Source organism: Muntiacus reevesi, chromosome 12 (genome assembly GCF_963930625.1).
Source record: "Muntiacus reevesi chromosome 12, mMunRee1.1, whole genome shotgun sequence".
Classification (NCBI taxonomy): Eukaryota; Metazoa; Chordata; class Mammalia; order Artiodactyla; family Cervidae; genus Muntiacus; species Muntiacus reevesi.
Window position 1 is genome coordinate 74,093,339 of NC_089260.1, and position 121,896 is coordinate 74,215,234.

The 121,896-nt window shown below is 53.8% G+C and overlaps 1 protein-coding gene across 1 annotated transcript; it reads right to left on the minus strand.

The window, feature by feature from the left end:
* Nucleotides 1–26,223: 26,223 nt before the first annotated feature.
* On the minus strand, nucleotides 26,224–118,904 carry KCNK9 (potassium two pore domain channel subfamily K member 9). Its single transcript, XM_065903451.1, has 2 exons — nucleotides 118,622–118,904; nucleotides 26,224–27,065 (listed from the first exon to the last, which is right to left on the minus strand). Exons 1-2 carry the CDS (start codon nucleotides 118,902–118,904, stop codon nucleotides 26,224–26,226), a joined length of 1,125 nt encoding a protein of 374 aa, XP_065759523.1.
* Nucleotides 118,905–121,896: the final 2,992 nt, after the last annotated feature.

Genomic DNA, 121,896 nt, shown 5'->3' on the forward strand with positions numbered 1-121,896 from the left:
TCCAGTATTCTTGTCTGGAGAATCCTATGGACAGAGGAACTTGGTGGATTATAGTCCATGGGGTTGCAAAGAGTCAGATAAGACTGAAGTGACTTAGCACATATATACAATGGAATATTACCCATAAAGAACAAAATCGGGTCATTTGCAGAGATGTGGATGGACCCAGAGTGTCATACAGAATGAGGCAAGTTGGGAAGTTGTTTTTATATTATTTAGTACTATTATTTTTATAAAGTTTTAAATTACTGTTGCACCAAAGTTATTTTCCTATCCACATGTAGAGAGAGTTCTTCGTAGATTTTGAATGGAAAAATGCATCCAGTTACACACCAAAAAATGCATGGTGACTTTTTCCTGGGGTAGGATTATGGATAATTTTATTCTCTTGGGTTCTGTTTGCTTATCCTCATTAAACAAGCAATACATGTTCATTATAAAACACACACACACACACACATAAGAAGTTTTTTTTCCTAAGAAAATTTAAATGCCTTATCTTTAGAACGGTGTATATATTTAAAAAAAAAAAAAAAATAGGCTAAATTGGTTGTCTGTGTGGCCGGGGACTAGATAGATGGGGACAGGAGTGAGAAAGAAACTTTTCACTGAGTCCTCTTTTGTGCTTCTTGAATTTTGAACTATGTAAATGAATTGTCTATTCAAAAAATTAAAATTATGGTTCGCCGGTCTCAAGGGAAACCCCCTCCCTCCACACATGGTTTCAGTTACCAGGTTGCCTGCCATGTATCTCCCCAGCAGCAGCATCTTCACGGCAGGGCACGAGTACAGCCCACCCCGCATCTCTGCAGTCAGGTCTGGGTACCAAAGGCCTGGGCCCGAAGCCCTGAGCGACAGGAGCCCAGGAGGAACCTGCTTTCCTCAGCTCGTTTCCTTGTCTCCAGGGTTGAAGGTATGAACCTCAACAAGCCTCCAAGTCTGGAGTCGAGATATTCCCGTATCTCAACTGGAACGTCAAATACCTCATTGCAATAGATGCTACTAGGTGTCTTCCAGAGCAGGGTTCCACATACAGCATTACTGATGTTTCATATGAAATTCTTTTTCTTTTTTGGTGGGGCAAGGGGGGTGGTCTGTCCTGCACATAGTAGGGTGTTTAGCTGCATCCCTGGCCTCTACCCACTAGATTCCAGTAGCACTCCCACCCCCCAGGAGCTGCGGCGACAAAATCTGTCTCCAAACTTAGCCAAACACCCCTCGAAGGTTAAACCAGCCCCAGTCGAGAGCCACTGACCTAGATGGTCCAGAAAAGTCCTCAGATGAGCTGACCACTTCTAAGTTTTCACACACAGACTGGTTCATCCTGAGCTTTGGGCAGCCTGGCTTCTGCAGAGTTCAAGGTCTCTCAGATTGGCCGTCGCTGAACTTAGCCTCATAAGGAGGCTTTTATTCAGAAAGCTTTACTCATTGTGTGTGCTGACACCATATCACTGGCTTTAGTACTCCAGGACAACTCCAACCCTCAGGCACAAACTGTCCCTGTTGTTTTTCTCTCTTTGACACATTTTTAAAGCCCCTCCGTTGGCTGTTCTCTTCCTCCACAAGCTTCCATGGTCTTCGTTCCCACCCAGGGTCACGACCTGTATCAACACAGATTTATGAGAAGCTCAGTGTCCTCTTCAGGACAAAGAGAGCAGAGACTGCCTGGAGACCAAGTCACACAGCGACCTGTGGGCAGAGATGGGCAACAGACGTGTCTTCTGAGGGTCTTGGACCTGAAACGTTCTGTCTGCCCTAAAGATGCCATATGGTGCAAATATATCTGTTTCCATTTTCTCCTAAGTCTTCACGAAAACTGCAGGGAAGAGAATTTTTCATCTCTGCATCTAGAAGGACAGGAAGAAAATAGTGGTGGACAGCAAGGGAAAAGCAGATGGGGTTTTCGTACGTAGCTCAGCCTCTCTGAGAAATCCAAGAACTAACTGGGCAATGGGAAAGCCAACAGACACAAGTTGGAGGTACCGTGTCCTCAGAAGGCTCAGCAATCAACGTGCCAGGTACCTGCAGAGGTGGACGGTGAGGCGGGAGCTTAGAAAGAGAAGGACTCAATGATAGTGATTTAGAAACATCCTGAGAAACCCCTTTGGCCCTACCTCCCTTCAGGGCTTCCCCTCCCCTATCCTGGCAGAAGACTGGAAATTTACTCACTGCAGTGACTAAAACAGAGCATGTCTAACCTAGAAGATCCTTGGATACTTAGGGACAGAAGTATTAATGTAGAAAACCAGGGCATTAAATGGTCACGTGCACATTGAACAATGAGACATTCCAATTCCTTTTCTTTCTCGGCTTCTAACCACTGGCAGCCTCTAACCTCAGTCCTTCAGACAGGAGTTGGAAAGAGTGCTCTTTGCAAACCTCTGCCCACCATCAGGGGCTCTTCCCCAAAATACCTTGTTTGATCACCCTACATTGAGGTTCACAGTCAGTAAGTCCCACCCTGTGCTCATAGACCCCATCCACTTCATTGTTCCCCACTCTTAAACATAACGGCCAGCTGAAGAATACCAGAAATATGAGGGAAAGTCTATAACATAAAAAGCAGAAGCCAAAATAAGCAGGAAGGAGAAACAGCGTTGAAATGAGACAGAGCAGGAAGAAAAGTGGAGGAAATACACTTATATCCTCAGAGCCACTGCATCCGTGATGTAAAACAGGAAGTCATACTTTATTGATTTAAATCAGCAAGCACTTATTGAGTGCCTGCTGTTTGATAAGTACCCTGAGGACACAGCAATGACAATGTTACAGATTCTGCTCTCAGAGTTGGGAGACATATGCAGGTGTCCAATTCTTTGGTTACTGTCTTCTAACAAGTTGTCACAAGTGCTGTGAATGAGAACATCTGCCTGCCAACGCAAGAGATGCAGAAGACACGAGTCTGATCCCTGGGTCAGGAAGATCCCCTGGAGGAGGGCATGGCAACCGACTCCAGTATTCTTGCCTGGAGAATCACGTGAACAGAGAAGCCTGGTGGGCTATGGTCCATGGGGCCACAAAGAGTCAGACAGGACTGAGGGAGAAAGCATGCACACATGAAAGAGGTCTGGGGCATCAGGAGATGGTACAAGAGAAAACTAGAGTTTACAATGAGGGGACCTGGGGGGCATGGCCAAGAAAGCCGCCTCTGAGACCCAGAGGGTGAGTAGGGATTGGCCAGGCCCCAAGAGGGGGCACCCTCCATGCAGACCTAAGAGCAGGGCCCAGGCCCTGAGTTGGGAGAACACAAGGTGACCTAAGGATACCAGGAAGAAAACGATTGTAGCTGGAGGGCAGGGAGCCAGGAGGAGTGTGTTGGAGGCTGGGCAGGACTTGCAGGGTCGTTTCAGTTCAGTTCAGTCACTCAGTCATGTCCAACTCTTTGCGACCCCATGAATCGCAGCACGCCAGGCCTTTCTGTCCATCACAAACTCCCGGAGTTTACTCAAACTCATGTCCATTGAGTCAGTGATGCCATCCAACCAACTCATCCTCTGTTGTCCCCTTCTCCTCCTGCCCCCAATCCCTCCCAGCACCAGGGTCTTTTCCAATGAGTCAACTCTTTGCATGAGGTGGCCAAAGTACTGGAGTTTCAGCTTCAGCATCAGTCCTTCCAATGAACACCCAGGACTGATCTCCTTTAGGATGGACTGGTTGGATCTCCTTGCAGTCCAAGGGACTCTCAAGAGTCTTCTCCTACAACACAGTTCAAAAGCATCAATTTTTCAGCACTCAGCTTTCTTCACAGTCCAACTCTCACATCCATATAAGACCACTGGAAAAACCATAGCCTTGACTAGATGGACCTTTGTTGGCAAAGTAATGTCTCTGCTTTTTAATATGCCATCTAGTTTCGTCATAACTTTCCTTCCAAGGAGTAAGCGTCTTTTAATTTCATGGCTGCAATCACCATCTGCAGTGATTTTGGAGCCCCCCCCAAAAAAAAATCTGACACTGTTTCCACTGTTTCCCCATCTATTTCCCATGAAGTGATGGGACCAGATGCCATAATCTTAGTTTTCTGAATGTTGAGCTTTAAGCCAACTTTTTCACTCTCCTCTTTCACTTTCATCAAGAGGCTTTTTAGTTCCTCTTCACTTTCTGCCATAAGGGTGGTGTCATCTGCAGGGTTGTATAGTCTGTGGCAAATAATTCAGACAGTGGCCTTTCTCTGCCCAGAACCTGTTCCTGGCTTCTCAGGGCTTCGGACAACAGCAGCCTGCTGGTGGGGCCTAGTCATCAACCAGAGAAGGTGCTGAGAGGCTCTGCTTTGATTCAGAGCAGACAATGATCACTGGCTGCCTTCTGAGATTTGACATAACAGTGATGGGTGGGATCAGAGTTTCACAAATGCCTCAAAGTCACCCTCGGGGCTCAGGGTATGGACCTCGAGGAGGGCTCTCTCCACCTGACACTGTTTTGATTGCCCTGGTCTGCCTAGAAACACTAGAAGGGTGACTTGCCCACAGCAAGCCCTGAAACCACTTACCGCTCTGTGTCACTGGTCTGGTTCATTGCCATCTGCCCACCTCCCGAGGAGGCCTGGCGCAGAGTGAGCACTCAGTGGGTTGTTTGCTGAGCCAGTGAGGGAGAGCACTAGGCTGATCATCCATGGGGTGAGGGAACAGTGTGTAAACGAGGGTGATGTAGCCCCATCCCTTGCCTGGCATCACGGACCCAGCACATACCTCTGCTCATCCTTCCCTGTCAAGGCTGTAAGAGGCGGTGACTTGTAAGTCAACAGTGTCCTTACAGCAATTAAGTGTGCCTAGGGAAGTACAGACCCTCCAGAGAGATTGCAGAGGAGGAGCGCTTATCTCATTGTCTTTTTTTTTTTTTTTTTTCATTGTCTTTTAATTATTACTAAATACTCGGTCATTGTGCCAGGCCCTGGGGTACAATCTGCCAAGCAGTTAGACCCAGCCATGCCTCAAAGAGAAGGGAGGAAGTGGCACTTCCAGGCTGTGGGGTCCGCGGGGAGGCAGGATGACAGGGTGGACTCCTGCCCCTTTCCCTCTGGGCCTCCGTCTCTGCAGGTTGAGATGCTCTCATCTCCTCCGTGGAGCCAAGACCAGCCTCCTGGGCGTGAGTTTAGCCATCGCCCTGTTGCTAGAACCTTGGCTCCCTGTCCACTGATGCCAAGTAGAAACATGGAGACAGAGTCTAGAGGAAATAGGAAAGAGTGGCTTTATTTTTGCCAGGCAAAAGGGAAACACAGCAGGCTAGCACCTCAAGAACTGTGCCCCGCCCCCTTTCTCGGGAACGGGGGGACGTTTTACATCCTCATGTAGGTCTTGCGCTTTTTTTTTCTTTTGAAAATTTCAAAACGGCCGCAGCTGACATCAGGCAACTCAACAACGGGTCTGGTGTCCCTGAAGTTACCGGCCTGTGACCTTCTTTCTGAAACACAGAATGTTACGAGAGAACGTAGGAGGAGAAGAATGCCAGGTACAGAGCACGATGTGTATGGAATGAGAGTAACTAGCTTTGCGAAGGACAAGTCCAGCTACAAGTGTTTGCTGGGAGTAACAACTAAAGAGGAACCAAGATGGTTTAACTCTTGTAGGCCTGTGAGGCTGGTTGAGCCAAAGGCTATTCACTATTTTTCTTGCAGCATCCCTGAGCAGCAAGGGCAGTGAGAGTCATGCACAGCAAAAGAGGGGTAACTTCACTCTGGGGGTGACCACCTGTCCCCATCTACCTGGGACTGGGGGACCCGAGAAGGCAGGGACACAATGTTAAAACCTGTAGTGTCCCCAGAAAATCATAATGACTTTGATACCCTGCTTCTCCCTCTCACTTCCAGGGAACCAGACTCCACTGATCCTATCAAAGGCTCATAAAGCATGTTGTCCTTTTGCAGAGGTTGGAACAGCCCTGCACCCCCAACTCCCTGCAGACTTTCCATCACCCAAGGTGGGCAGCCACCTCACAGTTCCCAGACCTAACTTCTCTCGGGGCTCCAGCAGGAGACGATGGGGTGTGCAGAGGGTTTCCTCTGAAGGGGTGTAGTGAAGAGAACTTCAGTAGAGATGACAGCAGAGTCAAGGGGACAAGAAGGGAGGGTGAGGCGCCAGAGGTCTGAGAACCATGGGAAACCTTTGCCTCTCTGGGGCCCAGCACAGCCTGGGAGAAAGGACGTGAGGTGTGTTACCAAACCCAGAGAAAGACAGGCCACTCCTGTTCCACGTCAAGGCAGGGAGGGGCCAAGGTCAGCTTATATGCTAATATCTCTCTTCTCCAGCTTCTGTCTCCTAGCAGTGTCTCCTCTTGACCAGCTCCAGTGAGAAGCCAGACGGAGCCTGGGTGATGAAGTTCACAGGGTCAGCCTCCCGGGGCACAGAGCAGGAAAGGGGTAGGCAGAGACCAGGTCTGGAGAGTGACCAGCACACACATCCTTAGGGAAGTTATCCCAGATCCGAGCCCAGGAGCCTGAGTTAAAGGGCCCCGGGGCCAAACCAGGCACTTCCTCCAACAAGGCCAAGTACCAAGAGGCACAGACCATGGGTCGACTCCTCCCCTGACCTACGGCCTCTGTGTGTTCAGTGACGATGCAAGGACAACAACGTCCACCGCACGGGCAGGCGCTGAGGACAGGTGAGGGGGGAGGGGAAGCAGGCAGGTAACACCGGCTGTTCACAGAATGAGCCAAGGAGTGAGCACATAAAGGGTATTTCTTTGCTCTGATCAGATGGAATTTAACCCTCTCAGCACTCTCATATGTAAAATATCCAGCATACTGTTAGTTGCTCAGTCGTGGCTGACTTGTAGCGACCCATGGAGTGCAGCCCACCAGGCTCCTCTATCCATGAGATTTTCCAGACAAGGATACTGGAGTGGGTGGCTATTTTCTTCTCCAAGGAAAGGAATAGCATAGGAAAAGGTCCAGCATAGCACCTGGTTTAAAATGCTCCTTTATTTGACTTCTGGATCCTATAAATCTTAGACTCAGGTTAAATAACCTCTTTGGTCCATGAAGATCAAAGTGATACCTTCCAGACAGGCTCACAGCAAGGATGAAACAGGCTCTTAGAATGTGCCGAGCACACAGTGAGTTTCCACAATTGTTGACTATGGTTATCACTTGTCTTTATTGGTAGCATTAGGCTTAAATGAGATGCCACATATAAATCACGCAGTAAGCTCCCGCCAAAGTCCACGGGCACTGGCCCCAGTTTATAGTGGAGCCACCAGTCCTGGCCTTCTTGTGTATCAAACAGTCCCCAGCTTCTCAACCAAGCACTCATCTAGGTGTTGCTGGAAAGGTATCTTTGTAGATATGATTAAAGGCCACTCTCAGTTGACTTCCAGCAAGAAGGATCATCCTAGATAGTCTGGATGGGCCTTGTGCAGTCCACTGAAAGGCCTTGAAGGCAGAGCTGAGACCTCCCTGACAGGAGAACTCTACCTGTGGACAGCAGCTTGAGACTGCACTGGAGGAGTCCAGTCTGCCCTTCCTGGCGCTCTCCAGACTCAGCTGAGCCAGACCCCACAGTCATGTAAACCAACTCCTTGCAATAAGCCTCCTAAAACCTCATCTCCTCCTGCTTCTGCTTCTCTGGGTGATCCCAGAAGATTGCAGCACTGAGCCTTTGAGAGGTTAGGGCACTTGCCTGGGGCTTGCTCAGCAAGAAGACGAGGACCCAGGATAAAGACTCAGGCCCATGTGACCCCAGGCTTTGAGCTTGGCCTTTAACTGCGGAAGGCCATGTGGTCGGGGTGGGCCCTGGCCTCCAGGGCTCAGAGATGAATGGGTCTTGATTAACCCCGTCTTTCCCTAGGGGTTCACACCTCACTATTGTGCCCAGACTGTCACCAGCGCTCCATGAAAGTAGCTGATGTTTGTCTCGAGGATGTGAGGAACGGCTGCTTGTTGGCGGGACGGGGTGGAAGGGGGCAGCTCTGCACCCGGTGGGCAGCCCAGGCCCCTGTGCCCACTCAGCCCCTCCCTCCCCCGCAGTTGCTAATATTTCTCACAAGATGCCAGCCCCCCCCTTTTTAAAAACCATCTATTCCTGGTGCTGCACTGGGGCGTTGCCATGGCAACAGGGCAACGCGGGCGGCCTGGTAAGCGGGCTTGCTTCTCTGATGGTTCTGTGGGGACCTCACGGTTCGCAGAGTGGCTCTACAAGCCCACACCATCTGCTCCGCGCAGTGAATGCACACCCTCCCCGCCAACCCCCACCTCACTGAACTTACCTCACGGCTCACCCAGCGCCCGGGGTCTGAGGACCCCATCAGAGGGGCCGCAGAAGAAGGGTCAGCTGAGAAATGCAGAAAACCAAGGTCCTGATTCCAGTGCTGGAGCTAGGAGCGGGGTGGGCTGTATAGCTCAGGAGTGGGAGGTTTGTATCTCCAGGGAGGAATCGGCCCTGTTACCCCCTGAAGGGGAACATGGGGCGGGTGGCGCTTCCTAAGAGGAGAGTGGGGGCAAGCACCCACATAAGCTGCGTCCTGTCCCTTAAGTCCAGAGCCGTACTGGGGCCAGCCACCCTGAACCCTGGGAGGTCAGGGAACGGCTGGACCTTGGGGGTGGAAATAAGCCTGAGTCTCACTGAGCTGTGCTTTTGTGTCCAAACAAAAGGATAGGTTCTGTCTTCCATGTCCCTCTGCGTCCACCGGGCCGCATCACAGGTCAGCAGACGTGTCCCGTGGACTGGGTCAGCACGGCTCCCGTCTTGCAGGTGAGCATTGAGGTGACTGCTGGGGAACCCCAGGTCCTCTCCATTGTCCTCCCCACTCCCCTGTCCATTCCTCCACTCCCAGTCTCAGCCCACTCGCCTTTCTCCCAGAAGATAATGGGTTCTGGTTTTGCAGGAGACATGGCCATATAATCCTGGGGATGATCAATCACAGCCCTCATGTCCTAATCACTCATATACTAAGCAATTGCTCTCCTTTCTTGGACAGCCGAAGTTGACTGCTCCAAGATCAGTGCCTCAGCAGAGATGCACACCAGCTCTCAGGATGAGATGATAACATGGTAACATTTTGCCCACTTAGGCTGAGTTGTCTGAGTGTAGCGGTCATGACTCCTTGGAAAAGACCCTGATGCTGTGAAAGATTGAGGGAAGGGGGAGAAGAGGGAGACAGGACAAGATGCTTGGAAGGCATCACAACTCGATGGACATGAGTTTGAGCAAGCTGCAGGAGATAGGGACAGGGAAGCCTGGCGTGCTGCAGTCCACAGGGTTTCAAAGAGTCGGACACAACTGAGAGACTGAACACCAACAAGAAGCTGCCAGGCAGTGTATGTAGCTGACAGGGTCTGCCAGCAGATAGATCGCAAGCTCACACTGGGTGGACCATTTTTAAGTCTTTATTGAATGTGTTACAGTATTGCTTCTGTTTTATATTTTGGGTTTTCTGGGCCGTGAGGCACATGGGATCTTAGCCCCCCAACCAGGGATCAAACCCATACCTGCTGCTCTGGAAGGCGAAGTCTTAACCACTGGACCTCCAGGCAAGTCCTGAGAACAGTGTAATGAAGGGATTATTTTCAAAAGCTTAAGAGTACAAGGAAGCCATAAAGGACAGTGCAGTACCAGGAGCTAATAATGTCAGGCCACTGCTGCCCCCTGAGTCAGAGAAAGAGGGGCAGTTCTGGACCTGGGAGCAGAGGCTGTGTGGAGAAGGCCACCCGGGAGAGGAGGGGACCCTTGCCGTAGGAAACACCCAGACCCCAAGGTGTCTACAAGGTGAGCAAAGGGAACAAATGCTGCCCCCACCCCCACCCCACCCTGCTGCTTCCAACCTCCTGACTTCCTGACGGAGCTCCCCATTGGCTGAATCTAAATGGAAGCCACACAGGTTCGTTTCCATGGACACAGACCAGACTGGATAAAGGTGGAGGGAGATTTGGAGGAGAGAACAGGAGCATTCCAGCAAGCGCTTGACATGGGACAGTCGAGTCCAGGCCAAGTTCGCACGGGCTTGTTGAAATTGATTAGCTTACATCATCAGCAGAAAGGGCAGGGGAAGATGTGGCCTCGGGTATAACTTGATTCAAGACTTGAATACTCTCAGGCTCTGTGTCTGAATGCCAGCTTCACCCTCTCAGCCCGCCTGCTTCGAGAGGCCCCAGCAGGTAGCAGACACAGTTCTTCCACCAAGTCCTGCTGCGGAAGAAAAGAGGGGGCTCGTACTGACCGCTTTAGGATCACGTGTCCATCCCTGGAGTGATCGCCATGGTGGCCCAGGTGACACAGTGCTGTCAGCAGCCCAGCCTGGGTGGCAGAGCACGCCTGTGGCTGGGAGCGGGAACCAGTGCAGGGAACTCGCCAGTACTGAGTGCCCCTGCCCGTCGCTGCAGTCCAGAACTTGAAGCAGCCCACGCTGGGTGACTCGGGGACCCACTGGACCCACTGCGAGACAGACCCGACCTCATTGATCACCTGACCTGCATAAGCGCCTACTCTGACAGTGGGACCACAGTGATGTTTTGGGGTCTCTTGGAATTAGTGTCAGCTCAGAGCCAGTGTCTAGCAATCCAAAAAAAAAAAGTCTATTTCCCTTTCCCCACTGCACGGTCACCCTGGTAAATGGCCACAGGTCCCTTCAGGGAAGGCTGGGAGGAAGATCAATAGTATACACTGTTGGCCATGGACTTGTCTACTTCCTCAAGGGCACCCGGCCTCCCCTTCCTTAGAAGGGTTCTGGGTCAGTAATTTGGCTCAAGTCTGGACTATTGCTAGAAGAAGGAGCACAAGAGGGCAGGCACCAGACGAATAAACACACTGGAAGCCACTTTTCATAGTAGACACACAGCCCACGGCAGACACACAGTCAAAGGGAATGTGTGTGGAATGCATACAGTGGAACTTAAAATAACTGCAAGCACAGGGTCTCAGAAGAGCACTGGCATACAGCTAGCATTTATTGTGAGCATCGCATGTATTATCTCAGTAGGTACCCTGACTCATGGGGTGATGTCAACAAAAATAATGCCTCAAAAGAGGCCTGCTTTACACATGGGGAACCTGCGGTGTAGCAAGGTTAAGCAGCATTGCCACGGAAGACTGTGGGCGCTGAGCTGGGAGGCTGACCCAGAGCTCCCCACTCCCCACCCCCCAAATGTGTCCAAACCTGCAGGCGGGCCCAGTAAGAAAGTCTTACTTCCTTGGGCTCTTTGGGTTTGGTTGAGGCTGAGCTGATCGGAGCTGCTAACACAGTGGACTCAAGGTTCTCAGACAGTTTAATAGCTGAGTCTATATAGACTGTCTAACTCCTCAGGGGGAGGGGACTTGGAAAGGACGCCCAGGCTGTGTCACTGACCCTCGCCTACAGCTCCCCACAAACATCTCATGTTCTCTCTTTGGGTGAATGATCTGAGCTCTCAGGAGGGCTTGGTGGGGCTGGGATCATGGCCAGGCTGAGGTTTGTTCCCTGTTGCTACCAGCGCTAGACACATTATGGAAAGCAAGATCTGGATTTTATCCACAGCCAGCGCTGCTGGTCCCTCTTCTGACGCTGCTGACTGAAGGATATTGAGGAGCCTGGAAAGGAAGTGGCTTTCTCAACATCCTCATTTGTAGAGGGTGTCACTACCCCTAGTGTGGGCTCTGCATGTAGGGGAGACGCTGGACATGCCAAAAGTGGGACTGGGGCTGGAGTAGCTTGTGCTTAACCCAGATAAGTAAGACCCTGATGTGGAACTGATTTCACTGCATGCAGCTGTCTCCAGGAAGATGCTGCAGATGGGCTGCGAACTCAACTCATAGATAATCATGATTGTTACACAACCAGAATTGGGTCCACTTGCCCACAGGCAGTAAAGTCAATCTACTGACACTGGGCTGTGCTGGAGAAAAGTATAGCACTTATTTCAGGGTGCCAAGCAAGGAGAATGGACAGCTTGGGCTTAACTCCCCAATGCCTTTCAAGGAAGGGGCTTCAAAGGCAGGGTGTGGGAGGAGTTGCAAGGTGCATGATCAGCTCAAGGACAATTCTCAGATGGGTTGGCATCAGGGTGAAGTTTCAAGCATTGTCAACCTTCTAGTTTCAACGCTCTAGGGTATAGGTGGTGTGGTCAACAGTTTTCCCTTGCAGGGCGTCTGCTTCCCAGAAAAACAACCTAGGAATGTGTATCAGGCCTTTATGTTTCAGGGAACTGGGGGTTCAGTAACTCTGCCCCGTGGGGGATTTATAGTCTAAATTGCCACCTGGCAGCAGTTGGATTTGGTTTCTACTTCTTCACATCTCTAACCCTCCAGCCAGGCTTTTGAGACTCGTAGGAGGCCTGAGAGACAAAAACAAAGGCCATTTACTTCCAAGGACAGGGACACAAGGTTTGTATACGGCTTCAATGGTGAACTCGGCAGAGAAGCCTGGTTTCTTTATGAACCAAACACATGCCAGGCACCACCCACCCGAGAAACCAGTGTCCTGAGGCATGTGGCTCAGTCAGGAAATAGGTCGTGGACAGCCCCTGACATCTCATTGAACATTAAAGGTATTTTTCTCCCTCACTTTCTGTGCCCACATGGGCCAAGCGGGTCTCGATGCCCCACCTCTTCATTTCAGGACATGGAATTAACAGCCACCACCTTGAAAGCTGTCAGCATGGTGTTCTGGAGGGTCTCACACCAACAGTTCTGCAGCTGAGAAGGGACAAAGGCCACCGCTCATAATTTGTCGGCCAGAGCTAGTCACATGATTCCATCCACCCAGTGGCCCAGGAGGTGCCAGCTGTCTGTGCCTGAAGAGCAGGGCACTGGGAAGAACTGATGCACCAGGGTGTGCTGGGTGCAGTCATGATGCTTATAAAGAGGTGCCCTGGGGAGGGAGGCCTCCTTTACCCATTACGCTTGGGAGTCACTGGGTGAACAAAGTTCTGAGGTTCTTCATATAGTAAAGGCTTGGAGGAGCTGTTATGTAGTGAGTTGCCAGCCTCCAGGAAAGGGGCTTGACCTTAGTTACACACTAGAAGGATTGCTGTAAGTTTCTGCATGTTGTCAGAATTTGGAAAACTCTATATTCAGAAAGGGTGATTTGTTCTGTGTGTGTTATGTCTCATTAAGCCTGAGTTTAAAATGCAAAGACATTCTTTGGCTTCTATAATAAAAACAGGGGGTTGGGGAGGAGAAGGGGATGACAGAGAATGAGATGGTTGGATGCCATCACTGACTTGATGGACATGAGTTTGAGCAAGCTCCAGGAGTTGGTGACGGACAGGGAAACCTGGCGTGCCACAATCCATGGGGTCACAGAGGGTCTGATATGACTGAGTGACTGAACTAGGGGATCGGGGGAAGGGGGAGGGCTGACACAATAATTCAGGGAGACATGGTCACGGGGACCAGGGGGATTGGTAGAGGTGAGGAGGGAGGGGTCAGATTCCAGAAAAAGGTTGAAGGTAGAACTGACAGGACTTTGGGTTGAATTTTGGGTAGAAAAGAGAGGAGTCAAGGATAATTCCAAAGTTCTTTGGCCTGAACAACCAGAAGGATGGTGCTGACTTAGATGAGATGCCCTTCAAGAGAAGCAGGAATCTGGGGAGATGGGTGGAGGGGATGAGCAAGGGTTCATGTTGGGCCCACGAAGTTGGAGATGCCTAATGGAAACCCAGGTGGACACATGCAACAGGCAGCTGGATACATAGACTGGAGATTTTTATGCGTTTGTTGAATGCGAGAGAAGGGAGAGTGAGGGGGAGGGGAGGGAGGGAGAGAGAGCAGGAGGACTGTTGTCCCATCCGGGGCCACCTGGGTCCCCAGCAGCCCAGCCGGGCTGACACAGGATGGAGGCCCATCACCGCACCCTGAGGCTCGTGGAGCAGGGAGAGACCGTCATCTCTGAAATGTCGACACACGCTGTAGAACCCTCTGCCAGGTGCTGCCTGGTATCTTCTGGGAAACCTCCCAGAGGCAGGACAAGGAGACCAGACTGAGCAGGTTTTCTCTGAGGCAGCATCACTGGGAACAATGGCCTGGGCTCCCTGACCTCACCTGGGGGTGGGGGCGGGGAGGCTGCATCGGGCCCTTACGTGACCTGATGCGTTTCTGCAGCATCTTCGCTGATGCTTGAGTTCAGGTGGGGGTGGGGTGGTACAGAGCAGGGAACAGAACCACGGGGGTGAGGGTCAGGGAAGGCTGGCCTGAGCCGGCCAGGCTGGTCATCTTTCTGAACCCTGCCAAAGGCAGAAGTCCCTGTAGGAGGAGGAAAACAAAAGCTCCTCTGACCCGTGAGCTGATTTCTGGTCCTTGCTGCTGCTGTGAGAACACTGGGTGGTGATAATATTGTCAGGCTCGGACTTGTGGGAAGATAAAATGAGTCTGCATCTGGAGAAGAGCTAAGGGAAGGGGTCTGCAAACTGAGGCCCCCAGATCTCAAACATCCGGCCCACAGTCTCCCTGTTGCGCACTAAGAATGAATTTGACGTGATTAAATGGTGATGGTGGCAGAGGGGTGGTATGAGTCACTCAGTCGTCCAACTCTTTGTGACCCCATGGACTGTAAGCTCGCCAGGCTCCTCTGTCCATGGAATTTTCCAGGCAAGAATACTGCAGTGGGTTGCATTTCCTCTTCCAGGGGATCTTCCCAACCTAGGGATCGAAGCCAGGTCTCCTGCATTGCAGGCAGATTCTTTACCATCTGAACCCCAGGGATGGGAAGGGCCGGGGCAGGGCAGGGTGGGGGTGATACCAAAGATGAAGAATATTTGTGACCCATGAAAATGCGTGTGAAATTCACATCTCAGTCTCCATAAAGGCAGGTGTACTGCACACTGGCCTGTGCATATCTATGTATCATCTCTGGATGACTTCCTGCTATAGCAGCAGAGCTAGGGGATTGTATTAAGTCTAAAATACATACTATCCGGCTCTTTACAGTCAAAGGTGCCCAGCCTCTGGCCTAGAAGACCCTGCCCCCAAAACAAGGTGTTCTATCAGGGGACAAACTGGTGATGCGATGTCAATCATTAAGAATCAAGATTCTCACCACGGACAGGCATGTTCCCTGCATGAGCCTCTGTTACGGGGAAGCAGAGCAGAGCAGGCAGCAGGTACCCCAAGAATGAGTGCACTTCCCACCAGACAGGTAGAAAGACAGGTCACACCGGTGGCCACGAAGTGCTTTGGTCCAGAATCTCTCCTTTATCTTGGAGCTGGGACCGTATGGAGAAGATCAGGTTCCTTAAGGTGTGGGCCCCCATCCAGCTGCATCAGGACCGCTGAGACCTTGTTAGAAATGCACAGTCGTGGCCCCATCCTGGACCACGAGGGTGGTCCTGGCAATCTGTGTTTTCCAGGGGCCTTCCGAATGAGGGCAAAATCAGAGAACTACCACCCCTGATGCAAAGAGTCGACTCATTGGAAAAGACTCTGATGCTGGGAAAGATTGAAGGCAGGAGGAGAAGGGGATGACAGAGGATGAGATGGTTGGATGGCATCACTGACTTGATGGCATGGGTTTGAGCAAGCTCCTGGAGTTGGTGATGGACAGGGAAGGCTGCTGTGCTGCAGTCCATGGGGTCACAAAGAGTCAGACATGACTGAGCAACTAAACAGCACGACCACCACCCCTCTGGGAATCTCTGGCCCTGCCCTCCCTCCCCTCACCAGACAGAGGTCCACAACACCCAGGCCTCTGCAACATGAGTGAAGTCAGAAGACTCTAATGATTCAGCAGCTACTGAAGGTTGCCAGGAGCAGAGTTTTCCTTTGATGGAGAGATGATTTGAGCATCTTTATCTGCCTGGTTTTTCCTCTTTCTTCCATACACACAGAGGCAGGTAGAAAAAGGACCAAAGGAGTCGTCTCATGTTTTGCAGCCAAATTCCTCAGCCCGAAAAACAAAAAGTGACAGATCAGATCTCAGTCAACTTTATTTGAAGTCCTCGCTGGGGTTTTTAGCAGCAAGGCTTCTCAGCCGGCCTGCCTGCCGTGAGGAAGACCAGTGACAAGATGGATGCCCAGTTTTGTTTGAGAGTTTTCCAGATGTGAGATCAAAGCAGGAAAAAGCTGGATGAAAACAGCTCCTAGCTCCCCATTCTCAGTGAAGGAAGACCAAGACACATATGCAAACGTGCCATAGAGATTTTAATGAAAAAATTAGAAAAGTGCATTATTTTACAACACTACAGTAAATGATTCTTCCTTTTTTTCTGTAAAGACATTGTAAAATATATACAGGGTTGCTTAGTGCATTCGTTACAAAAGAAAGATGCAATCCCTTGCATAAATTACATATTTTACATGGGCTGGATGTCTACTCGGACTTGTAAACATTGGTGATACAGTTTTGTTTTTGTTTTTCATTCTTCAGATAAGCTGCAATAGTAAATACCTCTGATATTCATTGGATGGTTGTCTCATTCTGTTAAACTTCAGAACGGCATTCTAAGGCCATTTGTGAAGGCACCCTCTCCACAGGCGGAGAAGGCCAGAGAAGAGAAACAAAAGGAAAACAAACAGGAACAGGAACAGTAGGCTTCTCTGAATTTGGTTCACTGTGGTCCACTGGGGATCACTGGCTTTGCCAAATCTGGTGCGGCTTCCCACCCAAGGTCTGATGCCTTGACCATACTCGGGCCTGTGGTCCAAATCCCAGATGCCCACCAATGTGGGAAGGGAGGTCCCTGCTAGGGGGTGCGGGACAAACCATTCCATCCTCTGGGAGCGTGGCCAGGCTGACCCAGCTTCTGGTCGAAACTTCCTAATTGTCATCACTCCCAGGGAGCGAGTTCTGGAGGCCTTCCAGACAGCAGCAGCATCACCATCAGAAAACACCAGGTCCTTTTACCAACGCAATCATGAGAATGTCCAGCAATGCCCCCAAAACAGACAAAATCCAGAGACCCAAAGACACCCAGTTGGTGCATATGCGCGCGCACTCAAAGGAATCAGTGACGGTCACACCTCCATGCCCCCACCCCCCAGAATGAATCCCCTGTGCATACGGGCTGATCATTTTAACCAGTGTGAGTTTGGATTTAATTCAAGCTTAACTTCTTCTACGCCTAGGGTCACAAATGATGCTTTCGTAATGTTTAATGTTTTGAGGTACAAGAATACACAGTTGGTTGAAGTTTAAAAAGTATAGAGGGAGTATCAGCAATTTCTTGGCCTGCTGGGAATAGACTAGGAATTCTTCCTCCTTGTTAAGCAGTTCAGTGGCGTAAAACCTCCTCATCCTCTGGCATCTTTGCCTGTGGGTCCCGTGTTTGATAAACCTTCTGACCTGCAAACCTTCTGACCAACATTTACGGACACACGAGAGAGCCTCAGCCTCTCAGTTGGGGTCAGACTGTTCTCCTATTTCGATTTCACTCGATAAGGCCAATAGCTTCACCTAACCCAATGCATTTTCTATTCCGTGGAGGTTTCTGATAAAGCACAGGGTGGACTCAGATGGCCCCTGGAGGTCCCTTCCAGCCCCAAACGACTGTCAAAATGCTATTCGTGAGGCTGAATAAGCAAAATATATAATTAGCCTTTTTCGGGACTGTGTTCTTCTCTGAGGAGCCATCAAATTATAGAGAAATCTTGTTAATTGTGGGTTCTGCTTCATTGGGTTCCCACTAATCGTGTTTTGCCTTTCACTGGATTATTTTTATTTTTCTAAAATTCAGCTCAAGAAAATGCAGCAAGAGCCGAACCACATTCTGCTTCCAAGAACAGCTCATCCAACTTTGTTTGGAGGCCTCGTGCATCTTGGGAGCGTACAGTCCATTGGAAGTTTAGCCTTATGAGGCCAGGGAGCATGACCACCCAGCTGACCACAATGGCCTCCTGCTTGGCGTTGGCTTATGGCAGATGCCCAACGGCTCTGTGAATAATCGCTGGATAAGGGAATCAATCAGTAGGGAACACTGCTCAGAGGGGCCCTGCGGAGCCACCAGGCCCCTGGGGCCGCAGCTCAGAGGTCGCTGCAGTGGTCTCTCGGGTTAAGGAAGGGTGGGACACTCCCCAAGGTTTGTCAGGGAAAGGTGGGCTTTGGTTTACTGGGAAATGTCCCCCTCAACACCATCACCGAGCATCCGGCCCACTAGGGACTGAGCAGGGCTGCAAAGAGAACCTATCAAAAGAAGAGCCAGAGGAGCTGGTTAAGACATGATTCTTTGGTGCAAGGAAGGTTCTAGACTACCTGGAAAAGGTGATGTCCCCAGAGGGGAGAGAGCCCAGCTTAGGAACCCTGTGTTGGGAGGACTTGGTCATCTCCCCTCCAAAGCCGCCCCTCAAGGAAATGTCAACCAAGAGCCTGGTACATGGCGACCTCTATCTCCTTTCATCTCCGCCAATATCTGTCTGGGGATGCTAGCCCCTCCCCTGCCCCTCTGTCCTGTGTAGAAAAGGAGAGGGAAGGATTGGCCAAGGCCACATGGCCTGGTTACAAGGAGGCAGGAAGGGAAGCCCTTGTCAGGGGTGCTTAAGAAGGCCCGAGGAGCTGAAAGGGGCAAAGCTGAGGTTGTATGCTTTTTTAGCAGCCAAGGCTTATGGCTAAACTTCACAAGACCTCCCTCTTCAAGACCAAGAGTGGCTGTCTGGATGGTAGGGGTCTTCAGGAAACTGGACTAGAGTCTCTAGAGAGGCCGGGGTTAGGACCCGAGAGTGAATGGGATGATGTGGGGAATAAAATCTCCGCAAGTACCAAGTGCCCTCACCCTTAAATGTGTCCTCCTCTCCTCCCTGATTCCTGGTCACAGGCAGTCGCAAAGTCTGATGCTCAGAGGTTCCATCAGGAAACGGCAAATTCTTCATGCCAAGGAAGCCCAAGAATTATATAACATTTTCCTTTTACTGGTTTCATGCTAATCTTTGGTCAAGTTGTCAGAAGTCGTCATCAGAACAAGCCCCCAGAATGCTTCAGAAGGTGCTAGACAAGATCTTATCCAGAAATATTCCCATATGCAAACTATAGCTAATGTCTAGAAGATGGAGGGGGCGGGGGGACATCTAAACAATGGAACACCATAGAATTCAAGTTGGATGAGACTTGAGACTCCAGGATCTATTTTCAGGCTTATTATCAGACCCAGTAGGGACATCAGGATGGATGACTCCCCCATCAGAGACCAAGACTCAGGCTATGGTTGTTAGAGTGGAGGGGACCCTGAGATAAACATGTGTGGGCACTGGGGAGCCATGGAAGGTTCCTGAGCAGGAGAATGGCCTGGATGACTTAATATGTGACCAGCTTGTGAAGGGCCTGGACAGTTTGCTGCCTTGTCTGTCAGATGTGACTCTGGCAGAATATTCTGGCTACTGGATAAGACCTCTGCCCCGCCCACTTTCACACCCCTGTGCCTTTGCCTAAAACAGTGCCCGCTTGCTCCTTCAAGGCTCCCCTCAGAGATTCCCCAAGGATTCCTCCTCCTCCATGAAGCCCTGCCTGAGTTCCCCCACCAGACCAATCCACCTCCGTTCATAGCTGGACTGGCAAGTCCAAGCTCAGGAGTGACCTTGCAGGAGACTCGGACTGGCCATTACGAGAAACACAAATGGCATCAGAAGTCTGACTTGGCACTCGGCTCAGAGCAGGGCCCCGTGAATGCCATCACACGTTGCCCTTGAACCCTACTGCACACAGTGTCTGCTTCTGGAATCTCCAGCTTAAAGACGGCAACACTGAGCCTCGGAGAGGCCAAACCACCACCTGCCTGTGAGAAGCAGAAGCTGGCCCCAGGTACACGTGTAGCTTTACTCCCCTGCTGCCCTGTGAGGAAAAGGAGCCTGCCCCGGCCTGTCTCAGGGCCCCAGAGTGCGTGCTGGGCAGGTGCAGAGTGGAGGCCGGGGGTCCCATCACTGCACGTGTCACACACTCACTCAGCATCTGTTAAGAAGTACCGCAGTGAGAAGTCTGCCTCCAGGAGACATTCACATCTCAGGGCTCACTCAGTACCCGGTGAAATGTCACAAGTATGAGCCTGCCGTTTGATCGAACCTGAGTCTCCTGAGTTGTAGGCAGACTCTTTACCATTTGAGCTACCAGGGAAGCCCCTGAGGACCTACCAATCATGTTTTATGGGACATGCCCAGCTGTGGACTGCTCATGGCTCTATCTTGTGTGGCCCGCCCAACACTATCGGGCAAATACCACTGAGTTGCCAATGGTAGGGTGATGGTTTGCAAAGGGGCAATGCTGAGGTTTTGTGTTTTTTTAACACAGAGGATGTGTGTTGGTTTCCAAAGACGGAACAAAGGTCTGAATTGAAGTTAAGACATGCCTCGATGACAGGAACAGATGGCCATTTTGGCAAGATGCTGGAAATCTAATTGTATTTATCCCCTGCTGTGGGCACTGCCCAGCATTTAACAGTCAGGACCATTGGTGGTCTACTTCTTATCCTGGTATTGCTAATGTTGTTGTTTAGTCACCAAGTTGCTGTTTAGTCACTAAGTCCTGTCAGACTCTTTGTAACCCCACGGATTGCAGCACACCAGGCTCCCCATCCTTCACTATCTCCCAGAGTTTGCTCAAACTCATGTGCATTGAGTCAGTGATGCCATCCAACCATCTCATCCTCTGTCGCCCCCTTCTCCTCCAGCCTTCAATCTTTCCCAGCATCAGAGTCATTCCCAACATATTGCCAGAATATTCATCCATTATGGAAAGAAGGACCAGGGACCCCAAAGGAGGGCATCACTGAGTCCTTCATGAAGCAAATTGTTGGGAGAAGCTGTGAAGGGATTCATGAGATGCTCCCATCTCCATGTCCACACTGGAGAGTGAGAACAGCATGGACGGGGGCTCAGAGGCAGGAACCCACGAGGACGTATTTTCTTGATCAAAATAAAAGGTACTGAGCCACAGCAGGTGGGTTGCTGTGTGCTACTGGAACTGAGAAGACCATGCTACGGAACTCGCCAGTGCAAACAAACGTCTCAAACAGAGGTCACCAGTCTTAGCACTTAGTGGCCAGGAAGAGTGCCATGCCGACAAATTACATTTTTGAGTATTGATTGAAAAGGCGCTCACCACCACTCACTGAAAATCACCTGGGTGCCAAGTACCCCACTGGCTCACAGGTATCCTTCCAGCCACCTACGGGGCTCTACCTGCCAGCCCTTTATAATGGGTGAAAGGATGTCTCTGTGCTTTGTCTATTTATAGCTGGACCATCCCCACAGGTGTTTAGGGGAATGATTGCTGACTCTCAGCACAGAAGAGAGATCTATGTGAGAAGTTAGAAATAGCAGAGCCTGACTTGGCTTTGGTGACGAGACCCAGCATCCAGGGGCTCCTGGACACCTCTCCTGCAGCTTCAGTTAAGAGTCTCCCAGAGAGGAGAATGGCATTTAATGTGCCTTGTTTATCTACAACGTGAGAGTTAACCATGGGTCTCCAGGGAGCCAGACTTCTCCACTGCATTCATCATTACAACATCAATTATGTGGTTCTCTTGCCTAAAATTCTTTAACCTAAGGAAACAGAGGCAGGTTGTGGGCCAGCCCACAGCACAACTGGCCCAGACTCCAAACCAGCAACATCATGACAGACAAAAACAGAAGAAAAATGTCCTAGATTGGAAGGGTCTGGCGCAAGCAGACAAGCAATGTGAGATGCAATCTTGGATTGTCAGATTCACATAAAAAGCCCTGGAGGACAATTTTGGGACAAAGTAGGAAATGTGAATATGGGTTGCCTTTTAGATAATTTTATTGTACAAACGCTAAACTTCTTAGCAGTAATTACAGCACTGTTACCAAAGAGAACGCTCTTGTTCCTGCGAGAGAAACAGTTTTTCCTTTGGTCCCACCACCTAGAAGTTAGAGAGGCCACTTCCTCCTCCCAGTATCTCTGGGTATGAAGGGGGCGATGTGGAGGGTGGGAGGGGATTAAGCAAATATGGCAAAGGAGTGAAGGCTGGTGAGTCTGCGTGAAAGGGGTATGGAATTTCATCTTTCTGGTCTTCCAGTTTTTCTGTGAATCTGGCTTTTTATAACCAAAAGTTGGATGTGGCGGGGCGGGGAGGAATCATGGTAATAGATGGTTCCCCCCCCACTCCCGCCCCCGAAACAGCAAACTCTATTAAGGTGTGCTCACATAACAACCACATACAATGGATGTACGCCCAGGGCACGGAGGAAACCAGCCTACCCAGGCTCTTGGTGTTCACGATGACCGCTGTTCTCAATGGCTCTGCCTATTCCTTCCCCATCTTCCTAGCTCCTAGGATGCTGCCAAACAAATGATTTGGGATTTTCATTTTTGTGGCTCAAAAGTGCCCAGTGACCAGAACATCAGGCCACTGTCTCTCGTCAGTCAAACTGATTCTGCGCTAAAGGCTCACGAATTCCACCCAAGCTGGCCCACTGTGTGGATGGGACACCACCGATGCCCAGGGAGGGGACAGGACTTCCAGGAGCCCAGAGACACAGAGGCGAGAGCCAGGTTGTCCTCCCAACCTTTTCCTGCCTGGGATGCTCCCGGTTCCCACACATACTGTGGCTCAGCATCCCCAGGCAGCAGGCCCCAAGTCCCACCCTTCAGAGTACAGACACGATTCCCTGCCATGTTTGACAGATGATGTGGTCCATCCCATCAAGAGGAGGGACATGGTCTGGCACCGGCCTCAAACCCACACCTCCATAGATGCCCTTAACTAGGGTTCCCTAATTAAGACCTATTCTATGAAAAAAGAAAAAGATCACCTAAAGACACAGGACCAGAAACTTCAGTGATAGATGGTTTTCCTCCTATAATAATTTTCGCCTCTCTTTTTTTTCTCTCTCTCTCACATATTGTGTACAATGAATACCTTTAAACCATTCTTCTCTCTAACTTTGAACTGCTAGTGATCAGGAATCAGGACCCACAAGGTTTTTGGATTTGGAGGCAGAGAAGAATGACCTTCCTAGGCTTATCTGTGGGTTTCCAAGTCATCATCCAGTCTCCCAGTTGAGGCCCCATGTGCAGAGACCCAGCGGTAAGCCAAGATTAAGCAGTCAACTCGCCCTTTTATATGGATGGGTTTTAGTGAGCACCTGCAAAGGCAGGCATCATGGGCAGCAGTCTACATCCATCTGCTTCCTTTCCTGCAAGGATTAGGGACCCAGGGGGGATTCCCGGGCTGCAAGTGATCTGCTGCAATCATTCCAAAGTGCTAGTACCCTCCTCCCCAATGGGCGATGCACAAGAGTAATACAACAGATGCTTCAGAGTGTGTTTTAATTTAGAGCTGTATTTACCAGGCTGCTGCCTGAGTTTCAGGATGGAGTGTGGAAGGAAAGAACTCTGATCTCAGCCCTGGTGCTGACTAGGTACCTCAAAACCCAAACAGATTGGTTCACTCCTATGTAAAGAGTCTAGCAGGGCAGTGTGACAGCACCATCCACCCAGGATGGATGGATGTCATAAAGATTAAAATGGAATGGTCTCTAGAAAGCATGGTGCCCAGAGCTGCTGGGATAATCAATACCATTGCCTAGCTTCCTTTGGTCTTTGACGGAGGGGATGGATTGAGATCTCCCAGTGGGAAAGCATTCAAGCAAGAATCCAAAACATCTAAGTATCTACGTAGTGTGTTGATCTCTAGACCCCATCAGGGACTGGGTGGCAGGCCTATTTCCTATGATTCTGGTAGAATGTGGCTCTTCCTCAGCTTGCTTTAACACAAGTTGAAGCCCGAATCCAAACAACTTGTTGAGACTTCTTCCCACTTCCTGGGTGGGCGTGGTCAACCGGAAGAAGAGTGTGGAAAACCTGGGCTGAAAGAAGGAAGTCACCAGGTATGAGGTGGAAAGACTTGGGTCTGAGATGCTAAGAAGTCCAGCAACAGGGACTGTTGGGGGAGGGTGTGAGTGACAGCCTTAACAAAGCAGCCAGGAAAGCAGTAGGAGGAGAACGAGTGGGAAGACTTCAAGCAGAAGCAGGTCCCTTTATGACTGCTGTACCCTGGTGGGGGCAATAGTCCTAAATGAAGGGTTGAGCCCATGTTTCTCTGACTTTAAGAACCTGGTGTATTTACGTGCAGAGAAAGAGAAGCAGGTTCCCTCATCTGAGGGCTAAATGAGGGTGTCATGGCATGGCGGAGTCAGTTTCTTGGACCCTCTTGGGGGTCCAGACTGAAACTAAAGTCTCATTCTAGTCAAGGCTGGTTTTCTGACATTGAGCAAATCACTTACCTTCTCAGTGCCTCTGTTGCTTTACAGATAAAGATTATCACACACCCATTCGAGGGCAAGTCTTACAAAGATTTTCATGAGAAACCCACACTTACTCCAAGTACCCTCCTCCAGAGCATGAAACAATCTGCAAATACGCACAGATACTCTTGCTCCTGTGACACCCTAGAGCCAAGGAGCTCTTTCAAGAGAGAAAAAATTTAAAGAACAACAGCTTCTGTTCTCTAGACAGATTTTAGAGACCTCAATTTTTTCTTTTAATCTTAAAAATGAGTTAATCGATACGGCCTTGAAGGTTGGTAACTGTGCATTTTAGTCTAGAGAATCAGGTTCCCAGACTCCTTCCGCAGACCCCATGTCCCAGACAAAGGGATTAAAGTGCTTGCCTTTTCAGGGAAATCTCGAGGGCTGTGTTCAGTCCAATGGCCCAAACACTTGGGGTGGGCGAACTGGGGCCGTCTCTCGGGAAACCTTGGAGGTCTGCTCTTCCTAGGCAGCAGACCCTCCATTCTGGGAGACCACACTGGGACTCCCACTTCCCCTTCTGAGTGGCCCAGCCAAAGCCCATTTCCATCCCAGAGCCGTGAACTTCCAGTTTTTGAAAAAGGGGAATGAGGATGGCTGATTTTTTAGAGATGGCAGAGACAGTGACGAGGGAATGAAGGTCCCCTCCATGAATCTGGAGGTCAGACTTTCCTTTATTCCTGCGTGGGAAGGGCCTTCAAGATGCCACCTTCTACAGCCCAGCTGGCCCCCAGGAGATAAGGAGGCCTTCACTTTGGGGGTCATCCCCTATTGAGAGTGGGGAGGAATTTCTCCATTACTCAGAAAAAGTCATCCCCTGAGATTGACAAGTTCCCAGCAGGCCAAGACGCAGCTCCTTGCCTCCAAACTCTTCCTGAGACCAACATCAACATTCCCTTGTTTACAAATCAAATGTGGTTGGAGACACGCTTTAAAATACATTATATATAGTCTTTAAAATGAGGAATGCCCTGTCATTGTTCATTAGGAAAAGAAACCACATCCACTTACTAACACCCATTCTCATCGAAGCATCCCAGACTATAATTCTCACTCATGTAGGTACGCTGCACACATCATCCACATTGTCACATAAATAAGAGAGAAATAATAAAATAGATACTCTGCAGTTGCAACAATTTTCCAGCTTCCCCTGACACTTCCAGTTACATGGAAAATTGTTGGAACTAGAGATGGCAAAATTAAAAATGTCTCTAATAAATTAATATTATTGGCTTTTGATTATTCCATTGCTAGTTTTTTGTTTTCTTGTGTTGTTAACGCATACCAGTTTAACAAAGTGCATGCTTGTTTAAAAAATTTTTGAACTGGCAAGCTACGATGATCCATGACGGCTTGCCCACCCACCCCCTAAAAAGAAGTTAATAGAATTTAGAACCTAGCAGTTAAAAAATGTGATCATGACACGCCTGGGATAAAGGCTGCTTATGGAACATGCTTGATTCGGCAAGATGATAAATCAAGAACCTCCTGGGTTTTGTTTTCCCCTTTTTGTTTGGAAGCAGCCAAAAGCGGGCTATTAACAGAACTGTGTGATGGAAAAGAAAGATGAACACCTGGCACTTTCCATCTCGTCACGCACACACACGCAGACGCACACTGGGGTGTGCCCTCACTCGCACACACTCAGACCACACACGTACGGCCACCCGCTGCTTGGGAGGAGGAGAAAGGAGTTGGGTCAGAGATGCCACTGTGGTGGGCACTCAGCGGGGTATGCAACTTTGGGTCGTTATCCTCTGGGCTGTCTCCTTGTCTGGGTCTCACACCTGTCCTGGGAAAGCCACCCCTCCCCACCCCGAGATATGGGGCAGGCTGGGGAGAAATGTAAGGCATACTTTGCTGGGAAGAAGGACAAATCCATGCTTCATGCTCAGATGCGAGTTTCAGAGGAAGACGGGCTTGCTTTTCCCTTTGGCCTGCTCTGTCTCGCTGGAAAGGTGGGGAAGAAATGAAACCAAGAAAGGAAGGAAGGAGAGAAAGGAAAAAAAAAAATGATGACGATAATCATAATCATAAAGGATAATCATAATAAATAAGACAAGTTGGGCCCATGAGACTGAACGTCAAAGAGGACACAAGACTCGGGCTTGTATTTCCCGCCCCAGACCTAGATGGACTTCCGTCGTCTCATCAGCCTGTGGTTGTCGGTAAAGCTGTGTAACCCGGGGGAGATGGAGCTGATAGGGGACGGAAAGAGGCTGTTTTTTAATGTGCTTGGCGAGATCTCCTCGATCTTGTAGGAGATGGAGTGGAAGTACTGGGGGGCGAGCTTGGCGCTGAAGGAGTTCTGATGCGCCGCCGAGCGGCCGCCGTACTCCCGCGGGCGGTAGCAGGTGCAGGAGCACACGGACGGCAGGTCCGCCACGTCCGCCTTGCACCGGGGCCGGCCCTGCCGCGCCTCCTCGGGGATGTGGATGACCATGCTGCTGCGGTTCCCGGCCAGGGACGCCCGCTCCTCGGCGTCCCGCCGCTCGTCCTCGCTGTTCATGGTCAGGAACCTGAGGACCACCAGGTTGAGGAAGGCCCCGATGACTGTCAGCCCCACCAGGATATACATAAAGCTAAAGGCCACGTAGAGCGGCTTCTTCTGCAGGGCGCCCTTGGTCTGCAGGGCCACGTAGTCCCCGAACCCAATGGTAGTCAACGTGATGAAGCAGTAGTAGTAGGCGTGGAAGAAGCTCCACTCCTCGCACTGGGAGAAGGCGGCCGCGCCGATGCACAGCGTCCCCATGCAGGAAAAGAAGCCCACGGTCACCATGTTCTCCATGGACACCTCCGTGTTGCGCAGGCCGCAGCACCTCTTGATGCGCTTCAGCAGATAGCGCACAAACGTGTTCATCCGCTCGCCCAGGCTCTGGAACATGACCAGCGTCAGCGGGATGCCCAGCACCGCGTAGAACATGCAGAAGGCCTTGCCCGCGTCCGTGCCGGGAGCGGCATGCCCGTAACCTGCGGGAGGAGATGAGAAAATGCAGAGGCAGTGAGGCGGGGTCTCCTCGAGTCAAGGTGGAGTGGGGTGGGGTGGATGTGTGGGCATTGCAGTTGGGGCGTAACCTGCGGTGGGGTGGTGGGAAGAACAGGCAAGAATCAATGAAGAAATGCTCCTCCAAGTTTGGAGCACTTAATTTAGGGCAGTCGGAGGAGGAGTTTGGGAGTCATTTTACTGTTCTTAGAGTAACACAAAGGCTTTCCAAAGAAAAGCAGCATATTCACTCATTCGATTTTGCAGAGAGCTGCAGACGTAGGCAGCCCAAGGGAGAAAAATGAAGTACGCTCACCATGTATCATCCCTAAGAGCAAACGGTCGAAGAATGCTAACGGGATTTTCTTGTTGTTACTGTTGACAACCATAATTGTATTCTAAAATAAACGCTGGGTCTGTGGCCCGGTTAGGAGGACAGGTGGGTGGAAAGCCCGCGAAGTGTGAATCCTTGCGCCTCCCCCACTGGGAGCAGTGGGGCCACCCAGGGAGGCGGGACACCTTGGAAGGTAAGAGGGGTGCACAGGGTGGAAGGGGATGATGGATCCACTTGAGTCGTTTCTGCGTGTGCTGGTAAGGGGGGAGAAAGAACCCCAGTTTCCACAGCCTCAAGGGTGGTGCCAGGAAGCTCAGCATGGTCTGGAGAAGCCCCTGCCTCCTGCCCAGGCTCCCTGTGCCCAGCTCAGGTAGCCAATCAACTAGTTGGTCTGTGCGACCCCCATCATACACCACCTCTTTCTAACCTGTGCTGACCCTATAAAACAGACAATGCAGACACAATGCATCTGACACCACTGGCAGGAAAACAGTTATTTAATAGCTGGGTAATTTGATTTCTTCAGAATTGGGATTTAAACCCAGAGTTTTCAGTAAATGAGGCTTACAAGCAGAGGTCTTGAATCTAAAGGTCCCTGCTGAGTGGAGCATAAACACCACAGGGGCAAAGATGTTTACCTCCTTTGTTCCCTGCAGTATCCCTGCACCTAGAGAAATACCAAGCACACAAAATACCTCTTTAACAAAGGACAGTAAATCCGTGCCACTGTGTGAATGTGGCCTTGTCAGAATCGAGGGGACACATAATCCTGAAAGATCCCACATGTGTAGGTGCCTCTGAAACTCCTCACACAGCTCCACAGAACACCCCTCTGTGGATTCCCTGCATGAGCTATGCAAAGTTGAGCCTGTATTCCCTCAGGTTCAACTGAGCATGGTGGTGCTGGAAAGGTGAAATTCCAGGGTGATTCAGCTGCACAGTGATCATGTCAGAGCCCAGGCAGGGCTGGCACAATATGGCAGGAGGAATCTAAGGCTAGTTCAAGTTCCAGGACTGACACTGCCCGGGGAGAAAAAAAACCAGGATCACAGGCGGTATGTGGACTGCAAACTTGGAGGATGAACATGAACTTCCAACATCTCCAGTCCTGCCCCACCAAGAAGGGTTTCCCTGGTGCTCCCCTGAGCCACATGCTCATGGTCATTTAACCCAGGTGTATTACCATGGGCTGCAGACCACCTCTCCCAGCCTGGGTGTCCTCACCTGTTACACAGGATAATAACTTTGAGGTAGGTTATTGTGCAGATCTGCTGAGACCAAAGAGCAGAGCCTGGGACTCAGTAGGGACCTGCTCCCTCCCACTGCCTCCTTCAGGAAGCCTACCCTGACTGCTCTAGCCCACACCTCTCCACCAGGGATACATCACTTACGTTCAGCCTGCCCGTGTCTCCCCTGCCATGAACTTGTGCCTCGTCCTGCCTGACTGGGAGTCACACTTTCACTGCAGAGGTGACATCACAAGTTCCTACCCTCTCTGGCCCTCAGTCCCATTGAGGCAGCACAGAGATCTGACCCCCTCAGAGACCCCACGGCCTTTATGAAAGAGGAGGAATGGCAGGACAACATTGGAGTTGGACCAGAAAGGTCAGACAAGGACACAGCAAGAAGAAAATCATAGGCATATCAATAGAAATTATCTGATCTGAAGAGAGGAATAAGTCAGTCAGAAAAACAAACTTTGTATTAACACATATATTGATGCTTTCACATAGTGGTCCTGGAGAAGAGTCTTGAGAGTCCCTTGGACAGAAAGGAGATCAAACTCAATCCTAAAGGAAATAAATCCCGAATATTCATCAGAAGGCCTGATGCTAAAACTCCAATACTTTGGCCACCTGACACAAAGAGTCAGCTCACTAGAAAAGATCCTGATGCTGGGAAAGATTGAAGGCAAAAGGAGAAGGGGACAGCAGAGGATGAGGTGGTTGGATAGTATCACCGACTCAATGGACATGAGTTTGAGCAAACTCCAGGAGAGAGTAAAGGACAGGGAAGCCTGGTGCGCTGCAGTCCATGAGGTCGCAAAGAGTTGGACACAACTGAGCAACTGAACAACAATGCATACATGCAGAATCTAGAAAATGGTACAGATGAGCCTATTTCCAGGACAGGAATAGAAACACAGACACAGAGAATGGACATGCGGACATAGGGCAAGGGGAAGGTGGGCTGCATGGGGGATCAGGACTGAATATACACGCCACCATGTGTAAGGTGGGTAGTGGGAACCTGCTGCTTAGCACAGGAAGACCAGCCCAGTGCTCTGCGGTGGCCTGTGGGGGTGGGTGGGAGGGGCTATGTACACACGCGTAGATAATTCACTTCATTGCACTGTTAGCAGAAACTAACACAGCATTGTAAAGTGATCGTATTCCAATTAAAAAAATTAAATCAAAAATGGGATTAGTTCCTCAATTTCTCTTTCTCATCTTTTGTTGTTAGCATATAGAAATATAGCAGGTTTCTGTATATTAACTATGATTTCTTCTTGGGAAGGAGAGGCCATCTTTCCTCACTCGTGGCATATGTGCATTTTGTATGCCCTCCGCTGCCTCCCTTGTACTGTAGTCTGTAGATAGTGTGAATGCTATTGAGAGCTTCCCTGGTGGCTCAGCAGTAAAGAATCCGCCTGCCAATGTAGGGGATGTGGGTTCCATCCCTGGGTCAGGAGGATCCCCTGAAGGAGGAAAAGGCAACCCACTTCAGGATTCTTGCCTGGGAAATCCCATGGACAGAAGAGCCTGGTGGGCTACAGTCCATGGGGTTGCAAAGAGTTGGACGCAACTTAGGAACTAAACAGTACTGTTGAGATACGATGTGTGTGGCCCCCACAGCATGGGCACACATGTGGCGCACAGATCCCGTGTCCTGAGTGCCCTCCACGCCTACCCGCATCCTACACCAAGTGTGTGTGCTGTGGGGATGCAGGAGATGCTCTGCACGCCAGTTAGTCTAACATATGTAGATGGTATGTGGCTTTCGCCTCTGTGCTTCCCATCCACATCCATTTCCTCTAACACATCCACCTTTCACGAAGTTCCAAGCGTGTGCCACGTGTATTTGTATAATGCGTCCGCAGGTGCCATGTCTGTGCCTACCATTGATACTTAATGAATATTCTATATGTAGGCTTCACATGCGTCCTGTTTGCATGCAGTGCCCACCACACTGTATCATAAGAAGATATGGGAAGCAGATCCAGTGGAGCATACACATGGCATATCAGCCAAGGGCTCTACTCATCCCAGGCCACCACACCTTCTACCCTCCTCACACTCCCACGCTATAAATAGCCTATTAATTAACTGTTCAAGTTGAGAGTGCTACCTCCAGCAGTCATGGAGAGCTGTCAGTCTACACACCGTGGATGTAGCTGCTGGCACTTATAGAGTCACTCCAGGGCATGAATCCGCTGAAGAGGTCAACTACCAAGGTCCTCATCTCCCTCCCTTCCTCAGACCTCCTGCTGGGTCTGTCCCATGGATGAACTCGGCTGGATCCCAGAGGGCCAAGAAGCCCTAGAGGTGGCTCAGACAGACTTAGCCTCCCCAGTGGGGAGCAGGGTGAAAATGGGTGCATCTCGATGGGGAGACTGAAGGCATCCAGCACAGCATCCTTCTTCCTGGAAGGCTCTGCGAGACGGCAGCTGCAGCAGGGACAGTCCTGCACCCTGGACCACTGGGGCCCTGGGAGACTTACTCACCTGGAAGACCCTAAGCTTTGGGGTGTTCCGGGCCCACACGCTTGTGTACCTGTCTTGCTAAGGGATGTCATCACTGTAACAAACCAGTGAGATATACCACGGGTTGTCAAAATGATGGCATTCTTTCTTTCTGCAGGGTGGCGGGCTGCAGAACTGACACCCCCACGGACAGGATACACAGGCATACTGCTGTCCAGGCCCTGAGAAGGGCCACTGCTTCACCCATCACAGGAAGGGCTGGGGGCTGGGCACCTGGTTTTGACCCAGCAAATACTATGCTGGTTTCCTTCCCGTAAATAGATCTCATCCCGAACCACTAGCTAATTTACTGCCTTATTAAGTTGCCAACCATCTACTGTTTTCCAGCATCCATCTGGGTTTTATATCAGCTGCACAGGTGAGCTATATGGAGATGTCATGGGACTCCCACCCCTGCATTTTGTATAAATATAAACCCACTTGTTTACCAAGATGCGCTTTGTTCTTTCCTGAAGACCTCAGTCTCCATCTGGCATCGTTTCCCTCCAGACAGAAGCACCTCCTTTAGAAATCATGCTGCTCTTCAGAGCAGCTGGAAACAAGTTTTGATTCTGAGAGTGGATTTTGTCTTCATTCTCAAAAGATATTTTCCCTGGATAGAGTTGTGGGTTATGGTATTTAAAAGACTCTTTAAGGATGTTGTTCCACTGTTTCCTGGCCTCTGGTGTTTATGATTAAGAAGTAAGTGCTGTTCAAATAGTTGTTTCACGTATGTGATGCACTGTTTCTCTCTGATGCTTTCAAGGTTTTCTCTCTGGTTTTTGGCAGCTTGATTCTGATGTTTTCTCTGTATTTATCTTGCTTGAAGTTTACCGAGTCTCTTGAATCTGTAAATTTGTGTCTTTCACCAAATTTGATGAGCTTTGGCTACTATTTCTTCTGTTTCTTTTGACTTATTCTCTTTCTGCTAGGACACCTGGTACGTGCCCTACCGGTCTCTGAGGCCTTTCACTACTGAATGAATAGACAAGGCAATCTTGAGAAGGAAAAATGGACTAGGAGGAATCAGGCTCCCTGACTTCAGACTATCCTACAAGGCTACAGTAATCAAAACAGTATGGCACTGGCACAGAAACAGACCGATAGCTCAATGCAACAGGATAGAAAACCCAAAAAGAGAACCAGCTACAAATACTCGATGCCATCACAAAACCTATATGACAACTCAAATCCTAAAAGACTGCCTTTTTGTTTCTAATCTGTGAGTGAATGAAGGCAGCCTGGCCTCCTTAGGCGGAGCTGGATTCAAGCATCTAGTCATATGTTATCCAGACTCACCCTGGGCCTTTATGCACACTACCTGTGCTTGGTACGGGGGGCCAACAGGGGCTTTTCGTCTTCCCCTGCTATCTTAGGGCCGCCAGCCAGCCCACGGCCAGAGCTCCCCTAGGTGGAGGGCATGGGAGTCACAATGCTACCGAGGACTCCCAGGCTGGTGCGTGTTCTCCTCGGTCACCTTCTACCCCACCTGTGAGGCCCAACCCCGTGAGTTCAGAGCCACACCTCTGTCCAGCTTTGCCCTCTAAGACTCTAGGCTCCCCCATGACCCCTGCTCCCCCGAGAGCCTCTAAGCTCTAGGCTTCTCCGAGCACTGGGAGCCACTTTCTCCTCCACCAACATAACCTCAGGAATCCCACCTAGGGCCATACTGTTCATCCTTCCATCATCGTAAACTGTTCATCCTTCCATCATTGTAAACAGTTCATCCTTTCATCAAAGAGACTTCTAAAATTGACCCATATGGGTTTCAGGAGGTGTGCATAGGGCCCAGGAGAGACTTTGAAACCCCAGCCCCAGGCGGAAGCCTCTGGGCTCCTGCTCTGTGACCTCAGAAGACTCACTCACGTCACCGGATGGATGTGGGAAATGCAGCTGGAAGGGGACAGTAAGATCAGGTCACAGACACTCCACAGGAGATGGGTCATCCCTCCCCAGCCCTGCGGGAGCCCAGCAATGACCAGCACAACTGATACCCAGATCTCCTCAGGCTGGGCCACGCAAAGGCCACAGGCCGCTGGGTAGGAAGCTCCCTGCATGCAGGGGACACGGTGGCTCTCACTGTCCCTCTGCACTCACCCCTGCAGCCCCCTCACTGCTGACTCTCCATGGATGCAGAGCCTGAGACTCAGACGTGCTTGTGGTCCTAAGGAGCCAGGCCCCTGGGCATGAGGACAGCTGTGGGGACCAGTGACAGCCTGCAAAGCCACCCCCAGTGTGCACACACGGCAGCTCTGATTCCTGCTCTGTGAGCTCCAGGACGCCAGTTCAGGGTCCAAGCACAGGGAGTCAGCCCAGAGTGCATTTCAGGCAATGCCCCATCCCGGCTCACTCGCCCGCCAGCCCCTGCTGGGTCCTCGCCTTGCGGCTCCCAGGACATTGTTGCTGACCAGGAGACAGGTGGGTGGAGCAGGGTCGGGGGGAGGCCCACCCCCAGAGGTGCTCCCAGGTCCCAGCCCAAAGCTGGAGCTGATGGGGACACAGACTCTGAATCAAATTCAGGCGCCTCGGGGCCATGACAGGAGGTGGAGCCCTTACCAGAGTGACCCCAGGACTGAGACCCAGCTTAGCTCACTGGAGCGGTGGGGCTGGTGTGGAGGGCCCAGGGAGGGTGCAAGAGGGGCCTCAGCTCAACGCTGGCCGGCGTCCTCTCCACCAGGCCCTGTGTGGGTTGTGGGAGGATCTGGTGAACACAAGACACAAAACTGGGAGGCTGAGCGCAGCGTCAGAATCTCAGCATCATCAGCTTTGCCTGGTGGAAAGTTCTACCCCGGAGCCCATGCTGGATGTGATAGAAGCATGGAGGAGGCTCCCTGCTCAGACTGGGGCATCAGTGCAGGGTCACTGCTGGATGAATAGGAGCCCACCAGGAGGAGAGGTGTGTGGAATTCTCCCAGGCTGCTGTCTCCGCTGGAATTTGGACGTTACTCAGCGCTTCCTGTCTTGTCCCGCTGTAACAATCAGGCCCTCCCCCTGGGCCCGGGGTCCTGTGGCAGAGCCCAGGACCAGGCCAAGGGCAGAGGTAACGGGCATCCGCTTGGGGCCTGAGGATCCTGGCTCCCCCTCCAGGAGCACTGAGGGCAAGGCAGGTGGACATGGTGGGTGACGGAGGTTCAGGAGAACGGAAGACCCTCGAGCTCCGCTTCACAGCCCAGTCCATGCACCTCGCCCCAGAAGAGCACCCAGAGGCTGAGCCCAGGGGTGGGGGTGGAGCGTGCAAGAGCTGCAGGGCTATGCACCAAGAGGAACGTGGGGATTCAGCCTGGAGAAGAACCTGCACTTTGCCCAGCCGACCTCCCCACTAACCAGATGGGCAGAGTGAGACCCACAGAGGCTGCAGAGTCCAGCTCCACACTTGCACGGGCTTCCTGACCTGCAAACCCAGAGAGGAGGTAGAACTGTTCAGACAGCAAGCCCCACCTTGAAGAGCTGTCTGGACTCCTGAGCGTCTGAGAAAGACACCTCTGTTTCCTTGTCTGTGAAATGGGGCCGAGGACAGGGAGGAACAGAGAGGGACAGAGAGGCAGCAGGAACTGACCACTTACCAGGGCATCAGGTCCCTGCTGTGGACTGAACGCTCCTGCAGTTCCCCAAGGAGAAGACATTCGGGATGGAGCCTCTGGGATGAGGTTTACATGAGGTCATGAATGCGGGCCCCTCTGATGGGACTGGTCCCCTTATAAGGAGACGAAGGAGCCAGCAGTCCTCTGTCTCTGTCACATGAGCACTTGGCGAGAAGGTGGCCATCGGCAGGAAGGATGAGAGCCCACCCTCCCCCCCAGGCACTGAACCCTCTGTCACCTGGATCTCTGACTTCCAGCCTCCAGAACTCTGAGACACGTCTGCTCTGTGAGCCCCGCAGTCTGGCATTCTGTTACTGCAGCACAAGTGGACCGACGCCCCAGAACTGATGCTGGTTCACGGCCCTTCTCCGTGCCTTCACCCAGACCCGCGCTCTGCAGCCTTCGGGCCAGGGCACCCGGACCTGAGCCCCCACCCAGGATGACACACGGACACCGGGCGTGCCTCCCACACGTGGGCACCCGCATCGGGTCCTCAGCCAGCCATGCCTGGACACGACAGAGCTGCCCCGCGGCCTGCCCGCACCACCAGCCTTCTCAACTGCTTCCTTCTGCATCTCCTCCCATCCCCGAGCCCGGGCCGGGGGCCTGGGAGCTCCTGGGGCAGGACCACCACCTGGACCACACATCTCCTTCGGGATTCCGCCTGCTGCAGCCACCGTGGGGCTGGGCCTCTGGGTGGGGACGGAGATCCCCCCGTCCTTCTCCTCCTTCCACTGCCCTCCTCTCTTCCACTGCCTTCTCACCAGAATGCGGCTCCCAGGTGGGCAGAAGCCCACTCCTGGCCCGCCCTGGCACATCCCAGAGCCTGGCACGGGGCAGTCACTCAGAATTTAGAAGGCAGCATCCCTGCACACGGGACCTCCATCTTCCAGGCCTACCTTGAGGCCCTGGCCTATCCCGAGCCCGGCACAGCCGGGGGCAGCTTTGCCCGAGACACTGCATCATCCGGCCTGATTTTCACGGCCCCTTTAATATACTTAGTGGGTCTCTTTGATCTGTCCTGGGAGAGGTTTTGCAGAGAAGAGGCCTGCATCTCGGGGCTGCAGCGGGCTAACAAATAAAACAAATGAATAGGCTCTGTCCCCACAAGGGAGCCAGGCGGGCAAGGAAGATAATGAAACTGATGGTTCCTATTGGGTTGGGGGCGCCCCAAAGAGCCCACTGAGGCGACAGGCAGCACTCCCAGAAAAACGCCCTGTGCCCCCACCCCGACTTCCTGCTAGATTTCCCAGGAGCGTGGCAGCCGCCAGGTTTGAGAAGTTCCCAGGCCTGGCTCCTGCTCTGGGCTGAGATTCCCTAAGATGCCGTGACCGTCCAGTGGGCTGTCCTCACTGAGAAAAGTATAAGGCAATGGGGGTCGCAGACCAGCCTCACTCCTGACACTCCAGGACTGCCCGTGGCTCCCCCGAAATCTAAGCCCATCAACAGCTGGCCGTAAACGACCTCTTAGGACTTTCGCAGCCCTTCACCATTTGCAAAGCTTCCCCCACTGTGCAGTGCCCCTCCGTGAAGCCTGCCAGGATCCCTTGGCCAGAAATGACCAACCTGGCTCTGAATTCCCCTCCAGAACACTGTTGGGGGGGGGGGGGCGGGAAACAAGACTGGCCCCTGGGGATCAGGACAGGCTGGGTTAGACTCTGCCCTTCAGGGACCATGGGCGGTCCCCTCCCTCCCTGCCCAGGCCACCTCGTTCTCCTTGGTCGAGTTCACCGAGGCCCCAAGCTCCCGGGGCACTCTGCCACTCCAAGTGGGGGCGGCCGTCAAGGCCAGGAGCCAGGTGAGAGCCGTCCACCAGAGGTGCAGCCCAGGGAAGGAGGCGGCCACCAAGGCGTGTGGACGTCAAGAAATTTGCTGCTGGAAGAGAATGAAATATTTATAAAGGACACGCAAGGATTCTGTGCCTGTAGGAATTAAAATAGGCACAAATTCTCTTAAAGAACGACTCAGGGTGGCTTTGGAGAGGGATGGGCCGGAGAAGGGCGCTGCCCTCGGCCTCCTGTGTTTTCTGGCGCACCGCCCCCACCGCCCGACTTCAGCTGCAACCAGCATCCCACTCATCCATCCTCCCAGCACCGGCCTCGCTCCAGCTCCCGTACGGGCTCCCCAGGATTCCTGAGCCCCAGGTGTCTGCAGACACCAAAAAGGAGAATGAATCACAGGCCCTGTAGGGAGGCAGGGGTGGGGTGGTGAGAGTGGGCAGGAAGGGTCCTCCTGGGGTTCCTGGATAGAGATCAGGAAGACCAAGGACCACATCTGGCTCCATCTCCTGTTTCACTAACCACAATGCTGGGAAGCCACTCAGACGCTAAGCCTTGACTTTCTCCTCTGTAGAGGGGAGTGTGGGTCGCCTCCACAGCACGCCACAGCCAACAAAGCTTTTCTGCATTCATTCTCTCATCTGGAAGGGCCATCTCTATGACAGCTCTGGGTCAAGACACCCTTCTCACTATGTAATGGAGCCCAAATATCCCCCAGATCCCACCACGGGGGCCTGGGCCAAGGTGCAGGACCCCCATTCTGCCCAAAAGGGGATGACGTTTCTTGTGGGTTCTGCTTGGGTCCACCGGTCAAGCCCTGGACCAATGAGTCTTTCGCTCTTTCCTGCCAGAAAGGAGCCAGAGTATGATGTCCAGAGCCCCAGGAAGATGAGCCCAGCCACAGAGGAGACTGTCCTGAGAAACGGGGGCTTTCATTCCACCCCCAGGTCTGAGTCCAGTCTCCAGTCAGCTCTTCTCAGCCACTCCCACCTGTGTCCCAATAATCTGGCTTCATTGAGTGTCTTGATTGCAACGGATTAACACTCAACATGTCCTACACCTCAGCATGACTGGAAATAACGAAGAGCAGTTTGGGGTGGATAACAAAACACTCTGCAATTCACAGGCCCCTGCACCTCACACAGTTTCTCTTACAGGCCACCAGGTCTGTCGGAGGGGAGGTGAAACCAGGCCTGTGGGCGGCCGGCGGCCAGCTGGAGACCTGAGTCCCCAGAAAGAGCAGCTGTTCCCCAAGCCCCGGGACCAGGGCTGCAGGCCAGGGTGACCAGTTTTTAAAGAGAAGCTGGAAATACTGGATACTGAAAATATGGAATCTAATTAGCATCTAATGAAACATTTTAAAACGCAGTCCAGGCCAAACAAAATAAGACAAAACCGACCATCTGTTTGTCTAACGCAGGAGTCACGAGGCTCCAGAGCCGGAGGGAAGGGAGGAGAGAAGAGAATGGACTTGAGGAGAGGGCAGGCAGGGACAGGAGGGGGGCAGTGAGCGGCCAGCAAGGCCACGGCCCCCCACCGCTGAGCCCTGTCTCACGGCCCCCACCTGCCCCATCCACCTTGCCCCATCACAGCAAGGTTCCTGCCGCAAGAGTCACCCTCAAGCTCCATTTCACAGATGCACAAATAAAGGCCATGGACGCGCCTCTCCCAAGTGGGCAGAGGTCAGCACCGCCCCGCACAAAGCACCAAGCTGAACCACGGCGCGGCAAGCGTGGCCATCCTGGGCAGACGGAGGCCCCTTCCTACCATCCCCCCGGGGTTCGGTCCACAAAACCTCTACTGCAACTCACAGATGAGAACCCAAGGCTCCCTGTCCCGGTCGGGGACGCGACGGCCTAAGCCCTGGCCCCCCTTGGAGGCGCCTGGAAGCACCTTGCTCAGTCACCAGTTTGGCACTGTGATCTCTGGAGGAAAACCTGGCAGGTTTGGTGTTTTATTTAATGACAGAGCAATTTCCTCATAGGTTTTTTATTATTATTATTATTCATTTCCCAAAATGTTCCCTTTGGGTTTCACTTCACTGTTTGTTCTTAAGAGGGAAAGGAGACCTAAAAATATTTTTTAAAAAATATGCAAGCTCATAAGCCACAGATTTCTAATGACAGCTCGTGGTCATTAGAGGGAGGACCCCTCCTGCCGGGAAGAGCCTGGTGAGCCCTTTCCTGGGAGGGCTGGGACGGATGGGGTAGGGGGTGCCAGCTGAGAGCAGAGCCCACCCAGCCTCAGGGACCTTCCCACTCGTACCAACCGGGTGCCCGCTCCCCCTGCTTGTGCTGGACGGACATTTCACCTTTCGCTAGGCCTGTGTTATCACTCAGGAGTGCCTGGCGGATGAGACGGGGGTCTCCTGGAAACCCTGGTCCAGACCCCCGCTGGGCTTCCCCACCCCGCCCCAGCCCTGGGCTGCACCCCCTGGGCCCTGCTCCCTCCATGTTATGAGAACCCATGGGACCCAATGACGTGTTATTATTCCCATCTTACAGATGAGGACAATGAGCATGGGTAGCCCCGTGTGCTTCTCCTTTAGTCCCACAAAGACTTGGGAGGCTGCCATCAGGAGACCCTCAGATGGGGCCTAGATGCATCCTGGCTGGGGGCAGGGGGCCCTGCGCGTGCTGGAAATGACCCACGACAGACAGTGGTGCCCACCCAGACATCATCGGGAAAGTAAAAGGCAAGACTTTACAGCTTACCTAAGAATGTTCTCTAAGAGCAGAAAAAAGTAACCAAAAAAATACTCCCTTTAGAGACTATATTTAGCAACTCTACTCCTAGGTGTACAGCCAAAAGCATTTAGAATAGGTATTCAGGTACTCCGTGCATGTTCACAGAGCACCATTCACAGCAGCCAAAAGGTGGAAACAGTCCAGATGTCCATCAACGAATAATGGATTAGCAAAATGTGGTCTCTCCCTACAATGAGATATTATTCAGCCTTAAAAACAGGAACAGAAGCAACCTAAGTGTCCATTGATGGATGAATAGATAAAGAAAATGCGGTGTGGAACCTAATTAAACTTAAAAGCTTTTGCATAGCAAAGGAAATCATAAACAAAAAGACAACCTAGGGAATGGGAGAAAATATTTGTAAATGATGCAATCAACAAAGGAATTAATTTCCAAATATACAAACAGCTCATATAGCTCAATATTAAAAAAAAAAAAAACCCAGTCAAAAAATGGGCAGAGCTGAATAAACATTTCTCCAAAGAAGACATACAGATGATCAACAGGCATATGAAAAGATGCTCAACATCACTAATTATTAGAGAAATGCAAATCAAAACTACAATGAGGTATCCACTTTACACTGGCCAGAATGGCCATCACCAAAAAGTCTAAAGATAATACACACTGGAGAGGGTGTGGAGCAAAGGAAACCCTTCTACACTGCTAGTGGGAATGCAAACTGGTGCAGGCACTATGGAGAACAATGTGGAAGTTCCTTAGAAAACTAAAAATAGAGCTACCGTGTGACCCAGCAATCCCGCTCCTGGGCACATATCTGGACAAAACCCTAATTCAGAGAGAAACATGTGCCCAGTGTTCACAGCCGCGCTGTTCACATAACCCGAATCACTCTGCGGTACACCCGAAACAAGCACTTTGTACATCAACGACTCAGTAAGATTTTTTTTTAAATAAATGTTTTTGAAAAAATAAATGCATAAACCAAAGAAAAACAGACATGCAGATACAGAGAACGAGGGGAGTGGTCACCAGAAGGGGAAGGGCAGTGGGAGGAGGGGAAATGGTAAAGGGGGTCAACTGCGCGGGGACAGAGGGAAACCAAACTTCTGGAGGTGAGCATGCCTTGCTTTGTACAGAAGCAGACATTTAACACTGCACAAGAAGCATACAATGTCATAAACCAATAAAAATAAATAAAAAGAAAACATGGTATTTGGGATATTACTCAGCCGTAAAAGAGAAGAAAACACATTATTTTTGAAGCAGACTCTTCCTAGCTTCCAGGGTCCCAGCTCTGACCTGAACATCGGGAGCAGGACCAGGTCAAGGCATAACCCACTCCCAGCCCCCAGCCCCTCAAATATCTCAGGCTTGGACCCACAGAGGCGTGGAACCCTGCTGTTGAAGGAGGCTAGAGGCCCTCCATCTGCCAGGTAGGTTTGCTTCTGAACAGGATCGCAGATGGTGTGGCCAGAAAAGAGTTCAAGGGGCTGAGATGCCAGTTAAAGCCCACAGCCCACTTGCTAAGGAGCCTCCGTGGGCCACCAGAGTCAGAGACCAAAAATGCAAGCGCGCCCTCTGCCGGGCACGCAGACAACTGCAGAAGCCGCTGCAGCCACCAGCCCGCGGTTCCCCTGGGACCGCATCCAGAATCAGGAAGCCAGAAGAAAGCCATTCATCTTTTTCTCAGAGGCCATGTGTCATGTGGTGAGCTTCTCTGAAGTTCCCACCAACCAATAATAACAGTAATAATAACAGATGATGGTGGCGGCCACAACCACAGTCTACTGAGGGCACACACTAGGCCAGGGAAGAGTCACCTTCCTTAGCTCATTCACCCTGCAGGAGGGGGAGCACCCTGGAGGAGAGGGAGCACCCTTTGCACAGTGAGTGGTGTTACCTCCCAGCCATGGATGAGAAGCCCCAGAACCGGGCAGAGCTGGATCCTCCATCTCTCCCATTCCACTCTCCTTCCCTCACCACCCACCAATCCATAACCGCCTCTGAAAAAAAGAAAGAAAAACTGCAAGGAAATATAGGGAAACAAACCTAAATATAAAAATCAGGTTCACAAGAAAAATTATATAAAATTGGGCTGACTTTTGAAAAGTCTATGGCAGAGTAAGAAAATTGTAAGTCAGCTTTCATACCCAAGAATACTGTCTCATTCAGTAATAACTGATACTTGGGTTGTTTTTTTAAGTGAAACGAAATGTTCAAACTCGTGCTTTGCTTCTGTTAGAAGTGGGGACTTTTCATTCAGGGCCTGGAGTGTAGGAGAGGGAGGGAGCAGGTGGAATTCATGGATGAAAGATCCTTGGGGAAAACAATGCCTTGGATATCAAGGTACTCAGGACTCTGAGTGCTGGGACCCCAGCCCCCCAGCCCCACCCAGTTACCCCAGCTTCCCGGCTCCCTGCAGACACAGCCTGCGCCTCCCTCCAGGAAGCTCTCGCCCCCCTTTCAGGACCCAGCTCAAAGGCCACCTCCTCCAGGAGGCCCTCTTCTCCCTCACTGCAACTCCCAAAGGAGCTCTGGGCACACAGGGGCCTAAGGGACACGGACTCAGGTGGCCTGCAGTCACGCCTGGAGGCGCCCTCCCTGAAAAGAGCATGATCCACGCCAGTGGGGGGATGGGGCTGGGTGCTTTCACAGCTGAAAATCGTCATCTCTGCCTCTCAGATGCCCGAAGAGCCGAGTGAAGGTAAATGCTCGACTTCCCAAACTGCCCGTGTTCACGCGAGCTGGACGCACTGGGGTCTTGTTCCAGGGCAGACCCTGAGGCAGGAGGTCTAGGCCCGGGACTCTGGGTTCCCCTCCAGCTCTGTGGATTCTCCCTCTCCCACCGAGTAAGGGGCACAGGAGCCTGTGAGAGCTGGCGGGGTCAGTGCTCGGCCTTAGAGGTCACAGCTGGCCTCACCCAAGCATGTGGCGGTGGTGAGAACGGAGCTCATCTCCGTGCATACACGTCGGCAGCCACCCACATCTCGCACACCGAGAGCCGCTCCCTTCCTCAAGAAGCATCAGAAGCAGGTGCTCTAGCCCCGGGCGCTGCTGCCCACCCGGTTGTGGGCCCTCCCCTGCCCCTAGCACAGCTGGCCACAGCGCCCCTCAGGACTCGGGGCCAGCAGGACTCCATGCCTGACCCCTGAAGGCCCGCCGTGCGACTCTCATCCGCTCCCTTCCTCCTCCCCACCCCGCCACGACAGGGAGAGGACTCAGGACCTCGGGGAGGACGGAGCCTCCAGGTGCTGGGAGCCAGGTTCCCGAGTGACCGTGCTCAGCAGAGGCCCTGCTGACCCGCAGTGACTGTGACTCGAGCAGCAGAGGAACTCACGTGCAAGAGGCCGGGGGCGTCGGGTCGGGGAGGGGGGGGGCGCCTGCCTCATGAGAGGCACTCAAAGATGGTATCTGCCAGCACGGAGGCCACACGTGAAGACCAGACACGTGCAGGCCATCACTGCTGACCTGGCGGCCCAACAGGAGCCCATGGAGACCCCCGACTTAGGTGCAGACACAACAGAGCCCCCTGTACCTATCCCCACATCTGCCGGGGCAGCCAGGCAGGGACAGTCATGTCCATTTCACAGGCGGAAAGATTTGGGCTCAGGGCCATGATTGGCTGTGTGACCTTGGGGACATTCCCTTAGCAGTGGGGCAAGGCCTGGGACATGGCAGTGATGCCAGAGCACACTGTACGATGCTGACGGTCCCCGTGCACGTGTGTGCAAGTACATACACACGCATACACACATGGGTGTATATAGATACATTTGCACATGCAGACACGCACACACACCATACACATGCATGCACGCACATTCACAGACACATACACAGAGACACAGATACATACGCACGCAGACACACATGGGTGTATACAGATACATTTGCACATGCAGACACACACACACCATATACATGCATGCACGCACATACACAGACACATACACAGAGGCACACACAGATACACACGCACACAGTCACACCACCTACACTCATGCACACACATATGCAGACACACACTATATACACTCATGTGTGCGCACACAGGCATACACAGATACATCCGTGTATACACAGTGGCACATTCAGATGACTCACACACACGCACCTCTGGGGCCCGAGGCACTCTAGAGAGTAATGGAAAAGAAGCAAGATGAAGCCGAGGAACCCGAGAAGCCCACTCACTCCATCCCCAATTATTAATGGTGAACGTGCATCAAATGTGCGCACTTAAAAACACCATGGGGCAAGGCTCGGAACACGGCCTCTGTCCTCAGTCCCCTTGCTGGAAATCCTGAGTAACAAGAGCAACAGCCTCATGGAGTGTGGAGGATTAAAGGGTTTCAGCCAAGTCACTGGCCCAAGGACACGCACTAGCATGCGGGCAACCTCGGCTGCCACACACACACCCGTGTCGACCTCCCTCTCAAGAGGCTGCAGCTGGCACCTGCGGGAAGACATGCACAGGTGTGCATGCACACACACAGACACACAGACATACACAGAGACACAGAGATACACACACAGAGACATACACAGAGACACATAGACACAGACACCGACACGCACAGACACACAGAGACGCACAGACACACAGACACATGGCCCAGACCACAGCACTCCCAGACCCTCTCTTATGTAACGGTGGCCAAAGGTGTCTCCAGGCGGAGTGGAAAAACCCCAGCCCGGAGCCACACCGTCGCAGTCATGCCTGTCCGTCGGTGTGACTCCGGGATCACACGCCGGCACCTCGCACCCACATCTGTCTTGGAAGCCAGGGAAACCCCCGCCTCCCCCGAGGCTGACTGCAAGCGTTAAAGAAGGAGACAGACACGAAACACTGGGCAGCAGCCTCCCTAAGGTCGGGGGCCTCTCCCTGGGCCCTTCTGCTCTTTGATTTTTGCCTTGTGGCCTCCCAGACCCCCCTGCAAACGTTGCATTAATAAATGAGCTTGTCCAAGGTGCACACAAGTCTCCTTTCTGCTACTTCAGCCCCAGGGACTTTGCATATGCTGTTCCATCGGACATTGACGCCGGCTCGCTCCATGGCTCCACCTGGTTCACCCTGGGCCCCTCGGGGAGGCAAGGGGCCTCATCTCATGGCGCCCTCAGGCTGATGGCCTCAGGTGACCGGTAAGTGCCCGTCCCGAGGGAGCAGGACTTGTCCTAGAGGCCAGGGTGAGGAGGTGACCCTGAGGAGGGGAGAGTGCATGGGCAGCCCCAGCCAGTGACTGCCCGTGGGGGTGCAGCCCGGGGCCCTGACCTCCTTCTCAGAAAGGCAGGCATCCAGATACACAGACCGAACATCTGCAGAGCCTCTGCCTCATGGATGTCTCCATCACCCTCCTGGCAAGGAGGCATTGGTGTCTGTATGCCAGGGTGTGCCATGAGCCCTACTGGGAGCCCTCACTCCCCTCGGCCCGAGGGGCAGCAGGTCCACCGCCACCAGCCCTGCAGGACAGCGCCGTCTCCTCCATCCCAAGACTCCCCACCCCCACCTGTCTGCTGGAGGGGCCAGCTCACCTGTGCGGGACTGTCCATTCTCCCAGACCAGCACAGCCTCTGACTTATTCCCCGAGTTCCAGGACCATGCCCAGCATGAGGGCAGGGCAGCTGCTTGCTGAACAGCCAGACGAGGCAGTCCCTCTGCGAGTCCCCTCCAGCGGTCGTCCCCTGCGGGGCTGACCCTGTGTGTCAATGGGGTCCCTGGGGGAAGGCAGATGATGCAGAACAAAACCAGCACAGGCCGGTCAGGGCTCCCCTGGTGTGTGCAGGAAAGCCCAAGAACTTGGAGGGGTCCCACCCGGAGCACAGGAGCATCACGGATCCCGGGACGAACGGGAGTCGCCTGCCACAGCGGCCAGGCAGCTGGGTCACAGCTGCACACGGAGCCCAGCCGCGGAGGGCGGGCAGCCCCTCACGGAGCTCCCTAAAGCCTGTCTCATCACAGCCAGAAGCACCCCCAGTGTCTGGTACACGGACTCTCAATAAAACATTGGTGACATGAATGAATGAGCAAATAGAAACTGTATGCCTGCCACGTGCCCGGCACTGTTCTAAACACGGGGGGTACGGTCACTACATGCGCACACGCGTTCAGTCGTGTCCGACTCTTTGCACCCCGGGGACTGCAGCCTTCCAGGCACCTCTGTCCATGGGATTTCCCAGCACCACCCCCGAGATTTCAAACAAGCATGCCAAGGCTCAGGGGCCAGTAACCAGCACAGGGTCACACAGCCGTGAAGACGGTGAAGGGGGAGTTGAACCCAGAAGGTGGCCCCCTCGGACCCCCATCTCCAAGGCCCCCTAGCCGCCGGGGTGGGGTCCGACTGTCCTGTGACAAAGCAGTGCCCACTCTCCCGTGGGGAGGTTCAGGGCAGGAAGGAGAGAAGGCAGCGGAGGGGCAGGTGAGGCATGGACGAGAGGAAGGCCCAGGGCTCTGACATCAGGCCAAAGGGCTCAGAACTCTCCGACGGCGACGCCTGCCTTTATGAGAGCAGACCGCCGCGGGGCCAGGTGGGAGCATCTCCTTCTTTCCTGCATTAGTGGGTGAAGTGCCTGTGCCTGGCGTCTCTGCACCCCCAGTGCCTGGCACGTGTAGCCACTTACGTCATCCTTTCGTTCACTCAACAAGTATCTACAGAGCACCCACCCTGTGCCGGGCACCGAGAGCCCAAGGGAGTGAGGACAGTGAGGACAGGGGTGATGACAGAGGGGAGGAAGGAGAGGAAGAGTCGGATGATGACAAAGGATGGAAATGATGACCATGACAACGGACGTGATGATGGTAACGGGGAGGAGGAGGTGGGCGATGGGGACGATAGGGAGGAGGAGGTGGGCGACGGGGACGATAGGGAGGAGGAGGTGGGCGACGGGGATGATGGGGAGAAGGAGGCGATGAAGACAATTATGACAACGATGATGAAGAGGATGACGAGGAGGAGGGTGGTGATGAGGATGGTGCTAACAACTGTGATGATAATAATGACCGTGACAATGAAGATGGGGGGGAGGCAGATGAAGACAATTATGACAATAAAGAGATGGACAATGACAGTTACAACAAGGATGACGACATGAGGATGACAGTGATGATGGTGAAGAAGAGGAGGAGGATGGTGGTGATAAGGACGATGAGGACGATGTGGATTATAAAGATGACAATGATACAGTGATAGTGATGACGAGGATGACGCTGTGTGTCGGGCCCTGTGCTAGGCGCTGGCAAGGCCGAGCGAGTGATGACGCAACGAGGGTGATGGTGGTGATGACGAAGACAACGATGAGGATGACGTGGGGAGGGTGCTCTGTGTCGGCCACTGCTGTGAACGCTGTAAATCAGCGGCACCATCACAGAAGACACAGCAGCCACGAGGGTAGGTGAAGGATGTGGAAAAGACGGGCTCTCAGGGAAGCCTACCGTATTCTCTGTTCACATGTGAGGACCTGCGGCACAGAGACGCGATCACTTCCCCAGGGTCTCACATGCCGAGCCCCCCACCCTGCCCCTGGTTGTAAATGAGGAGCCCAGCCCTGGGCTCAGCACTTGAGAAGGGGAAGGTACCCATCCCCTCACCCACCCCTGCGAAGAGCCTGCCCAGACACCCCCACCCCGGCTGCAGGGAGCGTCTACACACAGAAGCCGAGCCACGGAGCCCTTTTAATTAAAGAGCCTGCCAGCTGTCTGTGGATGAGAGATGGCCCTTGGACTGCGAGAGCGGCCCTCTGTCTGTCTGGTGAGCGGCTCGGTGTCCCGGGGCTGCTTACACAGGACTGGAGACTTGGCCTCGGCCAAGGGAGTCAGGCCAGAGAGGACCGCCCATCCTGCTGCGCACACGGCCGTAATCCCTGCCAGAGCGGCCTGGCCCCGCGAGCTTGCTTCCATGACTGCTCCGGCGAGGTCCGCTCCGGGATGCACCGCACTCCTCGGAGACCCCAGGTGCTGGCCCTGGGAGAGGGGGCGTCCGAGGGACGGGTCTGGGAAGGGCACTAGGCTCGGGCCACAGGAAGAGCGCTGGCCTCACTGAGACCCCGTTCCAACTCTGCCACATAGAACGAGATGGGTCCTGCTGCCTGGGGAGGCTGGGAGGGCTCAGTGGGGCAACTTGAACTCTGATCAAAGAGAGCCAGGTATATAGAAATCGCTGCGTTATTGCTCAAAACAATACAAGGTCACCATCCGTCACTGATCTTCCTTGGAACACTGCAGTGGACATGAAATGCCATCACAGACCCATAGCAGACCCTCAGCAAATGCAAGTGGAGACCTGACCCCCTTCCCATCCTTGGATGGGATGAGGATGAGATGGGGAGGACAAGAACACCACTCAGGTGTCCCCCAGCCCAGAGTTCTGCAAAGCACAGCCATGGACCATCCTTTCCCCCAGTCAAAACCTGTCCCCAGAACACCATTCACCCAGGACAGTCTGCTGGAAGGACCAGGTATGTACAGTAGTGGGAAAGCTGTCTGGGCTCTCCCCCAAAGAGTGGAGGTGACATTCAGGGAGCCCTCACTGGCTGGAGGGCTCCCTAAAGGTGGACTCACCTAAAGGTGGACTAGCAGTGCTCACACAGGTCACGCGCCTGAGAGAGTCACTTAGCCTCACTGTGCCTCCATGTCCTCATTTGTCAAAGGGAAAGGAATCCCCACAATGCGCGTTGATGCACACAACCCAGGGCTGGGCGCACGCAAGTCCCAGCGGTGGTTGTCATCTCCGGCCAATCCTGGGCCCCCTCCACATGTGTCTTCCTTTTGCAAAACCCCACATCCTTCCTTCCGAGGCACCACCCACTCAGGTGTTCCCTAGCCCAGAGTTCTGCAGCATGGCCACAGGCCATTCATGAGGCTGGGGCGATGGTCAAAATGCAGATTCCAGGCCCTGCCCCTGACCCACGGAATCAGGACCCTGGGAGCAGACCCTGGAGTCTACACTGTAGAACCACCCAAACTGGGGTCCGAGAGCCGCCGCCCTGACCTGAGCCAGACTCTGGCTTTGGTGCCCAATTCTGAGCCTGCCATGAGGTGGAAAGTTGGCTGGATCTCCGAGAGTTTGGGTGCAGTCTGGATGGACGCTCACAGGGCTCCCAAAGGCAGACACCCACTGATGTAAGCTTCTGGGTACCAGTCCACAGCGAGAAAAGCATGCCTGCCCAGAGCACTGCCCTTAATACCCTTCCCAAAAAAAAAGCCAAGGGTGAGACATCACTGCGGTGGACGCTCTCCTCAATCTGTCAACACCAGTTTCCATCACACCCAGCATCAGACAGCACCAGCAAGGGGAGCAGGCCGGTATCTCCGAGGGGGATGCTCTGTGCCTGCAACCACTCTCGTAACTATGAGAGAGGACCCGGGTCCTGGCACCACCTCCTCCGCGTCTCAGCCATGCGACCTTGGGCAAGTCACCTAACCTTGCAGAGATCAGACACTGAGATACAAAACAAGAGATGGAAAAATCCCCATTGATCTAATCCTCCTTCATTTATCTCCTAGACTTCCAGCCACTTCACTTTATTTTCTACTTTTGAGGTTTTTCCATTTTGCAAATTGCTAATTGTAGGAATAATACTTGCCCAGAGAAGAGCACCAGAAGTTTAAAGACAAAAATCTACAGAGGCAGGAAAGAATTACCCACAGTGCCACCACTCAAGAGGAGCCCTATGAACATCTTGTTATATTTCCTCCAACCTTTTCCTAAATACATCTTCCATGGCTGAGAGCAAATCATACATAAGCAATTATGTAGCCTTCTTTTTTCTACTTATAAGAAAGTGCCATGCCACTATATTGCCAACAGAAATTCTTCATAAACATTTTTAATTCTTCATAAACTTCAAGTAGATAAGCCATAATTTCTTTACTTAAATAGGCTAACTAGGAAATTCATTGATCTCCAGTTTGTCTCTGTTGCTAATAACCATTTGTGTTTTAGCCAAAAGCACACTGCTTCTGGCCCTTGGTATTTTATTTGTATCACATAGAAAGACTAGAAACCAGTGAGATGCCTGAACTTGGGCTGAGCACTGCAAGAGATTGAACAATGAAGATCCCTCATTGTCCCCCCTACCTCTGAGGACAACACCTAGTGAGAACCTTCTTCCCAGGCATGCCCATCTTCTAGGGAGGAGAAGCCCTCCTCCTGGATGGAGGACCCCATTTTCCTGGATGCAGACACATGCTTAGAGAGGTCAAGCGATTTGCCCCAGGTCACACAGCTAGTATGATGCCAAAGTCCCAGATATTCTCATGCTAATGGTCACAGTCAGGACTAGAGTCATCCCAGCTGAGATGAACGGGGCTGGCCCTGTGGCCCAAGATTCGGTCAATTCCTGAGCCTCTCACCTGTCCAGATCTAGAGTCTCTTTCTCCCCCGTTCCCCTTGGCCCTTTCCTTTTAGCAGAGGTGGATCCCACCTACTACCAGTGAACCCAACCCTTAATGTGCTTTCTGAGGTCACAGAACTTCACTGATGGACAGCCAACTTCCAGAATGGCAGAGTAAGGACTTCCAAAAATCTACTCCTCCAGAGAATGACAGCACTGGGGAAACTGTCAACGTTTTCAAATTCTGGAAATTAACTAAAGCCTTTCAATAATCCAAGATGCTTATTCAAGAAAAATGACTAAATTGCAGTGAAAAAGGAAAGCCTTATGGCATTTTGACTTTTCCTGGTCCCATTTCTCTGTCCCCAGCTCCATGGCAGCCTTGAAAACCAACAGCAGAGCACTCGTGACAGCTGTGAAAACAGCATCCCAACATCCTGGGGTGGGGGGAATGCTCGAGCTCCTCAGAAAATACTGTACCCAGAGAATTACCGGTATGCGACCTGTCTCACAGCTTCCTGAAAGTTCCACTTGCACAACTAGTCTTTATTTGACCTGATTCAGAGTCTGCTCAGTGAGAAAGCCTATCCCCAGGGCATTTGCTGAAAATAATCAGAGGCAATTTTTTAACAGCGCAGCTACCTGAAGTGGCATTACTAGTTGGACCTATTAGATTGGTGCAAAAGTAATTGCGGTTTTGCACTGTTGAGCTTTGCCATTTGATATTGGAATACATTCTTTTTTTTTTTTTTTGCATTTATTTTCTGTGGCATTTATTCCCAGGCCATAAGTTTTTGTTTCTTCAGTTTCTTCTGAGATATCTTTTTCTTCTGTGCAACCTCTCTTCTGGTTTAAGAACAATCTGTTCTTTTTCAGTAAGGATCACCTCAATGTGGCAGGGAGAGCTCATGTAGGGGTTGATCCGACCATGAACTCTGTAAGTCCTGCGCCGCATCTTGGGGGCTTTGTTCACTTGGATGTGCTCAATGACCAGAGAATCTACATCTAAGCCCTTAAGCTCAGCATTACTCTCTGCATTTTTGAGCATGTGTAGTAAAAATTCAGCACTCTTTTTGGGCCACTGACCCTGCGTCCAGCCCCACTGTTTGGCCTGTGCACACCTACCAACTCCACCATTGTAATGACGGAATGGCACACATTGCTTCTTTAAAGTGACATCTTTCAGATACTTGGTGGCTTTTCAAATATGCATACCCTTTATGGCCTGGGCAGTTTCACGAGTATTCTTAAAGTGAACACAAAGATTTGAACCTCTTGATTTGCATGATTTTGTGGGGTTTTCTGGGTTGAGTGAATAGTGTACCATTTTTAGGGGTCAGCTCAGGCCGCTTACCGGAAAAGTGGAATACATTCTTAAAGGTGGTTATGTTATACATCACTTTAATGAACATTTCTTGCTATAAGCTAATGACATTACTTTCTGCTTATTTTATATTTATTTTGGACCAGGGAAATGATGTTAGACAAAAAGTAAATTCGAGTGATTTTCTTACTCAAGTTCAAATGGGTCGTACAATAGCAAAGACAACTCACAAAATCAGTAACACTTTTGGCCCAGGACCTGCTGATGAACGTACAGTGCAGTAGTGATTCAAGACGTTTCGCAAAGGAGATGAGAGCCGTGAGGATGGGGAGTGCAGTGGCCAACCATCAGAGGCTGACAACGACCAGTCGAGAGGGTTATCAGAGCTGATTCTCTTAAAACCACTCAAGAAATTGCCAAATAACTCAGTGAAAATCATTCTATGGTCATTCAGCATTTGAAGCAAATTGGAAAGGTGAAAAAGTTTGATAAGTAGATGTCTCATGGAGCTGACAGAAAATTTTAAAAAATCATCATCTTGAAGTGTTGTCTTGTTTTATTCGACACAGCAACAACAAACCATTTCTTGATCGGATTGTGACATGCCACTAAAAATGGATTTTATACAATGACTGGTGATGACCAACTCAGTGGCTGTCCTGAGAAGCAGCTCCAAAGCACTTCCCAAAGCCAAACTTGCACCAAAAAAAGGTCAGGGTTGCTGGTGGGCTGCTGCGCAGATCCACTACAGCTTTCCGAATCCCAGCAAAAGCATCACACCTGAGAAGTATGCTCAGCAAATTGGTGAGAGGCACCAAAAACTGCAATGCCTGCAGCCAGCATTGGTCAACAGAATGGGTCCAATTCTGCATGACAACACCTGACCGCGTCTCACACAGCTGCTTCAGAAGTTGAACAAATTGGACTGTTAAGTTTTGCCTCATTTACTATATTCACCTGACCTCTTGCCAACACAATTTTTTGCAGGGAAAATCCTTCTGCAACCAACAGGAGGCAGAAAATGCTTTCCAAGAGTTTGTCAAATCCCAAAGCATGGATTTTTATGCAATAGGAATAAATAAACTTATTTCTCATTGGCAAAAATGTGTTGACTGTAATAGTTCCTATTTTTATAGTTCCTATTTTGATTAATAAAGATATGTTTGAGCCTAGCTATAATGACTTAAAATTCAGTCTGAAACTGCCATTATGCTTACACCAACCTAACAACAAGAGGCTGACCAAAAACTTAAAAAGGAAAAACTGGGGAATGAAAGACTTTGACCCCTGTGAATCTAGAAGGTCACATGCATATACAGGATTGTGCACATTTCATTACAGGGAACACTTTATACAGCCCTAAACTCCCACTTCGAGATGAACATGAGGCTCTAACCAAGCAGGAATAAAGGCTAAGATGGAGCTGTAAACTGCCCACCAAGGCAATGTGTACCCCAACCCCTATACAAATTCCTTGGCAGAGACTTTTATTGGCTCAAGGCATTTAAGGAAATCTCTGTCCAACAACTAGCTGACAACTAAACTAAGCCAGCAGAGATTTCTTGGCCACATGTGGCAAAGGATACAGAATCTACGGAATTCATCCAGGACAGTTGCTAAGACAGCAAACAGCAGCATCATTGGCAACAAAATGTAACAACAACAACAAAAGCAACAATATTAAATCCTGGAGGGTAAGGAGCAATTTGATTTCCAGAGTTTTCATACTGTATCATTTTAAACATCTAGCTTTCAATGGACTTCCCTGGTGGCTCAGCTGGTAAAGAATCTGCCTGCAATGCGGGAGACCTGGGCTCAATCCCTGGCTTGGGAAGATGCTCTGGAGAAGGGAACTGCTACCCATCCAGTGTTCTTACCTGGAGAATTCCATGGACTGTATAGTCCATGGGATCACAAAGAGTCGGACATGACTGAGCAAATTCCACTTTTCAACAGAAAATTCTAAGATACACAAAGACACAGGAGAGTAAGGCCCATACATGGGGGAGAAAAGGTGGAGGAGAGAGCCAACAGACACTGTCTTTGAGGAAGCCAGAGATCAGTAGAGATGCTAAATCAAGTGTTACAAATATGTTCAAAGACTGAAAGGAACCATGTCTAAGAAACAAAGGAAAGCGTGAAAGAGTCTCACTAAAGAGTAAAGAGACAGAAATTGTTCTTTAATAAAAACTCTAGGATTGAACAGTACAATAACTTTAATGAACAATCCACCAGAGGGCTCAACATCAAATATGAACTGACAGAAGAAAAAAATAGTGAACCCAAAGACAGGTTAATTGAGATTATCAAGTCTGAGGGACAGAAAAAATATGGAGAAAAAGATGAATAGAGTCTTCAGCGACCCGTGAGACTATAATAAAAGATCTACCATTTATTCCCTTACAGTCCTGGAAGAGAAAGAGAAAAAAAGGGGCAGAAAGGACATACAAAGAAATAATGACCCAAATCTTCAAAAATCTGATGAAAACATTAATCAGAGACTAACAGGATAAACTCGAAGAGATCCACACCTAGACAGTAATAGTTAAGCGACTGAGTCATAAGCAAGGACAGACTGTGGAAAGAAGCAAGAGAAGGATGACCCAATGTGTACAGGGGTTCCTCATTAAGATTACAGCTGACCTCTCATCTGACACCACAGAGGCCAGAAGGTACTGGGATGACATGTTCAAAGCGTTGAAAGAAAAAGACCATTAGCCAAAAGTTCTATATCCAGCAAAACTACCCTCCAATAACAGAGGAGAAATTTAGCCATTCCCAGATAAACAAAAATTCAAAAATTTCATTGCTGGTAGTCCAACCCTACGAAAAATATTAAAAGAAGCCCTTCAGGCTTAATGAAAGGACATTTGACAGTAATTCAAATCCATACAAAGAAATAAAGAATGCCAGTTAAGATAACAACACAGGTAAATATATAAGGATATATATGTAACCCTTTTCTTCTCCTATCTGGTTTAAGATGACTGAAAAAAAAACAATAATAATAAAACAGTGCTGAAGGGCTTATAATATGTAAAGATTCATTTTTCCCCCCCTTGGCTGCACCACACAGCTTTCAGGATTGCAGTTCCCCAACCAGAGGTTTAACCTACATCCTCAGCAGTGAAAACCTGGAGTCCTAATCACTGGATCACCAGGAAATTCCCAAAGGTGTAATTTTTTTTTATAATAATAATACAAAGGAAGAGAGAAGAAATGGAGCTATAATGGAGCAGCTTTTACACACCATTGAAATTAAGTCAGGGGACTTCCCTGGTGGTCCAATGGTTAAGAACCTGCCTTCCAGTGCAAAGGACATGGGTTCAATCCCTGGTCAGGGGACTAAGATCCCACATACTGCATGGCAAATTAGCCCACATGCCACAACTACTGAGCTTGTGCACTCTCTGGAGCATGTGCTGCAACTAGAGAAGCTTGTATGCTACAAGATCTGATGTAGCCAACTTAATTAATTAATATTTTTAAAAAGGCAACTAAGTGGGCATCAATCCAAACTAGACTTTTTAAGGTTAAGATGTGAATTATAACCCCCAGGGGAACTTAAGAAAATAAAAAATATATATATAGTAAAAGAAACAACAAGGAAATCAAAATTATATACTAGAGAATATTTAAACGCAATACTGCAGGAATCAAGGCACAGAAAAGAACACATACAGAAAGCAAACAGCAAAATGAAAGACTTGAAGCCTACATTATCAGTGACTACATTAAATATAAATTTACCGCGCAGCACAATTAATAGACAGAAACTGGCAGAAGGGACAAAGAACAAAAACAAGATCCAACTACAGGCTATCTATGAAAGATACACTTTAGATTCAAGGACACAAACAGGTTTAAAGCCAAAGGATGGAGAATACAGACTATGCAAACTTGCCAAAAGAGCCGGAGTTGGCAGATCTGAAAGAGACACGTGCACCCCAATGTTCATCGCAGCACTGTTTATAATAGCCAGGACATGGAAGCAACCTAGATGCCCATCAGCAGACGAATGGATAAGGAAGCTATGGTACATATACACCATGGAATATTACTTAGCCATTAAAAAGAATTCATTTGAATCAGTTCTAATGAGATGGATGAAACTGGAGCCCGTTATACAGAGTGAAGTAAGCCAGAAAGATAAAGACCAATACAGTATACTAACACATATATATGGAATTTAAAAAGATGGTAACGATAACCCTACATGCAAAACAGAAAAAGAGACACAGATGTACAGAACAGACTTCGGGACTCTGTGGGAGAAGGCGAGGGGGGGTGTTTCGAGAAAACAGCATCAAAACATGTATATTATCTAGGGTGAAACAGATCACCAGCCCAGGCTGGATGGATGAGACAAGTGCTCAGGCCTGATGCACTGGGAAGACCCAGAGGGATGGGATGGGGAGGGAGGTGGGAGGGGGGATTGGGATGGGGAATACTTGTAAATCCATGGCTGATTCATGTCAACGTATGACAAAAACCACTACAATATTGTAAAGTAATTAGCCTCCAACTAATAAAAATAATTGGAAAAAAAAGAGCTGGAGTTGCCATACTACTATCAGATAAAACAAACTTCAAGACAAACATTTTTAATAGAAACAAAGAAGTACATTTTATAAGGATAAAAGTTTCAGTCTTACAGGAAGGCATCACAATTACAAACATATACTACCTAATAACAGAGCCCCAAACTGCAGGGAACAGAACTTCACGGATGTAAGGACTGGTTCAATGTTTGCCCCAGCCACTGACTTCAACCACATGCTGTCTGCCCCATTGTCCCTTCATAAAAATTGGGGGAAATTCCATAACTTTTCCAGTCCCTTTCAGTTATTCAAACCTCAGGAAAGTCTAAAGTGTCATCTCAAATTCAATTTAAATCTTGTCTCCTCCTTTACTTCCACTGGAAACGGAGCTGGGATCCTGAGGGGGAAGGGGAGAAATGCAAGGGGCCCACAGTCTGGCCAAGATAACTGCTCCCACCCCTCATGGGACAGTCTTGTGCGAATGACAGAGTAGACACAGCAGGGTGGGGGGGGACTGAACGCCTTCTGATGTATTCTGGCCACTTGCTGCCAAGTTAACATCACCTGGATATCAAAGCTGCAGCATTCACATGGAGCTCTGTGGTTTACAGGGGCATTCTGTGTGTGCTGCTAATTAACATAAGTGGGAGGGGCGTGGAGAGGAGGGACTCTGAGCTTTGAGGTCTATCTAGTAGTCTATTCCACCTTGGGCAAATTACTGCACCTCTCTGAGCTCCACTTTTCTCATGAAATATTAGCTACCAACATTCACTGAGTACTTTATGCCAAGTGATGCTGAGTGGATAAGCCTACCAACCCTCACCATAATTTCCCAGCAGGTCCCAGCATTTGCAGAAGCAGAAATGGAGCACAGGGAAGGTGAAGGACTTACCAGGGGCCAGGCCACCAGCAGGATTTGACCCCAGGTGGTGTGACCACAGACATCTGCTCATTTGCCGTGCCTGGCATGTAGTAGGTGACCAACACATGCTAGCTACTCTCCCTTCTCTGTCCAAAAGTGCCAACACACCCTGAGGCCACAGGGCAAATAAACAGTTGCCCTGTGCCAGCAACTGGGAAGGAATGAAAACCAAGCTGTTAATACAAAGCAGGTGGCACTGAGATGGACTGTGGCTCCACCTCACAACTCTGAGGATGTGGACTTTGAGCCTGGCCATGTGGTTCATTGTAGCCACATGGGGTTCACAGCACATGGGGGCTCCCTAGGTGGCTCAGTGATAAATGAACTGCCTGCCAATGCTGGAGATATAGGAGACGCCAGTTCAATCCCTAGGTTGGAAAGATCCCCTGGAGGAAGAAAGGGCAACCCACTCCAGTATTCTGGCCTGGAGAATCGCATGGACAGAGGAGCCTGGTAGGCGCTAGTCCATGGGGTCACAAAGAGCCAGACAAACAAATAGTACATGCAATGCCCGAAAGGCTAGAAAAGTGCTTCCCTCCAGAACTGGCCTCTCTGACTGTCTCAGAAGCCCAGCCCCCATGTGTGTGGCAAGACCTCAGCACATGGAACAGCTCCCCCAGGTCAACCAGAACCCAGCTTGCTGGCTCCACACAAGCAAGCCCTGGCCAGACCTTGTGAGACCGCCCAGCTGGGCCTCGGACGTTCTCTCTAAGGTCAGTGTCCACAGCCACAAGGTGAGGTGAGGATCCCGGCTCTGCCCCATCCATCTCAGAGACGCCACTGGGGGAGGGCCTGCCTGTCCAGGGCTGAGCGCCAGCCCTCGCCTGGTCCCCACACTCGCCTCCGGCAGGTCCTGCAGCCTCTGAGCCCGCTCATCACACCTCCAAACTACCCCGAGTCCAGCCTCCTTCTGCTTTGCCGGGTAAGGTGTGCCTCCCAGGGCCTCTTGTGCCCGGCAGGCTTCCCAGCCCCAGAAGAGCAGGAAGACCAGCCTTGGCTAACACTGCGGACAGGGCCCCGGGCGCCGTGCTCAGCTCCACGCAGCACACAGAGGTTGTGTGGAGCTTAAAGGGAACAGCGCCCGTGGCCTTCGCGTCCACAAAGCCTCTGCTTGAGCCCATCGGCAGTCCAGCTGGTGACTTGAACCCTAGTCTGTCCGTCACCTAACGCATGCCCTTACATGCCTTTCCCCCTTTGCTCTCCCCAGAGTCCCTGCCAAGCTCCTGCTCCGTGCCCTTTCGGCCCACGTTCCATTCCCCAAAACAGCCACATTGTTGACCTCCGGTGGGGTGATGGATGGGATGGGATGGTACCACAACCCGGGATCCCCTCACACCTCTTTCTCCCAGACAGCAGTCTGGGCTCATCTGTGGGCCCCTTCTGGACTGGGTTGGGGTCCTCCCCCAACTCTTGCAGCCCTGTGCTGGCCAGGGTCTGCCAGAGAACCTAAAACTACGAGTCCATCTGTCCTCAGGGCAGGGATCCTGAACCCTGGTGGCCTGTGGATAGAATTCAAAATCTGGATGGGAAGAAAATACACCACCTTCATAGTCAGCCCCCTCTGGCTGCAAGGTGGCAATTCCTATACACTTGGGAACGGCAAGCCAAAGAGGGGTCCATCGCAGCTGCTGCTATGACTTCAGCAGAAACGGGACATGTTTCCCTGTCACGAGCGCCACTGGGGGCATTCGGAGATCTCATGCACACTCATCTTCATTGGGGGCTCGTCGTAGTCACTGGACCCACCGTCATCCCTGTTACTGAATGTATTGGTCAGAATGCATACTTATTGGTGGATCAGCCACCTTTAAAAATGACTTTTACACCTGTGTTTCAGGTTCCTAGTTTCTAGAGGGGACTAAGGGAGACGATCGGGGCCTCACCCAGCCCAGGGCCTGACGCCAAGCAGGGGCTCTGTCTCTCCTGGTGGCTTAGGGCACCCTGTGACCTGCACCTTTGGGGGTGGCAATGGAGGCCTGGACCACCCTGCAGCTGCACCCCAGCTCCACCCTAGGGTCCAGGACACTCAGGGCACTTCCCCCTCCAACCCCTGCCTCCTCAAACCTCCTGGCTCTCCCCAGCATGCTGCAGAAAGGCCGCCCCTCAGCGTGCTGTGATCTGCAGGGACCATGCGGCCTGCAGCAGATGACCCGAGGGGTGCTGGGCCTTCTCCTGGCATCCTCTGTCTTCCTCAGCCCCCAGGATGTGAGCCTCGTGAGCTTTCTTCTCCTGGAGGTGGAGTGGCAATGTGATGGTCACCCCAAACAACAGTGTCCGCACCCACTCTGACCCACGCCCACCTCTCCAGCCCGCTCCTGCTGCATGCATGCATGCTAAGTCGCTTGAGTCGTGTCCAACTCTTTGCCATTCCATAGACTGTAGCCCACCAGGCTCCTCTGTCCATGGGATTCTCCAGGCAAGAATACTGGAGTGGGTCGCCATGCCCTCCTCCAGGGGATCTTCCTGACCCAGGGATCGAACCCACGTCTCTTATGTCTCCTGCATTGGCAGGTGGGTTCTTTACCACTAGCGCCACCTTGGAAGCCTGGATGCATGGCCAGTTTCTAACACACGTTACCCCTTCATCCGTGAGTAGGCCCAGCCCCTTTTCACCAGCAGCCTGGTCTCTTGCAGGATAAGCTGATCCTGGCAGCCCATCCATCGCAACTTTCCTGACCCTGCTTCTGCCCAGGGCCCCCCCTCTGCCCTTGGGCAGAGTCATGATCCCCTTAGTTACATGCTTCCCTGGCCCTGGCTGGCCCGCACCTGACCGGGAGCTCCCTGAAGGCAAGGCCAGAGCTGCAGGAGATGAGAAGAACTCTGGAAGGGCCTGGTGGAGGAGCTGTCCCAATGGTAGGGATCACCCCATGCAGTGAACAGGCCTACGCTCAGGCTCTGTCAGACAGATGTCCACCTCGGAGGCCGGCCATAGCCCAGTGAGGTAGTGAGCTCCCCACGGTTGGCAGTATACAAGCTAGGGCTAGATGACCACTCCCCCAGGGTGATCCCAAATAGATTCCTGCATCAGGGAATGTACTCTGGAGTGTCCTTACTCCAGCTAGGGTGCTCCTAAACCCCCAAGTGACCTCTATGGCTTAGGGGCAGCCTTTTACCTAAAACTGAAATCAACTAAATTCTATCCCTCACCAAGAGCAAATTTGGCAGCTCCTTCACAGAGGTCCTGGAACAAAGGAAATCCTACCCCCACTGGAAAAATTGGGAGCAGCACCAAAACAATTCAATTAATTGAAAAAGAAGAACTCTAATTCACTAGTTTGTTGTAATCAAAATCAATCAACAATTTCCGTAAGCTTAAAAGCAGATTTTTTTTTTTAAAGTCTGAGTTGTTTTGCTTTTTTTTTTAAAGTGAGCCTCCTGCAGAATGCCATGGGTCGGAACTAGCCCCCAGTCTTGTCAAGTGACAGGTGATTCTGCCAGTCAACATGCCCTCTCTGGGCTCCAGCTGGCACCCTCCCCTCCTGGCTTAGCCTGATGGCCCAAAGGCTCAGAGTACACACAGTTCTTGACAGGTCACCCCCAGAGGGGACCCCAGGAGAGGCTCCTTCCTCTTGGCAGGACCCATCTGCTCAGAGGACTTACCAGAGCGGCAGCGGGGCCGGCCCCACTCAGAGGAAGCCCCAGGCTGGATCTCACACCCTAGAGACACGGTGAGGATGGGAGACGGCTTGGCGGGGGAGAGCACAGAAAATTCCAGAACCCAGGCCCAGGAGGCGGAGGGCTGGTTTCTGACTTTGCTGGGTGATGGTGATGCCCAGTCCTGCTCACCAACGGCTTCCCTGCCATGAAGTGACCAAGCAGGTCCTGCCTCCTTCCCCACCACGCCCACTCCACAAAGAGCAGCACTGAACCCTGGAAGGGCTCCCCACTCGGGCAGAGGGCTCACCGGCTGACTCTGGGCCGACCTGAGTGTTTAATCCACTCTGGACCCCGGGATCCTCTCGGTCCGGCAGGATAGCGGGTCTGGGGGCAGGTGACTGATGAACATGACTTGGGTACTGTGGTCGGAAAGGGGACAACTGCCATCCTCCCCCTGCTCAGGTCCCCCGGGACCCTCCAGACCCTCCAACAAGGCCTAGAACCTTGGGTTGACAGTCAAGACCTTCCCCCACCTGCCCCAAACTCAGCTGGGCCCCCCAAGAGCCCCCCACACCCTTGGCCGTATCCCTCTGCCTCTCACCCTTGCAGCAGGCTTGCCAAGGTCACAGGCGCCCTTATCCATCAGGTAGACAATCTAACACCTCCTCACCCCGTCCCATCACAGTCCCACAAAGCGGGGACTCGCTGCCAGCACCGGGCTCAGCAGACAGTTCAGAATCCATGAAACCAGCCAAGCCGGATCACGTCCACCTCTGCATCTCCAAGCTGTTCCCATTCCACAGAGCCCCCTCTTATAGGAAGTCCTCCTGATATTCCAACAGGGAGCACTTAGGAGGGGGTCGGGGAGACCATCCACTGTATGTAGGCATCATGGGAACCCAGAGAGCTCCCGGTGGACAAGTCAGGCTGATCAGGCAAGAACCAGGGCCCCCCAGTCAGGAAGCCAGGTTCAAGGTCCACCCTGGTCACCTGGGCTGTGGGAGGAGATCAGGAGGGGACCCTGGGAGCCAGAGGGTGTCCCTCATTGGGACTGGGGCCCAGAGGCAGTGCCCTGGAGGAAAGGACTTCACACCTGTCCCGCTTCAGGACTCAGCTGCAGCTGGACAAACCCTGGGGGTAAGGGGCAGAGAAGAGGGAGGCACAGGGTCCCAGACAGATGGACTGTCTGAGCCAAAGCCTGGGTAAGACTAAAGGTGATTCTTAGAAAGGCCCTCGAGAGGGCGGGGAGTGGGGCTGGAGACCACGCCCCAGGCCCCGAGATGGGTGCATCTTTTCTGAGCTAGAGGCTCAGTGGGCAGGTGACTGGAGGGGAGGGCTCCTGTGGGGAAGGGGGCTCCAGGGACTGAGAGGGCCCGGCAGAGAGAAGGGACACTGCCAGGCTCCTCTGTCCACAGAAATCTCCAGGCCAGAGTACCGCAGTGGGGAGCCATCCCCTTCTCCAGGGGATCTTCCCAACCCAGGCACTGAACCCGGGTCTCCTGCATTGGCAAGTGGACTCTTTACTGTCTGAACTACCAGGGAAGCCCAAGAGAAACACAGGGGCTCTCAGAATTTTAAGGGCGAGCCCAGGGGTCACCAGTAACCAGCCCCAGTGACAAGGATAACAGTGCAAAGTGGGGAGGGGCAGAGGGGAGGGGAGAGGAGGGAGGAGGGGGAGGGGAGGGGAGAGGGGGTAGGAGGGGAAGGGGCGGCCCTCCACAGGCAGTCTGCCTCACTGGAGCTGTCCCCTGGACAGACCTGCAGGCCCCCTGCCCTGGCTCCAGTCCAACCACACTGCCAGCAACCCTCTCCGCCCGCTCTACCTGGAATTATGCCCATACACCCCACCTGCTACCCAGAGCCTCTCCCATCCTCAGGCCCTGGTTCACCTGCCACTCCTCCAGGGGGGCCCCCGTGGCCCCCGGAGCATCCTCTCCATCCACCCGGCACTGCCTCACCCCCAGGGCTGGGGAAGGTCTCTTGCCACACTGCTGTGGACTCCAGACTTCCAGGCCCTGGGGTGCTCTCAGCATCAACCCAGGGCCCCCGAGGGTGGTGGCTGTGGTCCCCACCCCTCCGGTGGCATCCGCACATGCCCAGGAACAGGCAGCTGTTGCTGAAGCTATGATAATCCCGGTTTTAACAGTCTCGTCATCAGACAGGGCCAGGCCTGCTCTGCAGATGAGGGGTTTGGGGACCGGTGGGTGTAGGTCCTACCATCATCCTTATCACCCCATCTGACCGACGAGGGGCGGAGGGAGGAACGGACCGGCGTCCCCCGCTTGCAGGTGGCAGAGGCGACAGTCAGACCCAGACAGGCTGAGCCCAGTGCGGCCAGGAACGCGTGACACGGCGGCCAGTGTGTGCGGTCAGCCAGGTCTCAGCACGGGCTCTCCTGCCGGCCCGCTTCCTCTCTCTCTCTATCCCATTATTTGATTCCCCTCTATTCTAGTTTGCTTTTTAATATTCTGGCTGTGACCCACTAACTCGATTTCACAACCCACTAATGGATCACTGCCCACGGTTCGGACGGTTTTCCCGGGCAGGACTGTGTAGGCCCAGGAGGGTGGGGTGGGCGCAGGGGGCATGGCCAGAGTGCTCAGGCAGGCCCCCAGGCTCAGGGGGGTCCACTCGGCCCTGGGCATCACTGCCCCCGACTCAGAGCCATGTCTCAGGAGGCCTGCTTGGCAGCCCCGGGGAGCGCGTTGAGCGGGGTCTTCTGCCCAGCCCACCCAGGTCCACACCAGGCGGGAAGAGACTGCAGAAACAGAAGGCTGGCATCAGACTAAGACACGAAGCTGCTCCCCTCCCCACCCAGGGGCCTTCTTGGCATCTCAGAGTTAAGAGTGTGGAGAGCGAACCACGGGGCTTCCCGGGTAGCTCTAGTGGTAAAAGAACCCGCCCGCCAATGCAGGCAACACAGGAGATGCGGGTCTGATCCCTGGGTCGGGAAGATCCCCTGGAGGACATGGCAACCCACTCCAGTGTTCTAGCCTGGGAAGTCCCACGGAGAGAGGAGCCGGGTGGACTACAGTCCACGGGGTCACAGAGGGTCGGACACGACCGAGTGACTCAGCTGGCGTGCACGCACACTTTAGGACCATGGGCCGTTGCCCCCTCAAGCAGGGGCTCTCCTGAGGGCTCCAAAGGGTCTCAAGGAAGCATTCCCAGGTGCCCCCGGGCCCTGAGCACCAAGGCTGAGTGGGAGATGCATGCTGTGTGGCTTTAGGCACCTCACTCACCCTCTCTGGGCTCCAGTGGACCCGCCTAAAGAAGAGGTCAGGATTCTTTCACCCTCCAGAGACTGGGGCTGGCCCATGAGCCCAAGGTCTGTCCCACTCAAGGGTTTGGCTGCAGAGGGAAAAGGCCCCTCCCTCTGCCACCCAGGCCCACCTGCCCTCAGCACGGGACCAGGCTGGACCTTCGGGGTCCTGGGAGCTCAGGAACCTGGCAACACCAGGCAGGAGAAGAGCCGGGAGGCTTCCTAGGCCTGGGCTTTCCTGTCTGCAAATCAAGGCCTGACCTGCCTCCCACCCAGGGTGCAGAAAGCGCTACTGGAGAAGGTGTTCGGAAAATCCTGGAGCTGGGCTTGCCCAGGGCAGGTGCCCCAGAGAAGCCAGCCCCTCTGCCCTCCTGCCCATCCTCTGGCACTGGGGACCCGCCACCACCAGCCTGGCCCATGTCTGTCTTGGGGACAGCTTCAGCCAGACATCCCCCATGTCACCTGGAGCCAATTAACCATCGACATGGAGCACCTGCCTCTGAAGCCCCGAGAGGTGTATGGGGGGATCATCATTGTTGCAGGGACCTTCCACTCCCCCACTGCTCCCCAACCTCCACCCTGGCTACAGAGAGGGGAGTCTCCTGCATCTCAGACCCACATGCTGCCCTGCCCCTGCTGAAGACCCCCAACACTGCTCAGCACCCCACTGCCTTAGCCTCGTACCCCGAGTCCTCCCAGTTCTCACCCAGCTGCCCCTCCTGGCGTGGTCAGAGCCCCCAGGAAAAACCTGCCCCTTCCCCACTGCCCATCCTCCAACACCTGCACCTGGGGGTCCTGCCACTCCCCACGAGGATCCCTCCCCCATTTCTCAGGTGGGAACTGCACCCAGTGCTCAAGGCCTGGCGGGTGTCACCTCTCCAGGAAGCCCCGCCCGAGTCCGGCGAGCAGGAAGACCCCCGGGGCCAGTGCCTGCGGGGAAAGGCCGTGAGCAGGGCATCTCTGCAGCCGCTAGGAGGCAGCCTGCGGCCCACCGGCCCCACGCCAGCTCCACAGGGGCAGCACTGGTTCCATTTGGAAGGACCAACACCACTCAAATAGACATTTGGCCAGTCATCAGTTTCTGAGTCTCCTCCAGTATCCCGTGGAGAAGATGGGTGAAGATGTGCGATTGGGACGGTGGCTTCGGAACTTCTGCTGTTAATAACTAGTACAACAGGGACTCTGGGGACCAGATCAGCGTGGAAAGAGGTCTCCAGTGGCAGGCCACAGGGCTCTATCTTGAACTTGACCTCAGCAATATTGTTAATGACTCCCACGATGACCCAGAAGAGGCCTCTCACACACAGCAATGGGGACAGTCTGCTATAAAAGGATGGGTGCCCTCAAGGACAGTGCTCTGACTTTGAGTCAGGCAGTATCTTAGATGTGGGAATACAGGTATTCCGGGGACATTTACTGACTGATGGGCTGAATAAAGAAACGGTATTTCGGACGGAGCGTGCTAAGCCGCTTCAGTTGTGTCCAGCAGTTTGTGGCCTCACGGACTATAGCCCGCCAGGCTCTCCTGCCCATGGGATTCTCCAGGCAAGAGGACTGGAGTCGGGTGCCGTTTCCTCCTCCAGGGGCTCTTTGCAACCCAGGGATCAAACCCGCATCTCCCGTGGCTCCTGGATTGCAGGCGGATTCTTTACCACAGAGCCACCAGGAAAAGCCATTTTGGATGTGGTAGTTCTGGCTACCTTTCCAGCATTTAAAAATCTTGACCCTAACAAGATAAAAATAAAAATCATAATAAATAAATAAACAAGAACTCCCAGAAATGGGCTCTAAGTTTATGGCACAAACACAGACTCGGTAACTAACAGGTAACCCTCAGCTGAACACGGTGAACTGATGTGGCTGCCCCAAAAAGAGATCTCTGACATCTCTCACAGGGGACCCTGGCAGACTGTCCTACCGCTGGTCCGCAGGCCTAAGACATCCACAGGGCAGGTGTGCCGAGCACATACAGGGGAACCGGCCCCTCCGCACGCTGGGCCCCTAACCAGGCGCTCCCGCCCCTCTGGGCTGGCAGCGGCATTCTCTTAGGTCTGAGGTTCACAGGCACGAGCAGGGGGCTGGGGCTGTGCTCCCGGAAGCGTGGGCTTTCCAGAGGACACGGACACAGGGGGGTGGGCCCAGGGGCAAAGTCTGAAGGGGGGTCCTGGCCTCCCCAAGCCCGTAGGCCCCTGAGAAGTTGGTGGGAGGTGTCGGGAAAGAGCTCACCTGTGTCCTCACCTTCACTCACCCACTCAGCAAATGTTTACTTAACCATCAGGCACAGCTGTAGACACGTGGATTCTTTTGTGGGCAGAGGAAGGGAGGGAGGCTGGAATAGGAAACAGCAACCCACTCCCGCACTCTCGCCTGGAAAATTCAACGGGCAGAGGAGCCTGGTGGGCTACAGTCCACGGGGTCCCAAGAGTCGGACATGACAGAGGACAAGCGTGTGCACACACACACACTCAAGGGAGGGAGGCAGACAGTGATTACCCAACACAATAAATAAGTAAATTACACAACTGGAGAGAGGGTGGTAAGGGCACATGTCCCGGTCTTCCGCCCGACCCCATGGCTACGGGACAGCCGTGCAAAGGCCCTGATGCACAGGCTTGCTGGCCCGCTGAAGGACAGCCGAGGGCCCGGGGCGGCCGGGGGTCACCAGAGGTAGGGAGGAGGCAAAGATGGGGGCACGGCTGTGGACCATTGTAAGAGCTGTGGTTTTCCCTCTGAGAGAATCAGGGCGGTCTAGAAGGCTCTGAACCCCAAATTGCTCCGCCCTGACTTCTGCTCTAAAAGGAGCCCACACATCTCCAAGTCCACCTGTGCTCCCTGCTCAAGAGGCTACTGCAGAATATAAGATGGGGCGGCCACTGTATAAAACAGTTTGACAGTTCCTCCAAAGGCTACACCCAGAACGACTGCATCATCCAGCAATTCCACTCCTAAGTACTCGCCCTGGAGAACGGACAACAGAACTCGGACACGTCCACGTTCACAGCAACGGGATCCGCAATGGCCAAAAGGTGGAGACAAGCCAAGTGACCAGCCGCACGTGAATGTCTGTCCCCACAGCGGCACACCCCTGAGCTGTGGACACACAGGCGACAGCGTGGACGGACCTCGAGGGCATTCTGCTGGGAGAAAGGGGCCAGACACCAAAGGCCACACGTGATGAAATCCCACGAAACAGCCGAAGAGGCAGGTCCATAGGAGCAGAGAGAAGCGACAGGCGCACCTCAGAGATATTCTGAGCGAGGTCTCAGACCACCACGATGAATCGAATGTGGCAATGAACGTGAACTTTTTGGTTTCCCAGTGCACATAAGAGCTATGTTGATATTATACTGCAGTCTATTAAGCATGTGATAGCAGTATGTCTAAGAATAGACGTATCAATTTTAAAATGCTTTGTTGCAAAAAAAAGTACCCCAACAATTATTAATATGATAGAAAGGCAGAAGATCCCAAAGCCCTGTAACAAATGTAACAATAAAGAAAAAGGCTGAAATACTGTGAGGATTACTGAAATGTGACAGAGACACACAAACTGAGCCAGTGCTGTCAGAAAAAAAATAGTGTCAACAGACGTGCTTGACGCACGGTTGCCACAAACCTTCAATTTGCAAAGAACAGTATCTGCAAAGCGCAGTAAAACAAGTTATGCCTGTTTCAGGGCTAGAAGGACTGGGGAACAGACAGTTACTGTTTAATGGATATGGGGTGTCCTTTCAGGAGGATGAAAATGTTTTGGAAGCAGACAGAGGTGATGGTTCCACAACGCTGAATGTAGAAAATGCCACTGAATTGTATGCTTAACAATGATTGATTTTTGTGACAAGTACTATGCCTCAGCTGGAGGGAGGGGGATCTCGCACACAACCCCCACTCAAGGTGGTAGCAGCTGCAGTGTCGACCCCCAGGTGGGGCTCCTGCCTCCTACACTGCCCCTCACTGAGGAGTCAGTCACTAGCTCAGGACACAAATCCGGGAACTCGCTGCCGCCTGCTAGCGACCATAAACACCCGCTGGCACCAGCCACCCAGGACAGCTGTGTCCCAACCCAGAGCCTGGTTTAACCAACGAGAAGCACCTGCAGACAGGTAGGGACACAGCGCCTGCCCGCAGGGCACTACAGGTGGGTGTTGCCTGCAACTGCGTCCCGGGGACCGAGCTGGGGGCCACTGTGGTCCCCCTTCTTCCCCGATTGCAATCTCCACCTCACATGTCCCCCCACGGCAGATGCATGCAGGCATGTTCAGTCGCTCAGTCATTCTGACTCTTTGAGACTCCATGGACCATAGCCTGCCAGGCTCCTCTGTCCACGGAATCTTCCAGGCAAGAATACTGGAGTAGGTGGCCATTTCCTCCTCCAGGGGATCATCCCCACCCAGGGATCAAACCCGCATCTCCTGTGTCTCCTGCATTGGCAGGCGGGTTCCTTACCACATAGCCACCTGGGAAGCCTCCCTGTGGCAGGCAGTCATCTGCTTATAAGGGGAAAGGAGCCACTGGAAGCCTAAGGAGTTACTGCCATGGACTCTCATAATTCACTCCTGTAAGACGTCCCCCAAATAATCAAAGAAAACTGAGCTGCTCTCGGCCCTCTGAGAAGCATTCCCTCCTCCCACGCACACACACCCTCAACTGCAGACGGGGCCGGACTGCTCACTGGCACTGAAGATGGATGCGCTCCGGTTAAATGATCCTTTTTCACTCTAACTCAGCTGGTGGAAAATGACAGGATTTTCAAGCAGACGCGATCTGGAAAATTGGCCAGAGTGGTGTGTCAGAAGCGTGTGTTTAATTATGCAAACGCTGGCGCCAGGGGTGAGGCAAGCCGGGTGATGAGCTCGCCCTTGGACATGGGGTTGGCAGCCCGTGGACAGCGTGGGTGCAGGAAGCAGGCGGACCGAGCAAAAACAGAGGCACAAGGTGGGCCCAAGGCACCGCCCCTACGTGAGCCCCGCATATGCCGCCCCCAGGTTCCTTGCGTGGGCCCTGCACCCCACCTGGTCTAGCCCCTCCCCACCCCCTCCCCCTGCACCGCCCCGCTCCAGCGCCTCTGATGGCTGCCCAGCACCTGTGAGTCAGCCGGGTCTGGTTCCAGGGCTGTGCTGCCTGGCCTCCAAGCCCAGCCCTTCCACTTCTCAGCTGTGTGGCCCTGGGCTAATTACTTAACCTCTCTGCCTCAGTCATTCATTAAGAGAACACTGACTGAGCACCTGGCATGTTCTCAGGTCTGGGGACACAGCAGAGAACAGAGCGGCACGGCTAGTGAGCAGTAAACAAAGTCTCCCCACCAGAACTGAGGATCTGCAGAAGCTGAGCGGAAACTCACTGTTCGCTGGGGGGAAAAGTAGTGTGGGGAAGCGTGTGGTCAGGGAAGGGCCTCTGTTCTACCTCCCAAGGGCAGTGAGAGGGCAAGTCAGGCAAGTACCCAAGAGGAGGGCATTCCAGGCAGAGAGAGCGGCACGTGCAAAGGCCCTGGGGCAGGGACAGTCTGCTCAGGGAAGTTAAGATCCAAGGCCATGGGAGGAGCTTGGCTCCAAACTCACCAGGGCTTCTCACCTCACTCAGAGCAAGCTCCAGAGTCCTGAATCTGAGTTTACTTTTCTGCCTATCAGCCTGGGTGCTTTGTGAAGCGCAGACTATCAAGGGCAAAGTTGGGGCATCTCCTGTTAGCACAGGTAAAGCCTCAGCTCACTCATGTCATCTGCATGCCAGGCCTATGGGTACCAGAAACTCCCTCGCCTAGTCCAGCCGCAGGTCTCACTGTGAACCCTGAAACAGCCCGGCACACACACCGGTTCATTCAGTTCTTATTATTACTGTTAACAGGGTCCCAGAGAGTCTGAGGGTGGGCGGCGGGGGCAGTGCTGACTTAGGACAGGGCGGAGCCAATGTGCCCCATGCCCAGTCAGTGTGTGTGGCTGCCCTGCCCCTCCCCATCCCTCCTACTCCCTGAGGGAAGCGACCCCCAGGGGAGACGGGAAGGAGGATGAACAGAGGACCATGTCCCCTCCCATTTCAGGTCCGGGCCATCTAGCCATGGCAAGGAGCTTTGCACCAGGCTTTGCACCAGGTACAGATTGAACGTTTGCAACCAGACCAGAATTTGTTGAGATTCTGGTTGCTGTGAATTGCAAAAACGAGAAGTCCTAGGAAATACAATGGGCATATACCTGGGGAAAACTGTAATTCCAAAAAGATACATTCACCCCAAAGTTCATTGCAGCCCTATTTACAACAGCCAGGACATGGAAGCAACCTACATGTCCATCAAGAGAGGAATGGATAAAGATGCAGTATATGCATACAATGGAATATGACTCAGCCATAAAAAGGAGCAAAACTGTGCATTTGCAGACATGGACGGCCCTAAAGTCTGTTATACAGAGTGAAATAAGTCATAAGGAGAAAAAGAAATAACGTATATTAACACATACACGTGAAGTCTAGAAAAAATGGTACAGATGAACCTATATGCAAAGCAGAAGCTATATACGCAAAACAGACATAGAGGACAAAATGTATGGACACCAAGGGGAGTGGCGGGTGTCGGGATGAATTGGGAGGCTGGGATCGCCGTATATACAGGGCTCTGTGTGAAACTAGTGAGTACAGCACAGGGGCTCTACTCAGTGCTCCGTAACGACAAAGAGGGGACATGATGACAAGGCTAACACAGCACCATAACGCAACTAAACTCCAGTTCAGCTCAGTTCAGCCGCTCAGTCGTGTCTGACTCTGCGACCCCAGGTACCGCAGCCTGCCACGCCTCCCTGTCCATCACCAGCTCCCGGAGTGCACTCAAACCCATGTCCTTTGAGTCGGTGATGCCATCCAGCCATCTCATCCTCTGTCGTCCCCTTCTCCTCCTGCCGCCAATCCCTCCCAGCATCAGGGTCTTTTCCAATGAGTCAGCTCTTCATATCACGTGGTCAAAGTATTGGAGTTTCAGCTTCAGCATCAGTCCTTCCAACGAACACCCAGGACTGATCTCCTTTAGGATGGACTGGTTGGATCTCCTTGCAGTCCAAGGGACTCTCAAGAGTCTTCTCCAACACCACAGTTCAAAAGTGTCAATTCTTTGGTGTTCAGCTTTCTTTATGGTCCAATTCTCACATCCATACATGACTACTAGAAAAACCATAGCCTTGACTAGATGGACCTTTGTTGGCAAAGTAATGTCTCTGCTTTTTAATATGCTGTCTAGGTTGGTGATAACCTTCCTTCCAAGAAGCACGTATCTTTTAATCTCATGGCTGCAATCACCATCTGCAGTGATTTTGGAGCCCCAAAAAATAAAGTCTGTCACTGTTTCCACTGTTTCCCCAATTATTTGCCATGAAGTGATGGGACCGGATGCCATGATCTTAGTTTTCTGAATGTTGAGCTTTAAGCCATCTTTTTCACTCTCCTCTTTCACTTTTATCAAGGGGCTCTTTAGTTCTTCTTCACTTTCTGCCATAAGGGTGGTGTCATCTGCATATCTGAGGTTGATATTTCTCCCAGTAATCTTGATTCCAGCTTGTGCTTCCTTCAGCCCAGCGTTTCTCATGATGTACTCTGCATATAAGTTAAATAAACAAGGTGACAATATACAGCCTTGACGTACTCCTTTTCCTATTTGGAACCAGTCTGTTGTTCCATGTCCAGTTCTAACTGTTGCTTCCTGACCTGCATACAAATTTCTCAAGAGGCAGGGCAGGTGGTCTGGTATTCCTATCTCTTTCAGAATTTCTCACAGTTTATTGTGATCCACACAGTCAAAGGCTTTGGCATAGTCAATAAGGCAGAAATAGATGTTTTTCTGGAACTCTCTTGCTTTTTCGATGATCCAGCAGATGCTGGTAATTTGATCTCTGGTTCCTCTGCCTTTTCTAAAACCAGCTTGAACATCTGGAAGTTCACGGTTCATGTATTGCTGAAGCCTGGCTTGGAGAATTTTGAGCATTACTTTACTAGTGTGTGAGATGAGTGCAATTGTGAGGTGGTTTGAGCATTCTTCGGCATTGCCTTATGAAAATTGACCTTTTCCGGTCCTGTGGCCACTGCTGTTTTCCAAATTTGCTGGTATATTGAGTGCAGCACTTGCACAGCATCATCTTTTAGGATGTGAAATAGCTCAACTGGAATTCCATCACCTCCACTATCTTTGTTCATAGTGATGCTTCCTAGGGCCCACTTGACTTCACATTCCAGGATGTCTGGCTCTAGGTGAGTGATCACACCATTGTGATTATCTGGGTCGTGAAGATCTTTTTTATACAGTTCTTCTGTGTATTCTTGCCACCTCTTCTTAACATCTTCTGCTTCTGTTAAGTCCATACAATTTCTGTCCTTTATTGACCCCATCTTTGCATCAAATGTTCCCTTGGTATCTCTAATTTTTTTGAAGAGATCTCTAGTCGTTCCCATTCTATTGTTTTCCTCTCTTTCTTTGCACTCATGGCTGAGGAAGGCCTTCCTCTCTCTCCTTGCTATTCTTTGGAACTCTGCATTCAAATGGGTATATCTTTCCTTTCCTTCTTTGCTTTTCACTTTTTTTTTCCACAGCTATTTGTAAGGCCTCCTCAGACAGCCAGTTGGCTTTTTTGCATTTCTTTTTCTTGGGAATGGTCTTGATCTCTGTCTCCTGTACAATGTCACGAACTTCTGTCCATAGTTCATCAGGTACTCTGTCTATCAGATCTAGTCCCTTAAATCCATTTCTCACTTCCACTGTATAATCGTAAGGGTTTTAACAGGGTACTCCAACAGAGGTTTTGAAAAATAAAGTAAAATAATGAATGCATTTAAGGACCAGCACCTGAGCAACCTGGGCAGGGCGAGCTGACCACACACATGTGGCGCTCCCTGATTTGGGAGAACTGCCCTCCCTACCTGGTCCCCTAGGCTGTCCCAGAGGTTCAGGGTTCAAGCCCCTGTACTGCCACTGGCCTGCAGCCGGCATCAACACCCCTCCCTGTAATAAGCTGGGTGGAAGGGGCTTCCTCTACTATCTGTCAGGTGAGGGGCGAGAAGAGATGGGGACTGCCCACCTGGGCATCCTGACGGGCAGGATTCTCGTGCTGGGAGCTAGAGGTTAATTAACTGGTTGTTTGTTCTGCCTTCCATATGACAGAAATATGCACCCAAAAGAGTTTTCAGGAGAAAAAAAGTGCTGCCTGATGATTATTTAGTAATTTATGGGTCCATAAATACAGCAAGCACCACGCAGCTAAACGCTGTCAACCTCCGGCCACTGGGGCTGCCCGTCAGCAGATGGCACGCGGTGGACTCTCCTGACTCCCAGCCCCCGGCTGCAGCGGCCCAGGGTCCCTCTGGGTTCAAAGCTGCTGAGACCAAGCAGGGACTCGGGACCCTGGCTCCATCCTCCTGGAGTCAGAACGCAGTACCTCGGGGGCAAGGGATGGTGGCCGTGGGCCGTGAGGGCAGGCTGCCCAGCTCCCTGCGGGCCACCTCGGGGGCCCTCCTTCCACACGTGGATGGTGGAAGTGGCCAGAGTGCTGGCCCGCTTGGGCCCTGCCGCTCAGGGCTCCCTGCAGGAACTGATGGAGAACCATCCCATGAGCTTCTGATCCCAGACCTGTTTCCAAGTGGCTGAGACCATTCTTTTTATTAAAAAGTATATTTTGTTATATGAGGTCACAAATAACTCGCCAGGAAGTTTGGACACATTTTGTACACACTGGTTTTACCTTGACATAATAAAAAAGAGTGGGTTTCCCAGGCAGCACCCAATGGGAAAGAGTCTACCTGCCAATGTAGGAGACCCGGGATTGATCCCTGGGTGGGGAAGATCCCCGGGAGGGGGAAATGGCAACCCACTCCAGTAGTCTCACCTGGAGAATCCCAGGGATAGAGGAGCCTGGCAGGCGACAGTCCATGGGGTCACAAAGAGCCGGACATGACTGAAGCGGCTGAGCATGCACACACAATAAAAAAAGCACCTGAAATTTCTGCTTTCTTGCTGCCATATTTGCTTTGAATTGAGCTGAGGTTCCCCCCGCCCAGAGCCCCTGCCTACCTAGTCCCCCCCAGCCTGCCCCCAGCAGGTGACCCTCCTCCCAATTTCAGGGTCCATGGTTCCGGTGGTCCACACCTAGGACCCCTCACCTAAGACCCATTCTTCCTCCCACTCTCTCCAGAATTTCTGGGGTGTGGTTGAGGGCCCCCCCACCAGAACATGAGGAGCCATTCCCACTGCCTCCCTAACCCTACAAGGCCCGGCTTCCCCTCATCCACCATATGCAAACACTTGTTCAACAGACACTCAAAACTCAAATCAGATGACACAAGGGAAATGCTTTCAAAATCCATAAATCGCTCCACAAACACAAGACGGTATTATCGGCTCAGGAAGAACCCGTCTTCCATGCTGCCCGGGGGCTCAGAAGCTCACCCCACCCCACGCCAACCTGGCTCAGTTCTCAGCAACACCCTCCCAAGAATTTCTGCTCCAGGCAGCCCCAGGTCACACGATCCCCATGTCCCCCAACCCCAGAGCCTCAGAGCAGAAGGGGCAGGCTCTAATCCCCATGTTCCTTTCAGCCTGGAGGCAGTGGGGGCCCAGAGCGGGCGAGTGAGTGCCAAAGGCCACACAGCAAGTCAGAGCCCAGACCAGGATGCTGAGCCCCGTGCCCAAGGCCGTGTCCATTCAATTCTCTCAGCAACAGAGCTTTGCAGGTTAAATACACCTGAGGAAGAAAAGGAAGATGCTTTAAGAAAAAAAGAAGACTCTAAGTCCAAGCACAACCTAGGAACAGCGGAGGGTTATGTGAATTTTCTGCTTATACTGCTAGGGAAAGCCCTGGGCAGTGTTTTTACCGTGGACTTGTAAAACATAAGCCCCGAAATCGCTGGGGTGCCCCAAGGTCACACTGCTCCAGGCCCCTTCATCTAGGGGCGGCTCTGGCAGATCAAAGGAGGCAGTTTCTGAACAGGAAGTCGGCCTTGGGGCGTGTGTCCCTAGGTCCAGACCTTCCAGGTGTGCCATAGTCTATATCAGACGCAGACAGATGCTCTCCAGCCCTCTGGGGCCTCGCTATCTGACCACCCTTTCCCTCACTGAGCTGCAGACCCTCCTGCCCCCCGAAACAAGCCCGCTCCCACCTCAGAGCCTCCTCGGCTCCTCTCTCAGCAGAGGCAGCAGGAGTGTGCTGGGCAGACTCCAGGCCCCTCTTCCAATCACACCTGGAACATCTCCCACTCCAGGAGCCTTTCATTTTGGCCCCTCACGCTTCCCCCACAGGGCACCTGGTTCACATCCTCTCAGACCCTGAGATACTGTAAGGGATACTATAAGGTCCAGAAAGATAAGCACCAAGTGCCAAGTTAGCTGTTTAATCGTGGCCTCTAGTGGGAAAGGCGGAGAAGGCAATGGCACCCCACTCCAGTACTCTTGCCTGGAAAATCCCATGGACGGAGGGACCTGGTAGGCTGCAGTCCATGGGGTCGTGAAGAGTCGGACATGACTGAGCAACTTCACTTTCATTTTTCACTTTCATGCATTGGAGAAGGAAATGGCAACCCACTCCAGTGTTCTTGCCTGGAGAATCCCAGGGACGGGGGAGTCTGGTGGGCTGCCATCTATGTGGTCGCACAGAGTCGGACACGACTGAAGCGACTTAGCAGCAGCAGCAGCAGCTAGTAGGAAAGCCAGGTGACAATCATGTGTCTTGTTTGCCATCCTATCCTGGAGCCCCATCCAAGACAATGCACAGATTTATGGGGCCCCTCTGGTATCTGTGGATGAATGGGTAGGTGAATGGGTGGGTGGATGAATGTATGAATAAGTGGGTAGATGGATAAATAGATGGTTCAAGTGGATAAGTAGGGTGGATGATTGGGTGGATGGATGGATGGAGAGATAACAGGTAAACACAAATGGGTAAGAGGATGGATGGGTGGGTAAATGAACAGGTGAGTGGGTAAATGGTGAAGATGGATGGATGTGCGGATGGGTAGATGGATACATGGATGGATGGTGAGATGGATTGATGGATGGGTAGAAAATTGTTTCAATGAATAGATGTTTCATATGGACAAATGGATGGATGGAGAGATAACAGGTAAACACAAATAGGTGAGAGGATGGATGGGTGGTTAAATGGACGGGTGAGTGGGTGAATGGTGCAGTGAGATGAATGGATGGATGGATGGTTGTGTGGATGGGTAGATGAATGCATGGATGGATGGTGAGATGGATTGATGGATGGGTGGAAAACTGTTTCAGTGAATAAATGTTTGATAAGGACAACTGGATGGATGGGTGGGTAGACAGATGGAGAGATGGGTGAATGGGTAGAAGGATGGTTGGTTGCAAATGGACAGAGCAGTGGGTGGATGAGTGGACAAAGGAGCAGATGACAGAGCTGGAAATAAAACCCTGGTGTGGCAGGACTGAGTTCCTTGCCTTCCTAGCCCTCCCCTCCTCCACGCCCTTCTCTCAGATGCTGCTTGCGAGCAAGCTTACAGTGATGAGTGATGGGGCTAGGCTGCAGACCCCAGATGGCCTCCAGTTGTCAGGAGGTCTGACGGCCCATCTAACCAAGAGTCGCAGCCTCGTCCCTTTCCCATCCCCAGCTCAGCCTCCACGCGATGTCCAGGGGAGGAGAGGCAGGACTCTGCCACCTCTTGTAATCACGAGGAACAAACAAAACAAAACACTCCTTCCCCGCTCGTTCCCAAAATAGCCACTCTCGCCACCCAGACACGCTAGCTGGCTGGCTCCCCCTCATTCAGACCTGACTAGGCAGATTTTCTAGAGCCCTGAGCTGGGGGTGGGGGAGGGAAGGGGCAGGAGAGGCTGGACTCCCCACCAGGGCCAGAAGGGAAGTAGGGAGCTGGGTGGCGCCAAGCCCTGAGCTGCGGTGTCATGAAGTGGTGACTTCTCCGTGCACCCTGCCAGGAAGGCACTGCACCCCCATTTCTCATCCAAGTAAGCTGAGGCCCAGAGAAGGGATGTAACTGCTTAATTAAGCTGGCACAAGCAGGTGTGGCTAACTCCAACAGCCTGCTTCTCCCATGCCCTAAGCCTCCTCATCCAGAGGCTCTGCATTCAACTAGAGTCAGAAGGGAGAAGGCAGATGTGGCGGGCCAACCCAGGGTAGTCATAGAAGGCTTCCTGGAGAAGAAGACAGAGTTCAAAAGAGGATTCTTACCTACAGCAAGTGAGAGGCAGAGCAATGCGGCAGGACCTTGGGAAAGTTCCCGAAGTCCTGTGAGCCTAGGCTTCCTCATCTGTGTAATGGGAACAAGAACCCTTAGAGGGAGATGGGGCAAGCTTCAGATCAGATAAAGAGCTAGAGCCACAAGGCTCCATGGACACTCACTCAGGTGACTCGGGGTCCCTCTGCTCCACTCTTCTCGTGGGCACAGGGAGGGAGGGTCCATGAGCCAGGGTCAGGAGGCGGCTGATGCCCCCAGCCACAGACCGTGTAGATCACAATAAACTGTGGGAAATTCCGAAAGAGATGGGAATACCAGCCCACCTTACCTGCCTCCTGAGAAATCTGTATGTAGGTCAGGAAGCAACAGTTAGAACTGGACATGGAACAACAGACTGGTTCCAAATAGGAAAAGGAATATGTCAAGGCTGTATAGTGTGACTCTGCTTATTTAACTTATATGCAGAGCACATCATGAGAAACGCTGGGCTGGATGAAGCACAAGCTGGAATCAAGACTGCCAGGAGAAACATCAATAACCTCAGATATGCAGATGACACCACCCTTATGGCAGAAAGTGAAGAAGAACTAAAGAGCCTTTTGATGAAAGTGAAAAAGCTGGCTTAAAACTTAACATTCAGAAAACTAAGATCATGGCATCTGGTCCCATCACTTCATGGCAAATAGGTGGGAAAACAATGGAAATAGTGACAGACTATTTTTGGGGGGCTCCAAAATCACTGCAGATGGTGACTGCAGCCATGAAATTAAAAGACACTTGCTCCTTGGAAGAAAAGCTATGACCAACCTAGACATCATATTAAAAAGCAGAGACATTACTTTGCCAACAAAGGCCTGTCTAGTCAAAGCTATGGTTTTTCCAGTAGTCATGTATGGATGGGAGAGTTGGACCATAAAGAAAGGTGAGCGCCGAAGAATTGATGCTTTTGAACTGTGGTGTTGGAGAAGACTCTTGAGACTCCCTTGGACTGCAAGGAGATCCAACCAGTTAATCCTAAAGGAAATCAGTCCTGAATATTCATTGAAAGGGCTGACGCTGAAGCTGAAGCTCCAATATTTTGGCCACCTGATGCGAATAACTGACTCATTAGAAAAGACCCTGATGCTGGAAAAGATTTAAAGCAGGAGGAGAAGGGGACGACAGAGGATGAGATGGTTGGATGGCATCACTGACTCAGTGGACATGAGTTTGAGCAGGCTCTGGGAGTTGGTGATGGACAGGGAAGCCTGGCGTGCTGCAGTCCATGGGGTCGCAAAGAGTTGGACATGACTGAACTGAACTGATGGCCCCAGGTGCAGCTGAACAAACCCCACTGGTGCCCAGGCCTGAACTGAGAAGTCTCAGCCTTCAGCCCTCCCCAAGGCCAGCCTGGTCTTCAGGAGCACAGGACGCAAAATGGGAGCAACCTGATGGTGAGCCGGAGGTGGCTCAGCCCCAGACCCTGCCATCCAGCCTCCATCCCTGCCCCCTGCATGACCGCTGTCCAGATGCAGCAAGCATGTGCCCACCTCCGGGCCTCTGTCCCCACTGTTCCTTCTGCCTGACGCTCTCCTCTTCCTGCATCATCTCAGGTGGGACCACACTCACTTCTCCCCCAGCATGTCGGGCCAGCCGGCCAAGGCTGCTCTTCCCAGGGGATGGGAGGGGGTCCCAATCCCGAAGACGAGCAAGCAGTTGGGTGCTCGGAACCTTGTCAGGTGGCCCCTCCCCCAGGAAGCCTCCACCCTGCTGGAAACAATCGATCACTTCCTCCTTTAAGCCAAGTTTTGGGGGGAGGGGCTCAAGCCCACACAATGCTCCGTCCACTGCCACAGACCCTTCCTGAACCATCTTGATCCTCTCTCAGATCTGTCGCTTCTCCTGGGCTCCATGTGCTGCCTGGGTGCAGGCCACCATCCTCTGTCATCTGGACATGGACCACGACCTCCTCACGGCCTCCCATCCTCAGGGACAGACCACCCAGTGGCCAGAGTGATCCTCTCAAATACAAAGCAGATCAACTCCCAACGCCAGGGCTCCCCTGTCTCCCACCCCAACCTCCCCCCCGCACAGGCTGTGCTTCCCTCTTTCAGCCCCATCTTCCTGCAGCCCCCTGGCCTCGACACCCGTTCTGAACCATCACTTTCCCTCTCCACACCGCTCCACAAGCTGTACCCACCACAGCACAGCCGCCTCCACCCTGCGAGGTCCTCCTGGCTGAGTCCTTTTCCTCGCCTGGGGCTCAGCTGCCTCCAGAAAGCCCACGCTTGTGTTCCCAGGGAAGCTAGGCTGCAGTGAGCAGCAGGAGGGCAGGCACTAGTTTGAGCCAGGATTGGCGTGCCTAACCCGCTGTGTGACCTTGGATAGGTCACTGAGCCTCTCTGAATATAAACCCTCTTAGGAGTCTGAGCAGGAAATGAGGACCCACTTGACAAATTTAGAACAGAGGGAAGTCCATCCAGTCACAGGGGCAACGAGGAAGGTGAAGCAGCCCAGAGTGAGGGGCCAGAAGCTGCCGCCAGGCTCGGGCGGTGAGAGGAGGCAGGCCAGGATCAGGTCACGAGGCCAGGGAGGAGCTGTGGGACCGTCCACGGGAGCAGGGGCCGCTGCCAGGGATGCTAGGGGAAGGAGGAGGCAGGGTGCACCCTCTCATCACCCTGCCCTTTGAACTTCTGCCGCCACCTGCCCCTGGGCTAAAGGCCACCAGACCAGAGCACACGGGCACCTGGGAGTGAGTTCCCTGCTGTCCACCACGGGAGAAGGGGGCCCAGGGGTTCCTTGAGCACAGCCCTTTCACTGCCGGCCAAGCGGAGCTGAGGGCAGGGTCACGGCTAGCAAGGCCATGTTCCAGAAGCTCTGCAGGTATTAGCTTCCTGTCTCTCCAAGAAGCCCCGGGCTTGTCAGGGCCCCTGGATTCCCCCTCTAGTTCCCACTGACTTGGGCGCTGTCCACGGTGCTGAGACTCCATGTTGAGGGTAACAAAGGGTGGGATGTTTTCTAGGGGGTTGTGGAGGAGACGGTCCTGGGAAGTTCCCTAAGGGGGCAAAATCAGAAGCGGTACAAAAATAAAAATGTTGAGGCAGGACAAGTTATCAAGGGAGGTATTCCAGCAGGGAGGACCAGCAAGTCACTGGGAGCCCTGTGGGTGTCAACTGAGTTCATAGGTCAAAAAGTGCTTGTGCCCCAAGGCACCCCACGTGGATGGGGGCTCTGGCTCTGATAAGGGCCTGGCTCAAGCCCTCCCCTGCCGGCCCAAAACTTAGAGACACAGCTGTAGGCTTGGGCCCTGGACTTAGGTCTTGTCCTAAGATAAGACCCAAGGTTTTTTACTGGCCCCAACAGTCCCTTTCAAATTTCTGAAGCAAAGTTAATGCCTAGGATTGAGGGCATAATCTGGGTTTCTCTCCTCTGTCCTCTGCCTCAGCCACATCCATTAAAAATTGAGGTGCCCGCCCTGTCCTGCCCTCTGGCACCCGGCACTGGGCCGCAGATGCCCCTCCGGCTCAGACCTGACCCCCATGCCGCTATCCGGTAGCATCGGCCAAGTGATCAGAAACGGGAGAGGGCAGGCTCCCTCCCTCGGGGCCTGATTCCCAAAGGTCCCCCTTTCTCTTTTTATTGTTGTTCCCTATTTCTTCTCAAGTTCCAGGAGAGCTGGAATTTGGACCTGGGTCAGGAGTCAAAACTGAGAGCCCGGGCAAATGACATGTACAGACAGCTTCCTAAAAAGAAAGAAAGAAACACAAATAACCACTCAACACATAGGAAAAGATACTCAAGCTACACCAAACTACCATTTCCCAGTAACAGGTTGCTGGTGGGCAGGCACAACTGTCCAACCCCATGAAGGGGAATTTCTACTCTTACCAAATCTGCAAATGCATCTGCAATTCTACTTCTGCAGTTTTCCTCAAGGCACACCTGCACACGTATGAAATGACGTTCATACAAAGTTATTCATTCGTGAGTTGCTTCTAATCCTTTCCTATCAGGAATAGAACACGAATCAGTAGAGGATTCACTGAATTCAGCTACATTCGCATGACAGAATACTATGACGATGTCCAGGAAAAAAAAGTGAAAAGAAAGGAGAGTTTACATACTGGTATGCCAAGGTCTCCAGGACTTACTGCTATGAGAGAGCAAGAGATGGAACAATGATTGAGATGCTGCCTTTTATATAAGAAAGGGGGGGGGATAATAATAGATATTTGTGTCTCCATCAGAAACATAAGACTTTAATAAAAATGATTCCCTTTTTAATAGTAAGGACATGGAAAAACAGATGCAGATGGAATGAAAAGAACAGGCAGTGAGTTATCTCAATGAATACCTTTGTATCTTGACTTAAAATCTGAATTATGTAAGTGTAGTACCTACTCCATCAAATAGCTGGTCAGAGCAGTTTTATTTATTTTTATGTGACCCTGGGTGAGTAACACGTTTCTGAAGGTGCTAGTACTTGCAATAAAACTGAGCCTCAGACTCTCTGGAATTTCCTCATATGGATGAAACGTGAGAATGTCTGAAAAGCACTTACACCCCCAAACCACAGGTTAGCACACACTCAGCAATAAGAGCTCAAGGAAGAATGGGCTATTTTGGCCCAAATCCTTCATATAAAGCACAAAAATGTCTGAGTAAAACCTACACATTGATGTATTTCTCACCCAGTCAACAAACATGTATTGGTTGCCAATGATACGTGCTGTCTGCCATTAAGAAGCTTAGCATGCGAGACAGTCGCTCTCACCCTTCTGCATCTACAACCTTCTCCATATTTGAGATGGGAAAACCTGCGGCTCAGAGAAGTCAAACCACCTGCCTAAGGAGGTCTCCGAGTCTGCTGGCCCCAGTGACAACACAGAAGGGGCGTCAGGGCCAGGAGACAGCGCCGACCAGTGGGCTCCAAGCGGATCTCAGCGCACATGGAGGTGTGCACATGGGGAGCACGCTGCTGGAGGAAGACGCGGTGCTGGGCGGGTGGGAGCATGAAGAGCATTGACAGCAGGGGGACCCGCTTCCTGTGGTGGGATGCGGACAGGCGGGTAGAGTCCACTGTGACGATTTGACTAGAACCTTCCAGAAGCTTCCAACCCCCTAGGAATGATTGCCAGAACAATGCCGTCAGACTTCACCTTCAGCAGGATTGCACTCACTGGCTGGGGCGTGGGAACTGGGGGGGACCAGCCGGGCAGGCGCAGGGTGAGGAGGGGGCCAGGCCAGCATCAGCGACCTGCCCAGAGTGTGGCCAGGGTGGTGGGAGGAGGGCCGGAGGCTGGGCCTCGTCTTGAATAAAGAGAGGTTTCCAGTCCCAGGGACTAGAAGGAAGGAGGAGCCAACACCGGGGCAAGGAGGGGAGCTACTGGAGGAACTGGGTGGAGCAGTTTAAGAGGAAGGTGATTCACGTACTCCCATTCTGCAGATAAGGAAACTGAGGCACAGAGAGGTGAGACTTGCCCTCTGCAGAACCACAGCTCTGCACAAGTCCCCCCACCAGGCTGCTGCCTCGACACCCATGCCTGCCGGGTGCCCCCAAGGCATAGGCATGGCCTCTTTCCTTCATGGGGAAACTGAGGCTCAGGGGGTGATGGCCCAGCTCCCCAGGTCTTCCTTTGGGCTGAGGCCTGGGTCCCACCACCCAGGGAGGCTGAGCACCACCCAGCCTGCTTCCCTGTGGCCATGACAATCTCCTTGTAATTCCTTGCTGCCCAATCCATGGTGGAACGGGCAGCCAGCATCTGTAGTGCCCCAGATGGGGCTACCAGGAGCTCAGGATTGGATAGCGCTGGCCAGGCGCGTGGCGTTGCCCTGCCCCATGCCAGCCCAGGGCCAGCTGCGCTCCGCATCCTTGCCCCCCTCACTGCTCGGGCTCAAGGCTGCAGAGCGGACCCACTTCCTGTGGTCCCAGCGGCCTCCCCTCCTCAGGCTGGGCCTGGGCCTCCCGCAGGCCCTGGGCTGCTCAGTGCTACCGCAGGCAGGGACAGGAGAAAGGGGAGGCCGTGGTCCCGCCGCCCTGCCCAGGGCTCAGTGAGCGAAGGCGCGAGGACGACTCAGAGAGCAAAGACACAGGGGTGGTGGAGTGAGACAGACACGTGGTCAGAGGCGGCCCTACTACCCCCCTGCCGCGCTAGGCGCCACAGCACGTGCTGTGTGGGCATGTCCAGGTGACGCAGGCCTGTCTTCTGCGGCTGTCCGCTGCCCACCCTGCCAGGAACACCTTGCAGGTGGTCCCCGCGGAGCCGGGCTCCTTCCCCCTCTGGCCCCTAACAACCTCCTTTTTGTGAAATGGGATGAGGAGGCGCAAAGCGGAGTGGTGGTGAGGGACACTATCCCACGATCGACTCCAGAAAAGCTGAGGTAGGATGACCCCAGTTCGCTATCCCCAGACCAGCATTTCAGCTTGAACGTGCACAGTCCCCTGGGGCTCTCGCCAGAAGGCAGCCTGAGGGGATACACCTCCACACTTGAGCAGCAAAGACCTGCAGAGTCAACCACCCAGACAGAAAATCATCAGGACACAGAGAGCATGTGATGGAGAACATGACGGAGCAGTGGGCAGAGGATGAGGACCTTGGCTCCCTCACCAGGGATTGAACCCAGGCCCTTGGTAGCAAAAGCACTGAGTCCTAACCACCGGAATACCCAGGAGAATTCCCAGACTCCCAGAAGGGCTGGCTGAGACTCCCCTGTCCCCCGGCTGCCAGGTGAGGCTGGCGCTGCTGGCCCTGAACGGCACTGAGCCAGCCGAGGGGGGTGATTTCAGCTCCGCCCACCTCGCTGGAGCTCAGCTCCTCGAAGCACACGTTCTCCTCCATCAGCACTGCACCTGGGATGCACTGAGCGTTCACAGCCCAAAACTGAATCCTGCGAGGGAAGAGTGGAGACCCATTTTGGATCTGATCCTGGCCACTGGCCATGCGTTGCGTGACAGTCAGGCATCCCTAGTCTAGAGCAGAGGAAACTGGAAACAAATAACAGTAACTAATAGAGACACAAGTGCAAATCCTGCTTTACCAAGTACTGGCTGGTGACCAGAGGCAAGTTCCTCATAGTCCCAAGCCTTGGTGTCCCTATCTGTATAATGGGAATCAGTTCAGATCAGTTAAGTCGCTCATTCGTATCCAACTCTTTGCGACCCCATGGACTGCAGCATGCCAGGCCTCCCTGTCCATCACCAACTCCTGGAGTTTACTCAAACTCATGTTCAATGGGTCGGTGATGACATCCAACCATCTCATCCCTTTCTCCCATCTTCAATCTTTGCCAGTATCAAGGTCTTTTCAAATGAGTCAGCTCTCCACATCTGGTAGCCAAAGTGTTAGAGTTTCTGCTTCAACATCAGTCCTTCCAATGAATATTCAGGACTGATTTCCTTTACAATTGACTGGTTGGATCTCCTTGCAGTCCCAGGGACTCTCAAGAGTCTTCTCCAACACCATAGTTCAAAAGCATCAATTCTTTGGTGCTCAGCTTTCTTTATAGTCCAACTCTCACATCCATACATGACTACTGGAAAAACCATAGCCTTGAATAGATGGACCTTTGTTGGCAAAGAAACATCTATGCTTTTTAATATGCTGTCTAGGTTGGTCATAACTTTTCTCCCAAGGAGTAACCATCTTTTAATTTCAAGGCTACAGTCACCATCTGCGGTGATTTTGGAGCCCCCTGAAAAGAAAGCGCTCCCCGCCCCACCTCCATCCACGGCATCCCTGTGGCTGCATCGGAGGCTGGCGCACCACCCACTTGTCCAGCACCTGAGAGCTCCGTGGGAAAACAAGGCCTGGTGGGGCCTGCATGCCAAACGTGACGCAGCGAAGGCCGCTCAGCCCCAGAGGCACCCGCAGGGGCAGGGGTCAGGACCATGCCCACATTCCATACGCAGCTCCGTGACATGAGAGAGCCCAGAGCACACGGCCTGGCAGATGATGGTGTCCAGGCCGCTGATGCAGAGACCAAGGGCTTTTAGACACGTGGCACCTACAGTATAGACAGAGACATGTCCCCTAACGGAACACCAACAACACCTTAAAACATTTCTATGTGACCCGTCCACACCGGCCACGGGCCACAGTTTATGAAAGGCCTCCAGCGAGTCAGGCACTTAAAACCGCTGCTCCAGAGGGACTCAGGGAGGCCTCGCCACATCTCTCATCCCCCCATTTCAGGCGAGGAGACCCGGCTGGGATCGGGTCACGCGGCAGCTCACCAGGACCTGGCCCTCCACCCTACAGGGTGCAGGCAGAGGCCAGAGGTGGGGAGCATGATGGAGGTTCCCAGGAGGGCCACGTGGCGTCCCGTGTGGGACACATGTCCTCTGTCTGAATTCCTGCCAGGACCCCCGAGGCCAGGGTCCCTGTACACCCACTCACCCCCACCCACAACTCAGAAATGCCAAGGCCTCCAAGGCAAAGGGGCTGGTCCAACCGTCTGTGCTGAGAGCTCAGAGCTGCCTGACTCCACAGTCCAGGCCGGGACCACGGAGAGAGGCTGCTCCCTTCAGGACCATGGACAGAGCCTGCTCCTGTCAGACGCTGCCCCTAGAGAGTGTCCACTGCCTTTGAATAAATAGTATACGTGTAACTGCTGGAGTAGGAAACAAGCGACTCATTCCAGCATTCTCACCTGGAAAATTCCACGGCCAGATTCACGGTGCTATACTGCAGAACCTCACACAACGCTCTCACAACACTCTAATAAAAGTTAATTAAAAAAATAACAATAGTCACTGTGCCACGGAGGCACACTTTGGGGCAACCTACCCTGGGTCCCAACAATAGCAACAATAAAATATTTTTTAACAAGAGAAACAAAAAATACATGACCAGAGGTCCCATCTTTAGGGGGTCTTCCCAGTTCTGCTGGGGTCTCCAGGGTATCCAGAGGGGAGGGAGGCAGGGCGCTACAAAAGGCCCACAGACCATGGCGGTGGACAGAGAATCGATTTCATGGCTGTGATCTTCATATTTTTCTGATCACAGAAAAGAAATGAAGAGAGAGAAGAGGTGAGAGGGGCGGGGAGAGGAGGGAGGAGGTGGGTGGGGGGAGGGAGGGAGGAGCAGCAGCTTGGGCGACATTGCACCTACCAATGCATGGACCTAATCTCAGATTCCCCCGGAGGGGGTCGGGGGTCATGCAGGTGGGCTCCGGGCCCAAGGACAGGCCCACGTGGAGGGGCGGGATCACATAGAGGGCTGCCCAGCCGCAGGCGGGAAGCCGGAGGGAACGTGGGGGCCACAGGGCCTGCCTGCAGCACACCACCCTCGACTCCCTCCCTCTGGGAACCGCTCGGCTAATGATGCCCAGCCCACCATTAAGGAGAGCTGCGCAAAGACCCCAGAACCACACACCCCTCAGGCTTCTGACGCCTCTGACCCACCACGCAGGAACTGTTATTTTAGTCATGACACCAACTGCTCATCTGAAGCCCTCTCTCCTGTCCTCCCGGAACGACCTGTAGGAGCCCCAGGGGGCCCTGGAGGTGGCAGGGGTGGGCACTGGTGCCCCCCACCTTGTTCATGCCCACCCCTCAGTCATCACTACGAAATGCTGTCCCTTTGTGAAATCAGTCCCAGACACCATGGGGCGTAGAGGGTGAAGTGATTCACCCCAGGGAGGTTCTGCTGAAATGTGCGGCTCTCCTGTACCCTTGCCCTGCCCTGGGGTGGACAGATGCCACCTGGCCAGAGGCAGCATCTCCACCTTTCCTTAGAAAGGCCAGCACCCAACACCGTGCGGGACCCGGCACCATGAGACTTCACCCGCAGGAAGACCCAGCGAGGGGAACTCAGCTACCCCCACTGTAGAGATGAGAGGACCGAGGCTCTCGATTACGCGCATAAATGCCGTGTAAGTAGAGAAGGTTTGGCAACCCCAAGGAAGTTAGGGGGCGTCCCCCACAGAGCAGATCCCCACACATGAGCTGCTGTCCATGCCTGCCAAAGGGGCCCCCCAACACGGGCTCCACCTTCACAGCCCGGCAGCTCTGGTGAGGACGGCGCAGAGCGGGCTGCCGACGATGACACCGCAGTAGGACTCACAGGACTGCACCCATGAGCAACAGCAGACGGGCGGACAGAGGCCTGTGCGCGCCACGCTCGTCATGGCACCCCTTACAGCCACGGAACTAGGGAGGGCAGAAAATCTCCAGCACAGGGGCAGTTCATCACGGCTTATGAAGAGCCCGCTGCACAGACGGGCCCTTACAGCAGGCCTGGAGATGTCCACTGCTCTGCTCCTGTTCCTGAAAGGTTCTGGATACGCTAAATGGCAGATTCCAAAGGTCCAGGCGAGTAAGCATGGTGCATGCGTGCTAAGTCACTTCAGTCGTGTCTGACTCTTTGTCACCCCATGGACTGTAGCCCACCAGTCTCCTCTGTCCATGGGATTCTCCAGGCAAGGATACTGGAGTGGGTTGTCATGCCCTCCTCCAGGGGATCTTCCCAACCCAGGGATCAAACCCACAGCTCTTATGCCTCCTGCATTGGCAGGTGGGTTCTTTAGGACTAGAGCCACCTGGGAAGCCCAAGTAAGTGTAGTACAATCCTGCTTTCTTATAAAGTAAATAAAAATAAGAATAAGAACAGGAAACAGATGCCAGCTGCATCTGTACTTGAAAAGTGTGGATCAATGCACTAAAAGTGCCAGATTCAGTGGGGAGGAAATCAGATCCTTTTCCTCACCTGTACTCTCTAACTTTATTTACAATGATCATGTATGGCTGACCTGATTATAATGGTTTTATTTATTTATTATTTATTTTGGCTGTGCACCACATTGCATGTGGGATCCTAGTTTCCTGACCCGAGATCGAACCCTCGCCCCCTGCAGTGGAAGTATAGAGTCTTAGCTACTGGAACACCAGGGAAGTCCCTCCCCACTTAGGAACACTGTGATGGGACACATCTGACAGCCTAACCTCCCACCTCGAGTCTTCCAGCTGCAGGATCAGGTGACAGCAGCGGGGACACCCCCGTCGCCCCCATCACCAAGCAGAGGCTCTGTGGCCACATCAGCTTGACCACTCCCCCCACCCAGCCTTGCGGAGCAGGAGAGGAGTGTCCCCTGCCATTCCCTGCTTCCTGCCTGGATCCATGTCTGCCTCAATCATCGCATCAGTGAGAGAATATCCAGCAAGAGCAGCAGCTGGCCTGCGCGGGCACAGGCGGGTCATCTGGCAGCTGCTCCTGGAGCCAGAGGCAGCAAGGAGAACCCACACCCGGGCTCCGGGCAGCCTGACCCCGAAGACGGGCTCTCCACGGGCAGCTCTGCCCTCCCAGGGGTCATGCTCCCAGATCCCCTCTGGCCGCAGTCTTCGCTCCTCCATTCTGCGGCCCGACGTCAGGACCCTGAAGCCTACCCCCGGGGAGGGGACAGATACCACCAGAAGCTTCCCCAAGCAGGAGGCCTGGCACGCTTCAACCCCCTCCCCGAGGCCACTCACTCACATTGACTCTTATTCACACGTCTTTATTCACGGCTCCCTTGTGCCAGGCACACCATGGGGCTGGCGGGAGCAGCACAGCCCCCATCTCTCCCCGTGGGGTCTGCAGCCCAGTGAGAGGGCAGATGTTAAGTGTAGAGACTCTCAGCTTGCAGTCCAAGCTCCAGTGAACGCCGTGCAGGGGAGGCAGGTGGCCGCTGGGAGCCAAGAACATGGTCACACCCCTCATCAGGCCAGGGAACAGCGGGAGAGCTGCGGACAGCAGTCACTCATCAGGGTTCCTGTCAAGGCTCCATCGTCCCTCACCCCCAGACTCTCATCCAAGTCCTGGGGGTGGCCTCTCCTGGGTTCAACATCTATCCCCCAGGGCATAGCCCCGCCCACTGATGCCCTGGCTGGCCAGAGTGGTGGGGGGAGACACCCCATCACACCCTCTGCAGGGGGTCCTCACAGGGCCCTAACCCCCACCGTTACTAACTGCTCAGACTGTGCTCTGGGCAGGGCCACAGCCAGAAACAAACCCCGCCCAGCCCTGCTGGCCAGTCAAAACCCACTCACTTGGGAAAAACGTAGGAAAACCAACAGCCAACATGAGGCAGCATTCAAAATCATGCTACGAAATGGTCTCAAAATAGATCCCAATACACAATTCCCATGGCAACGGCCCCACGCCCGAGGGCCGCCTCCCAGGGAGTGCAGACATGGGGCAGGTGGGCCCAGGCTCCCTGGGACTTGGCCCACCTCTGGGGCAGAGGGCCCGGCCCCCTGTGCAGCCCCGTGTCTTCTCCAGGGACACGGTGAGCTTGGAGCTCAGGGGCTCCAGAAACACCCTAGAACGTGCAGACCGGGCCGGGCCACGGGAGAAGCTGGCCCAGCCTGCAGGACCGCCACAGCTCCTCCCTGACCCGTCTCCCCAGCGTCACCTCCCCCGAGGCCAGGTGCCAGGCCCACAAGGTGGACGAGGCCAGGCAGCGTCCAGCCCAAGGGGAGACGAGACAAAGCAGGAGAAGTAAAGAGCCATGGGCCCAGCCGGCACACCACCAACAGAGCCCCTGCCCCACCCTGCACAGAACGGGGTGCAGACCCAGAGAGTGGCAGAGAGAGCCCTGGGTCCTCGGCTTCAAGACCTCATCTGCCCAGGGGCCAAGCCAACACTCAGCAAGGGCTCAAAACCCTGCCTGAGAGCCCGCAGGGGATCAGCGGTGGTTTCGAGCTGGGGAGGGAGGCAGGGCGACTCTTAAAGGGCACAGGGTTTCTTTTGGGAAGACAAATGGCTCCAAAAGTTGCACAATCTATGAATGTGCTACATGGAATTGTACACCTAAATGAGGAGTTAATACGGTCTAAGAGGGTTTCCCTGGTAGCTCAGTGGTAAAGAATCCACCTGCCAATGCAGGAGACATAAGAGATGTGGGTTCAATCCCTGGGTCAGGAAGATCCCCTGGACTCTTTGGTCCATGGGGTTGCAAAGAATCAGACACAACTTGGCAACTAAACAACAACATGGGCTAAGGCCTGTATCTCAATAAAGCTGCTATGAAGAAGAAAGAAAAGCCCGCAGGGCCTGTGCCAAGAATCAGGAGGGGCCACTTTGGCAGCACCTGGCTGGTGCCAGGGGAGCAGCAGGAACCCTGAACTCCCACCAACCCCCTGGACAGTCCATGTCTCACTTGACAGCCCTGAGAAGCTGACCTGGTAAATGCCAGCAGCCCATTTTACAGATGGGGATAGAGCTTCAAGAGCTCACCAGAGCCACACAGCTGGCAAACACAGGCCGGAGAGACAACCTGTGTACAGAAGCAGGACTCTAGCTGTGCATATTTGAGACAGTGGGTTAAACACCTTTGCAGGTTGTGCAAACGCTGCCCTAGAGACTGCCCCGTCTCCCCCCTTCCTTCTCAGGGTCCCACGGGGAGAAGACAGCCCTTCCCAGCCTTAGGCTGAGCATGCAGCCCACCCACTGCCCCCGCACTTCCTCCGGGACCAGACCCCACTGCTCCAGCCTGCGGTGGCTCAGCCCTCCTGCCAGTTCATCTGCCTGGGCCATCCTTCCAGCTCTAGACCACTGTGGACAGCAGGAAGACATAACCCCAAGCTTGTCTCCCACGGCCTATTTGGGGTGTTCGGCACTGAACGTTTGTGTCTCCCCAAAGTCTATATGCAGGTCAGGAAGCAACAGTTAGAACGGGACATGGAACAACAGTCTGGTTCCAAATAGGAAAAGGAGTACATCAAGGCTGTATATTGTCACCCTGCTTATTTAACTTATATGCAGAGTACATCATGAGAAACGCTGGGCTGGAAGAAGCACAAGCTGGAATCAAGATTGCCGGGAGAAATATTAATAACCTCAGATATGCAGATGACACTACCCTTATGGAAGAAAGCAAAGAAGAACTAAAGAGCCTCTTGATGAAAGTGAAAGAGGAGTGTGAAAAAGTTGGCTTAAAGCTCAACATTCAAAAAACAAAGATCATGGTATCCGGTCCCATCACTTCATGGCAAATAGTTGGGGAAACAGTGGAAACAGTGTCAGACTTTTTTTGGGGGGCTCCAAAATCACTGCAGATGGTGACTGCAGCCATGAAATTAAAAGACGCTTACTCCTTGGAAGGAAAGTTATGACCAACCTAAACAGCATATTAAAAAGCAGAGACACTACTTTGCCAACAAAGGTCCATCGAGTCAAGGCTATGGTTTTTCCAGTAGCCATAAATGGATGTGAGAGTTGTACTATAAAGAAAGGTGAGCGCCGAAGAATTGATGCTTTTGAACTGTGGTGTTGGAGAAGACTCTTGAGAGTCCCTTGGACAGCAAGGAGATCCAACCAGTCCATCGTAAAGGAAATCAGTCCTGAATACTCACTGGAAGGACTGATGTTGAAGCTGAAACTCCCAATACTTTGGCCACCTCATGCGAAGAGCTGACTCATTAGAAAAGACCCTGATGCTGGGAGGGATTGGGGGCGGGAGGAGAAGGGGACGACAGAGGATGAGATGGTTGGATGGCATCACTGACTCGATGGAGATGAGTTTGGGTAAACTCTGGGAGTTGGTGATGGACAGGGAGGCCTGGCGTGCTGCAGTTCATGGGGTCGCAAAGAGTCAGACACGACTGAGTGACTTAACTAAACTGAAAGTCCATCTGTTGACACCCTGACACCCAATGCAATGGTACTGGAGATGGGGCTTTTGGGAGGTAACTGGTTACAGATGAGGTCATGAGGGTGGGGTCCCATGATGGGATTCATGACCTCACAGGAAGAGGAAGGGACCAGCATGCTCTCTCTCCGACACGTGAGAAGGCGGCCGTCTGCAAACCAGGAAGAGGGTCCTCACGTGATCATCCTGGAGCCCTGATCTCAGGCTTTGCAGCCTCCAGGGCTGTGAGAAATAAACTTCTGTTGTTTAAGCCACCCGGCTTGCAGGATTTTGTTATGGTCACTGAGCTGACCAAGACCGGGTGCCAGAGTCAGGCAGACAGACAACAGTGCCCCGAGGACCTTCTGTCTGCGAGGCAAGGGACCCAGCACCCCCACTCCACACATGGGGAGTCTGGGGCTCTCTCTCACACAAGGCTCACTGCTGTGGAGCAGGGAGTCTGGATGCGAAGCCAGGACCTCTGGGCCTCACCCTGAGCTCTGCCTGTCACACCTGCGCCTCCTCCACCAGGGAGGCCAGACAGCTTCCCTCCCTTGCTCGGCCTGGGGCCCTGCTCCTTCGCTGACGTGCTGACGGGGAATGACGGTGCTGTGATAGGGCCCGTGCTGCCAGAGTCAGAAGGGTTCAGGCACCGGTGGCCCTGAGGCCAAGCGAGGACCAGGGGTTCAGCACAGGCTGTGCACAGTGAGTGATGCCCTGAGAACCACACCCAAGGGCCCCGTCCCCGGCGCATCGACCCCAGGGCCTTCCCCACACTGGGTCCCCCAGGCACTCCTGGCTCAGCTGACATGGATGTAAATAGCACTGACCGTGAACTGAGACACGCTGGGATTCAAATCCTGACTCCACACTATTTGGCTGAGCAAGCTACAGGAAAATTACTCATCTCCCAGAGCCCTGTTTGTCCACCAGCCCCAAAGGGAGCAGAGGCGGAAGGACCGACGGAGGTAGTAACGTCCGCAGTGGGGCCTGCTCGGGGCACGGGCAGTGCCTCAACTGGGAAGGACACCCAGACCCTTAGGGACGGGGAAGGGGTGAGGAGGACTCAGAGGAGACCTCCCACGACCCCTGCACGCCCTTCCACACACCCGGTGCCCTGGAGTTCTCGTCTCCCCCCATGTGCTGGACTCTCCCAGCCCTCACCCCAGCTGCACCCCCCGCCTGGAGGGCCCATCTTCCCTCCCCACTCCCAGCCATCCTCCACGGCCCGAGCCAGCCTCAGCTTCTCCCAGAAGCCTCTCAGGACAGACCCCACTGGTTATGGCAAACCTCACAAGCCTCCTCCTGGACACACAGCTGGACTACATCTCCCAGACTTCTCTGCAGGCAGGCAGGGATCACATGACTGCTGCTGGTCAATGGGATGTTGGTGGGTGTGAAACACAGCGGGGCTGTCTCTGCACACACCTCCAGGTTCTCTTTCCCCACTGGCCAGAGGAATGGAGAAGACTCCAAGGACTGAGAAGGCAGAGCCACAACATGGAAGGAGTCCAGGGCCCTGAGTGACCTAACGGAGCAGAGTCTGTAACCTGCATTAACGTGAGTGCAAACCAGAAAGATGGTTCTGATGAACCCATCTGCAAGGCAGCAATGGAGACACAGAGAGAAGAGACTTGTGGACACAGTGGGGGAAGGAGAGGGTGGGATGAATGGAGAGAGTACCATGGAAACACACTTTACCGCTTGTAGAATAGATGGCCGCTGGGAATTTGCTGGATGACTCGGGGAGCTCAAACTGGTGCTCTGTGACAACCGAGAGGAGTGGGAGGTGGGAGGGAGGCCCAAGAGGGAGGGGACACGTGTATGCCTATGGCTGATTCGTGCTGATGTATGGCAGAAATGGACACACACCACCGTAAAGCAATCAGCCTCCAATTAAAAATAAATGCATTTAAAATAAATAAAAACAAAGCATTTCATAAAAAATATAAACTTGCATTGTGCTAAGCCACTGGGATGTGGAGGTGTTTGCTCTGCTGATGGATACACAGCCCTGACTCCTCTGCAACAAGAAAGATGCCTCGAGCCCCTCCTGGCCCCTGGTCCTCTGTACCACCATCAGCCAGGTCCTCGTCTGTCTGCTGCCCTGGCCTGTGAGCTGTCTGAGGACCAAGTGACACCTGCCACACGCTTCTGCTCCCCTAGGTGGGGCTGGTGCAGAGTGGGCACTCGTGAATCTTGCCTGATGGAGACCCCAGAGTTCCTACCACTAGGACACCTGGAGAATGAGAAGTCTGTCCCCAGAGGGCCTTCCAGCCTTAGCTTGGGTCTGATTCTCAGAGAGTGATGACAGGGCTGACGTGGGATCAGCCCCACATCAGGCACCGCCCTAAGCTCTTCCCAAGTATGTGCTCAATCTACCCTTCCCCGATCCAAGGCACAAAAGAGCTGAACTGCTTGTCCACGGCCCATGGCAGGGGAGCTGCAAAAGCAGGATGGAAGCCAAGCCATGGGGCCCCAGAATGCACCTGCTTCCCCCAGAGACAGGTCAGCATCGCGCCTGTCCCCTCTCCAGCCCCACCTCCTGCTGAGGATGTCACAGTCTGGCCTGAGGGTCTATCATCCCCCAGGGCTGCCGTCAGGAGCTGCTCACTCCCAGCTCTTGTGCTAAGACGGTTCAGTCATGTCCAACTGTTTGCTCCTCCATGGACTGTAGTCCGCCAGGCTCCTCCGTCCATGGGATTCTCCAGGCAAGAATACTGGAGTGGGTTGCCATTTCCTCCTCCAGGGGATCTTCCCGACCCAGGGATCGAACCCATGTCTCCTGTGTCTCCTGCATTGGCAGGAGGGTTCTTTACCACTAGCACCACCTGGGAAGCTGCTCACCCTCAGCTGGGCTGAGTGTAAACTACAGGCACTCAGGACAAAGGAATCAAGTGGGACAGACACCGCCCCCCAGCTGAGCGGACGTGAGGCATCAGAGAGGGTTGCTGGCCCCCGAGACTGAGACTGCCTGCCCCAGGAGCCCACTTGGGATTGAGAAGGAGGAACGCATCCCAGGGGCCCACAGACCAAAGGGGACCTAGAGGGACACTGCTCTCTGCACATAAGGTGCCTCAGATGCCACCATCCCCCGGGAGGTGGGTGCTCATGTCACTAGCAGCTCTCGCAAGCACAGGGAGGCCAAGCTGCTGAAACACCGAGATTCTCTCACCTGCTGGGAGACAGCCACTCCCTTGCTCACCACCCTATCCTCCCCATGGTCCATCGCTCTCATCTACCAACTCAAGGTTGACCCTGGGCACAGCAGGTCCTGCAGCAGCCGCACCTGTGCTGGGTATGAGACGCGTTCACCGCCGCCTCTGGGTGTGCGAACCAGATGGGGAAACCGAGGCCAAGACATCAAGTCATGCCGGGGAGGAGGGACCGCGCAGGCTCCCAAGCAGGTCGGCCTCACCCCCCTCCCCGTGGCTCTGTCCACAATGCTGGCCCTGCAGGCCAGTCTGACTCCAAAGGCCAAGAGGCGTTCCTCACCCCATCTGCCTGGTTTGTTCAAGCGCCAACAGGCAGCCCAGGGCCAAGCGAGGGCAAAATTCCTCTAAACGCCGAGCACTTGTCACAGGGCGAAAGTGGGTCGTGGCCCTTGACGAGAAGAGAAACAAGCCGACGCTCCTATGGCCAGCATGGTAATGGGCAGCCCAGCCTGACGGCTCAGCTGTCCCACTGCTTGGCTTGGAACTCCGGACCCACGCACCGCACCTTCTTCCCCAGGCTCTACAAGACCCCAAGAACCCCAGGAAGCTTTGGGATCAGGATTCCACCAAGAGAGGATACCCCTCTTTCAGATGGATGGACTCCACAGGGTCATGGCGAGGACTCTCCTGCGAGGTGGGCCTCTCGGGCCCCACGCCCCTCAGATTCAGGATCTGAACCCGCCTGCCCTCTGTGGGCTATGAGCCCCAAAGTCTCTGTCCCCCTGGGACCACCGCCCCGTGTTCACCCAGGCTCCCGGGACACCCTGCTCCATGTCACTTCAAAGTGCATCTGGATCTCAGTCCGCACCAGCTCAGCCCTTCCTCAGGGGCCTCCAGCTCCGCAGGGGTGAGGCTCCGAGGATCTGGGCCCTCACGCTTCTAGGATGTCCCCTGGGGTCCCCAAGGGCCTCTGGGCCCAGTCCTGAGAAGGTCCCTGGTCCACTGCACGGCCACTTGTAACATCCACAGACACTCTCCCCTTTGGGAGTCGGGCATGCTGGCTTGGGGCTGAGGGCCATCACGGGGCCCTTTAGGGGCCTATGGGCTCCGATGTGGACCCAAGGCCTTGCTGTAAGACTCAGCAATGAAGGGCCTCTCCCCGGGCGTTAAGTGGGCAAGAAAGCTGCACCCTTCCTCACCGGGTGTGGCTCCACATTATACCCGCATAGCGGCAGAAACACAGCGGCTGCTGCAGAGACCCAACCTACATTGACCTGAAAGACCACCCCCGAGGCCCTTGCAGGTTTGTGTTTTTTAAAGCCCATTTCAGAATAGGAAGCATTCGATTCGGGGCCTGAATCTTGTATGGCCACTCCATACTGTTACCCCTTTTTCTTTACCGAGAGAACCCCAGTTGGATGTGGAACCGCCACGGGCCCAGCTAGAAACACCAGGTGTGGGCACAGACCCCCGATCTGCCAGTGATGGCTGGAGTGGGCATTGGGCAGGGCTCTGGGAGGGCCGTATCCCCAGTACACAGGTGCGGCCCCTGGGACACCAGACTTCGCTCCTCCCCTTCTTCCCACGAGGAGGCAGGATGAGAGATGACAAATAAAAGCTGCTTGGTAAGATGGGGGCACAGGGGCCGGAAGGGGCTGGGTCCTCGGCGACTTCCCCAAGGAGCGGTACCTGCCTGGCCTCAGTCAGTTCAGTTCAGTCCAGTCGCTCAGTCGTGTCCGACTATTTGCGACCTGATGGACTGCAGCACGCCAGGCCTCCCTGTCCATCACCAACTCCTGGAGCTTACTCAAACTCATGTCCATCAAGTCAGTGATGCCATCCAACCAGCTCATCCTCTGCCTGACCTGCAGACACCCAAACTACCTGTTCTAGGGAAAATCCCGAACTGGTTAAGCTACGGCGGTCAGACTTTTACAAGACACTCAAGAAGGGAGCACAGTCCTCTCGGACACAGGTAGAGGTCATTCCACCCAGCACCTCTGGGTGCACATCCCTGGATAAAACTGAGGGACTGTGAGCAGGAACCAGCCAAGGTCACCAAGGGCTCACACGTGCCAGCATTTTCTCTGTCGGTCCTCACACCAGCAGTCCCATTTTATTGATGTGAAAACCACTCAGAGCCATTGCTGAGCTCATACTAGGTCACAGAGCCTGTGAGGGCACAGGTCAGGACTTGAACCCAGGTCTTTTTAGAGACACCCAGGCTCCTCTTTCGCAGAAGAGAGACTGAAGGCAGATGGGGACGCGGCTTCACACGGGCAGCAGAGCGGGACTCCAGAAGGATGCCTGCCTTGCTAACTCGTTAAACACTGAGCTAGGATGTGCGGGCAAGAATGAAGCAGGGATAGCGCCCACAGCACGCCACCCCCCCACCTCCACTCCGGCCCTGGAGTCCGCAGTCCACCTGAAGCTGGGGGCTCGTTCCAGCCACGCCTGGAGCCACGTCACAGCTGTTACTCTCCAAGTGATGACCCCCCAGGGGTGAGCCTGGGGGCCGTAGCTCCCGGGTCCTGCGCCCCGAGCCACCTGCTCCCACTCCACGCCTGCGGGGACTTGGGGCCTCACGCCCGAGGCCAGCAGGCATTGGCAGCACTTCTTCCGGCTGGCACAGACTCTGCCCAGGGCCAGCCAAGTGTGGGTGCCTGGCCTGGCCTTGGCCAGCAGTGGCAGAGGTGGAGGGACCGTAAGTCCCAGGGCCCGATCCTGCGGGGGTGTCACGGGGGCAGGACAGGCCCTGGCGTCAGGAAGAGGCCTTCCCCAGGGCGGCCAAGGTGCACCCTTCACCTACCCGCGCTGGCCTCCTGCTTCGATGGCCCCAGAAATCAGAGCGAGGGCTTCATCCGTGTCTGCAGTGGGCCCTGCACACTAGTGTGCAGGGGGCTGTAGTTGGAGGGGGACAGCCCCGGGGCTGTGCGAGGGGCAGAAGGGAAGATCCTTCCCATGGAGGACGCTGCCCTCCTGGACTCTGACATCTCACAGGTTATGGGAGGGGTTAAGGAAGCCACACACTGTAAACGGTGGAGCCAGGATTTGAGCCCCACAGGTCAAATTCTCTAATTCCAGAGCTCAGCCACCTCCCTCCAACTCTTCCCGGCCCCACCCACCCAGCCTGGAGTGCATGCTCCAGCCTCGCCCCAGCCTGCTTTCAACCCCTCTCCTGCCACAGGGCCTTTGCACATGCCGCACTGCTCCTTCATCCTGGGGACATGCCTTGTCCCTACATCACGTCTCAGTTTGAATGGCACTTCTGGCAGACGCTGCCCCTGGCCACCTCATCGGGGTTTGGCCCACACTGCCTGCTCTCATGGCACCCACGTGCCCTTTACAGCATTTGCTATGACTTGGAGCTTCAGACTTGCATTTACTCGTTTAATAACTATCTTTCCGGGCAGACATGTGGCATTCGGGTCTGTTTCGGTCAGTTCAGCATGTCACCATCACCGCATCCAGCATCCATCCGTTATGGACCATGAGCCACGTTCCAGGCCAAGTGCTGTACCCACCTTCTCTCAGTCCTCACAAAACCTCTCAGAAGCAGCCACTTGTCTACCCATTTTACATATAAAAACACTGAGGTGTTCAAGAGGCAGGCCAGGACGTGCACCCATGGGGATGAACCCACAGCAGCTCTAACCATGGGGCAGGGCTCCTCTCACTAACAAGCTGCTCCACGCATGCATGTTGAATGAACAACCAACAGAACAGCCTTAAAAGGTATCGGGCAGAAAAAACTGGCTTAAAACTCAACATTCAAAAAACTAAGACCATGGCATCTGGTCCCATCACTTCAAGGCAAATAGATGGACAAAAACTGGAAACAGTGACAGATTTTATTTTCTTGGGATCCAAAATCACTGTGACTGCAGCCACAAAATTAAAAGACACTCCCTGGAAGAAAAGCTATGACAAACCTAGACAACGTATTAAAAAGCAGAGACATCACTTTGCCAACAAAGATCCATATAGTCAAAGCTATGGTTTTTCCAGTAGTCATGTACAAATGTGAGAGCTGGACCATAAAGAAGGCTGAGTGCCAAAGAATTGATGTTTCTGAATTGTGGCACTGGATAAGACTCTTAAAGTCCCTTGGACAGCAAGGAGATCCAACCAGTCCATCCTAAAGGAAATCAGTCCTGAATATTCACTGGAAGGACTGATGCTGAAGCTGAAGCTTCAATATTCTGGCCACCTGATGCAAAGAGCTGACTCACTGGAAAAGACCCTGATGCTGGGAAAGACTGAGGGCAGGAGGAGAAAGGGACGACAGAGGATGAGATAGTTGGATGGCATCACTGATTCAATGGACATGAGTTCGAGCAAACTCTGGGAGACAGTGAAGGACATAGAAGCCTGGTGTGCTGCAGTCTAAGGGGTCACAAAGAATCCAACTGAGCAACTGAACAACAACAGAGGACTAGCCTGAGCAAAGGTGGGAGGCGGGAGGCACGGCCCACAGTGCAAAGGAGAGAGGATACTGGCAGAGATGGGAGGAGTCATGAGGGGAGGTTCACTTATCTCACAAGTTTGGACTTGACCCAGCAGACTTCCCAGGGCCCCTGAGGGCTTGGGGATCTGGGATAAGGACTGCAGGCTTGTCCTGCAGCGAGGAGGAACCTCACCCCACATCACAGGGAACAGTGGGTTGACTGCTCCCTTTGCTGGAAGGTACTAAAGTTCCAGAGGCTTCCCTGGTGAAGCCAGTGGTAGGACGATCCCACATCATGGGATGGGGTACTGGCCACCTGCAGGGGACGCCTGGACCCAGCACCCCACTTAGAGAGGTCGGGGCGTGGACCAGCACACAGAGCGATGCTAGAGAGAATTTTTATTTACTTGACCAGCAGCCTGCATGGCCCACAGTCAGAACTGCACTTGGGGCAGCAGAGCAAGTGGCCTGGAAGAGAGGTGCGGCCCCGGTGGGCAATGGAAGGCCCCCTTCCTTCCTAGGCCTGCTCCTACTAAAGCTCCAACCCAAGGGAACCAAACCAGGCCCTCAGGCACCCTGGGATCTGCAGGAAAAATAGTAGGGCCCTCAGAGCAAGCCAGGCAGCCAAGCGGTGCAGGGAGAAGCCCACTCTCACTGCAAGGGGGGCTGCCCCCACAGCTGCACTGCCCACCACTTCTTGCAGACACCGGCTGTTCAGATTCGCAGGCTGTGGCTTTGCAAGGATTTGCTTGTCTGAAAGACTTGGAGAATATTCTCGAACAATTAAATATAGCCCCCATGGAAGCTGTTCCATTTCCATGCCTATATTCATTCAACCAACACTCTCCGAAGGTCTGCCAGGTGCCAGACGCTGATGGACAAACGTCTCGGTCTCTGCTGGGAAGGCCGGGGGCAGGGGAGGAAGTCAGGCTTGGGGGGAGCTGAGCACGACACAGGGAGACACAGGGGCTGAGCTGGTGGGGGCCTGGAGCTACAGGATAATAGGGGGCTGACCAACCAGAGAGGAGGGGTCTTCAGCGGTTAGGGGCTCCGGCTACACGGCACAGGGTGCCTGCGGAATGAGACCAAGAGGCAGGCGAGCGCTCAGACTCCCAGGGCCGCTGTGAGCAGCGCCTGGACGCCGTAGGCAGCTGGGAGCCATCGACGGCTTCGGAGCAGCAGAGTGACTCGATCTGATCTGATGGCCCCTGGCCAGCTTGACGCACATCAGCACAGACCTTGAGCCATCTCAGAAATGCACGCGCTGGGACAAGGCCGAGTGGGTAACGTGGTCCCGGAGCACGGTTGCATAATGCCCCATGGCCCCCCGCCAGCCCTTTAAAAACAAATGCTTAGGTCATCCCCAGAGGAAGCCAAGAATGAGAGAGGGCTCCTCCGTGTGCCCAGAAAGGACCGAAGCTGAGCTGGAAAACAAAACTTGAAGGAAAAAACCCAGAACATTTCTGATGGCTGGGTCTCCTGGCTGTGTGAGCAGGTGGAACTTCAGCCAGGGGGAAGGGGGCTTCTGCCTACTTGATAGGCAGAAGCGAGGAAGAGGCATCAACAGCACTGAACACCCCACCTTGTAAGGGTCACTGCCGGGCCCAGGAGGAAGGGGTTCAGGAGATGAGGGCGCTGGCTCGCCAGCACGTGCCCTGCCGGTGGGTGGGAACAGGTGTGCGGGGCACCAGGTGTGAGAAGGAGGCGGCCAGCGGCTCCCTCTGCTCACCACCTTCCCCGTCTCTGCCCCTCCCACCGCAGGAGGTGCTCCCCCGCTGACAGCAGGCCCCATCTTCTCCTCCCATCCCTTGATGAGGGACCTATCTCTCGGGATACCCTGAGACGCCAAATAAAGCAGCCAGTGGCCTGTGTCTTCAGCAGTAGGTCCAGAGGTTTCCACTGCCAGCCACCGGGGACCTCAGGGCCAACCTCGCCTGCGGGATCACTTCCCACACGGGAGATACAGCCCAGGCAGGGAAGGGAGACCTGCCCAAGGGGCTGGAGCTGACCAGGAGGTACTGGGTCATACCCCAGGACATGTGTTAGCTGACCCTGGCCAAGGGCTTGGAGGCCATACAGGCAGAACCTGAAAGGCCCTGAAACAGGCTATTGGGAGGTCCCTTTCACTCCAGGAGTCAAGGCTCCAAGCCCCTACGCCTCTAGGGAGGTGTGAAATGGGGCAGACGGCCACACCCCCTTCTCCATCATCCTCCAGGACTGGACTAAGGGTGGCCACGTCACCCATCCCTGGCCTATGAGGAAGAAGCAGAAGTTGCTGGGTCGGGCTTCCAGGAAAGTTTGTTCAAAGAGAAATCTCAGCTGGCACAGCCCATCCTGCTTCTTCCTGCCCGGAACACAGATGTGATCAGCATGAGTATAAGTGACGACACGCAGAGAAGATGAAGCAAGAAAATCAAAGGACCCGGGACCCCAGGTGGCCCTGGACAGAGTCCTGCAGAGACCAATACCGTCACTCCCTGGACGTTCCACCCAGATCTTCTCTGGGAACTCCACATCCTCTGGTCACCTCCGGGTCAGCCACACCTCCACAGAGCCCTCACTGGTGGCCCTGATGCCAACACTGGGCTCAGTGAGCCCTCAGTGAAGGTGTGAGAGCAAATTCTTGTGCAATTTGGTGCCAACCGCTCTACAACAGGAGCTCTAACATTTGACGTCTTGTCTTTTCTGTCCTTTACCCTAGGAAACTCCAAGTAAGCTTGATGTTCTATCGCAGCCATCCTATACATGAATCACATACACACACAGAGTCCAGAGTCCAGAGTCTTGGAACTTTGTACCTTATTCCTGGGCATTTTGTTACAAACCATATGAAAATCTTCCTAGAAGAAAAAGGGTAAAGTTAAGCTAAAAATATGAACATACACACACACATAGAGACACACACACACACATATATATATACATACACACTCGCCTACATTTATATATATAACAAATGCTAATAAAAGAAAGCAGGCACAGAAATAATATGAGGGAAAAAAGAACCCAAGGCAAAAATATCAAACACAATTTTGAAAAGCTTGTTGTATAAAGGCAAGCTTATCTCCACACCCAGAAGAAATAACAAACATGAACCTTTATGCATCTAACCACATAGCTTCAAAATACATAAAACTAAAATGGACAGAAATACAAAGAAGTGACAAACCATGGCTACAGTAAAAGAGACACTAACATGTCCCCCTCAGAGATTCAGCAGACCTAACAACAATGATAATCAGATGGTGATAAGGCAAGGACACAGGAAATGTCTCTAAAGCCCAGCAGCTGAAGCAAATTAGTGAGGTGACTTTATGTGATGATGACAGGGACTGGTGAACTGGATGGAAAGAGCACACATTCCATTCAAGGAATAAAAATTAACAAAATAATGATAATTTCAAAGAGTATGTATGCCTAATACAACACGTGTGCAGGTTGATTTAGGCCATAATCACTACCAGTGACCCTTGAAAGGTTTTGAACAATATAATAAACAAGTTTAACACTTACACAGAGCTTCATGCACAAAAAAAGAGATGTGTTATTTTCAAATATACATGGAACTACAAAAAAGCAATCATTGAGTTACAAAGAAAATGACTAGTAAATCTTAGAATATAGAAATTATGCTTTAGCAATGTGCCTGAGATACTGAACACTCAAAAATGTCTGAATGGAATAGCTAACAATTTTTTCATTTGTGGGCTATTTTATTATTATTATTACTACTACTACTTCTACCATTATCCTCATTTTATGGATGGGAAAAGCCCAAGGTCACAGTTAGTATATGACCAAGGAAGAAACGTACCCAGGAGATCTGGCTCCAAAGCTCATGCTTGTAACCACTATGCTAATTTTATGTGTATATCTCTCTGTGTGCACAGTATTAAAATACATGCTTCAGGTAATTCTTGGATTCAAGAAAAAACTAATTTGCAAATTGTTTACAAATAAGTGATAATGAGAGACCTATGCTATGGGACACAGCCAAAGTGGAAAGCAGAGGAACATGTATAGCCTTTGAAACATTTATTTAAGAAACACAAAGACTAGTAACTGTCAGGGTGTGAAGGGAAGAAAAGAAAAATAAAACTAAAGAATGTAAAATAAATAGTTAATAAATACAAAAGCAAAAATCAATGATAGATAACCTAACTGTAATATAACAAAACCAAGAGCTCTTTTTTTTTTTTTGAAAGAACAATAAGTGTTGGCAACTAATTTAAAATATTTTCAAGCACCATGAGGGCCAAGGAAAACTTGTGAGCAGGCCAGAGCCTGCGAGGGAGCCAAGTGTTTCATACTCTCCTACTCAGCAACCTGCCTCAGCCATCACCCGGAAGTGGGGCTGAGGGGCCAGACCGTGACGAGACGAGACTTTACGTTTTGCTCAATACTTAGATTTTCCAGTAGAAAAATTCTCAAATACAGACTAAGGCAGAGGTTGAAAGTGTACCCACCACCCAACACAAATAATAAAACTTCAATAATTAACAACCTATGGCCAATCTTATTTCACGTAAACCTCCACCCACTTCCCCTGCAATTCAGAAGATTTTGAAGCAAATCTCAGACACTTCATCTGATCGCTAAATACTTCAGTATCTATCTCTAAAAGATAAGAACTCATTTATTAACATTATATATTGTTGCTTAGTCACTAAGCTGGGTCCGACTCTTTTGCAACCCCATGAATTGTAGCCCTCCAGGCTTCTCTCTCTGTGGAATTTCCCAGGCAAGAATACTAGAATGGGTTGCCATTTCCTTCTCCAGGGGATTTCCCTGACCCAGGGATCAAACCTACATCTCCTGCATTGGCAGGTGAATTCTTTACCACTGAGCCACTTGGGAAGCCCCAATATTACATATAACCATACTAAAATAATCACACCAACAACATAACATTAATATGTATGTGCTTAATTGCAGAAGTAACACATGCTACCTGTTTTTAAAAAAAATGGCTTTGAGAGTTTAAAAGAAGCACAGTAGACCGCATACACCTCAATACATGCTGAAGAATCACCCACAAATGATCCTTGTACAAATGGGTACACTGAGGCTGAGACCAGGGCAAGGGTATGCCTGTCATCCCTCAGCCAGTAAGACATGGAGCACAGATTTGAACCCAGAACTCTCGGTGACACACCCCAGGCTGGGTCCACTCTACCATGGCAGCATTTTAACCCAACTTATAACCGGATTCTGAAAATGATGATAGAATACTTAACACGGTGGGGCAACAAAACCTCCTTGGCCATAAGGATTCACGCTCATCATCTTACATGTAATGTGGCAGAGAACTAACACCTGTGCAGGAAATTCTACACCATAAGCCTGGGTAGGTACTTTCATTTCCATCTTCTCTTTCAAGGTTCCTGGCAGCCCTAGACTATGGGCTGAATTTGTCATTGTTGTTCAGTCACTCAGTCATGTCTGACTCTTTGCAACCCCGTGGACTGTGGCACACCAGGCTTCCCTGTCCCTTCACCATCTCCCAGAGTTTGCTCACACTCATGTCCCTTGAGTTGTATCTCCCCAAATTCGTATGTTGAAGTCCTAAGCCCCCGTCTCAGAATGGGGCCAAATTCGGAGATGGGGTCTTTAAGGCAGTGATTATGGTGGTGCTAGTGGTAAAGAACCTGCCTGACAATGTAGGAGACATAAGAGACGCGGGTTTGATCCCTGGGTCCAGGAGGTCCCCTGCAGGAGGACGTGGCAAGCCACCCACTCCAGTCTTCTTGCCTGGAGAATCCCACGGACAGAGGAGCCTGGTGGGCTACAGTCCAAAGGCTCGCAGAGAGTCAGACGTGACTGAAGCGATCCAGCACGCATGCACATGTTAACATGAGACCACCAGAGTGGCGGGGCAGTCCACCGTGACTGGAGTCTCTCTCTGGCTGCGGCGGGGCTTCTTCGCGGCACACAGGCTTCCTCTAGCTGCGGTGAGCGGGGCTACTCCTCGGTGCGGTGCCCGGGCTTCTCACTGCGGCGGCTTCTCCCGTTGCAGAGCACAGGCTCCAGGCACATGGACTTCAGTAACAGCAACATGAGGGCTCAGCAGCCGCAGCTCCCAGGCTTTGGAGCACTTTCCTAGTCGTTGTGTGCACAGGCTTCGTTGTTTGCCGCAACTGTGGGATCTTCCTGGATCAGGGATCAAACTGGTGTCCCTTGCACGGCAAGGCAGATTCTTCACCACTGAACCACCAGGGAAGCCCCTGGGGTCTTTATAAGAAGAGGAGATTAGGACACAGACACCCACAGAGGTATGACCATGTGAAGACTGGGAGAAGATGGCCCTCTTTAAGCCCAGGAGAGAGCCTCAGAAGGAACCAATCATCCCAACGCTTTGATCTCAGACTTCTGGTCTCCATGTTTAAATAATAATAATAATAATAACAATAATAAGTGTCTGTTGCCTAAGCTACTCAGTCTAGGGTACTCTGCTACAGCGCAGCCTGAGCTTCACCGAGAGCAGAGGTGCCCTGGGCACTTCACCGATGGGAGAACAGCACCCTCCTTACAGCACTGAAATGGGCAGTGCTTGAACCCAGATGAGAGCCCAAAGCTATGTTCCCTCCACCGCACCAGGTAGCTAGGCGTGGGAGCGAGGAGGGCTCAGCAAAGGTGAGGACAGACTGGCGGTCAGCCAGGGGAGTGAGCAGGCTGCAGCCCTGCCTTGGCCCCACTGTCGGCAGGCACACCTCCAGCCCTTCGGCTCTGGACTTTGTTACCCCACTTGCTTCTGATGACAGGATGTGGCCTAAATGACGGCACGGTCAGGGTCAGGGCATGAGACATCTTGCTTGCTTTCGCTGCCCTCATGCACCTCTGCTATTACTGAGAGGAAAACACACCACAGCTTGGGACGGAGCTGCCCCATCAGCCTGCAGACCAGCAGTGAGGAAAAGCTGCCCAGTGGAGCTCTCTGGAGCAGCCAATTCCAGCTGACCCACAGTCTGTGAGCGATAAAAAACGGTTGCTGTTTTAAACCTCTATGTTTGTGGGTGATTTGTTACATGCCGCTAGCTAACTGAGACAAAAGGTCAAAAGAAGCAGTGTATAACCAAAGAGATACAAACGCAGACTCTAAAGTCAGGCTGCCTGGGTATAACTCCTGGCTTAGCTACGATTCTGCTGTGTGACCTTGGGCAAATTGCTTAACCTCTCTGATCTTCTGTAGCATCTGTAAAATTGAATACATGAAAGTAGCCATCTGATAGGGTTGTGGAGAGCATGAAATTAATTGAGATGGTGTCTGAAGAAAAACAAAACTCTCTGAGTGATAGCTGTGCTGTTGTGACAAGGGACTAGAGATTAAGCTTGTCCTGGGGTGCTCTGGTCAATATGATGGAGACAAGAGGTGAGAGACCTCGTGTCTTCTTTTGCTTTAACATCAATCCCACATCTGCCTTTCCCTACTAACTTAGTGAGGCAGTAAGGCCCCTATCACTGGAGGGTCAAGCAATGATCCACCCTCAAAGAGTAAGACCAGATGCAATAATCACTGAGGCAGTTAAAAAGTGGTATCAAGAACAGAATGTTGGGCTTGAGGGCAGAAGATCCAGGTTTGAAGTCCCAAACTCCATGTGTGACTTGGGAAGCCACTGGATGTCTCTGGTCTCATGCTACAGAATTGTTACATCAATGAAAGGTAGAAGTGGATGGGACTTTGCCTTGTAAACTAGATAACACCAAGGACAAGCTATATCCACAGGGTCATCACAGAAATGTTACTCCAGGCATATTGATGGAAAAGCCCTCCACCTCTGAAGTTCTGTCTTTCACCAGCTTAGGGTGGGCAGGCATGCCACCACCATCCAGGCTATACCCACGACTGCATGACTGATGGATCACACACAGCTCTCTTCCACAGTGGGGCTGCCTCTCAGCTCATAGTTCCAGTGGCCAAGTCCACTGGCTGCATCAGATCATCATCAAGCAAAACCTCCTACCCTGCCAGGCCAAAGCTCACTGGCTCCCCTCTCTCTCTGCTTGGTTCTGGGGTGTCCAGGAGATTGTGGGTTCTGGGTGTTAACTGTACCCACGGACTCCTCTGGACCAGTTGAGTCCATAGCTGTGGACACCAGCCCTCCAACCCCACATGACCTGATTCAGGCCACACAAAGATTACTCGGAAAATGTTCTGAAATAGTAAGAACATCAAAAAAAAGCCTTCGGTACTGCTGAGGGCTGCTGCAATTGCAGTGAGACCAAAAGTCCTGCACCACATGCTGTTGTGTTTACAAGACAACACACAACATTAGCAGGTGCTGGTGCCCTCTGACCTGGGAACCCGACCACGACAGCAAACCCTTAGGTACTAAAAACCACCCAGTGGAATTACACACACACACACACACACACACACACACACACACACACAGATGTTCAATAATTGCAAAAAAAATGAAAGACACATACACATTTCCTGTTGTTCAGGAGCTAAGTCATGTCTGACTCTGCGACCCCATGGACTGCAGCACGCCAGGCTTCCCTGTCCTTCATCATTTCCTTGAGTTTGCTCAAACTCATGTCCATTGAGTCAGAGATGCCATCCAACCATCTCATCCTCTGTCACCCCCTTCTCCTTTTGCCCTCAATCTTTCCCCATATATGTTAAAACATTATAAATATAGAAGTGATTAAATAGGTGATCATACATTCCTTTAGTGGATATGGAGCTATGAAAATAGATTTTCTTTAAGACTGCAGAAACACAAGGTAATGTAAACTTAAAGAGAAAAGGTCTCCGAAATGCTAGGCATATGCCACAGACACCATGGGAGAATACCAACACCTATCTCTACTCCTCTCTCACCTTCAGAACCCATTCAGCTTGAAAAGCAACATGCCATATTTTCCCAGACTCCCTTGCAGCTAGGGTTGGCCATAAGACACACTCTTGGCCAATGAAATGAAAATAAAAGTCCTTGGGTGGGCCATCCAGGAAATGTTTAGAAAGGATCAGTCTAAGTTAGCACACATCTTTGTCTTTTGTTTTCTTTTTCCCTGCCAGGAAAGGATGCTGGAGGTGATGCTGGAGGCGGAGCAGCCATCTTAGAGTCATGAGGCACCAGCCTAAAAACTAAAGCCAAGATAGATGGCTGGGCAGAAAGACACAAGGAGCCTGGGTCTCTGAAGGCATCACGGAGCTAGCTGTCAGCCCAGCTACCTGCCCTGATTCCTTCATTGTTGTTTGATCCAGTCACTATAGCCTAGGTTCTCTGCTACAGGCAGCTGAACACAGTGTCTGAGAAATCCATCCTGATGAAATGACAGAAACAGTAGGCACACGTTTGGGCAAAGATGAAAGTGTGGACGTGAAAAGTTAAAGCCATTCCGACATGCGACCACAGGACCATAGGGGAATGATGGGGAACTTTCCTCCTCTTTATAAAACCATCTTTGCCACGGTTCACTACTTCCTTTTCAGCCATATGAGAGCTACTTTGTGAACCGAAATGCACCTGCATCCACTGAGTTCACTGGTGTTTGAATCCCTCTGGCCTAAACACTTGCTCCAAATATATGCTAGACCAAATAGATGCCCCTCAGCACTTGGGGTGGGTTCAAAGAGGTCACTGTCTCCCCAAAAACAATGCTCACACTGGGAAACCTCTCATGACAACTGGACTCAGTGGGAATATCCCCCACAGCCTGCAGCACCCTAGGTTAGGCCCTTTCCTAGGGCCCAGATGAGACTTGAGGTCAGAGCCCAGCCAGTCCAGCCCTGCATCACCAGCGGTCACTTCCCACCAGAGTCCAAGAGAGAAAAGACCCCGACGTTGCACACGTGAGGATCGAGGGGCATGGGGATGCCTCCAGACTTACTGGGGCCTCACGGCTAGGCTGGAGCAGAATCCATGCCCACTACGACACAATAACGCTGCCCAGAAAGCTTCTGCCTGGGGAGAGGGGAGGCTGAGTATCCTCCCGTGGCTTTCCCCAACGACTCTCCCCCTGACCCCTGAGTGACTCACCCCAGGGGCATCTGAGCTCCCATCTCCCCTCCACACAGGACTGTGCCTGAGAGTCACCTCCCTCCAAAGACCCTAGCCTACCCCGGGAGGTTGTGTGGCTGCCTCTGGGCAGAAAGGAGGAAGCAGGTAGACGGAAGGAACGCACTGCTCAGGCACCCAATGCGCACGCACACACACATCACTCAGCACCCCTTCTACCACGTTCTGTGGAAGGGGCTTTTTCTCCCCGTCTGCAGGAGAAGGCAGCAGGGCAGGGGACACTGTGCACTTTGGAGGTCACGTGCCAACGTCTAGAGACGTTTTTATTTGTGTTTCTTTGTCACTGCTGGGTGGGGGAGGGGAGTTGCCACCGGCAACCAGAGAATGGAGACCAGGGGTGCTGCTCAGCGTCCTGCAGCACACAGGACGCCCCACTGCAAAGAGGTGGAGGCCAAAGTGAAGGCGTCCAGTCATGTCCCACGCTTTGCGACCCCGTGGACTGTAGCCCACCAGGCGCCTCCGTCCACGGGACTTTCCAGGCAAGGATACTGGAGTGGGTTGCCATGTCCTCTTTCAGGGGATCTGCCCCACCCAGGGATGGAACCTGGATCTCCTGCACTGCAGGCAGATGCTTTTACCATCTGAGCCACCGGGGAAGTCACAAAGAGGTAACCAGCCCCAAACGTCCATGGTGGGAGGGGGGAACCGTGCCCCCCGCCCCGCGAGGTCACATGTGGACCAGAGCGGGGGCCCCGCACACAGCCTGCGCGCTTCACAGCATCCGCAGCAGCATCCTCATCGTGGGTCACCAGCAGTCAAGGTCTCCTGCCCACGGAAGTAGGGACTCTGCAGGTGGGCACCAGAAGTACCCAAAGGAACCGCCAAGAGCCAGCAGGCAGATCCCTGCCAAGCTGTGCAGGTGTGAGGAGGGAACAGCAAGGGGGTAGGCATGCACCCACAGTGACTCAGGGGACCCGGGCTCCAGGGAGCAGCCCCACTCAGCCTGGACACCCGAGGGCTGTGGCGCCCACAGCAGCTGACAGCACCAGTCTCTGCCCCTCACCCCTGGCAGGCCTCACCTGCCCCTAAGACTCACTGCACCCCAGATGCCTGCCCCCTCGCACGCCTCCAACAAGTGGCCAACAGGGACCGAAGACACCACTGCACACGCTTCACACTCACTAACGTCCAGTTCCAGACAGGCCATCGGGCAGTCAGTCATCAAGCACTTGGTAAGTACATCCCTGGGGCTCAGGACACCGGGATAAGAGCCCTGACTCCAGCCCTCTAGCGTCTTTCGTGTACAGAGACCCAGCAGAGCAGCAGGGCCCGCTGTCACCTCCCGACAGTGTCAGGGGACAGGCACAAGGGTGGCCCCAGAGCCCTGTGAGCACACGGGACGGCTGGGTGTGGGGACCAGCATGGGCAGGGTCTCAGGTGGGAGCGGCCAGGGGTGTCCAGGGAGGGGTGGAGGGGGCTGGCGGCGGAGGGGGGAGGCCGGAAGGGCAGGGCGGGTGCCCCAGTGTGGAGGGCTGGGTGCCATGACAACGCACCGCAGAGGGCAAACACCTGTGCCCCTCGGCCCCGGGCAAAGGCCACTGACGCTGGCCTCCCACCCCGCACGTCCAGCAGGGCCGTGACTGCCCAAGGCTATTTCGCAGGTGGGTGTCTCTGCCCACCAGGCGCCCGGCAGGCTCACACGGGCCTGTCATGAGATCAAACATCCGAGCTGTGGGAGCGAGGTGCTCCCCATCGGCGAGGCGGGTCTCCCAACTGCCATCTTCCCTAAAACTGACAGCTGAAGCTCAAGAAGCTGGGCCTGTGTCCTGCACTGTCCGGTGAACCCGGGGCCCAGCCAAGCAGAAGAGGGCCCCTAAGCACTCACTTCAAAGTCCCCCCCAGCTCTCGGGACCAGGCATGAACCTCGGCCCCCAGCAGGTGCCCTGAGCGGGGCCCCAGGGAGTCCGAGACCAGCAGGCGCCCAGCCCTCCCCGGGCACTCAGGTGTCCACTGGGGAGGTCGTGGCAGACCCGGGGTGCCCTGTGGAAGGAACGGTGGGGCTGGCTCTGACCCGAGAGGTTGGGGGTGCAGGGGGTGTCAGTGGCAGCGGAAGATGGTGGCGTGGGCTTCAGAAGGGTCACTGCGGCTGCAGGGTGGAGAGTGGCCTCCCAGGAAGTCACATTTTCCCAACAAGCCCAGGGTGAGAACACTCGGGGCTGCAGAAGCCCCCAGCCTGGCCTCCCCCCCACCACCACCATGGGAGCCTCCTTCTGCCGCAGGCCAGGTTTGCTATCTCCAGGGGTGCTCTCTAATGCAGCGTGGACAGGGGGCAGTGCCCACAGGGCCAGGGCAACGGGAGCCCGCAGGGGCGGGGCGGCCCCCAGAGGGTGGGCAGGGAGCCGGGCTGGGAGGCTGTGATGACGACGCTCCCAGCGTGGTTCCCTTCCTGTCCCGGAACAGTCTTGGGAATTTGGAGATGGTCCCAGGGCCCGAGCTGGTGCGGCGCAGGGAGGCGGGAGGCACCTGCCAGCCTCCGTCATTACAGCAGAGCCTGGGGCCGCGAGAGGAGGCCTCTCACCGCACATTCTGATGTGTTCTCTGATGCTCGAGACACACAGCCGCCAAGCTCTGCGTCCCCATTTCACGGATGAGGAAGCCCAGGTTAAAGGGGTGTGCCCAGGATCGGGCCTCCAGGGCAGGAAGACATGAACAGCCCTGCCCGAGGCTAGGGGACCCCGTGACCTGCCGGCCCCTTGAGTTCCTCTGCACTCAGGTTCTGGAGGCAGGCGGCACCATGACCTACACCTCCGGACAGAAGGCCAGAGGTCAGGCCTGGCCCTGGGCCCCTCTGCTCTCCACAGGCCAGGCCCAGCAGCCCCCGGCCATGCTGAGCACACCTGCACACCCACCAGCCCACCACCGCCCACAGCTCACCCACCTCCGGGTCCGGCCCCCTCCTTTACCACATTGCCACCACCCAGGAGCCCTCCCAGGGCTGGGGATGCAGCGAGGGTGAGGGCAGGTCAGGGCAAGGCCACCGCACGGGAGGCCCTCCTTTAAGCAGCTGTTCCCTCGCCAGGCCCCCTCCTCGCTCAGGACCAAGACCCCAGGAAGGAGCATGGCTGGGAAGGTGGACGAGCCAATAGACAGTCACCAGCTGGGGACACCCTGTATCTCCCAGGCCATGGGGGCAGCCATCTCATGGTGTCCTGACAAGCCAGGCCAATGCACTCACGGAGCTCCTAAATTTTCTCATCTTCCCCTGCTGCAATTTCATTCCATCGATCATCTCTATTTCTCTGGGTCCACAGCACATAATTGTTTGATGCTCTGAGATCAGTGTCAGGGCCCGGGTTCAGCCCAGTCCAAGACAGTGACCACAGGAGAGTTCTTTTGGCGCAGATGACAGGCGTTCGAGTGGGCCGAAAGCTCAGAACTCATCAGTGCGAGGAGGGGGCTGCCCAGAAAAGCCGGGAAAATTGAGCAGGAGCATTAACAGAAGTATAGTCCTAGACCAGAGGAGGTGATTCTCTGCTCTCACTGCGAGATCAGACCTGACTTGGACAGCACATGTGCATGCCAAAACTGCTCAGGGGAGAGGGGCCCAGCTTATGAAGGCATTATCGAAAGAAACTCAGGGGTCCTGGGACCATCTCCAAATTCCCAAGACCATTTCAGGACAGGAAGGGAACCAAACTACTCAGCCCTTCCTCCAGAGAACTGGTAAACCACAGGGTGGGTGCCCTCAGTTTGAAAGGGAGAACTTTCTACAGGCAGAGGTCCCAGAGTGAGGACAGGCAGGAGAAGGGAACTCTGAACATAATCCCTTATGGAAGTGAATAGCAGACACCCCCAGCCCCTGCCCATGGGTGGCAAGGAGGAGGATGTCCACCAGGTGGAGGAGAAGACCCTCAACCAAGCTTTCACATCCTAGACCCCGCTGCCCACGGACTCTCTCAAGTGTGCCCATTGCCACTGCCTCACCAGCCCAGGGGCCTTGCTTCCTAATCTCAGCATTCCACTCATTTCCTCCTGCTTTCCCTGGTCCTAAAGCACAGCTGGTGTGACTCAGAGCGCAGGTCAGGTGCCCGGTGCTGGCTGCCTGTCCATCCTGGCTCCCTGTGTCCATCACACCCTGGACCACACCACACACCTCCTGCTCCAGACCCACCGTACTCTGGGTGCTGAGTTCTCTCTCCTCTCCTGGCTCTGGACTCCCAAGTTCCAATTTCTAAATGGAGACTTTCTGGTCCTTCCTCAAGTGACCACCATGAAGACTGGCCAGCCCTTTGAGAGAAGGCCAGCCCTCGACATGCAAACCCCTTTTCCATGTTGAGGGAATAACCTCCACATTCATCGAGGCATACATTCTTCATCACATGTGAAGTGATGAGCTCCCTGTCACGAAAAGCATTCAAGAAAAGGCGGGCTGATGACAGAGGATTCGGGGGGCTTGGCAATGTTCTGCCTCTTGAGCTCAGTCCTGGTTGCATGGCAGGGTTTGTTTACAGGGATCACTGAGCAATACATTTGTGATAGGTGTGCTTTTTTGTACAAACGTCTTAAGAATTTTCAAATTAAAAGTGACTGAGTCTGCCGATTGTCTGGTGGGAAGATGAGGTTGGAATAACCTGAAGATCCCCTGCCATCGAGGCATTAACACTTAATGAGCCCGCTGGGGTGCCATGCACCTCGCCCCTCACAGCGGCCCCCACCCTACTCTGCACATGGGAGGAGCTAGGCAACATCCCACTGATGGAGGAAAGCGTGAACCATGAGCAGAGCTGAGTGAGTGCTCTGAGCAATGAGGAGTGAGTGAACAGGTAAGCGAACAACAGCATGGAGGAAAGGATGGATGCACACGTGGGTGTGTGGGGTGTGACACACGGGTGCAGGGAGGATGTTGGGGACGGGCAGGGACAGGTGTGAACACAGGTGCATGGGGACGGGCAGGGACAGGTGTGAACACAGGTGCATGGGGACGGGCAGGGACAGGTGTGAACACAGGTGCATGGGGACGGGCAGGGACAGGTGTGAACACAGGTGCATGGGGACGGGCAGGGACAGGTGTGAACACAGGTGCATGGGGACGGGCAGGGACAGGTGTGAACACAGGTACAGGGAGGACAGGCAGGGACAGGTGTGAACACAGGTGCAGGTGTGAACATAGGTGCAGCAGGACTTGGAGAGGGAGGGCGTGGGGTGGGCAGGCAGGGTGGGCAAGCGGAGATGTGAACACAGGTCCACAGGGGAGGAGATGCACATGGAAGCCTGGTTCACCTCCTGCCCCAACTTTCCCAGGCTTAGCTAGTGAAAGTCGAGGCTGATGAAGACAACAGGTGTCCACACATGGGGTCTCACGTTGTACCTGCCATCTCAGAACCCTCAGCATGGTGGTATCTCTTACACCTTGGGAGAGCCATCTCTCTCTCAGGTTGCCCCGAGTCAGGGAACCCACCTCTCTGCCTCCCCCAGGACCTGTACAGACAGGCCGTGTTTGCTGAAGGGCCAGGGCCACACAGCGCAAGGCCAGGTCCGGGCAGGCCTGGGAGGCGGAGCTCAGCACAGCCTCTCATGCAGCCATACCCAGCCCACTGCCACAGAGAAGGTCACAAGGAGACCCCAGCCCTCCCCTCCAGCCCGCTGTGTGTGGGGTGGCCAGGCCTCCACCTGAGTTTGGCTGAGCAGGCTTGCTGGAGGTAAAGGGAGAAGCAGAAAGACACAGATGGAACATCCACAGGCCCGTCCCTGGCTCCTGGTGGAATCTGTGCTGGAGCTGGCAGTGAGGAGATCCCGACCCTCTGCCCTCTGGGCCCTCTGCCCTAGTGCACACTGCTTCCTCTGGGCCTCAGTTTGTTGATCTGTAAAGTGGGGAGATGCTCCCTCCCGCCTCGGGGGGCACGTGTGTGGAAGTCATGTACTCAGGGGTCCTGCTCCCATCCAGGATCCTCCTGGAGGTGCCCACTCTGTGTGGGGCTCTGCATGGGCCCCGGGGCGCCAGGGAAGACACACTTCCCCCGCAGGCAGAATAAATGGCGTCGACAGCGCTGGAGCTGGAGGAGGCACTGAAGGCAGAGGCAGTGAGGGGTGGAGGGGAAGCCAAGCGTCCTGGAGGACAAGGGCCAATGGGGACTCTCACCGACCCAGGTTGCCTGCTGGCGGCACGGGAAGGGTTAATGGAGTTCAGCTGTCCTGGCACTTCCTGCTGGACAGTACCCAACTGTGTGGGTTTCCAGCCCCCCTCCTGCCTCAAGGCCAGACCTTATCTTATCATCTTAGATGGTCTCAGAGCCTCAGCGGCAACACAGGCCAAGCAGGCGCAGTGCAGTGAGGGTGTAAACCACGGACAGAACACCGCACCAGGAGCGCGAGAGGATGACGCGGGAAACACTTCCCACTTGGCGAGAACTCTGTTCAAGGTCCTGTGTGTGAGCGAAGAAAGGGATGTCCCACTGCATTCTCAGGGGACCTCCAGCAGGGACGGTGTCCCACTCCCCGTCAGAGACCCGCTCTCTGAGCCGATCACCTTGGTCCCTATAGCAGCCACCCCGCCTTTAGCTAGGGGGACCCCCCCCCCCGTCAGTCTCCAAACAGCAGCAAAAACATAAAACCCACGTCCTCCACTCCCTCCTTCCCCTGTGAGGACCAGTTTTTAAATCGTCCTCTTAGATCCTCCAATTGAGATCAGAATTCTAAGCACAGTTTCTTCTTTAATGATCCCGAAGGTGGTAACAGCTTAGAACACAGATGTGAAGAGTCTAAAGAGAAGTGTCGAGATTCCCGCTGCTGTCAGGTGTAGTAGCTGAGTGTGGGACACAATTTTGGCCTCAAGCGCCTCCGTAGGAAGAGCACAAGTTTGTTGGGGTTCCTTCCCCACCTGGGCCTTAGCCCCAGCAGAGCAACTCAGCCCAGGCACTCTACAGCCCTGCCAGGCCGAGTCCCACCGCTCCTCCTGACAGCCCAGGAAGAGGGGTGGGAGGGCATCCAACTCTCCTGCAAACCAGACAGGCACGGCAGGGTGTGCAGAAGCATTTTCATCTTGACGTGATGGAGAGTTCCAAAGGCCTAGGGCTTGCCAAATTTAGAACCAACAACATGATCCACTGGGCAGTAGCTACAAGTGGCACAGACCTCAGAAGCAGCGAGTGGGGACAGACAGCACCCAGATCCGGATCAACGATGGAAGCAAGTCTGCCCTCTCAAAGCCAGTGTGACCTGTGCTCATCCCTCCTCAGGACAAAGGGGGCTGAGTCAGGGCCTCCCGGGACAGCAGGGGCTGTGGTCGGCGTGAGAGCCCAGCAAAGCCTCTTATGAAGACAGCGGCCACGGATCCAAGGCAAAGTGGTCATTATACGTGTTCTTAAAATCCATTTCACCGAGGGTGCTAATAAGTGCATCCATCCAGGAAGCAGGGTTCATTAGAAGAGCGCGCGGGTGGCGCCTGCCCCACCTTGGAGGTTGGAGACGCACCTGACTCATCAACATCACTATCCGACAGGAGAAGGCTCCTCAGAGGGCCTGGCTTGGGGCTGGGTTTTGTTCTAGGCCTAAGAGCACCTCAATTTACATTTATATTAAAAAAAAGAAAACAAACAGAATTAACTAGAAAGGTACCTGGTTTCCTGTAAATGCGAGCTCTTCAGAGCGAAACAGCTTCTTAGGGGAGAATCTCAGGCTGATGTCAAAATTCCTGGGTTCTCACCTATGAAGTGCAGACAGCACTGTACCAGGTGGCTGCAGGTACGAGGGAGCCCACTGGCCCTTCGGAGTCCCCCGGTGGGTGTTGCCAAGTCACACCCCTCCTACAGGTAGGGGTAAGTGAGGCTGGGAGTCAGGAACCAGCCCACCGCACGCGCACCATGGTCTTCCAGGTGTGACCGGCCTCAGGTTCCAAGCCCGGTCAGTGGGCTTCCACGGCAGGGAAGCGCTGTTAGGACAGTCTGGTCTTCCTAACCTTACACATGCATTCCAACCTTTCTTTCTGGAAAATCAGTTGGAAATTCAACAAAAAAACTGAGAAAAAGTCACCCAGTCACCAGCTGCCCCTTCTCCTGTGCTGACCGGAGTCCCACCCGCACCTCTGGCTAAGATACATTCAGCCACCCTGTCTCGACTCTTTCTCTTTGGAGGCCTGTTAGAAGCACATGTCCAGAACTGCCAATCAGAATCAGTCAATGCAATCAACAAGAACCTGATCAGGTAAATGGACCATCTCTGGGTTTGATTTGTAACTCCAACCACCAGCTCGCCAATGCTGCAATTCAATTCTCAGAACCAGCCCAAGCGAGGTTTCCTGGGCTCTAGTCACTCCTGGAGACCGGCATGCCCGCAGGTTTCGTCTGTTTTGAGTCTACATCCCTCAAGGCCCTTCCGGGAATGATGAGTTCTTCCCCTCCCCCGGGGTGGTCAGCTGGTGGGGGGTCGGGGGGACAGTCCCACAAGCAGGCCCCTGCCCCCACAAGATTGCCATCCTGCACATGTGTGTCTTGGCCACAGCTCACGCTGAAAGTTTAAGGACAGAAACGCTGGCCGGCTGGCCCTTTCGGGAGCTGGAAGCACAGGGTGGGAAAGGAAGGACTTTTCTGTGTTTTGGCCACAGGGCCAAGGGCGTGTGGCAAGAGGGAGCAAAGCTGGTTCTGCTGACAACAGAAGGACGATTTCCTTCTGAAAACATAGAAACCTACACCAATGAATTAAACATTTCAAACAAGATGACTCTCTACAAAGTCTTTTCAACCAAGAAGGAAAGACAAGCCGTCCTGTGCTGGCGCTTCCTGTTGCATATGGCACTGAGAAATACTGTTTTTGCAGCATGCAGAGCTTTCCAGAGAAAGGAAAATATCAAGGGGAAGGAAAATCAGAGAAAGAGGTCCAGAGAAGTCAGGCAGGAGGGATGATGAGAGGATGGGGGGAGAGGAGGCCTTTGCTCAGGGCACAGGGGCACAAATAAGTGGAAGGGGGCAAAACAGCGATAGCTGTGAGCCAAAGCAGTGGCCCCAACGGGTCCAAGGAGGTGGCTGTGGAGGGCGGGAGCCGCGTTGAGACAAGTTGCAAACCAGAGACGCCACCCTACCTCCTGCCTCCATGGGGAGGGGTCCCCACCTCCACTGGGCTGCAGGGACCTGCTCCTTCCCCCGGCCTCAAAGTGTGATAGACACAAGTTCTCCAAACCCTAGGCCTCCGTGAGGGAGGGGGGTGCTGCCCTAGGAACCCCCCAGAGACTGCTTGGTGGGCAGTGCCTTTGGGCTCAGGACCCACAGGATGTACCAACTGGACTCTCTCCCTGACCCCGGCCAGAACTTCCCCAGCTTCTCAGCAATACGCACACTTGCCTCACCCACCGTCACAGCCCGGGGGGTGGACGGATCCTGTCCCCACCCCACCCCAGCCCCCGCCCTCTAGAGCCTTTCAGCGGGCTGTCACGGCCCCCTAGTCTCCCCCACCAACCCCCGCCCCCCACATCACCAAACAGCAAACTCTCTCCTGCCAGGGGCCTGGCACACCCGGGCTCCAGCCCTGGAAGAAGAGGAGCCAGGAGGGAGGAAAGCTGAGATGTGGGCTCGGAGAAGGCTGGCGAGGGTCAGCGCCTCCCACGCTCCAAGAGCAGTGCCCGGGCCATCTGAGTCGGTCTCCGCGGCGCGGGTGCCAAGCCAGCCCTCTCCAACTCTGGGAGAGGTAGTAAGTGTAAGGCTTGGAGCCCCGCGCAGCCCAGCCCGCGCCGGGGCGGTGGGTGGGTGGGTGTCTGCTACGGGATTATTCTTAGCGCTCCACTCTCTTCGCAAAAGTGGCGCCTCCGCCCTCCAGGCTCGGCACGCTCGCTCCGGGCTCGCACGCCCGGTCCAGACAGCGGCGAGGAGGAGAGCCCCGGGTGGGGTCCGCGAGGGGTGAGGCCGGCGAGGAGGCGCAGGAGAGGCGGGGGGCTCCCGGAGAGGAGGGGGCGCTGCGGGAAGGCACCCCCCTCCCCGCGCGGGCGACAGGCGGCGTTTAACCCCCGGCGCCCCGCACCCAGCCCCGCGCTGCGCGCTCAGCCGCCTCCCCGGACTCCTCCCGGGACGCGGGGAGCCGGGCGGCGGCGCGCCCCGCTCTTACCTATGGTGGTGATGACCGTGATGGCAAAGTAGAAGGAGCCGGCGAATCTCCACTGGACGCCGGCGCGGTGCGGCTCCGACTGCAGGATCACCAGCTCCAGCTGCCGGTAGTCCTCGCCGCTAATGTTGTACTTGCCCTTGATCCGGATCTCCTCGGCTTTGAGTTTCTCCTCCTCGCGCATCTCGTGGTCCGACTCCAGGGCGTCGAAAACGGCGGCGCCCACCAGCAGGTAGGTGAAGGTGCAGACGATGAGGGACAGAGTCCGCACGTTCTGCCTCTTCATGGCCGCCAGCAAGGAGCCGGCGCGGGGGGCATGTCCCGCAGGCTCGCAGCCGCGCGCGTCCCACTGCAGCGCCCGGCGGCCGCCGCCGCCGCCTCCTCCGCCGCCGCCGCCGCCTCCAAGTTGTAAGCGGCGGCGGCAGCAGCAGCAGCAGCAGCAGCAGCGGGGAGGCGGGGGGCGGGGAGGCTGGGGGGGCCCCCCTCCGCCGGGGCCGCCACAGCCGCTGCCACCGCGAGGCGGCTGGCGGGGCAGGGGCGGCGCGGGCCCGGGCTCCGGCGAGAAGGCGGACAGGCACAGGAGGCTGCTGGAGCGCCGGGGCCAGGAGTCCGGGAGCCCCGACACCCTGCGCCAGACCCGGCCAAAACAGCCCGCCCCACTGCGCAGGGCCATGCACGGCGGCCCCGCCGGGCACCGCGAGGGCCTCGCTGCCCTCCGCACCCCGCCCCCCGCTCCCGCCGGAAAAGCAGAGGCGGGAGCGGGAGCCGGAGCGCGGCCGCCGGGGCCCGCGCCCCTCCGGGTCCGGCTCTGGGGAGGCGGCGCCCACCTAGGAGCCCGCAGGTTTGCGTGCGCCCCGCGGGACCTCCTTCCCCCTTTAGCCCTCTGCGCCTCCCTTCGAAGGGGGGTGAAAAAGTTTGCGAAGTGGCGGCGTCTCCGGAGTCCCCAGCGAGCGGGGAAGGGGCCGAGCAGGTGCAGCGGGCGGGGCGGCAGGCTGCCCGGAGGTCCGAGCGCCCTGCGTCCACCCGAGCGCGCCGGGACGCCGCGGGGTCCCCGCCAGGCGTCGGCCGCTCCGCGAAGTTTGCTGGGCTCAGCCCCCGAGGCGCGGGAGCGGGGCGCGGCCCCTGGGCGGCAGGGCCCGCGGCGGAGCGGCCTCGGGGGCTGCCGGGGGACGGCGCGGCGGCGGTCGGCCAGTCCGCTCCTCTGGGGGCGGCGGGCGCGGCGGCGGCGGCGGCGGGAGGGGTCCCGCGGGCCTCGCGGAGATGCGGGGTGGGCGCGGGCGCATGAGCCGCGCCGGGGTCGGGGCCCTCCTGCGTCCGGGCGTCCGGGGAGGCGGCCGCAGCGCTGGTCTGCCTGGAGCGCTGCGTGCGTGCGCGCCGGAGGGAGCCCGAGTGTGTGTGCGTGTGTCTGTGCGTATGTGTGCCCGTGTGAGTGAGTGTGTGTATGCGCGCGCGGGCGCGCGTGTGTGTGTATGTGTGTGTGTGCGCGCGCGCGCGCGCGTGGCAGCCCGGCTCCGGCGGGAGGGCCACGGGGGGCGGGGGCCGGGCTACACTGAGGCCCGGCCTCCCTCCCTCCTTTCCCCCTCCCGCAGCCTCCTGGGTGCGCCACCTCCCGCCTGGTCCCCAGCCAGCTGGCGAGGCAGCCGCGGCGGCGGCTCCCGCTGCAGACCGAGCGCGGCGCAGGGCGCACGCGGAGGGGGCCGGGGAGCGGCCCCCGGTGGCACCGGGGAGGGGGCGGAGGCGGGCGGAGGGCCGGGTGTCGCCCGAGTGGGGGTAGGGGGCGGAGCGCCAGCAGGTTTCGGCGGGGGGATGGGAGGATAAATGAGGCTGCTCGGGCGGCTCGAGTCCAGCTCCCTGAGAGGCGGAGAGTTTGAGAGACCCGGGCTCGAGCGCAGAGACGGCATGCAGCCGGAGAAGGCAGAACAGGCAGCTTAACGGAGAGGAGAAATCCGGCGGAGAGTGGGCGCACGAGGGGCGGGTCCGCGTGCGCCCGAGGGGAGTGCGCCGCCGCTCGCGGATCCCCCAGGGGTCAGCCACCTGGCCGCGGCCGTGTGTCACGGGTCTGGATGCACCTCCTCTTGGCGCGCTGGGATCCCGAGGGCCGCGTCGGACCCGGAGGGCGCCGCCGGCCGGTCGGCCCAGCCCCGGCCGACCTGAGCTGTCCCCCGGGGACAGCGCTGAGGATGGCAGGAGCCACCGCTCCTGGGATGGGGCCGTTGGGGAGGACGCCGCGTCCCCCCGTCCGCTTCCTGTTGCTTTTCGGAGAAACACTCCTTAGTTCCCCGAGGCTGAGCGCGGGGTGCCCCCAGAACTCAACCCTGACCCTCCCCGCGGCTCTCCGCCCCTCGCGACGGCGCCTCTCCCGGCCAGCCTGGAGAGGAAGCCCAGGCATTCGCCCGGGCGCAGCTGCTCCCTGAGGCCAGAGAGCGGCCCTCGCTCGCCATTACTCGCCTTATGTTTCAGCCTCCTTTGCCCTCTTTCTCCCCATCTTCCCTCAGGTCTTCGAGGGAGTTTCTCTCGACCACCAGCCCCTTTAATCGCCTTTTGAGCAATGAAGCCCGAAGGGGCAAGCGGGAGTCGCGGAGACCCCTGGGCGCCCCTTCCCTTGGACCTCGGCCAAGAAAGGGGAGACTTAGGGGAAGGGGCGCCTCCCCCCGGGGCGGCGGGCTAAAAAAACGGAGCAGAGGCTAGTCATGGACTCTGGGCCAGGGAATTAAACTCAACCCTCGCTCAACTCGCTCCAGGAGCCCAGACCCCTGCAGATCATGCCCTCGGGCCGTGCTGGGCTCCCTGTCCACAGGACTCAGGGTCGAGCGAGTCTGGGGACCCACGGGGACTCCCCGGCTGGAATGCCGTCCGTCGCATTTTGGGAACTTGCGGGTGGTTGTGCCCCGGGCGTGCGTGCTGGGGAAGGGAACCCGCGCTGCGGGCGACTTCTGGGCCGGTGGGTCCCCGCTGGGTCCAAGCTCGCCCTCCGGCGCGGGGGCCGGGAGCCTCACCCCCTAGCGGGCGCTCTCCCCAAAATTCATTTTGGAAACCGAGGCCCCCGCGCTCGGCGAATGAGCCTGACCGCCCGGTGAGTCACCGCGAGCGGGCGACAAGGATTCCCAGCAGCTGGTAATTAATTGCGCCGTGGCGGCTCGGCCCACGGCGGAACCCCAGCCGGGCCTCCCGCCGCGCGGCCGCGGCGCCACCCCTGAGTCACAGCCGTCGGGCCCACGCCGTCCGGAAGCTGCCCGGACGCCACCAGGGGGCAGTGGACTCCGACCCACAGGTCGCCC

What these genes read in the sequence shown, in the direction of transcription:
- KCNK9 (XM_065903451.1), bottom strand. Translation starts at nt 118,904, where the DNA reads ATGAAGAGGCAGAACGTGCGGACTCTGTCCCTCATCGTCTGCACCTTC. An exon ending in CACGGTCATCACCACCATAG is followed by an intron (nt 27,066 to 118,621) that starts GTAAGAGCGGGG and finishes CTCCTCCCGCAG; the next exon opens with GTTACGGGCATGCCGCTCCC.